The sequence below is a fragment of the Phaethon aethereus genome (assembly GCF_964289735.1).
Source record: "Phaethon aethereus genome assembly, chromosome: 3".
NCBI classification, from domain to species: Eukaryota; Metazoa; Chordata; class Aves; order Phaethontiformes; family Phaethontidae; genus Phaethon; species Phaethon aethereus.
In genome coordinates this window covers 61,693,688-61,801,279 of record NC_138576.1, presented here as the reverse complement: position 1 = coordinate 61,801,279, position 107,592 = coordinate 61,693,688, and the positions used below count along the sequence as shown (strand labels likewise).

General features: G+C 42.1%; 2 protein-coding genes across 2 annotated transcripts; one reads left to right on the top strand and one right to left on the bottom strand.

Moving 5' to 3' along the window:
- Nucleotides 1–2,762: 2,762 nt before the first annotated feature.
- On the top strand, nucleotides 2,763–82,564 carry THEMIS (thymocyte selection associated; the record flags this gene model as incomplete). Its single annotated transcript, XM_081998176.1, has 6 exons — nucleotides 2,763–2,853; nucleotides 19,211–19,369; nucleotides 27,293–27,751; nucleotides 32,102–33,147; nucleotides 73,010–73,163; nucleotides 82,221–82,564. The coding sequence occupies 6 exons, from the start codon at nucleotides 2,763–2,765 to the stop codon at nucleotides 82,379–82,381; spliced, it is 2,070 nt and encodes a 689-aa protein (XP_081854302.1). The 3' UTR covers nucleotides 82,382–82,564.
- Nucleotides 82,565–96,873: 14,309 nt separating this feature from the next.
- LOC309404151 (protein LEG1 homolog) lies at nucleotides 96,874–106,958 on the bottom strand (the record flags this gene model as incomplete). The annotated part of the gene is made up of 7 exons (XM_081998534.1): nucleotides 96,874–97,061; nucleotides 99,489–99,727; nucleotides 100,661–100,794; nucleotides 101,985–102,169; nucleotides 104,655–104,741; nucleotides 105,059–105,134; nucleotides 106,905–106,958. The coding sequence occupies 7 exons, from the start codon at nucleotides 106,956–106,958 to the stop codon at nucleotides 96,874–96,876; spliced, it is 963 nt and encodes a 320-aa protein (XP_081854660.1).
- Between the last annotated feature and the right edge of the window lie 634 nt (nucleotides 106,959–107,592).

Sequence of the window (107,592 nt, the reverse complement as noted above, 5' to 3'; positions counted from 1 at the left end):
AGGCTCTCCGGAGCACCCAGCAGACGGAGCAGGGCTGTACTTAGAGGTGTGGGACTCACTACGGGGTGCCGGGCAACAGCCACGTGCAAGACTTATTATGGGATGTTTAGGAGGGGAACCAAAGGTGGGGACAGGGTGGGATCAAGGTGGTTTTGGGAAAATGCAGGGCCTAAGAGGGTAAAAGGGACTGGTCGCACACAAGCAGGCTGCTGGCCAGTGCGCTCGCCTGTCCATGCCCTGCGCCACAGCAGCGCAGCCCATCCTGGCCTCTCATCCAGCTCCATTTCTGGTTGTTCCCCCGCGCCCGCGCGCGCGGGGCGGCGGGTGTGCATGGGGCTCTAAGTGCCAGCAGCTGGAGAAGGACCATGGGTCACAGGCCCGTCTGGGTGCCAGCAGGTCCAGCGGCTTGGGAGCCAGAGGGAGGCGTGCGTGTCCGTGTGCTCCTGTGTCTGAGAGGGCTCTGTACCAGCTGCGGGCCCGGGGCTCTGCGCCTCGAGGGCTGCCCACATGCCCGCACGCCAGCAGGCTCGGAGGCCAGTTACTGGGTGGAGTGCGCCTAAGCCCAGAGGGATCCACACTGCAGATGTGCAAATACATTTCTCACCAACAGACATCTGTCTGGATCAGCCTGAGAGGGGAACAGGATGAGGCCACTGGTGCTTGTGTGAGTGCCGTGGTTTCTGTCTGGGCTGGTCTACGTGGCTGGCAGTGTATTTGTGTGCATAGGTGCTGTAGGTGTGTGTGTGCGTGCCTGCCTGCTGGGAGGACGTGCCGCTGGTCGGCCCTGGGAGCACGGAGCTGCACTCCATGCTGTTGGGCTGCTGCATTCAGCAACATAGAACAGGTGTTGTTCTGATTCTCTGTGTACGAAATCCATGCCTGTTTGTACATTTGTTGGGTTCACGGGATTTTTAAACCAGTTATTATTTTTTATGTGCGTTTGCAGTCCATGTTAAATGTTTTTTGTGGTGTTGTTCCTGGCAATCTTATCAAAGTGAAGAGCCAAATACAAGTGAATTCAGGAACAGTAGAAATGGCCTCAGGGGCTCTTTATCCGTAGACCAAAACAATGTGGACAGGTAAAGCCCAGCTGCTGGCACTGACACAATCCCTTGGCAACCTTGGGAGGTGGTACATCAAGAAAATTGGCTTTGATTTGCTAGAGTTGCACACGTAATTCTTAAACACATAAAGATGTCTCACTGAAATAGCCGAAACCACTCACATATTTCAGTTCTCTGTACCCTGTAAGAACGAGCTTTTTACAATATGGGTCTTTTGATTACCACCAAAAGTGTGTGATTTCCCCAGCTCTCTTCCAGATCAATTATATTTGCTTAATTTCAAGCATGTGTTGTTGGGAGGGGAAAATGAGGGATCTTTTGTGTTAAAATAATTGATGAGTGGTTGGCTGTGCATGTTCTCTAGTTTGGCTTTTACTAATACCTGTCACTCCTAGACCCAAAGTCCTGTTATTCATTTGGTCTGCAGCACCTGCAGTGTTAGCAACCGGCAATAGTGAGCTCTGCACCTGCAGGCTCCACGCTTATAAAACCTGTTTCACATGCTCTGGAGCAATATTTGTTAAGACCAAGTTAACAAATTCTTCAAACCCCATAGTTGGCCTGGCACCTCAAAGGGCTGAGCACCCACTATAAGCATTTTGGGGTTTAATATGTGAGGTTTTTAATTGTCTCCTATAAATTATTACATATAGACGAAATGCAGCTACCAAGCTTTTAAAAAATAGTTGGTTATCTATCTCACTCACCATTTTGTCACATCATGCTTCCTACTTTCCTTGACACCTCAGGGAGACAGGAGAGCGATGTAAGGGAACATGAAATCACAGTCACTTCAGTTTTCCTGGTGATCTGAGTGACACTTATTTGCTACATGGTCTCGCTCTTCAGAGGAGTGCTGCTGCAATAACAGCGCTTGATCAGGTGCAGAAGAGCAGAGTTGGGACCAACACGGTGGGTTTGCCCTCAGCGCAGTCTGATTTTCACATGGTCCCGGGCAGTAGCCTCTTAAAATGCAGTCCCAGTTGCCACATCTCAGATTCAAAGCCCCACAAGTCACTGGTGACATATGAAAAAATCTTGGCCATTTTGCATAACAACGTTGTGTTTTAATGTCCATTTACATGACAACGTCATTTGTATTCCATTTGGATGTCTTAAATCCAGGCACAATACTTAAGGCAGCAAAAAGCATCAGAACAAAATGGTTTCAGTTCTTTTCTTCAAAGGCTGTTGGTGGTTTTGACGAGAACAAACACCAAACTGTTTTGCCATGCTCCAAGAAAAGAAAAAAAAACAACCAAAAACCACCCAGACATGATGTTTTTCCCCCACTTTAGACAGGGCTGATACTCAATGTCTTCTTTTCACAGGGTCAATAACCATCACCGATGAGAGGAATGGCAGATTCCCCTGCACCCTCTGAAGCCCAGTACCCACAGCACCCCCCGCACTTCTCCCAGCCTGGCATGGACCCTCTGTGGGTACGGGTACCCCAGCCTGGTGGCAAGGCCACCGGCTCAGCATCGTCCCGCCTCACCCCACTCCAGCTGCAGCCATGGGAGGAAGCAGCCACGGAAGGGAGGAAGCAGAAGTACCTCCCCGTGCTGCTCCTCCCCTCCACCGTGGAGCCCCACGGCTCTCCCAGGTGCAGCATGCACCAGGCTGCAGGTGTTGCTGCCTCGAAAGCTTTCCACTGGTCTTTGCGTGCCGAACCCACATGCTGCCTTGCTGCGGACCATGGCATCTACCCTGGAGAAGTTCATTCATTCTCTGGATCCCAGAGCCCTTCCCAGGGTCCTCCAAATCCAGTCAGGCATCTATTTCCAAGGTGAGCATCCGGTGTTTTCTGGCAGGGCTTTGCAAGTCTACTTTTGACATCGGGTCCCCCTTGGGACCGGGACATGGGGGAGGCAGAGGGAGGATGCTGACAGAGTTATCTCCCAGCAGTTTCCCACCAGCTGCAATTTTCCCTTTGAAGAACCAGTGTAATGATCAATGGCTTTGGAGACGTCTTTGGCATGGTGTGCATCTGGTCTTCTCACAGGCAGTGAGGAAGGAGCTATAGTTACTCCTTATTGTACCCTGGAAAGAATCCTGGCATGAGTCATGAATCTGCTTTGCACTCACACAGAGCCATAACACCACAATTGCAAATCACCTCACAGAGGTTAATTGATTAAACCTAGCTCTGCTCTTCTGGGCTTGGCACGGAGAGGTGCTCTCTGTCTCAGAACTAAAGAACCAGAGCATCTGGAAAGCAACCATGAGGGACTATAAGGTTTTCCTGAAGTTCTGCCCTGCCTTTGGGGGTACTTCAGGTGTGCAACAATACAAAGGGATGGGTATGAGCCAGACAGGAGCATCACAGGGGCAATATTTTGCTGGGTTTTCCTGCAGCAGATCTTTTTATGGTGTTTTTATTGCTGGGTTCTGCTTGTGCACAAAACACAATGGAAGCATAGTAAAGACACGTGCACTGGAGGGAGAAGTTCTGCGCTTGGTCAGAGCGTTGACTTTAATGACAGTGAAAACACCATGTCAGGCCCATGTATTAGTCTAGGAAGAGAAAGTTACCTCCCTGCCACTGCAAGGGAAAATTTGGGGTCACACTAGATAAAACAGAAGGGGCTTTATGAAATGAGCTGAAGCCTGCTTCAGCTTCAGCTGTGTGCTTGCTTCAGGATCCACAATATCTCTCTTTACGTTAATCTAAAAACCCCCATGTTGCTCCATAGTAGGAGGAGAGAGGAGATGGCTGTCATTTAGCTGTGGCCATGGAAAGTCTGAGCTGCGATCTCGGCACTGTGGCCAGAGCGGGCGGTTCTTCCCTCCGCAAGAACAGCCTCTTGGGGCGGAAAGAAAACAGGAAAGGGCATGCTTAAGCTGTGATGGTGGCACACGGTCCATGTTCTCCTGATTGCCCATCCTAGCTTCTCTGGAAACTGCCTCGTACTGATACACAAAAAAAGGCATTCTGGGAAACAAACTTGGCCAAAATTACCAGAAACTTTTGAAAATATGCTTTTTCTGACCTTTGACATGTAACCTGTTCAAGTTTTACTTTTTAAAATGGCCCATGAACTTGAACTGAATTAAGTTCTTGATAAGGAGGCTACTACCTAAGTGATGAAGAGTGGAATTTAAACTAAAAATGGGCAGATCACCTTCTTAAAGTTGAGTAGCCACCATATTTGTCTCCTTCCACACAGCTAGGAAGCAGAGGTAGTATAAATACAAGTTGTATGTATATTTACGTGTATGTACATGTACATGTATATATATGTATGTATATGTGTACACAAAATACCATAAGTTGTATATGTATATACAAAGTACTATGATAAAATTATGGTAGCCCAGCTGAGTTCCTGGTCTGCAGCCTGCTGCTAGTGGATGGTAAAACTCGTATCAGTACATCTCTGGAGCCAGGGCATTTCAGTTCGTGCTTTCGTTTACTGTGTAAACCTTTCCACACGAGGAGAAAAAAACAGTGGGACCTTAACCCACAAACCATTCTGCAGCAACGTCCTGGCCTGTGAGAGAAAAAAGCTGTTATGTGGTGACTGCCTGTAATAAAGGAGCCTGTGCAGCCTTGGGAGAAGGTGGTATGTGCTATATGGACCCAGGCATGTTTGCACTAAAAGCGAGAGCCCTTGTGCTGCTCTGGTGCTTCTTCAGTCTTCAGCAGCACCACCTCTTCCTGTCCTCTTCTCTCGGTGGCCTCCTCCCAGCTGCACTCATGTGCCCTCCCAGCAGCAGGCTAGGTACAGCACTGACGCACATGCAGGTCTCCTGCTCATACAGCGAGCAAGGCTGATACAGATGTGTGCCCTTCCCCTCGCCGCTGGCACATCTGCGGGCTGCTTGCAGGTATCTAGGAACACCGATGTCCACTAGCAGGCTTGTGTTGTCTCCTCCGTCTCCATCTTCCTTGCTTCAGAGGAAGTGAGAGACTCTCGAGACGTTGTGCCTGAGAGGTTTGCAGGATCTCGGGCTACAAAAGATCTTCTCAGCCCAGACTCCCCCTTCCTCCCCCTCCCTCCCTCCCTCCCTGAGCTCTCTGTCTGTCTCAGATCTCTCCTGAACATTTTGCTCCCCTCTGTACCTGGCAGCAGGGGTGCACACACTGTTCTGTGATTGCAGTATGATTTATGTTGCATTTTCTGAAGTGAGAGTAGTGCTTCAGAGAGCACCTGAAGTAGCTCCTGTTATATTGCTAAACAGGAGAGTGGGCCACTTTGTGCACTTCAAATTTCCATTAGGACAACCATTCTTTAGTCCTTCCTCGGGCAGATCCTCTGCCCCCCCAACAACCCTTTTGATTTCTCTTACTGCGTGCCAGACGCCAGCAATCACGTCGTGGGTAATGGCAGGCTATTGGCAGCGAACATGGGTTTATTGCTATGGTTGCAGGGACCAAATCAGCGCGTTCCTGCACTGATTGTAGTAGCTCCCAACTGGCTGCAGAGTCAGCCTGTTCAGCTGAGTCCTACTTAGATTAGTGGTTTTATGGAGTTGGATTTCATAGGAATCTTTACCCATTCCCAGCGCAACATGCAGGTAGTGAAAGAGAAGAATTATTTTTAAAGCATTACATGGGATTGTTTGAAACCGGTCAGTCACAAGGGGTGATTAATTTTCTGACATAAGAATTTAAAATGGCAAGAATTTGTACATATGTATGTGCTATGTATATTCCCCTCTCCACAACCCCAGAAAAAAGTGCAAGGTTTCTTAATGTCAGCTTAACCAGGTATATAAAATGGCTAATAGAGTAAATAATGGTCTACTAAATCCGTTAGAGCTGTCACATTGAAGTTGTAGCAGTCAAGCAAAGAAGGCTATAACAATCTATGTGGTAAAAAGACAACAAAATGTAATCCTTTCACTGGTCTTCCGTGGTGGACGGTGTGCTGTGGGGATGAAACTCTTCATTTACTCTATCTGGAAGCAACATTTTGCATACACTCACTTAGGTCTAAATGGTTTTACAAATATGGGACTTGCAAATCAGCCTTACTGTTCTTGACAGGTTTTCAGTACCTCTGGAAGCGTAAGGAAAGCATAATGCTGTAAGGATGGATGTATCTTTTTCCATGTGGTGAGGTATTTTTGTTAGAAGCTGCAAAGTCAAGTACCAGGAAAAGAGTGGGAATTTGCTTGCCCTTGGGCAAGGTAAAAGCTCTAAAAGATCCCATTCTGCCTTTGTAACTATATAGCATCAAATGCAATCTAGGTCTCTGTTTTCAGACCCAACCCTGCCTGCTGCGGTTCCTGGTGAAGATCAAGTTGAAAACATATGCTGTGTGCACCCATTCCACCATTAGTCTCTCTACTGGCCTGTAAAAAAATATGTTCCTGCTGCTATTAGTGGAATTGTCATGTATTTTACTGCAGCTCCCCAAACTGCAAGTGGACAGGACTTTCTAGACCCTGTTTCCATTCAGAATACTTCCAGCTAGAGAAGCTATGGGCAATTGAACTTTTGCTGTTGCTAGTGAATACCACGACCTAGACACCTTTCTGAGGAAGCTGTGTTCCTGCTCACCTCTCTGTTCCTGGCTTGAAGCAGAGGGAAGGGTTTCCCTGGGTTGATGTCAGTGTTTTTCATGCTACACCTGGACTTTGGGGTTGGTTGAAGCCTTACCCAGTTTGTGTCAGGCAGGATAGCCAACATTTGAGGAGCTTGTTCATGCCCTCATGTTCCCAGTCCCCTTTCCCTCCACCAGTGTGTGGCTGCACAGTCAGAGCCCCAACCTGCCGTCACCATCCATGACTGTCCAACACCATGCAGAGTCGGGAACATGGGGTTTTGGTAATAGCCCTGCGTTCTTCTAAAGTGCTTTTCATTCATCACACTCAAAGGACCGTAGAGAAGTAGAGAAATTATTGTTATTCCTGATTTGAAAACAGAAACACAAGTGAAAGGAGAGGGTGGTTCTGCAAACCTCAAGGATGCCTCTCAGGGCAGTTGTTATGGACTCTGCGGTCAAATCATCGCTACAGAAACTGGGCTGTTGAATCTCTGAAGGGAATAAGAAGACTGGTTATAAAATGAGAGCAAGTTTGCCAGATACAAATACCTTGGTAATAAGCATTGATTAGAAGGAACTACAGTGCAGACTGAAGTATGTGACAATTTAATAGCTCATTAAAATGTTATTAAAAAATTAAACTACTGAAACTCCATTGGAAACTGATTTGATTAATTGAATATCTTTCTTTGAACATTTTAGTAAATATTGATGCTTAGTAAGCTAAATACTCTATGACCACTGATTTTTACAGATAGCATGCAAGTACAGACTTTCACCTTTATGTTGCAAAAATTATGTCTGTTTTAATACTGGTATAATTATTTTATGGGTAATTAAATTTAATATTCTCAGGCTTAATTTAACCAGTAGCAGAACAGTAAAAAGTGTCGAACTTCAACTGTGAAAAATGTAGAACTGCTCAAAGCACCTATTAGCTTGGTGTTTCTCGCCACTAGCCATGTTCCCTACCTGCAGCCTTCCCATTTTTGCTCTGCTTAAATAGGAATCCCACATTGCCTTTTTTTTTTTTTTAATTCCCCTAAAGCTAAGTACACACATCAGCAATGGGATTAGAATCCCAGGAATTGGGACTTGCCACAATACAGGGAGAGCCGGTAGCTCCTCTCTGCAGTTCTGCTGCTCAAAAGCAGAACGTGCGTTGCGTAAATCGCAGCGCCAGGGCATCTCCCCTTTATGATGGACCCGTGAAACTCATCGGGGAAATTTGTGCTGTGTGCTCTCCTTCTGGGGAGAAGGGACCTTTAAGCCAGCAGCCTCCACCTCTGCAGGTGGGGAGTGCAGTGAAGCAGCGTGCTGTAAACAAAGTGCTCCGCTCTCTGCTCCCTCTCCTGGGGATCTGTGCCAGGTCTCTCTGCGCAGGGAGAAAACGGTGGGAAGAGACAACAGTGGGGTTACATATAGAGCCCCGGCTAAAGCCCTTCCAGGCCTGAGGGAGTTACAGATGCTCGGTATTGCCAGGTGGGATGCTCTCTCTGGCTGGCTGCTTGGTGCTCTCCGACAGCGGCGCGAGGGGCGATGCCAAACAAAACCCTTTGCGATTTGCTCCTTTGGTGAATGTGAATAGCTCTATTGCAAAACTCCCTTTGGTGAACTATAAAGAACATGAACATGCTTAGGCTCACGGTTCCTCCTGGCTCTCCTTCGCTGGCTGCATATCCGTGCCTGCTTGCCCTCTCTGCAGTTTCAAATTCACCCTTTCTGCTTTTATTACTGGGAAACAGCATTTTCCAGCATGAGCTTCTGTGAGCCTTCCAGGGGAGCAATGGGTTCTGTTGATCAGCAGCAGAGTGCTGGAACCACTTCCAAAAAGTCCTGTTAACCCCGTAACTGCAGCTATTCAAACTGAATAGAGGAATCCTTGAACACCAAGTCTCAGCTGCCCCAAGTCCTAGTTTAGACAGGAAATCTCTCTCAACACTAATAGTTAGAAAACTATCATGTAGGATTGAATGATTTTTCACTGTTCTTAAGCCAGCCTAGAGGGAACTAGTCCTGATCCCTTATCAGTGTGAAAAGCCAGTGAGTCGATGAAAGCTAGGATATGCAGTCTGTAATATGTGTGAATAAAACAAGCAAGCTGCCTCTTCGGGATTAATAAAGGCACTTTTTCTTATAAAGAGCAATAAGACAATTTAAAGAGGGGCTAAAGCATGGACAGCTTTGAACAGCTTTGATGAAGATAATTAAGGCTGTACTTCTTAGAGGTGGAAGATCAGTAAAAATGACCTGCGCATTTACTGGGTGGAGTCTGAGTTGAGTGCGTGCCAAAGGGAGTGTTGCACATGAAATGGTAGAAATTTGTGGTACGGGGTTTGCACTTGCTCATTTGTCTCATTTTTTAACAGAGATAGAAGGCAAACCTGTCTGTAAAAATGGAAGCTTTCCCCTCTTTCCCCTTTCTCTTTCCCCTTGAACATAGTTGTTTCCCTTGCTCTCAGTTCAGCAGTTAGGAGCAGGAGCCCTAGGTACAGCAGGAGTAACAGGTAGTGTGGATTCTCTTTTGTGGTCAGTAGTCAGAGCATGTTGGTAAATTTTCTGTATTAATATGTACCACTGAAACTCTCCTGCACTTGTACAAGCTGCTTCAAAAACATATTTTATTCTGAAGGAGAAGGAAAGTGCCTTTCGGTGAATGCAATAAGAGAACAAAACCTGACTTCTATGGGTCAAATATTGCTCATTTTATTCATGCCACTGCCCTCAATGGGGTGACTCATCCAGATACAGTGAGAAAAATCTGGCCCTGGGTAGCTGGTGCTGAGGGCGAAGTGTTTCGAGGATCGCCTTGTGGGGATTTTCTTTCTGTGACGTTCAGCTCTGGGCTTCTCTGTGGATGGCACGGGAGGTGGGCAGAATACCCAAATAGCCTGCCTTGTCTCGACGCAGGGGTCAACCCCCCTGCCTTGGCTTGCTGAAGCTGCCCTCGACGTGCCCGTTTCCAGCAGTGGAGAGGGCTCCTCGGCTGCTGTTGCACGTGGGTCTCCAGGGATGCGAGGAGAAAGTCTGCAGTAGGAAACAGAGCCCTGTTTCCCTACACGTGAACCTGCCATCCTGTAAAAATACCAAGACAATTTTCACAGACTCGGGCTCTGGGAAGATAAGGGGACAACTATAGCAGATGACAGAGGAGAGAAGATCCTGGGATAAATGTCTCATGATACACAAGCCCATGACCATGCAACATTTCAGAGTTACAGGGCTTTTGCGGGGTATTTTTTCTTCCAGTGCCTGGTGATTTAGGCATTAGCCCAGGTTCCCTGTTTCTGGTTAGCTCCGTTGGGCACACAGTAATGGCACAAGGGGCAGCATGCTGTGATCTCAGTAGGGGAAGATGCTTAAGCATGTTTCCAGCTCTGGGCTTCACCTGTGAAGTGCTCAACACTCCGGGCTGATCCTGCAACTTAATTTAAGCAGCCTTCTTAAACCTAGTCCAACAAAGCACAGATTTTCTGTTAAACATACCTTAAGTCAAAGAAATTAATGCTGCAAAGAAAATGAATAAAACTAAATAAATCACGAACAGCTAAAACAGTGACTAATGCTGTTCAAAAAAAGCTTTCGGCAATTCTCTTCACTGCCACAGTAATTCTGACTTGTGTGGGTGAACCCAAACAAAAGGTCAAAGATATTGCATGTGGAGCTGTGGTTTCACTTGCTCTTTCCATTATTAGTGGGTGCTGCACGCACAAAGCTCTGCTGCCCCATGCAGAGCGTGAGCCCTCTGGATAGATGAGAATCAGAAGAAAGTATTAAAAAAAAAGGCTATAAACCTATCAGGAAAGGAATAAATCAGAAACTGCAGAAGTAATTTTTTACAAAATTCCATTATGATTGAAATGGCTTAAAGCACTTGACATTTAAAGTTTGACTTTATATGGCAAAAGATAAATCTCACAGCTTTTGTTTTTTGATGGTTTTGTGCTGGCAAAAATCAGACCTTCTGCAGCCTAATTGGGTATGATCAAGATAAGATGCCCTCTTTGCACAGAGCCTTTTGATGGGAGTTACCTCCATGGCAATTCAGCAGCTGAATTCCTTGGAGGATTTGTGTCCCACACTGACCAAACCTGCAGATTTTTGACGTTAAGGGGAGAAGAGCTGTTACAAAGATCAGTAAGAAGTTGCCCTGTCACTTGATAGAGGATCTTCTACACAAACCCATGCAGCCTTCGTGACTACTGCTAGCCCTGGGCCCCTGGAGCACCACGTGGGCAAGGGGGAGCTGGGCTCGCCTGCTCTTGGTGGGTGCACCTCTCGGGGCAGAGGGGGGATGGATAAAAGCCGTACAGGCGTTTCATACTATTTGCAGCCACTCTCACAGCCTGGGCTTGGAGAGAGAAGCTGGGGCGTGCTTCCCTCATTGCCTGCCATTGCGCATATGATTTTTATCCTCTTTGTGTCTTCCCCACAAGATGCTAGTTTATTTGAGTTTAGTGGGGAAAACCCAGCACGCTGATTAGCATCTTCGGTGCTCAGGAGCTATCTGACTGAAAAAAAAGACACCTAACTTCTTACTGACAGAAATTGTTTGCTTTTTCCTACTGCTTAATCAGAGTGTAATATGCTTAAAGTTATTAAGCAAAGCTCTCCTCCCTGCAACTTTAAAATAGACCTCTCTTCTTGCCAAAGAACATAAACTCCGTACAATTGGCTAACCTCCAAATAATGCCCATAAAGAATGATATCTTTTTCATTGACACTAATTATAGATACATTATGCCCTTTGTATTACTTTGGGAGCCTGCAGCAGCCTTAATAAAACTGTGATTCCAGCCGAGCTATGTCGTAAGGGAAAGCAGGCTATTGTGATTCTGGCTGCATGGCTGCACCAGGGAGTTGTGCCTTTATGTGAAAGCAGAACCACTTCACTGGCCCCTGAAACAGAGTCACCCCTGATCCGGGAAGGCAGCACCCATATGGGCAACTGATGACAACATAATAGCGGAGAAAGGAGCACTGGGAAAAGGACATTGGGACAAAGTTCTACTCTTTCGGGATATGTCAGATCTTTCATCTCCCTGCGAAGCAGCCAGGTTCCCAGTTCTTTGGATCTTCTTTCAAAGACCGCTCAGCCTGCCAGCTGCAATGAATTCAGTGGGTGCTACTGAGAGATGAAAGGGAGGATTTTTTCCTTTGAGGATTTTTTCCTTCAAGGATTCAGACTCATGCAGCTAGGGAGCCAATGCCTAGTGTGTCTGGCCTGCAAAGTCATTTGTTTTTGTCCAGAGAAAATCTTTGTCTTTGTTAAAAAAAAAAAAAAAAAAAAGAAAAGAAAAAAAGAATGGGGGATATTTGGAAGTGCTTAGCAGCTCCCTGTAGCAGACAGACGGTGAGACTGGGAGTCAACCAGCCTGGGCTTGAGCTCCTGCCCTGCTGAATGGTCCTCTGTGCCACCCTAGTCAAACTTTTTGTCCTGTTTGGGCTGCGCTCCCTAGCCCTCCTTGCTAAAGTGCCCAGGGGGGTGTGTGGCAAAAGGGAGTTACACAGGAGTGACGTATTATTGCTGTTTCGTCAGGGACCTGATTTTGAGCTGTGCTTGCTATCGGCATCAGTGGAGCGTTCACTCCGAGAGCAGTCACCGAATGGGGCTCTAAGCTGCTGAGAAGAAAAAGGGAAATATTACTGAGATATTTGCTCTTCTACCTTGCATTATAAAGTATTTCTCTCAGTGGCACTGTCATATGGCCTGACATGAAGAATGACATTCTCCATCTCAGGCATTCACTGTATTTATATTTTACATTGTTGTTTTTAATACAGAAAGACTCTTCTTGTACCTATAATGAGAAATAAATCAAATAAAGTGCTCATGTTAGGGAAGATGGTGGTGTGGCTGCTTAGCATTTTAGGAAAGATGGAGAAAAAAGATATTGAACCAATTGTTATGGTTGCTTTGATGTGATCACAGCAGTTGGTAATATGGATTGTCAAACTAGAGATGAGCTTATGAAAGGATATAAATGTGTTTTTTATTGAACAAAGTAACAATTCAGAAAAGGTGGTTTCAAAAGCAACAAGCTCTTTAATTACAGCCTTCCGGGGCATTGTTTGATCACCGTAAATAAGCTACTTTATTCTGGGTTCTGCTAAAATGTTTTTTGCATTATATTGCATATATCTTTCTCAAATCAAAAAGATTCAGTCCTTAAGGTTACTTGATTTACATTTTCAACATCTTACACTTGCTTTGTGGCTCGAGTAGGAAAAACACAGTTACTGTTGTGCAACAACAAATAAATGTACTAAAAGGTCCGTTTTAATTTTAATTTTATTTTTCAATATATTGTGTGTGAGGATCCACATCAGTCAGCTGAAGTAAAATCTTTCAGGGTCATGTTGTCACACAGCGGGTATCTTCACAATGTTTTAAGACTAATTATTGTGGCTTTTAAAGGAAAAAAGAATTTTTATTGTCCCTTTTTTGAAAACCATGCCTCCCGCCCTTTTCTCAGCACAAATATTTGCTGCAAATGCCTAGATGACAAATCATACAGGTAACATTTTTCTTGTCTGAATGTAATCTTCATTGTACTATTTCAGGCAAACAGCCAAGCAAGGACTGAATTCAGTACTAAGGCAATATGGTTGCAAACAAATATGTAATTACAATCAATACTGTATGTGCAATTTCACCTCCAAAAATGAATCTGCTCTCATGTGGCTGGCAGAGTTTCATTTTTTAATGATTTTTTTTTTTATCCTGGTATCGTTAAAAATGAGGCTTCTGCAATTACGGTCTCGGTCTGTTAGCCATCCTCCTCCCAGCCTCTCACCCTCATAATTTTTCAACCTCTTGGTCTATTTCAAATGAATCTGATAAAGAAGAAGGTAATTAAAGCCCTACAAGTTGACCATGAAAATGGTCATCTAGGTACATATCTATCTACATATACATCTATCTGTCTATCCACTCATATATATAAGTTTTACTCTGATAAGCTGTAGAATGTTGATCTCTGACTTCCTTAATTGGATGGAAAATGTGGTGGCATACCTCCGTTACTCAGTGCTTATACGAGCAATTTATCCAACTTCTCTTCTGGGATGAAAGGTATCTTCCTATGGCCATGAGTCTTGGGATTCTTGGGCACTCTTCACTTCTACTCCACTAAAAGCTTTCCTCTTTTCTAGAAAACTTAGAGCATCCTTCCTAGCAGCTTAATGCCTTTTCCCTTCTTGACGATGCTAAAACCCACATCTTTTCTTTCTTCCATTTTTTTTAATTCAAGAAGGGGTTCACCTTCCTTGGTATTATTACAAAGCATTGTCTTTGCTAGTAGATTATGTACCCATGTAATAGTTTATTTCTTTGACAGTCAGATAACCAGCTTCCTTGATTTTATCTTTTTAAAAAATTTTAATTAAAACCATGACTTTTTTTTTTAGATTTTAATTTTCATCTCACTTTTTCCTAAAACTGATGCTTTTAGATGAATGATCAATTTGTTTTCCACAGCAATGTTATGTTTTGGAATTCTCAGCATTCTCCTGGAGAAACTGGCAGCTCATGGCTTAGACAGATGTACTCTTCGCTCGGTAAAGAACTGGCTGGACGGCTGAGCCCAGAGAGTTGTGGTGAATGGCGTTAAATCCAGCTGGCAGCCGGTCACAAGCGGTGTTCCCCAGAGCTCGGTTCTGGGGTCGGTCTTGTTCAATATCTTTATTGATGACCTGGATGAGGGGATCGAGTGCTCCCTCAGTAAGTTTGCAGATGACAGCAAGTTGGGTGAGAGTGTTGATCTGTTGGAGGGCAGGAGGGCTCTGCAGAGGCATCTGGACAGGCTGGATTGATGGGCTGAGGTCAGCTGTAGGAGGTTTAACAAGGCCAAGTGCTGGGTCCTGCACTTGGGTCACAACAACCCCATGCAACGCTACAGGCTTGGGGAGGAGTGGCTGGAGAGCCGCCCGGTGGAAAGGGACCTGGGGATGCTGGTTCACAGATGGCTGAATATGAGCCCAGGTATGCCCAGGTGGCCAAGAAGGCCAACAGCATCCTGGCCTGTATCAAACTAGTGTGGCCAGAAGGAGTAGGGAAGTGATCGTGCCCCTGTACTCAGCACTGGTGAGGCCGCACCTCGAATCCTGTGTTCAGTTTTGGGCCCCTCACTACAAGAAGGATGTTGAGGTTCTTGAGCATGTCCAGAGAAGGGCAACAAAGCTGGTGTGGGGTCTGGAGCACAAGTCTTATGAGGAGCAGCTGAGGGAACTGGGGTTGTTCAGTCTTGGAGAAGAGGAGGCTCTCTACAAGAAAGAGACCTTATTGCTCCCTACAACTACCTGAAAGGGGGCTGTGGCAACAAGGGTGTTAGTCTCTTCTCCCAAGTAACTAGTGATAGGACAAGAGGAAATGGCCTCAAGTTGCACCAGAGGAGGTTTAGATTAGGTATTAGGAAAAATTTCTTCACCGAGAGGGTGATCAAGCATTGGAACAGGCTCCCCAGGGAGGTGGCGGAGTGACCATCTCTGGAAGTAATCAAAAAACATGTAGATCTGGTGCTTCAGGACATGGTTTAGGAGACATGGTGGCGTTGGATTAATGGTTGGACTTGATGATCTTGAAGGTCCTTTCCAACCTTAGTGATTCTGTGATTCTGTGATTCTGTGTTTTGTTCTGATGAAAGACTCTGAGAATTAAGGTGTTGTGACAGCCCTATGTGTCTGTTCTGTGCACACTCTTTTGTGGCTTTCAGTCTGGCATTTACAATCCATCTTTTTTCTGAATGCATCTTGGCCCTTGATGTTCCAAACAGAGCCTGCAGGTCCATGCAATGCTTTTTGTAGGCTCCAGCTTGAACTCCATATGCTTGTCTGCCTCAGGTACTTTCTCTCTTTTATGAGTGTGGATTTTCTTTCCTTGTGTATTTTACCCTTTTCTTTATCGTGTTTTAGATTTTCTGCCATTTTTACAGTGCCAGGCCACTGCTTACCCTGTTTAGGTTGTTGTCTGCATTTCTCATGTTTTGCAAATTTTGTTTGCTTTATCAAAGGCTGATTTTTGTGTGATCCAATCATCTGTTTTTGAATGTTTGGCAGAGCTAGTCTCTTTTCACGGATATTGCCAGATTGGATCTTCAGCCTTGGACCTGTCACTAACTGATCAGTGTTTTCACTTTTTCACACCATTTATACTTTTTATTTTGTGATGGATGGCAGGACTTCTCAAACTCTCTGTAGTGCAGTGGTAGCTAAGCTTTTGTGCTTGAGGAGAAGCAAACCTGATAAAAGTAGTAAGTCCTTCAGAACCAGCCATGATCAGAAACTGGGCCCTCCCCTGACTCCCTTCTTTATTTCTTGGTGGCACCGCTCTGCTGTGGATATAGACTGAAGTAGTAGTTAGATCTTCTTCAGTCACACCATTTTTTTGAGAGGTTCAGCCTCTTAACTGCTCCATTCTCCCCCTCAGGGCCATTGCTTGGTTTGCTCTTCTCCAGCTACCATGTTATTTGGAAATCAGCCACAGCCAGCGAGGCCATCGAACCTGCATGGCTTGGTGCCCGTGCGCGTATGGAGCAGCACTGCCCGCTCGTGGGTGCATGGCCCGTCCTGGCTCCATCAAGGGGCACGCTTGCAAAGGCTGCCTAGTAGAGATGAAAGCAAATGTGCCCAAAGCCTGTAATTAGTCAGTGTAGTTACTTTCATATATTAAATTGTTTCTAGGGGTCTATTTTCAAGTGAGGTAATCTGGAGAAGCTGGGTCTGAATCTGCACTGAAGAAAAAAAAGCCTCTACAAGCCACGAGTTCCCATTTTGAGTAGGTTTTTGCAAATATTTGTTCAGAGGTGAGAATATTGGAATTCTTTGCTCATCTTTCCACGTTTCTATAATGCAGAGCTCATCACCCTGGGTCCTCTGGGATTCCATCTATCTAATAATATCATGGTTGCTTGTGATCTCTACTGTGTCTGATGGGAGGAGTGAGGTGGTTCAACACAAAAGGAATATTACCCTCTTCACGGCTGCTCAATCTTTCTCGCTCTCTCAGTCTAATATGAAATAAGTATTGCACATACACTTTTCTGACTGTCATAAAGTATCCTATGGAGCTCAGCTAAAGCAATGAGAGCTATGATAACTCCTCATGTGTTTATTGGAGCCGCAGCCAGCCTACTGATGGCAGCTCTAGCAATATCCAGTGGAGACATCTGAGTTAGTCAATGCTGAATTGCTCAGGGACTAAAGGGAGAGCAAACAGCTATGCGCTATCTTTACAAGAAGAAAACCAGACTGTTCTTTTTTAGTTAAAGGGCAGCAGCTCTCTTGGTCTTCTGCTTTGTACCAGGTTGGTTTAAAGGATGCATAAACAGCATGTCCTTTCACCTGACTGTAGTTGATATTTGTGTGGCACTATAATCCAGAATATCTCTGTGCTAATCACCATCCTGGTGTGCAACAGAAAGGCGGTAGCCTGCTGGGAGAGTTTAGAGCCTGAGTACAACAGCCCCCCTGATCCTATGTAGTACTCTCAGCAAGGGAAACTAGGCAATGTTGTCACATCCAGCCTGCTGAAAACATCTGCCACATGATTTTTAAATTTTTCTTTTTTTAAACCTAGATTCTTCTGCATAGGGTTAAAAATGTACATCAGTACCTGCCTTCTTCAGGGGAGCAGCTGGGGATTTCCTGGTGTCCATCTCAATTGTGAGAGCATTGCACAAGGAACAGACAGGTTCGCCTGGACATGTCTTCACAACAGAGTAAACCTAACCAGTTGTTCAGTGTTACTCTTGTTCATCCTCCTGTCCTGACACAAACCCGTTGTTCTGTGGTGCTCTACTGAGGTTTTGCGTTTAGGCTAGAACCAGAGCAGTCTATGCTCAGGGTGGGCTCCCAGTGACTTCCAGTGAGGTGATAGCCAAGTGCTTGTCACCTGCAAGAGCCTGCGAGGAGCAGAGTTGATAAATCTATCCCAGACTCAGGAAGGGTTGCTTATTAGCCCAGGCTATGGTCATGACTGGCATTGATCCTGAGAGCATTATGAAAATGACTTGGCTAATAGTTGCATTTCTGATACAACACCTGGCAAAAAAAAATTTAAAAAATTCTTTCCCTCCCTCCCAACTGCAAGGAGAGCTGTGGAGTAGAGAATGTCACTTTCTGTGGGAGTTCTGCAGGCAATGGCAATATTTCAGTACAGGCCATCTCAATTATTAATTGCTACTATATAGCCTGAGGTCAGGTTTTAAATATCTCTCATTGCCTGAGACGATTCTGGTTACCTTGGTTAAAAAGAAAAAAAAAAAGAAAAAGAAAATACTACTTTAAACTGAACAAGAGGCAAGAAAGGGCTATTAAGAGGGATGGTGGGATGGAAAATCTGTCTTCTCAGAGGAGATAAAGAGAATTTGTTTCTTCTAGATTTTTGTCAAAAATGTGACCAGACAAGGGCAAAATTAACCTTGCAAACCCTTTGAGGAAGGAAGAAATGGAAATGAGAAAAAAAAGTATTTTAAGTAGCAGACAGTGTTAGTAGCAGAGCAAATGAATACACTCACCATGGATTGGGAGTGGAAATGAGAATAAGCTTTCTCACCACGAGGGGGGAAATGAAATTCTGAGATGGGATTCCAGAAAGAGTACTTCCACCTCACTTCAGGACAGAGCTCGGTAAATTCTTGGAAGGAACTGCACAGCATCAGAAGAACATCTGATGTTCTGTGCTCAATGTAATTCTGTCTACAAATGGAACTGAAAGAAAACTTAATCAGCATGTGTCTGCTGCATTGCCTATGTATATAATTAATTAATCCCATGCCACAAAGCTTCTACTTATCTTCAGGGATCAGGAGGAATTTTTCTTCTTCTGCATAACTTGGCTTTTGTTTTGGTTTGCTTTATTCTTCCCCGCTGCCCCCACTTATAAAACAGCAGAGATTGACCACAGCAAGAATGGAGAAGGGAGGGTGTTTTTGGCAAGGCAAAACTGCGGTTCCAGGTTTTGCTGAGGAAGCTCTGAAACACTTGGTTAAATTGCCTTGTTCCTGCTCTCAAACTCCTGAACATCACAGACAAAAAGGCATTTTTTCCTGCCGGGTCAGAATCAGTAGGCTCGTTTCAGCATGGGGCAGGGATTACCACTGTTAATTTGCCATCTTTCCAATTTCTTCAGGTTTTCTGTTACTTCAGAAAACTCAAATGCTGGTTGCACTTTGACGTCTCCTGGACTCTCCCTAGGCACCTTCTAGGATCTATGGTTTTTTGCCTCCTGCTGTAGTCTGTTGATCCTATGGGATACACTATGCCCTGTACCGTGCAGAGGGACCTTTCCTGCCCAGGCTCCACTGCCTGCTGATTTCAGGAGGTAGCTCCTGATGACCCGGGTGATCCCATGCCCTGTGTCCTTCCGTTCTTGTCCCACTTGGAAATGCCGGTTCTTCAGATCTTCTTCTCCTTACACGCACCTAAGAACAGTGTACACATAGAGTTGATCTAGAGATCACTGAAGTCACAAGATGGATTTTTGTGTGACACTAAGGAAGAAAATGAAAATTAGGTTGGTTATTGCAGGATAAATATAATTTCATATAAATTATTTTAAGTATTTTTGCTTTCATTCAAAGAGGTAAAGAAAATTGACAAAGTGAGAAAAAGCTGAATAACGCTTTTCTTTCCTTTTGTATTTCTTTTCAGGCTCCATCTATGAAATGTTTGGAAATGAATGCTGCCTGTCAACAGGAGAAGTCATTAAAGTTATTGGCTTCAAAATTAATAAGCTCATAGCAAGTATCTGTGAGAATAATGAAGTCAGCCAGTTTTCAGCCAAAGTGGAATTACCACTAAATTTTCCTGGTATAGTATTTCATGAATGCATGTTTTTGAGGAATGATAACCATGAGTAATCACTTTCGTTCTTTTTATTGATTTGCTGTCTTGATTGGTTTTTATTTGAGGTTACAACTCAGCTGTCAAGGATACAGTTTTATCAGATGGCACAAGACACAATCAACTCATTTTGAAATTTCAACTCTTACAGTTCTTTTTCAAGCCTGGATAGAAATTATTAATGTTATAATGTTTGGTAGCAATGCTTTCTGTACTTGAGGTCACTCAGTGTAAGAATTATTACCAAAATCTTCTTTTCAGTTACTTATGACTTTGCCAAACTTTGTCTGAGCTGAAACCTTGCTGTGTGCTCAGACTGTAATTTGTTTACTATTACTATATTTTTTCTTTTATTATTTTGTATATAAAATATTTTGAATACTTTGTTATGTTTGGGGTTTATTTTAATAATTTATTTTAATTCCAGTGACCAAAGTGGTTGCTCCATGCCTGGAAACAGGATTAGAGGAAAAGGGATGTGTTTTTCTGCGTAAAAAACACTTCAACTGATCTATACATATTTTGGAGCATGGGCTTGAAATCCAGCACGTGGTACTGACTCGTTATTTGAAACCTATCTTCCTCTGTTCATGTGGCCTCGTTAGGGAGAGCTGGCCAAGTGCTGTACCCAGGGTACCTAGTTCATCACATGTCGTATTTATTAATTTTTCCATTCTGCTTTCACCTGATTCCCTCCACTGTTAGGGCCCAGCTGTGTTAAACAGGGAAGCGATTGGAGTGCAGAGGGAGAAGTGCTGGGCTGTGAGTAGCCACCTGCGGCAAGTGGAGGAGCCAGACAAGGTTAGGAGACTGATAGAAAAAGATTGGACCTCAGAGCAGAACAGGAGGATGAAGACTTGGCAGGCAAAGTTCCGGGGCTGGAGACAGCGGTGGAGGTGGCTACCAGTGTCAGAGGAGGTCTGCACCCAGGCACAGACGTATATGCGTGTAGGGCATTTCCTACGCTGGGAGTCCTGCGGGCGGCAGAGGTGATGGGAGCCCCTCGGGGAGAGGAGATGAGGGGGCTGGAAAACGGGAGGAGGAGGCAGGCCAGTGGTCTGTGTAGGTCTGGGAGAGAAGTTACAGGGCGCCTGCAGGCAGGAAACACTGGGACAGAGCACACACAAGGACGCAGCAGCCCTCGAGAGCCTGAGATCACGTCCAGGTCTCACTTTGGCCAGCAGCCTAGCTGATGCACGGAAAGGGACTACCGTTTCGTAGGGAAAAAATAGAATGTAACCACTGAATTACCCCTGTATTGTACTGCAAGCGCATGGGGGGTTAAATCGACATTGCACAGGGAAACATAATATGGGTGCTTTCTAGTGTTTGAGTGTTTCACTTGGTAACCTCACTGATGTTCTTCTAATGTATTGCTGTGCATGTGAGAAGGAGTGCATGTGCATATATATGGTTTGGGTTACTCCAGTGCCCAAACCGGTATGTGCTTTTTCTGCAGAGGGAGACAAGGCATGCTTTTGAAGCAAATAAAATGTAAAAGTGCATGAGAATGCAGTGTTTCATCTGAATTCCACAGGAAAATATCTTCTGCCATGCCTTCATTTTCCATCTCCAAAATACAGATCTCTCTCTGAAATAGTCCTACATATAATTTTCTTTTCCCCAGTAGATCCTCAATTTACTTTCATGTTTTTCTTACTCAGTGAATCAGAACCATTTAAATGACCACTTATTAAAAGACTTTTTTGGAATGCCATTTTCAAGCACTAGTAGGGCCCAAATGTAGTGATCAAAGACATTTTGATTATGTGTAACTATCTAGAGATATTGAAGTACTGCCGTACTGTGAACTCTCAAGATACTTGCTATTTTTCTTGAAATCCAAGCTTCTTTGCTATTATTAAAATGTCTTCTATTTTTAAAATACATATAAATATAGGAAGCCATATTCTAAACCTTGATTGGCAGATGGCTTTGAATATTTGAGTCCTAAAATATCTAACGCAACTGAGTGATGAAAGTAATCCTACATTTATTAATGTTGGATCTCCTGATTTTTAGAACAGAATGACTTGTGATTTCAAATGCTTGAACCTGGTCAATCTGGATGTGTTTGCATTCAAGTGATCAATCTTACAACTTGGCATTTGGATGTTCTTGCCCTATTGAGCACATTTTCAAATTTGGTCTAATCACTACATTTTCCATGCATACTTATGAAGTTTCCGAACCAGTGTTCTAGAAAACTGGGTTATTTCACTAGAAAAATAAATTCAGAGTTCATTTTGCTGAAATTTATCATTATTATCCTCCACATGACAGGTATTGCTGAACAGCAGCACTGAAGAGGGCTATAATGACACTTCTTATTAGCCCAACAGGGAGCATCGCTCTCTTGTTTCTCTCTGTATATGTACTCTTACGCATTCAAGAGCTTTTTGGTAAGATGTACATTTGTCATTTGTCTAATTTGATTCTTAGCTGAAGAATTATTCTGCTTTACAAAGTCAAGATGTCCCCGCCTCTGCTTTTCTTGACTTTTTTCCTTTTCCCTTCGTTACATACACAAGCTAAGCTCTGAATGAAGCACTGTATTAGAGCATTGCTGGCTTGCCCCTGTCTCTAGAACACAGCACAGAACCGAACCGCAAATGATCTTTTTCACACTTGCCATTGACTTACTTCAATAAAAATATTCTCAAGTCTCTAGGAGTCTGGAACTGTATTTACATTTTACGTACAGTGCTCTCTTGCCAGTGTTGATGCAAAGAAATCTTTTGCTTTGATGTTGTTTTCCACTTCCTCTGTTGTGAGTTATCATTCGCATGCGATGGGCTCACGTACCCTTTCAGCGTGCGCATGCTGGCACAAATAAGCAACGTTTCTGTTTAGGTTACTCTGGGGACAGCGTCTCTGTGAGTGAAGGACTGGGCTCATCGGCTTTAAACAAGCCTTATGAACGTATTTGCAGTCTACAGAATTCCTTTTTTCTGCTCTGGCAAATCAGATCCTTGATAAAGGCCTAATCTGCCCTTTGCATTAGAGAAACCGCTGCAACCGCAAGTTCACTATCTGTGTTATTTCATTTTATCCTCATTCTAATTTGTTCTTTTTCACGCCTCAGAGGGCCAGGCTATTCTTTCTATGCTCATTGGGTAAAAAAAGAAGTCTGCTGTTACTCTAGACACTTCAATGGCTACATCTAACGGCATTTTGAACCACGGTTTTCACTACTAACAAGTTAGCAAAGACAGACAGGTAATTGGCACGACTCCTGAACTATGTGCCAGCACAAATGATTTCATTTTCTCCCGTTATATTCCTCCTTCTGCAAAAATATTGCAGGACTGTCCCCGTTGTCAGGAGGCACCTGGCAGTTGCTGCTGCTCGTTCCGGCGTGGCCGGACAGACATGGAGACGAGCACAACCGTCCTCTTGAGCTCTCAGCCTCTGCGAGCCACGCGGCAGGAGCGTTCCCTGTGGCCACGCAGCATGCGCGTGGAAGAACAGGGGTTAGGCGCTGGAAGGCGCGTCTCGACAGGGGACGACAGAGAGACAGGAGATGGGGAGAGGATGATGCTGGAGCAGAGGAGGTAGCAGAGTGGGTGGTGGAGGTGAGGGAAAAGAGGAACAGCAATCAAGTCAGCTCCAGAGGGGTTGGGAACGGAGCTCTTCCCAGTCTTCTGATTACCTTGGGGAACAGAAACTGCTAGTCTGGGACAGAAAGTCTTTCTGCTAGTTTTTTCCTTGAAGGCTACTTGCTGCTCTACTAGGTGAGCCGAACTACAGGTTTTCTCAGTTTTCTGTGCGGAAAACAAGAAAAAGAGAGACTAAAAAGGATATTCCTTTCCTTCAGGACTCTAATTAAGACTGAAAATGGGAAGTCTATAAATCTCCAGGGACGTACACTTTATCACTGTATAACCAGTAAAAGACAGCTGCATATACTGTTCTGTAAAAAGGTGGTAAAAACATCCTTCTATCAAAACATGCTTTCCCACAGGACTAAATGGGTGATCCTTGGTCTATGTTTGCTCTCCCATACCAGTGAAAATAATTTTTTCAGATTCCCAAACCCTCTCTCTCTATAAATGTGTACATCGATGTCTAAAACTTTTTTTGAAAATGATGGGCTGATTACGTTTGGGGCTTACTAATCATCATATTTTGGCTAGGCAGGCACTTCACCCTAGTGAAATGCTGCGAGGTGCAGAGGATTGGTGGAGTGTGACAAAGGTTATACGTTCCTGTAGTTATTACATACGTGTAGTTATTCTTGTCCCTATCTTTAATTTGTCCCAAAACTGTTGGGCATCAGTGCACTTTGGTTGAAGACCAGATTACATTTAGAAAGTAGATCAATAGGAGCAATAATGCCAACTCTCAACAAACCAGCTGGACTTTTTTCCAGGTTTCCTATTTCCATCTGTCTTCCCCCCTGGTAGTCCACCAAGCTCTCTTAGGAAAGTCTAAGTGAATTTGATTCAGTCATTTTATGATTTATGAAAAACTACAAAATTTTTTTTTTTGACCTCAAAATGTCCAAACTTTAGCATCTCAAACTTACCATATGTCTCCTACTCTGGAGATTTCCTTGCTAACTTATGTCTGGAAAACATTTAGGTTTGTAATTTGATTCATAATAATTTTAATAAGGCTCTGAATGGTTTCAGACAGTGTTGTTTGGTTTATGTGTTCTGTTTTTTTTTAAATACATATTGTAGCAAGGAGAGCATTTATGAGAAAATACCATGGCACTTAGATAGGAACCACAGTGGCTTTCACCCATCATACCAAAATAACTTTTTTTATGTTCACCTCTTTTCTACAGAGAGAGAAACACATGGAACTTTACATAGTCATAAGCATAAACAGGTGGCTACTAGGTGCCTCTACTTCATGGGTCTCATCAATACAGAAACTAAGTATGCAAGGCCACATGGCTCTTTAGTTACTTATGTAAGCATTCCGTTGCCAAAATTAAGAAAACCAGCAGAATGTGAGGTGAATATTTTTCTGCTCCCAACCCTGACAAAGTCAGTCTGCCTGGGCCCAAGGGGCTAATCAGTTGTCTAGTTTTGTATGAGATCTGATCACTATGCTTCCATATGAAACCTGCTTTCCAACACAGGATGCCCATGAGTTTGTGGCTGAAATAGATGGCTTACAAATAGCTTCGTAGTCCCAGCAAATTTAGTAGACCCTGAGTCTGTGGTCAAACTCATAGAGAAGAATGTTTCTCATACCTGTCCGTTGCCAAATATTTCAACTGGGAATGGTTTTTTAACATAGCTTATGAAGGTTTTTTAATGCAATTCTGGAGGTTTTCTGGGGGCAATAGACGTGTTCCTGTATCACAGATGGGTAAATATAGTTATTGCCTTTGGGATACATCATATGTACTTTAAATATATTTTTTAATGAAGACTATTTCTACTTGCTTTCTCCCAGCAGTGCCAGGATATGATGCCCATCTTGTGCTTGCAAAGCATGACACCAGAACACTGTTTGGGGGATGCTGTCTTTTCCACAATTTCAGCTTATCAATGGTGCCTTGTTACTGCGATATTTTCTAAATGCTGATAAACCAGTTTGTCTTGATCTTCACTGACACCTCCAGTAGTGATTAGGACAGGGGTAGCTAACTTGCTTGTTAGTAATTGTTAAAATCGTTAAAATAATTGTGTTAAAAACATGTGAGAAATATAAAAAATATCAGAAAGAGATAAAACAGCATGTTGAAGTTGTTCTTTGTACTTGTGCAGCTACATTCATGGATGGGGCTTCCTTGCAGCCTGGAAAAAAAGCTTGGAGGCTTTTCTGTAGTGCTGCAGTGAGGACATATATGTAGAGTGTGTATTTGCACAAGGGTACTAATTTTACACAGGAAAAGCTAACTGTCATACAGACAACCATGAAGGCATAGAATTGCACAAAGCAGTGAAGTAGGCACAACTAGTGACTATTTCTGCAGTAGATCAACCAGGCTATTACTGCTTAGGCTGCTGACAAGCCCTCAGAGCTGTTAGTTCCCACAGTTCCTAGTGGTCTCATGGGATACCTAGAACCAAACATGCCCAATCTGGTGACAAATTCAGTTAAAAGCTATTCAACAGACAGAATCTTAATAATATCTCCTTTAACAAGAAGGGTGCTAAAGCTATGATTTGAAAGTAGTGAGTGAAGCAAGAATCACAGCAATTCTGGGGGGGGGGGGGAGAAAGGCTGTTGTGATGGAGGGAATGGTTTGATTTTAAAGAACACAATCTTAAGGAGCCCCTGCTTCCATGCAGGTCCCTCAGTTGTGTTGATTGTGGCCAGTGGGTGAAACTTAGTAAGGGAAAATGTGTGGGAGAAAATAAGCAATTTGGACATTATTTTTAACTGAAGCAATCTCCCGATCTGATTTGTTAAACAATCCCACTATCAGAGGAGATCTAGAGAAGGCAGTGAGTGTCTTCCCAACATCTAACAGGAACTGTGTTCTGGCAGCAACCCACCTTGCTGAGACCCTGGTATCTGCTGGGGCATCCTTCCCTTTTCTCATACTCTGGTTCCCACAAGAAGAGAGTAATATCCAGTGTGGACCAAGCTCCCACACTAGACAGCTGGGGGCAGGTGGATGGGACACTTAAACCTTTGTAGACATGGCAGAAACCACTAATGAGATGTGGAGCTGCCATGAAAGAGTCTCTAGTGGTGCCAAGGAGCACTCCTTGAGTCCCCATCCCATGCCAGGGTGGGAGTATTCCTCTACCACAAAGATACAGTGCCCCTTGTGTGGTCCAGGGGAGGCAATAGTGTGGAGCAGTGGGTCCATTGGGTTTCTGCTAGTTGGCTTTGGGAGAAGGAAGGAGAAAAGGCATCAGTGATCAGGGAGCTTGGCTGCTTTGTCATTGTAACTGTAGCCACCAGCTAACTTGTGTGAGTCCCCTTGGCTTGCAAACTTGGCCTAGGGATAACCTCTATGTTCAGTTATATTCACTCGGAAGCCAGCCTTAGTCAGTGCCTGTCCCAGGAAGCTGCAATGTAATTCCACAAGGCAACATTCACACTGCGGCGCCTGGGGAAGAAGACAGCTGAATCACACAGTTCAGCTAAACCCCACTGTTTAGTCCTCTCAACCTTCCACTTCATCTTCCTCTATAAAGACACTCACGCAAATATAGAAATGCACACATTTTTCTTGCCATGTGGACTCTTAATGAGACAGCTCCACGGGGCATGATTAACATGAGATAATAATGTCCCTAGGGGATAGGGAAGCTGAGATGCAGCTTCTGCCTTGCAGAACTTCAGCGCTTTAATTGCCTTGTGATGGCCACAGTGCTACAACATCCAAACTTTGAATTACTCCATCTGGTGCTCTGGGTTATCAGATATGCTAGCATCAATTTCCTTTGCTCATTCTTATCTGTAGGTGCTACTTTTTTATTTGTGATGTGTCTTTAAACATCCTTGGTCTAGGAATCCCCAGTCTGTGTGTATAAGAATGCATAGTACAATGTTTAGCCAGAAACTTTATCCTGCATTTCACTGATGAAATTTCACTGTTGCTCTTCCTCATACCATGTCTCCATTTTTTTTCTTAAAGGTTGATTTCCTGAGAAGACAGATAAAAATTTAAGATGTTTTTTCTTTTTTTTTTCTGTAGCAAAGAAAATAACTTTTTTCTCTTTTTACCATGGACGTAAAAATGCTGGATGTCAGAAATTAGCTGCAGAGTAGAAAGGGCTAATTCCAGCCATCTACGATTTCTATTGTGTAGTTGATATTACCTTTATAGAGTCACATTTCTAGCAACCAAACTATCAGGTATGAATTGTTTGATGTGTTTTCCTCCCCATTTTTATTGCATTCACAGTCTAAAATTTGGCATAGCTTCCTTTATATATTTCCCTTCTTATAATGCAAGTTTTCTGTTCTTAGGTCTTTATAAGGTTGTGGCAGATAAAACTCCATATGGCAGCATTGAAGAAATTACACGAAAAGTCTCTATTGGGCCAACAAGATTTGGCCATCCATGTTTCTACAGCCCTGAGGATATAAAATTGGCAAACCTCACTATCAAACATGGTGAACAGATCACCTTCAACTCTGTGGAAGAGGTCAATGGAATGATGGCTGTGAACTGTGGTGTGGTCAGAAATAACCAGTCTCATTCATTTACTTTGCCCCTTTCACAAGAAGGAAAATTCTACGAGTGTGAAGATGACCAGATATACACCCTAAAAGAGATTGCAGAATGGAAAATCCCTAAGTGCAGAAAACGGATTGTCAAACTTTCCAATACTTTACATACGTGGGACTCCTCTAGCCTACTTCCTGAGAATTTTGATGGCTGCTTGATTCTCACGCCTGTCTATGAAGTGCAGGCAGTAATGAAATGTAAGTAGGAATCAAAGTCAATGTTCTGTTCATCTCTATATAGCAAAATACCCTTCAATATATAAAGTTTCCTTAAAATAGGCAGGAAGGATTCCGTTTGGTCAAAAATTCCTGACCCATATTTGCCACTGATACTAGTTTCAAGATGAAGAAAGATAAAAATATTGCCTTTTTTATTCCTTTATCAGCTGTTAATTCAGATAGTTACCTTGTATTTCTTTCTCTTGCCATTTTATTGATCACTACAATTAAATCATCATTGCAAAGAAATACATTGCATAGTGAAAAAGTGGAGCTTAGGTATTCTGTTCAGTTTCAACTTTTCTTTCTTTGCGTGTCAGACTTCCACCATGGAGAAGCCACTTGATCATTTATGGCTATGGCTAGGGGTAGAGGAAAAATATAGATGTATGTGTTGTAACACACTCAACTACCATTTATTTTTCAAAATGAGGATGCTGCAGAACGTAAAACATACTATTTTACTCTATTACAGAAACAAATATCAATAGAATATAAATAGAAAAGACTTATGGACAATTTCTGAAACCTCTAGGTTTGAGGAAACAGGAATATATTAGAAAACCAGTATCTTTAAAAGCTGTAATTTATGTTATGAGTTTTTATTAAAAAGCAAAATTTCTTTGTTCATAGCACGTTATCACTGTTCCAGCTGTTCCACCAAAAAATTAAAACTGCTGTGTTCTGTTCTTACGAATGTCTATATCTATGTCTTACTTTAAATCTGTAGTGAAATTAGTCGCTGGAATAAAATTAGAAGGTGTGCAAGGGTATAAGTACACAGTGAAATGCTCCTGAATTATGGTGACTTTGAATAGCCAAGCTGCAGTAATGACCTCTTTGTGCGTGCATAGCGTACCTTCTCTGAACTGAGATACCTACCTAAACAAAAAAACAGCTTAAGACAAAATGTTTCACTGGAAGTGTCCGAAAAACGTGTAGACGAGGCACTTCAGGACATGGTTTAGTGGGCATGGTGATGTTGGGTTGATGGTTGGACTTGATGGTCTTAAAGGTCTTTTCCAACCTTAACGATTCTGTGATTCTGCGACTCTGACCTTGCTTGAGGACAGCCCAGGCAGTAGATGGAAAATTGCTGCAATTCTACGTGTTGATGCACCCATCCTGTTAAAGTCTGCAGGATAGGAGTTTAGCTTTTGTGACGGTTTTGCTGCCTGTTGTGTTTACTAGGAGCAAACCAGTGAGCTCCATAGAAATGAAATCCTCACAGAAATATGTCATTCATGAGGATATTAAGCTGGAAATCTTTTCACAATCGAGCTTTCTCTGATGAATGATGTAAGTAAATGGATAAAAGAGAAAGGAAAAAAGTGGGAAGATACTGTTAGCACAATATGCTGTAGAATCATAGAACGGTTTGTGTTGGAAGGGACCTTTAAAGGCCATGTAGTCCACACCCCCCTGCAATGAGCAGGGACATCTGCAACTAGATCAGGTTGCTCAGAGCCCCATCCAGCCTGACTTGGAATGTTTCCAGGGACGGGGCATCTACCACCTCCCCGGGGAACCTACAGTTGTTAAATGCTTATCCATGAGACATTCAGCTGTGCTTGCTATGTGATTTAATGTGTGAGTTTGGAAAGTATATCTTCACAAGATAAAGTACTTTGTTTTCTACAACTCTAGCTAGATTCAAGAATCTAGCCCACCTCCTGAATCTCCTGGATTCACTTAGGTGTATTCCTATAGCCACTTAAATATATGTGCAGAATCAATAAGAATTTAATGTTTCTAAAAAGCTTTCAGAAGATTCAGAAACGTTTGGTATTCACTTGTCTTCCAATCAGATATTCCAATAAGAGTTGTATTTATTGATTTTATTTCACCCATTTATGTTTCATAATGTGCTCAACATTTAAGAAGCATTAAATATGTCCTAAATAACTATGTAATACAAACTTGAAAAGAAAGCTTCATGGTACATGATTAGCTACTTTCTTGTGGACCATGAAAAATGGATTTTCTCAATTTTTAGAAGAACTATAAATAGACACAAGATAAAGTATAAGAAATACTAACCATATTTCAATATAAAAGATTCCTGATAAGAGGAATAACAGATTACACTTTCACAGGCTGTGGGCAGGAATTCTCTATACTTCTAATTTTTAATAATGGACAAATTCTGTGTGTGGAACTCCCCAAAATGCTCATAGAAAACTTTCATTTTCACTAGTCATTCCTCCTTCATTGACTTTCCCTTGTGGTGCTTAGGATGCTTCTCACCTGAAGGTGTCAATGTGAGAAAAGCAGAGTTGGCATAAACAGATCCTGAATCACGATCATAAAACTATCGTATAAAATACATCTGATACCAACTTTTAGGTATAAAATATTGGTATGTTCTGCTGCAAAGGAGTGTGAATCCAGGATATACTATCTTTGTGTGCAGGTCTATGCAAAATAAGTCTTACTGAAGAGAGTCATTAAATATTATTTGCTTGTTAAATTTTACTGCCCTGGTCAGTGATCTGTGGTGTCACTGATCTGGAGCCAAATTCTTAAACAAGCCTTAATTGCATAGTCAGCTTTGTGCTTGGAAGCCTTGCATCCAAAATTTTGCAAGTTCAGTTGGGATAAAAGAGTTGTTGTTCCCCGTCAGACTGTTAAACGCAATGGCTCAGTTCTGATGGTGAATAAAACCAGATGCCATAGAAAAAGATCCAAGAGTTCCACAGAGGACCACTATACTAGAGATTTCTTCATTCATTAACAATAAACTTAGACTTTGTTATACATAGGTTTTTCCTTCTTTTCAAAGTTATATTATTTCATAATAATTATAGATGTTTTCATTATTCTTATAAATATCAAAATATCTTATTCATTCCAGACTTGACACAGCAACATGTGTTAATGGGTTCAAATGCTATTTATCCATTAAAGATGTTAATTTAGTGGTCAATGGCTCAATGTCCAGATGGAGATTGGTGATGAGTGGTATATGAGGGGTCTGTGTTGGCACCAGTACAGTTTAATATCTTCATCAATGACACAGACAGTGGGATTGAGCACACCCTCAGCAAATTTGCAGAAGACACAAAGCTGAGTGGTGCGGTTGACATGCCTGAGGGATGGGATACCATCCATAAGGACCTGGACAAGCTCAAGGAATGTGAACATCATGAGGTTCAACAAGGCCAAGTGCAGGGTCCTGCACCTGGGTTGGGGCAACCCTTGGTATCAGTACAGGCTGGGGGATGAAGGGGATGAGAGCAGACCTGCTGAGAAGGACTTGGGGGTACTGGTGGATGAAAAGCTGGACATGAGCCCAGAAGGCCAACCATATCCTGGGCTGCATCCAAAGAAGTGTGGCCAGCAAGTCAAAGGAGTTGATTCTGCCCCTTTACTCCATTCTGCTGAGACCCTACCTGGAATACTGCATCCAGCTCTGGAGCCCTCAGCACAGGAAAGACATGGACCTGTTGGACCAGGTCCAGAGTAGGGCCACAAAAATGACCAGAGGGATGGAACACCTCTTTATGAGGACAGGCTGAGACAGTTGGGGCTGCTCAGCCTGGAGAAGAGAAGGCCCCAGGGAGACCTTATTGCAATACTTTCAGTACTTAAAGGGGGCTTATAAGAAATCTGGAGAGGGACAAGGCCCTGTAGCAATAAGACAAGAGGTGATGGTTTTAAACTAAAAGAGGACAGATTTTGACTAGATAGAAGGAAGAAAGTTTTCATAGTGAGAGTGGTGAAACACTGGCCCGGGTTGCCCAGAGGGGTGGTAGATGCCCCGTCCCTGGAAACATTCCAGGTCGGGTTGGACGGGGCTCTGAGCAACCTGATCTAGTTGCAGATGTCCCTGCTTACTGCAGGGGGGTTGGACTAGATGACCTTTAAAGGTCTGTTCTGACCCAAACTGTTCTATGATTCTATGATTCTATGATTTGATGTTCCGGTACCCATTTCTTTGGAGAAACCATTTACTATGCAATAAAAGAATAGAAATACTCAAGAAAAAGAGTTTGATAAGATAAACAACTGATTAAACTTGGAGGTGCTGTGAGAAAGATAGTGAACTATATTTTTTCCCCTTTCCTTTTTCTTAAACTTTTGTTCACTTACATACCTTATTCTTATCTCCTCTTGTTTCGCTCTTCCTTTGTGAGGTCTCCTGCATATCTGATAGCCATATATCTCAAATTAAAACAGTCAAACTTTGGCCCTATTAATTGTGCTTGTTAACACATGAAGGTGCACACCTCAGGGAAGTTACTTTTAGTATCTGGCCAACAGGATATGTATATTTTATTCCAATGTCAGTTTAAAAACAAAAACCAATGTATTTCTTTTTCTTTTCAGTTCGAAAGGACATAGTTCATATCCTCTCAGATCTAGATGTTGAGGTCAAGGATATAACAGACTGTTCCGATATAAACTCTTTCCTTCAGCCACTGTCTTTGGAAGATGTATTTGAGAGAACAAGCAAGGAATTTCCTATGGTTGCTGAGATAATGGAAGGACCTTCAGGAAGCCAAAAACCTTATAACTTATTGCATACAGGGAAAGAGATCATCATCTACAAAAAGTACCAGGCAACAAGAGTCTTAGCCTCTGAGATCAGAAGTGATTCTCCCAAAAGACATTTTTTAATCCCTATGAGCTACAAAGGAAAGTTCAAGAGAAGACCTCGAGAATTTCCAACTGCCTATGACTTAGAGATAGCAAGAAGTGAAAAGGAACAGCTTCATGTTGTAGCAACTAAAGCCTTTGATTCCCCTCATAGAGAGCTTTTTTCTGTTTCTGTTGGAGATCAGTTTCTAGTTCAGCAATGCCAGACTAGTGAAGTTCTGTATGAGGGAAGAAAGAAAGTCATAGACGTTTTAGCTTGTGAACAAATACTAAGTGATACATATAAGAAAGTGCTTCTCCCTATGTACATGGAAGGTGGCTTTGTGGAAGTGATTCATGACAAGAAACAGTACCAGCTTTCTGAGATTTGCAAAGAATTTCCTTTGCCTTTTAATGTCAAAGTGTCTGTGAGGGACCTTTCTGTTGAGGAAGATGTCTTGGCTGCTGTGCCTGGGCTGCAGTTTGAAGAAGAAATCACAGACTCTTATTTGCTGATCAGTGGCACCAGCAGTCCAGTGGAGAGCTGGGAGATTCCTGTATATCGCTTAAACATGTCAGTCCATTTGCTCAGCAAAGATATCCAGACAGTTGTACCTCCTGTGACTAAGACAACAGTGGAAGAGATCAGCGAAGAGCAGTACTATATGGTGCGAAGATATGAAAACCAAACACTTCACCCACCACCCAGGCCTCCCAAAAAGCCAACGACACTTTCACCAAAACCGGTTTTTGCAGTCCCTAAGCATAGCATGTCTGATGTACTACAGGCTCCAAAGGTAAGGTATCCCATCTTGTCTTTGAATCTCTTACAATCATAGGTCATGTTCTGTCAGTTTACAGCCTCCATTTCACTGGTGTGTCCTTATGGCATATACACAGATGGCTCTCAGTTCCCTGTAACAGGCAAATTAGCCATTATAGACAGCAATGGCTAAAATCTCCAGTGTGTGTTAACTGATCCATGAAAAACAACGGAACCATGCCGACTCACAGCAGAAAGCTTGGCCATATAATTTTGCATGGATAATCCTTTACTGCATCAATGCAAAAGTAAAGGGAAAGACTTGAAGAGGCTGTACTTAAGTCTTTATTAAGGGGAAACATATGCTTTTGTGATGTAAAGATAATTTTGCTCAGCTGGAAACAGCAGAATTAAATTCACAGAAAGTCCGGTTGTATAGCTATTTTTGACTGCATGATTTTGCACTTACCCAAGTGGCAAATAGATTTGGAATTAAAAGGGCAGCCATTTTAGAATAACACTTGATGTTAAGAAAGAAGTGCCCCTTCTAGGACAATTTTCTTCATTGCCTTTTAACCAAAGGCAATGCAATTTTTCATTAATTTTTGTGTTGGGTCTGGCTGAGATGTAGTTAATTTACTTCACAGCAGCCAGTAAGATACTGTGTTTTGGATTTCTGACTAAAACAACATTGATAACACACCGGTGTTTTGGCTGTTGTACAGCAGTGCACTCACGGTGTCAAGGTCTTCTCTTTTTCCCAGGCGGCCTGCCCCACACCAGCAAGGAGGCTGGGGGTGGGCAAGAGGTTGGGAGGGAACACAGATGGGACAGCTGACCCCAGCTGACCAAAGGGACCTTCCATGACATGTAATGCCATGCTCAGCAATAAAAACTGAGGGAGTGGTTGGTCTGAGAAGGTAGCCGCAGCTGAGAGACTGGCTGGACATCAATCTGCTTGTGGGAGGTGGTGAGTGACTGCCCTTACATTGCTGGGGTTTTTTATCTCTTTCCTTCACTTATTAAACTGTCTTTATCTCCACCCATGAGTTCTCTGCTTTTGCTGTTATCATTCTTTCTCCTGATGAGATCATCATCCTGATGTCAGGGGGGCGTGAGTATCTGGGTGGGTGCATGTGTTGAAAGGATCAAAGAAAGGCACCTTGATGGACTTTGATGAGAGAGTCTCTCCAGGACCTATCTAACTTAGGTTGCAGTTGCTCTCACATGCAAATACAAATTCCCTACAGAGGAAGAAGGAAAAACATTGGAAATACTTTCAGGTCACTGTATTGTGATTGTGCTGCACTTTAAATGCAATGTAACTCATGGAATTATATTTTGGGAGGTTCAAGGAAAGTTATTTTTTGTGTTGTTATCAAATTAAGATCCAGTTGTAGCCACTGTGGAAGGGGAACCTTTGTGAGTACCTCTTCTTGCCTGCTGGAGGTGTTCCTCTCCTCAGTGCTAATTCCAAGACCACATGCAGGTCCACAGCTCCCCATAGCCGGCTGAATATGAGCCGGCAGTGTGCCCAGGTGGCCAAGAAGGCCAACAGCGTCCTGGCCTGTATCAGAACTAGTGTGGCCAGCAAGAGTAGGGAAGTGATCGTGCCCCTGTACTCAGCATGGTGAGGCCACACCTCGAATACTGTGTTCAGTTTTGGGCCCCTCACTACAAGAAGGATGATGAGGTGCTGGAGCGTGTCCAGAGAAGGGCAACGAAGCTGGTGAGGGGGCTGGAGCACAAGTCTTATGAGGAGCGGCTGAGGGAACTGGGGTTGTTTAGCCTGGAGAAGAGGAGGCTGAGGGGAGACCTTATCGCTCTCTACAACTACCTGAAAGGGGGTTGTGGCTACGAGGGTGTTGGCGTCTTCTCCCAAGTAACTAGTGATTACTAGTTACTTGGGAATGGCCTCAAGTTGCACCAGGGGAGGTTTAGATTGGATATTAGGAAAAATTTCTTCACTGAGAGGGTGGTCAGGCATTGGAACAGGCTGCCCAGGGAGGTGGTGGAGTCGTCATCTCTGGAAGTGTTCAAAAAACTTGTGGATGTGGCACTTCAGGACATGGTTTAGGGAACATGGTGGTGCTGGATTAATGGTTGGACTTGATGATCTTGAAGGTCCTTTCCAAACTAGTGATTCTGTGATTCTGTGATTCTGTGATAGGTCCTGGGAGACGGTTAGGAAAAGTGAATGGGTAAGGTGGGTCCCCTCAGGTAAGGGTAATACAGCAAAATGCGGTGTCATTTTCTTCTCTCTTTACTTGTACTGCGGAAACTTCTTTTCTGCTAGTTTGTACAGTGAACCTTGCAGCAGCTTAGATAAGCCATCCGGTTAGGCTAGGGAGGATACACGAAAAACTGGTCCCTGGAGCTAACAGGCAAGCTGTCAGCCTGGCACCAGCCTGGGGTACGTAACTGGGGAAGAACTCCCTGAAGTTGCGTTTCTGGCAGACCCGTACCCTTGTCAGGAGGACTCAGGTTGCAGTTACTGATGGCTGTGTGTGGAAAGCAATAGGTAGATGCTGACTCTAGAGTAGACTCGTGCAGAAGATAATATTTTCCTGAAGTGAGGAGAGAGCAATAAGCACAGGAGAGGGATGAGCTGAGGTTCCTTTGCACATTCATGAGTGAGAGTGACCTTAGACTGCAGCTGTCCAGACGAAGAAATGCATTTAAGCAGGCTGTTCCAGAGGACAGTCTTTGTCATGTGCTTGTTATAAATAAATAATAAACTGCAGTCAGAACGCTTAGACTTATGCAGATTCGTAAATCTCCTTCCCTGGAAAGGTGAAACAAGTAGAGATCCCTTATTCATAAGATTAAACACCCTGAGCTGTAACATAACAGGTTGAAAGTCTCACAGAGTGCATTCTCTCCTCTATCCTGAGCAACGCGAATCCTCTGAGAGGACGTGGACGGTGGCGGATAGGCTCTGCCTCGGCCGCTCTGCCAGCCACGGCGGTAGGGGAGACTGCATTTTCTTCTACATCTATCAGGGGTGTCTGAGGGTTCAGAAAGCTGGAGGCCGTGCCGAACTGATAAATGGCCTTCTTTGCATATTTTGTGACTATGCATAGTCTTATTTGCATAAGTAACAGACAAATGTCCTAATGAGCCGAACTTAAGCCTGACAAAGTGGCAGCTTGGAATAAGCTTTAGTGCTGCGTGAGTTGCTGCGCTCCTCCCGCAGGCAGCTCCCTGCCTGGTGCTTAGGGAGCCCTGGCTGCTTGCTGGAGGGTGGTGAGCGACTTCCTTGCCCACCAGCTGGGAAGCTCTGTTTGGCTTGCTGCTCCAGGATTAAATGCTGCTGCTGCGTGAGTCCACAGAGGACTAGGATCTGGCTGTTTTATGCCAATACCTGAGGATGCTCTGCGAGGGTGGGTCACCTCTAGCTACAGCGTGTGCTTTGATCGCCTCTTAGCTCACAGCAAGGCTGTGAGGGCAGAGAGGCTCCAGCTGTCTCTGCCTGCTGTTCTCCGACCCTGCTAAGGGAACACGAGGGCCAGGAGCAGGATTGTATGTTTCACTGTGTACTTTTGGTCACCTTAGTTGCTGAATTGTATGAGATCAGCAGCCTCTGGAACCTCAGATGGGTGCAAAACCTGCCCCCGCTTGTGTGCAAGGTGCAGTGCTGCAGAGAGATGGATGTTTGCACAGTTCAGCAAAGTCCAGAGACAACAGATGAATTCTCAAACATAATATAGCTGCATTAACCAAGCACTCTGTTCAGTCTCTTCATGGGGCTAATTAAGTTGGCTTGGCTCCTGCTGACACAGCTTTCACTTCTAGAGCCTGGGGATCTCTCCTCTCCCCTCCACAAGTAAAGTGTAAAATTTCCCTTTTCCCTCTCATCTGATCATTTTGTTTGGGTAGGAAACATCCAGACCACATATGCTTGCAATTTTGTATTATTTGTTAATTGACTAAACAAAGGCAAACCCCAAGAAAATATATGCAAACTAAACAAATGAAACCAAATAGTATGTATCAAATGATGAAATTAATCTGATATTTCAGATATCACATATCTATCTAATATCAATATCAGATAGCAGATATCTATCTAATAACCAATACCACCTCTACTCACTCTACCCTCAACTGAGGACAGCAATGACAAAACAGCGATTATACCCTTTGTTTAATGGTAAAATGTAGGGTACAAGCAGTCGTTCACAAGAAATCCATATTTTCCTCACTGGAATCATTGGAATAAAGTCCTCAAGGGGCTCTAACTGCCATGTTGAATTAAATAGCTTAAGCCATTAATTTTCTGATTTGTGAGCTTAGCTAGAAAATGAGAATGACCTAATAAAACCCAAAAGTTAATGCTACTCATTTGAGAATGGAGCACCTCACTCTCTTGCCAAGTTGATCCTGGAGAGAAGTTCCCGTGGGAGGAACCAGTCAGGACCTCATCTTCTTGAAATTAAAATTCATTTAAAAAGAACAAGCCATATGTGCCTGTTCTTTCCACAGTTAGAACCACCACAGTGGATATAACAAACCAAGTTTTCACTTAGTAACTCCAGAGTAAGATTTCAGGTGGGACCCTGAACAAAAGAGGTTTGAAAATTGTTTCCTAAAATTTCCTTAGGCTTTTTACCCTGCTACCTAGCTACCTACTGTTTCCTCCCCTTCAAGGGGATTCAAGCAGCAAATGTTTTCTAGCTTTCTTTTTGCCTATCAGTTCAAGCAGTAAATACCTTACAGATTTTAAAAGGTGTTAATATATGTCCCTCAATGGCTTTGTTTTAAATTGAAACAAACAAAGAAGAGCCCACACCAAGTATTGCTAAGTGCATGTTAATCCTGGGGGAACATTAATCAAGGCATGGAAGGCCACAGTTCAGTCCCGATACTCCTAACTCCCCGATGGCACTAAGTGCACTGCTTATGGAATTAAAAAAGGCAGTATTTGGCTCCTGGTAAACAGAAAGAGAGGTTAGGTCCATCCAATGCTATTTTCAGTGCTCTGCTTAGGCATGTATCAGCCTGAGCAACAGTAGAATCAGTAAAATACTCCACAGCTTAAAGTTAGGATTGTTGCTAAATATCTTTATGAGTGTGGAACTGGAAAAGTCAGTCACAGGCAGTAATCTGCTCAGCTCTGGAAGGAAAGCTGAGAGAATTCCAGCTGGGGAAACTGGAATTTAATAAAATAGTAAGTATCAGGGCATGATAGTTGATCATCATTTTGTGCTAAGGTCCATTATCCTTCAAAAAGTCATTACAATGTTACGATATCAGGAACTTTCTTGCTTTTTTGCTTTTTATTTCAAAATTAAAATGAAAGAAAAATTATCACTTCCATCTGGCTTTGCAGTTCTACAAACTGAACTATCGAAATCTTCCATTAACATATTTATCACATCTGTCTCCACAGCAAAATGAAGACTTATCTGGAATTAAAGTGATAAGACATAAGCTGCATTTTTCAGCAAATGAGTTTTCCTGCAGCGCCTCCTTTCCTTCCTCCGAACTATTTCTTTTCTGCTTCCAGAGCATTTTTCATGGTTTTAAGGCCTTTGTAGAGTAGATTTAACGCACATATTTCTGCTGTGTAGCAAGAAAGTAACCTTCCTAAATAAATACATATTAGAAAATGCATGCAGGACAGCCAGCAAGGAATAAGTAAGAACAGACTTCAGGGATTAATAACCTTTTGGCACTGGAAATTAGGTAGGAAAGTGTGGTTCATTAGCACATGCAAAAATGTGTGTATGCAAATGTAAGAAAGAGAGTTTCTCTCTGACAGGTGCAGCACTGTGGCCGCTGAGGCTGCAGCTGTGCTTCCTCTTCCTCTCTTTTTTCTGTCCCCACTGAAGAGGAGGTCTCCCTCTCCCTGGAATCTCACCTTGCACCCTCTCTCTCCCCTCCTTCCCCATATCCCACGTGCTGTTTCTCCCTGTCACTTTCCAATAGCTTTGTCAGTCTCTAATAAATAGTGTGGGAAGGCTGGAAGCGCAGCCCTTACAGATTAATGACCATCCCGCGTTGTACTTGTGGCCAAGCTCTTGAAATCTCTCCAAGTCCCATCCCCACCTGGTGAATCAGGGCCAGTTGCCCCCCACTACTTTGTGCTGCAGCTTCTCGTTCCTCCGAGCGCTACACCCACACTGTGCCGCAGGGTCCTTTTCCTCCTAACACCCGTGCTGTGCCACACGTGCCTGATTTCGCCCAGACCCATACGTCTTGGGTCCCCCAGCACTGCACTTGTCATGTGCCCTTTAGCCCCCACAACTTATATGACCTTGGTTCCCCAGTCTTCTCCACTGCTTTCAGACAGGCTTGTCTTTTCCTCTTCCTTGTTTCTTCCCAACGCATCTTCCTCTTTGCTCTTCTCTCATGCTGTGAGCTGAAGCCAAGGCCACAGGCACTATCGGGTAGGAGCTGCAGGGACATCTCAAGTTGCAGATGGGTTTTCATCTCCTTCCCCAGCAGCACCTGTTCCAAACCACAGCAGAGCATCGGTCTTCAGCTAGGTTTTTAGGGGCAAAACTGGATCAGGCTGTAGGTGCTGACTGGTGTCAAACCATTTAATTCTCTCTTGTACGTTAGACAGTCTCAGCTGAAGGACTTTGTACTGGTGCTCTGTTGCAGAGATCCTTATAGCTATGTCCATACCTGGGGGCCGTGACCGTTTCCTGGGAACCCGCTATGCATCCTGATGCCATGCCGGGCTGAAGCCGGCTTGTGTGCTCTCCTACTTCATGTCCTGGGTTTCTCTGCAAAAGAAACCAAGCAGTGTTGGCAGGAGAAGCACTCTGATCTGGATGATGGGGGACCAGGACTGCCAGGTACCCTATGGACTCTGTATGAACCAACAGGAAGGAGTTAGAGGAGCAGAAAACCCTAAAGCCCCAGCTAATAAACGACTGGAGTTTTCCTGGTATTCTCAGTATGGACAGCTGGCATTAAGACCTCTTTCTCTTTTAAACAATACTAAAAGCTTAAAATTTCCACCAACAAGCATCAAGTCAGTAGTAGGCACTTACTGTGGATTGATGTTACTCTCAAAACCAAAATACAGTGGGGAAGATAGCAATGTGCCTGCCAGAAGGATGGGCAGTAGATGATTGCCTGAAAAACTAGCAGGGCGATCTGAGGTATAAGTAAGTCTCATTGCAGAAAGCCATTACTGCTACAGGAAATGCTGATATAGTACATGAAATTAAGGAAGGTACAGATGAACATTTGGATACGCTGACTGATGAAAATGCCAACTGGTTAAAAGCAAATTGCTTAATTTAGAGCTAAAAATGAATTACTTGGAGAACAAAGAGGAAAGAAATATCAAAATAAAAAGGATGCCCAGAAGAAATAAAAAATTGGACCACATGAAAATATGGAACCACTGATAAGAAGAAGGAAAATCCTGCATGGAGTGTTCGAGCCAACAGCCATTAGTGTCAGTAAGGGCAGAATTGGCTGACACTTTTTTTTCCTCTCTTGCAGAAAGTACATAATGTAACAAAACACATAACAGAACAAAATCACATCATTATGTATAATTATGAAGCAGGACAAAAAAAAAAAAAAAAATCCAAAATTCTAGGAAGCACTGCAGGAGAATAACTCTCCAAAAATATAACTTGCATGGTGGATCTGAAATAGTTTTTTTTTCAGCTGGGGTTCCAAGCAACCTGACTTTCCATGAGGCTGTTCTCCAGGCTGCTATCTATCCTTTGCCCTTCTCCTCGCGGCAAGAAGGTTGGGAAATCAAGTCCATGGATAGAGGGCTATTAAAGTGCCACCTATGATGGCCTGTATTTTGGTCTGTTCGGAAGTCACGGAAGGGTATTCCAGTTTAAACTGTCCAGAGATGCCCTACATGGCAATGAATCTCCAGCGGGAATCACAGTCCCTGTACGCCTGCGACGGCCGCCTGCAGCCGCGGCGGCGACCTGCCGGGCAGCTCCCCGGGCTCCCGCGCAGCCAGCTGCCGGAGCTCCAGGCAGCTGCCAGGCTCTCCGACTCCATCCCTGCTTAGGCACCTTCAGGGACTTTTCTGGGCTCGGAAGGCCAACTGGCATGAGGTGGCTGATGTCTCTGCTAGTAACTCTTTCGTTCTTCAGATTTGTGGGGCTGCTTGTGAACTGCGTACTGGGAGTGGGCCTTGGGGTGCTCTATCCCCCAGACCACTGCCAACTTGGGAAAGTGCTAGTTGGCACAGGTTGAAACTGAGCCCAGGGATGTTTAATCAACTAATGTTGACATAGCATCTGCTAGAAGAGAAAAAAAAAAAAGACGAGACGCTCATCAGAGTCACTAAAATGTTGTACGTGGTCAATGTAAAAGAAAGCACTGACATTTCCCATTTACATTATGCCTTCCTTCATGAAATTCAGTCTTTTGCAGTACTGTCAGAGCTGGGCATCCCAGAACTGAAAGCATCCCAGAAGGTTGGGATTATGCTTTGAAATATATTGCCCCATGAAATGAAATGAGAAATGTGCTGTCAGTGTGACAGCAGGGTCAAATCCGAAAGGACCTGTAGGCATGACTCACATTTTCCAGAGAGTCCTTGCAGTGAGGAATTGAGTGAAACAGGGAGTGCTGTGGAGAGACTCATCAAATCCATTAAAATTCATAAAGACAATCTGAATCCTGGGCTTTTCCCTCTCAGCTTTTTGAACATGTTAGTCCATAGACATGACATAAAAAAGCATGGTGATAATAAAATTAATAGTGAGGTTTATCAGTTATTATATGAGTGAGCTTTTAAAGGCTGAAAAACAATGCATTTAATGTCTTTACTGCGAAAATTAACTCTCCTTCTTTATGGATAGAGGTGTATAATTTACACTGAACTTTGTCAAGGTATTTAACGGCATTATGTTCTTGTTCTACCTCAGGACACGAGATATTTTTACTGGTAAATATTTTAAATGGCAATCTGGTGTGATGCTGTGGCTGAGATATTCCTCCCATGGGTTTCTTTTTGTCTTTTCTTTTTTTAATAGAAAGTAACAAGGGGTTTGAGGAGGCACAGGATATTCCATTCTGTTGTGATTTCCATGGTACCACTGAAAAATCAGAACAATGATCCCAGGCTTGCAATGACTGTAGGCAGTGGCTTGTATCAACAGTCCACCTGAACAAGTGTGATGGAGTCCTAGTTAGAGTATCACTTGATAGGAGTCACTGGAGAAAAAAAGGAAAAGAAGCTTCTCGGCTAGTTTGTGGCATGCCATGTACCACCCTGATGGACAGCACAGCGGCTAAAGACTGCTTAAACTGCACTAATTTGGACTCTAGATTAGCTAGTGTTGAAATCTGATGAATGAAAGAGGATAAAGCAATTCCCAAAGCATCACTTTCTTTTAAACTTTAATTTTAAGAGTCTTAGAAAAAATAAATATGAAGTAATATGTGAAATGAAGTAACTGTATCTGGAAGCTACTTTTACCGACCCATCTGTTTTGCATACATGGTATACGCATGTTCTGCAGTATTAATGAGGAAAAGAGCGGCTGAGTTTTCTTGTGAATTGCTGTCATTTGAAGGGAGATGTGCCAAGCAATTGAACAGCAGCTCTTCAAGAAAATTCTGGCCATACGAGGAGTGGGGTTTGCAGGAGCTCGGTAGGTCTGGTTTACATTCCCATTTCTGTCACATGCTGCTTCAGTGACACCAGACAAATCACATAAATATCATTGCCTCAAGATACATGAAGAAACTGCCATGTGTGAAGAAAGACTATGGATTTACACCTCATTAGTTACTTTATATGGATGCTTAATTCCCAGGTAAATGCAAGATACATTGCCTCACTTTCAGTAAGGGTCAGAGCTACCTCACATTTACTCTGGAGCAATAACCACACAGACAGTTGCCATGGAGTAGTTAATGAGCTGTAAATCCACGCTCATTTACTTGGTGGCAACTTGTTCATGTATCTGTCTCTTCTGTCTATGAAATGGGATGCAATGTTTCATTTTCCCATCTTGGATATTTATAGAGACAAGCATCATTTTTGCACATACGCAGCATTTTGTGCATTGGCTACCACAATAGGAACAACATAAAAATAATAACAACAATGAAAATCCTGGGCACTACTATGTTTTAACTTTGCTTAAAACTTTTCAACTGAATGATAACTTACAGAAGGGGTGCAAAAAGCAGTTGACTCTCATCTAGGACAGCTGGATTCTGAAGTGTGGATATTTGAAAGAGGAAGAAACAAGAAAGAAGAGAGGTGTGAACTTGTCCCATTTAACATTTCAAGGTGTTAACCTTGAGGCTCACTAATACCTTTGTAAGCTTGGTCTTTTGCTAACCACTTCATAGTTTACTCTTATAGAAGACATCAGCTTTTGTGCTTGCCTTCTGCATCTGCTGTAGTCCAGAGTCTTAAGCCTTGTTTTCACCTGTTGGCTCACAGAAGGTAGCAGTTACTTTCAAGACACGAAGGGTTATGGATAGAAACTCAGATGCTTCTCAGAATACCTCCATACATTTCCCCAGTTTGTTGGACTTTGACAGATGATAACATTAAACTTAAAGTTGCGTGTTAAAGGTTAGTTTGTGCAAGCATGCAAGGTGTCAGCAAGGGAAGAAAATGAGGAAATAGACTGCTACAGTATGGGTTATATGTATTTTTATATTGATAGATCATATTTGGATAAAAAGTAGCGGGACGTAATTGATGATGTATAAATGAATGCTGGACTAAAAGGCCATTTTTTGAAGTCAACCCTAGCACAGAACTTTTAGAGCCAAATCATTTATAATACTGGCAGTGGTGGAGCAGCACCACCATTCAGATGGAAGAGTGGATTAAAGAGGTAGGCTACAAAGGTGAAATCGAGAACTAGTGAAACATAAAAATGGGATATCCAGTTATCTTCTATCAAACTGTGAAATGGGATGGGAAAGCAGAATTTATGTCGGATGGGGGGAATTGCTTTTTTGTTATAAAAAGGCTTTTTTTGAGGGGGAGGATTTTTCTTTCTAGATATGTTCTTTTCCCCTTGTGAATATCCCAATTCACAACTATCTTGCTCTCTTTTATGTCTCTTACATAAAAATGAAAAGTAGTGTACTGTAGAAAAAATCTATTCCGCTTGAACCACACATAATGATTTTAAAATGCGTACAGACACGGTGGTTAACATGAAGTATCTGCTATTTTTTTGCTGCTTTGAACCTTGCTGAACAGAGATGGACCATAGAGGTCTTAGTTTGCCTCCTACTTATACTCCATGCCATCAACATCTGACAATGTGGACACTCAGGCTACAAACCTCATACACCACTGACATTCCCTCTGTTCTCATGGTTCAAGTAATAAGAATGTGGATGCCAAAATATGGAAGCTAGGAGGAGAACAGAAACTAAGTCCTTAAACAGCAGGCCTAGATTCTTCATAAGGCTTTTTGTTAGTTTGCATCTTCAGAAAACACAGAGATAAAATCGTCTCGTGAAATATTGAAACCACTTCTGCCCCATATGAACATCTGAATGTGAGAGATCTCCCTCTACCCTCCAAAACGGAAAGTAAACCTTCCTGTGAATGATATGAGTTATTGAATAATAATATGCCAGTGGTCTGATGCTGCTATTGTTGAACCTAAATGAAAAACCTTATTAATCATGGATTTGACAGCTCATTCAGTTATAATAATGTTTCCTGTCAATCCAAGCTCTCATTATAATTGGATCTTACTTAGAAAGGAAGATGCTCCATTGACTGCTCAGATTGAGGAAAATACAGGTTTGAAAATGAAAATATCAGTCTGAATTCTGTTTCCAGGGAGCCTGCTTATGCATGTACAAGTTGGATAACACTTTAATCCTTGCGGTATGTCACATTTGGAAGTTGCTATAATAAGATTCTCTCACTGACTAGACACCAGCTCTAGAGTCATGACAGTGAAAGTGAAAGCAGGAAGAGTAAATGGAACTTTTTCTCGGGGATGCTGATATATCATCACTACAACCTAGTTGCAAAGAATTAACTGAAATAGATAGCTTGTCGACATATAGAAGTGTGCTAGGCTGTGAATTTACGATAAATTTGGTTTTCTGCATGACTTCTTTTGTGGTCATTCAGACCATATGCAGAAAATATTAAATATTTCATGTGGCATTGAGAGAGGATTAAGTTGCTTCAAACCAAGGCAATTCAGTGTGATGTAGGAGTGTTTACAAAGAGAGTTAGTGGCAAGGAACCATAAATTCATACCCTAACTTACTGCGCACTGTCTTTATAAGCAGGGCCACAGCCAGATCAAACAGCTGAGAAGGTTATAAAGGCAGATGAATATTTAGGCTGAGACTGAAAGCACTTGGAAAAGCATCTCAAATAAATGCTATTTAGAAGAGACTCTGTGGGCAAAATCTATTAATTGCATATTGGAGGCCCCAATTTTGTGAGTGTAGCAGCGGAAGGTGGTGTATTTCCATGCAGGATGCAGTTCAGTAAGGACACAGAGGCCATGGTGTAAGTACAACTTAGACTCAACTTAAAAAGTAAAGTTTGTACAGAAAGTATTTTTCTAGGGCAGTTGAAATGTTAATTCCCAGAAAGTGTTCTTGTTGATAAACCAATGTGGTTACAATAAACGGGAACTTAAAGTAGCTTTCTAATGAGTAGTATAATGCCAGCAAACATGGAGACACCAAATTGTTTTTACTGCCTTGCAGGACAAGTAGCAAATAATCTGGTAACATCAGGCCAATGTACAGATCAGAAGATGTTTATAAACTAGGAAAGAATCCTGTAATTTATAGATATGAATAGTAGACACTGCCTACAAGAAATCATAGGCAGACCTGAAGAATAAATTTTTGATGCAACTTGTTTTGAGGAAAATAGAAGTTGGAAAAAATCATCAGTGTGCTGTAGCAGAAAATAAAGAAAGGCAAAGTAGCCGATGGGAAGCTGTTGCAGCTTGTATGGCAAGTCCTTTTGCAGCTCTCATTTTGGACGTGCATGTGCTTGATCGGTTAACTGATGGGCAAGCAAATTTATGTCAACTTCAGGCAGCCCTCAACCCTCCTTCAAAACACACAGTTCAGGGTCACCAACATGCTGGGATATCAGAGCCATTTGAGCATTTGTAGTAGCGGCAGTGAACATTTTCTTATTATGTCCCAAGAGCTTTTTATTCATGACGTGACCTACAAGTCCAGTGGGGCTAGAAGGCAAGTAGTCTCCTAATTGCAACAAAGCCAGTCTTCCTCAATATACATGTAGAGAAAGGTCTTCCTAAGAAACCAAATGATGAGAAGACGTAGTATTCTGATGCAGGATGAGGATGATTTTATGATAAACTAATGTCCTGGTTTTGGCTGGGATAGAGTTACTTTTCTTTCTGAAAGTATAATGTTGTGTTTTAGATTGGTGAGGAAAATAATGTTGATAACATACTGATGGTTTTAGTTGTTGCTGAGCAGTCAAGGACCGTCCAGCTTCCCATGCTCTGGCCTGCCAGCAGGAAGGCTGGGGGTGCACGGGGAGCTGGGAGGGGGCACAGCCAGGACAGCTGACCCAGGCTGGCCACAGGGATATTCCATACCATACAACATCATGCTCACTACATAAACTGAAGGAGTTGGCTGGGGAGGTGCCACGGCTCAGGAACTAACAGGGCATTGGTCAGTGGGTGGCGAGCAATTGTGCTGTGCATCACTTGTTTTGTATATTCTTTTGTCATCATCATCATCATCATCATCATCATCTCCTATTAAACTGTCTTTATCTCAACCCACAAATTCTACCTTTTTTTTCCAGTTGTCTGCCCCATCCCACTGGGAGGGGGGGGCTGTGAGCGAATGGCTGTGTGGTTGTTTTAGCTACCTGACAGGTTAAACCACAACACCTAAACAATAATGCTGTTAACATCTAGTAAGCTTTGTTTGTGAAAAAGAAATAACAACATTGTTTTAATAGTTTAATTCTCAGTTTTCATCCAAAACCTAGCCAAAATTTAGGAATATCTAGTATTTTGTGAATTAATATGCCATTCTTGGAGCTTCATGTGCAGCGATAGATGAGATGATACCTATTTTTCAGATTACACATAAACTGTATCTTGCAAGGCTTGCGTAAGCTTAATTTAATGCAATTCATTGCATGAGTGTAAGGGCTTATTGTTTCTGTGCTTGATCCTATGGCAGATATACACACTGGGAAGAGAGTAAGCAATCTTTTCTCTCTTAGTGCCTCAGCTGGATGAGGCACAGAAGAGAGAATAGGCTGCAATCCATACCAGAATTTAGTAGCCGTACTGAAACAATGTGCTTGCTTCTATTATTTGTCTTCAATCAGCAGCTCAGCACTACCTTCTTTGCTTTGTGCCAAGCAGAGACAACTTTGTCTTCACTGCAATTGCAGTGCCTGAGAGAAATAAGGACGAGGCTAAGAGTGAAAGTGCTGCAAATGCGAACAGGAATAAAAATCCAAGAGAAAGTGGAAAGAGCTTGTTTTTTTTTGTTGTTGTGCATTCATTTTAGAAGTTTTATGCATGAGTAACTGTCTGATTTCTCATCTCTGAATGAATAAATAAAAGTCAAGATTTGTTTCAGGTAAAGAGTTAATATCAAACAGGATTTCTTGTATCAATAAAGTGCAAAGATCATCCAGTCATAGACCAGAAGTCATGATATGCCTCTACAACCACTCGTGTGGTGTAAATTTGTGGAGGTTATGCAATGGTTTGTAAAGTGCCTATTAGCATAAAAAAACCGTAAAATTTGCCATGGTACTATGTAATTTGAATGGTGGGATAATATTTCAAACAATACTTTTCCCAATATATAACTTAATCAGAAGCTGTTGAATGCATAGAATTAATATTTATATTCATGGGATGTCTGTGAAAAGGTCAAGTAGGAGACATTTTAATCTATGCTTTCAATTTGTGGCTATATGTTTAGAGTAATAAATCATAGCAGCTTTCAAAAATAACAACAGCAACAATAATATACAACTCTCAAATTTCTGTGGACTGTAGATGAAACTAATTTGTTTTTCCTGAGCACCTAAATACATTTTCTTTATTTGTTGGTTGTAATCTCTTATGTAATTACAAAAAGAGATTTGATACCTAATGACATAAAACATTATGGTAACAATTTCAAATTGATGGGAATTTCCAGCTTATTTCATTGCCAAGCACTGTCATCATATTTTTCATAACTTTTTAAAATGTAAATACATTTTCAAATGTACAAATGTAATTTGTATTTACAATTTTCAAATGTAAATGCAACTTTTCACCCTGACTGCAGGTACAGCACAGTTGTAATAACACAACAGTCTGTTGTGTCAGCAAATAAATTTGTTGATTTAAAACATCCTTTACAATTTTTTTACATGCTTATACATTGTATGCACCCCTAACCAAAATGTCGTGCTTGGGTTTCTCTCAACATGTAGTGTCGTTCAGATGTAACCACAAAGAAACCTCCACTCCAATATGAAAATGCCTGTCAGCGCATTTGGTTTTTCTAGCTGATGCTGTTTTTTAGGCAGTGCCAAACGGTTTCCTTTCTGAAACCTGTAGTACGAGCTCTCTTTCGACTGCTCTGCTGTTTGTCTAGCTGCTCAGCTGTGACTACATTTTGATGCCCATGTTCTGTCTCAGGCTTTCTGTGCTCGGACAGATGGACCTCCTGGGACACGTGCAGACTTGGTTCAAGGAAATACAGCTCCATTCGCTTTAATACCTTCCAAGAAGTGTGAATTTGGAAGATTTATTTTGGGAGAGGAAAGGTTGCACGCCTGTTTCTTCAGAGCTGGGCCAGCATTGCTGCAGTGACCAACGGGCTGGGACAGCCCAGCTCCGGAGAAAGGCGTCTTTGCTTAGGTGGCCGCGTGCGTGCTATTGTCTCCAAGCTCACATTATGGCCTGTACTGTCATCAGCACCTAGAGAGCTAAGCAGACACTTTGTGGTTAGCTGAATCACTTTTTAACTGTATTGATGAGGTTTCTTGACTGTAGTCAGAGTAAGGGCGTGTGGAGCACATGTATAGGTACATGTAGTTATGTACATTTTTGTGCCTTGATCTGGAGCTGAACTCCACCCATGGCATAGTAATTAACCCAAACCGAATGAAACGCATCTCTTTTCATGGTAGAGCTGTAATTAGTGCATTTGCATAGGGCAAGGGTCACCATGTTATGGCTGCTGGTACACACGAGGCCCGTCAGCGGTGCAAGCGAAGCCTTGATGCCATGGCTGTGCTGACTTGGGCACTGCAAGGTCGTGCAGGCACAAGGTCTGAGGGATGAGGTGAAGCCCTGGTTCAGAAGGAAGTGTTTCAGCTGGGAAGACGGAGGCTTAGGTGTACCTGTGTTATCCAGGAACCTACAACACACTGTAGAGGAAAAAATCCCATTCTCAGAGGACTGTTCTCATCCCCAGCCTACAAGTTGCTCTAGTGTCTTGCCTTTTTGGCCCTCCCAGCTATGTGGCATATGTTTTAGTCTCTCTCCCTTGTTCAAGAGTTTCATGAGGTCTGGAAGCTTGGCCATATGCATATCAAGGATGAAATTCATTCCTGCACGGAAGCAGGCATAAACATAACTTAATTTACATGCTTTCCTGTTGTGCACATTTCATCCCTACTGAAATGAGAAGGTGTTCAGCGAAAACGTGTAAGTAAGCATTTAATGGAATTACTTAGTAGGGCTGGAAAAACGTTGTGTTTGTCAGATTCATTTTTCTTAAATGAAACTCAATATTGTCATGCCAATTCTCTCTGGACAAAGAGATAAAGTAAGAATTCAAATGTAAACTAGTCCTCCTGTTTCCACAGCTCTTGGAATGCCAGTAATTGAAGGGCATGCTGGATTGTAGGATCTTTAACAGATCCCTGTTTTCATCCACCACTTCGCTTTTGTAGCATTTTTTACAACAGTAACTAGGAGCACAGATGAGAAACACTGGCCACTCACAAGTGACAGCTGTGGCTTTCCTTTTTTTCCCCCAAACTCTTATTTAAAGCAGGTTGTGTTTCCTTAGCTGTTGAATCTTTGAAGTCTTGAAATTCTTGAAGACTGTCCTTTGCCCTCTGCAAACACGCACACACAGAGTAAGTCAGAAAAGATGAAAAGTGTTTATTTTGACAGTCTAACCCTACAGCATGCCCCATGCTTTTCTATACAAGATGAATAATGGGTATTTCTGAAGCCTTCATCTTCACTCCATGAAGATGTAAAGTAGAACCTGAATTAAAAAAACAATTCCAACAAGCTTTTAATACCTTTCTTGTGACAAAAAAAACTTTAATTACATGAATTTACACTTGAAAAATCCATTTACATTGGAAGAAATGTGTATGGTTTGTACTCCTGCCATAAATTTTGATTCCTATATGCTGAAACATTGCACATGGCAATGTGTCAGTTGAGCTTCCATTTCAGCTATAAACGAGTATCTATGCATCGTAGTTTTCCATTCCTCATTGGTACATAAACTGTAACATTTTGTTAAAATTCTGCTCCACACATATAGGGTTGTATAATGGCATAGGTCCTCTCCATTCCTTCTCCCTCTCCCATTCCCTATTCCTCTCCTTCTTCCTCTCCTTCCTTCTCTCCCTCTCCCTCTCTCTCCCTTTCACTCTCTCTCTCCTTCCTTGCTGGATATTGCCAAATGTAGCAGAATAGAAGTACAAATTTGTTTAGCTTTCCTTTGCTTTTGGAATATTTTTGAGCTCTCAATTTCTTTTTTTAATATTATCAATCCGTTTCATTCATGCTTATTACACAAGCATCTCACTGTATTGAGCTTCTGTCCTAGATCATTTTTAATGGTAGATAAAAGAAATCACCTGCAGAATAATTTTGTACTGAAATTCTTTTTTTCTTCAGTATTTAATGAATGTGTCCCCAGCTACTAATCGCACATGGTCCATATTTTCATTAATAGGTGCAATAAAGTAAATTTATTTCTCTTTCATGTTACATTCTGATCTTTATTTCACTAACATTTCTCTTTCATCTGGAAGATGTATGTGAATAGATTAAATTTATAGAGAATCATGATTTACAAACACCACACCATATTGGGAACACTTGCCTAAGGCCTAGTAAGTTAGGGCTTTCTATTAATTTACCTGAAATAGTCATAGCTTGCAGACTGAGATAACCTTGAATAAGACTTTTTTCCAAATCTGAGAGGATTATCTGCTGATATACAACCGCTAAGAGCATTTTTGTGCACCTATCGTTGCATTACATTTAAAAGCTTGTTCAGTTAAGGAAAGATGCCATCTCTACTGTTTCAAACAACACTTCTGTGGAGGAAGAAACCAAACACAGAAAAAGGACACCTTTTCACGTTAGAATTTGATTCATTTCTGCCTGGTCTTATAATAAATGTAATACTCATCTGTAAAAAAGTTCTTTAGCCACTTAGCCTGTGTTTTACACTTTACAATAAATGGGGTGATGTAAAATCCTTATTCAGTAAGTTGATCAGTCTGGCAAAACATCAGTGTCATTCAACTTGCAGAACATGACTGATGAGTAAAATGTTCCTTGTAAAGTGTATTCAGTAGAAGTCCAGAGGATGAAGCTCTTGTTAATGCTTATATTTAGAGCACTATCTAGTCTGCTATTACCACAAATCTTTTTCTCTTTAAATAATTAAATGCATATTTTTAACATCACATATGTCGTGGGTTTTTGATTTGCTTTTTGTGGGTCCATTTGGATATATTTTTTGAGAAGAGAGAATGCATCAGCAGTATTTTTAAATAAAAGGAATTAAAGGAAAATGGAAGCATAGCTGTTGGCTTCCCAATATTCCCAAGGAACATTTCACAAGTCAACTGTCTTGATGCACGTCAGCAGGTAAAATACCATTGCTTAATGTTTCCTGAGAAGAAGAAAAAAAAAAAAAAGCAATATTGTAGCACCTTTGAAGGACCACCAGTGTATCATTGAAAGATGAATAGCCCAGTTGTAGTCCCTCTGTTTGAAGGGATCATAACCGGTTGCAATAAAGTACAAATGCTTTGGCTCCAAGGCAATGCTGAATGCAGCCATGCCATTGAGTCCAGTGATCTTGATGGATAGCATCTCAGATGCTTTTCTGTAAGAGTTTAGAGGCACAATTCCGTCTAGCTGTAATTTGTACCTCTTTTAATTTTTTTTTTTTTTGGACAAGGCTTTAAATTCCATTACACCAAAAATTATTTTTTTTTGTGACAGATACACATTCAGGCAGGAGATTACATTCCATGCATGGATACTAACAGCACATACCGGTGGCATGAAGAGCATGCTCATACCTACTCTATTGCTGTTTCTTCTCTTTAGAAAGATTTACAGTCTCCACCAAGGGACCTGAAAGCTCAGAGAATACACTGGCTCTGACAGTAATTAACAGTTAAGGAATTTTTTTGCTTTAAATGTGAGCATATCCAACTTTTATGACCATTTTCCCTGCTGGTGTTTGTGGCCTTTAAAGCCAAAATTTCAGGATTTTTATGTAAGCAGCCTAGAAGCATTGGTTATAGAATTCCCTTGTTTTACATGCCTTACCCCTCTTTTTCCTCTGCATCAGAGCTGAAAGGTCTGTTCTTATTGCTTTATGGATCTATATATGAATTCTCCAGATCTACAAATGTAAAATCATCGAGTCACTGGAGAAGGCCAGAGGATTAAAATTTTAAATAAAACCAATCAGGACTGGGTTGGTGTTTTACAAACAAGAAATGTCTTTTTCCCATACTGTTTCCCCTTCTGATGCACAAATAATTCCTCCAGCACCAGTAGAGCTATGCTAATTTATACCCACAGAGGACTTGGTCTCAAAAGTCTAATTTAGATGACAACACTGAAGTGCAGGGACATGCCATTTTTATTTCTATGTAAAGGACCAGGCACTCAAGTAGAGGTATGTCATTAAATAATTTCTAGAAAATAAATTGCCATTTGGAAGGCTTGCTCTTGGGTGAAGTTATATCTTTTTGTATGACTTAAGACAGATGCAATGAGTTAATTTGAACAGCTCCTCTTCACTTCCCTAGTTTTGTTCTCTCTCCTATCTCCTGTCTCTCCTCTGCTGAGCATGCCTTCTTCGCTAGATCTGACTGAAATAAATACATCCTTGGATGGTAACTCATGTAATTCATTGCAATGTTCCCTCTGTTCTGAAGGGCCTTGGTAACAAATGAGGTAGTAGGGCATAAAAGTGGTCGATGTCAGCTATAGCTCCTGGGGCAGCTAAAAGTTCGATGTTAAGGAGACTGTTTTAAGCCATCAAAGCTCCCTCTTCCTCAGCCATAAGTTTTTTGTTGCACAGCACAGAATTTCACCCTATGGTTTTTGACTGAATAGTGATGGATTTGACAACAGTCTCACCTGCACACTGGACATGTAACCATCAATGGGGCAATTCATTTCAGAGGAACCATGCAGTTAAGCCAGCTGATCTGCTTCTACTTTTCAGGTCTCACGTTAGTAATTTCAGAAAGACTGTGTTCTGCTTGCAGTGGTCAGTTTTCTCCTCAGCATTAATGGCTGGCATATTTGCCTTAGCTGTACCTGAGGCAAGCTTCTGTGTAGCCCTGGTCCAGCTCTGATGCTGTCATTGTTACACATGAACCTTTGCTTCTGACAAAATTAATTTGGAGTCAGCAGGACAGCCATGTATGTATGTAAATGCTGCTAAACACAAGAGGGCTGCCTTGTTTGCAAACAGCAAAGAAAAGATGATCATTGCTGAAAGAGTTTGCTGTCTGGAAAAAAGACAAAATCTGCAGAAGAAAGTGTATAAAGGTTAAGGCTGGTGTTATAGTTCATGTAACTGAAATGGAAAACTTATGTGGCCTGTAAAGACATTATGGGCAGTGGGGGAAGCTATGAACTGATGCTATTGCTTACTAGTCTTTTGTTCTGTGCCTGTCATTTAATCTCAATATTCATCAATGCTTACCTGCCTGACAGCCCAGTGGAATACAGTGTACTGCATTCTGCTTTCTATTTCATGTAAGTCAAGCCCCCGCGGTGTCTCAGATAACACCGTGAGCTGGTTGGTAATTACTGTCATGGTGACCAGAATATACAGTGAACCCTCACAAAAGGCAACTCTTTGTCTTGAGGAATCAATTTTACATTTTCTCAGAGGTTTTAATACACTGGGGTTCAAATAAACACAATTCAGCAAGGACTCTGTTTTTTTTATGATAGACAAGTCGGTTGCTGGAGGCAAGATTCTTTAAATAGTATGTACAGAGATGAAAACAGTTTTCTTTATTGGCAGACTATACTTAAATCAGCTCATCTTTGCACCCTTAATCATAACTTAATGGAAGTTTTCTGACCTCAGACCTGTGCTTCGTTTAGAAGGTTTCCAGCATTCCGTATTCGAAGTATTTATATTTTATAAACATATACATATTTCTGTGTGCATGTGTCTATTTTAGCAAGACAAATGAACTAAGGCAGGGGGCTTTTTTTTCCACATTGGTTTTGTATTGGCTATACAAGAAGACTATATGAGGATAATGCAAAAAGAGAAGAGAACAAAAAACTACAGCTAGCTATAAGGGTCCTGGGGAGGTATTTAATACTACTGCAGCTTCAGTTTCTAGGCAGCTGGAGGGCTTCTCACACCTGGGGACTTGCTTTGGCCAATCATTGGAAAATAAGAGTGGGATATTTGGATGAAATGAAATTCCTCTAGGAAATGGTGTGATGGTAAAGACCCTTTGCGTGGATATTGACAGTCACTGTAATACCTACAGGGTCTTGGGGTCTTTGAGCCCTGCAGAAACACACGGTGAGCTGCAGTCCCAGCAGACATCCTCATGTTCTAAATAGATGGAGAACACATGGCAGAGGGAAGAGACAGCAGATGACTTGCCTGCAGTCATTCAGCAGGTTAGTGGCTAGGCTTCCTGGCTAGCAGACATGTTTTGTCCTGAACTAAATCTCTGGACAGGAATTTTTCTCTGCAATTTTGGGGGAGAAAAATAGACTCAGATCCCAGATACAAAGTTTGTCGAACCATCAGCCTACAAACTGCATTCGCAACAACCATAGTATTTTTTAGTCAACAATTTCTTGTTCAGGTTGAACTAATGCTGTCCTTGAGGGTGTAATATGTCCCTATACATCTACATCAAGGCCTAGCAAGAAGTTGTGTGTTTGAATAGCTTTGTGAAATACTACGATTCTATGATTTTTGCAAAATGACTCTGAAGTAGTTGATTATCACCAGACAGCTCTTTCTTGAATGATGCCCGCTTTTGTATGGATAGCAGGAATAAGTTTGCCACCTTATTCTCCTGGAAGCCCCTCCTCTTCCTCTGTTTATGGTGGAAAGATGAAATATAGGCATGTAAGAAGAAATCCTGGAGCAAGTGACTACTGTATTCAGTTCTCTGCAGTCAAATCCTCAAGAGACAATTTGTGTTACAACTGTGTTCCTGGCCCAGAACATTAAATTCCGTCATGGCCATGACAGAGCTGAAGTCAGAGGACTATCTGAAATGAAGGATTTTGGTCAGGAATGAAATGAATGTTTTTAAAAGGGTAATTTTAAATGGAAATATTTGAGATGAGCAAGAAAGGCTATTTAAGCAATGGGTAAAGTCTACTCTCCTGTACTACTGCTTTAAGTCTTTAAATGACTTTGCAGCCACTGATAATGAGCAGCAGTGGCAATGTGTGTAGCTCCATTCCTGCCTCCATGCGTTATCTGTTAAAATCTGATCAGTTGTTGAGGAACAGTATTGGGGCTTGACCAGCCTCTTGATTTTATGCCTCTGTAACACCACCATGTTCAGTAAAGTAACACATGCCTATACTGGAAATCCACTACTGACCTGGTTTTGCTTTGTCTTCCACCCAGGGCTGTGACCTAATAATTACCAAGTGAAAACAGAAAGATACTGGTTGATTTTATTAAATGCCCAGGTGATTCATTTCTAACAAATAATAAATAACTAAAGAAACTTTTTTGTCTGTAAGAAGAAAAGCATCACTGATCCTGATGTATTTACTTGAACCTGGGTTGATCTCCCTACTTTTACAACTAGCAAAACAAAAGTAGCCATCAGGAGCAAAAGATGTGCAAGACTCTGGAAAAAACAGAGTATATTAATGAAAGGTACTCAGTAGAGAGCCTATTACACTATCTGTCCTCTCTCCTGTGCCACTGCAGAGCTAAAAGTGATTGATAATAACCTTGTAGTTACTGTACAATTTGCCTACAATTTTATAGTTGCAGTCATGGCACTGATCTACAGTTAAATGAGATAATTCCTGTGTGCTACCTTGCCAGTCTGTGAGGAGCAATGTACCAATTGTAGCTGTAAAGTCACAAAAAAATGAATACCTGCTTGAATCCAGGGCTTAATATAGAAGTTTTAGATAGCTACATTATAAAATTGCTATAAAGAATATTCTTAAGTTTGTAAGAGGAATGTGATGAGGACTATTTAAACCTAGACATTTCTATCAGTAATACTGCTTTTATCAGCAGAGTATTTTATAGCCTCTGCTTTCTTCCTCTCAATATATGAATGCTGCAAACCATTTTTTGAGACAAAAAAGAGAAACTTTGTAACTGTAGTCTTACTAATATTAAGTTCTAAGACATTGGAAAATGTTTATGCAACATTTACTAAATTAATCTGCAAAACTCGTAGATTTCTAAAAATATTGAAATAAGCTGGTTTAAAATACAAAATCTTTTCTTTCTGTTTTTTTTTTTAATCTCAAACATATGTTTGGTGGATCAAAATTAAAGCTCTTAGAAATTTTGCTGGAAAATTCCAGGGAAATCCTACCTCAGACTAGAAATCAGGCAGTTCAGTGAAGACCTCCTGAAGCTTACAAAGATATGCATAAATCTTTCACCAAATTTCTTCCCAAATGTCTCCTTTCACCTAACCCCTGAACTTAAAATGAAATTTTTGGGTCACAAAACCATGCAGACCACCTCCTGCAAAGGTTTTCTAAAACCAGAGCATGGTGAAACTTCAGAGAGCTTCACAGAGCTCTACACTGCAAATGTGGCTTCTTACCATTCCCTGGGTCTAGCTCTCACTTGCACTGAAGTCTCTTTTTGCAGTGCCAATGTAAAATGGGGCCTCAAAATGGGAGCCAGTTACTGTCACAGAGGAGTATGTTTCCCTATTGCTAACATGTTGGTTATAGAGGTGGCCAAACGGGCTAGGAGGAGTCAGCAGTTGCTGACCCGATAAATTCTGGCTCAGGAGGAGGCATTGGGGGTATCCTCAAGTTGCCTATGACACAGCTTTTTAATTCACAGCATTTTGTTTCCATTATTTCAGTCAAGAATGCTGAATTTGGGATTGTGTGTCTTAGGGAATGAGTATGCTGAAGGGAAGGCTTCTGCTGGCAGGCGGAGTTGTGTCATCCATAAACTGTTGCTACCTCACAGATGCTCTCTGATGATCCATGTGAAATTAATGAGAGGTTTTAGTCCAACTCCAGGTAGATTAGAGAATTTTCTCCCAAGAGCCATTGTCACACGCAGTGTTGCCTGCTGTTGAGCTTATTAGTTATCCAAAAAGCTGAAATAAGTGTTGGAGGATGAGGCTCACCTGAGATCTACGTTACATATATATGTATATATATGCTTTCAGATGCTATCAGACACCTAGAAAACATAGATGGATTTGTTGGTTTTGAAGTTTTATACACCTAAGTAAATAAAAGACTATTAAACCACAGAATTACTAATATCAAGCTGTACATTCTTTTATTCTTTTTAGCCTTCTCATAAATCCAGAAAGAAGCCAATAAATAAGTGATGCCAAGTTATTTTCTCTATTTATTATCTGAATTTTGGTAGCACCTACAATATGTTAAACACTGACCTCGCCTGTGAAAAAACATAGTTCCTTCCCTGACTTCTTTTTGATTTAAGACATAGAGGATTTGTGTATCTGATAGGGTATTCAGTTAAGTTCTATAATTTCCTTAGTGCCAAAAATAAGCTTTGCTGTAGAAAACACTGAGTCCAAGGTCTTGATCTTGCCAACTCTCAGGCTTGTACAATACCACGGTGAGATTTTCCGTTTGCCAAATGGGATTGTTCACCATAGTAAACTTAAGCATGTGTGAACGTGTTGGCAGGGTCAAAACCTCTAAGGCTCTGCTCCTGTAAACACTTACGCATGAGGACGCACACTGATTTTAATAGACTAATTTACTCCAGCTGATTAGATATTTTTCTTGTATTAATCTGTTTCTCACTGAGGCAAGAAGACAACAATAGCCCAAACCAGCCAAACGTTTTTGAAATTTGTGTTGCTTTCATTAAACTCTCAGCAAGGTGTTTTTCAACCAGCTTGAAACAAGCACTGGCCACCTCATCTTTCTGCGACTTGGCCAAGGTCGTTTCACCCTTTGCCATTTTGTTTCAGCTCAGACAACTTCACTTCTGCCACATGCCTCTCTCTTTGCGTGATCTACAGCAGTCCTGATCTGCTCACGGTAGCTGGCCGAAGGTACGGCTGGGGGACAGCCCGGTCTCTCCGGCCCTGGAACATTTTTGCGTCTCCTCAATGACGTGCCACTCTATGGCACCATACTTCCACAGTCTGTGCTTCTGGTGAGAGATGCAGAAGAGAACAGCTCTGGAGAGAGAAATGTCTTCTTGCCGCTGGCTGTGGTGAGTCTTTCTTCCCCAAGCCCAGTGTTTCTGGCTGCGCCGGGCAGTTTCCTGAGGCAGCCATGGTTATTAACTCCTGCCACTTCAGCCGAGAGGCTGGCCTCCTCCTCTCCTGCCTGCCACCATTTTGTAAACGAGACAATGGACATGAGGGTAGGCATCATTTCAGCTGAGAAAAAAAACAGTCCTGCCACTGACAATGCTGCTGGCTTAGTCAGATACGCTGTCCTTTTCGGTCCTGGAGCTGAAGCACAAGAGTTGAGTTGGTACAATTGGGAGACCAGCCTGTGACACCATTTACAAGCTCCTCTGCAGCATGGGGCATGGAAGATCTACTAATAATCTGATATGTGACACATATCATCAAGGGGAGGTCTAGTCTTCCTGTTTGAACTACTTGGTGTTGATGGGAGTGAGAAAGTTGTTTTACTTGTTCAGGTAATAGGATTACAAATATTTCCTCTCAAGATTGGCACAAGATTGAAGTCATAATAATTACTTTTACAACCTCCCGTGAGTTTGCTTGGGGTTGTCTCAATTTCCATCTCCTGAGAAGAAAATATTGACATCAGAAAAAAAGACCTGGGTGACCATCTGAATGTTGAGCATGAAGCCTCAGGAGAAGACAGCATTATATTTTTAAAGGCTGGCTGCTGAATTGAAAAGCAAATGAACAGTTAAGCTTGTTTCAAAGATTGAATGAGACCAAATTTTAGGCTTCAGAAATAAAACCTTTTCTAAATTCCCAAAGTAATTCAAATTCCCAAAGTAATCTGTGTGATCAAACTCATGAGAGTTACACAGCTCTTTGTCCTCAGAGCAAACTGAAAAGTGCTTTCTTGTCAATAGTTTGAAGCGTTGTCCACCAAGCAATCATTTATTTACTCAAAGAATCTTCTATCTGGTGTATATCTGTGGTCATTGTGGCAAAGCCCTCTGAATATGTATGTGGTTGCCCTGACAGCTCAGAATTTAACAGCTGTGTCTGTGCCCAGACACGGACACAGCAGGACTATCCATGCCAACAGCTGTTTCTTGCATTAGTCAGCTGCAATGTTACTTAGAAAGCCACCAATGTGGATGTCTTCTTGGGCTTTGTAAATGTAGTATGGGAATTATTTACTTCATTATTTTGGTCAGGAAATCCAGATACTCATCATTTAGAATTTCTTCTGCACATAGAGTCTTCCATAAAAATATTGAACAAGGGGTTGTAGGCCAACCAAGGCCTGGTTTAGTACATTGAGACCATATGCAAAGCTCAGACAATATTTCAAGAACTTGAACATATCCTGAATACAAATGAATGTGAACTGGGGAGAAGCAGCATCCACTTTCAGGGCTGCATAATCATTAGTGTCATCTGCAGAATGGTGGAACTAACAACCGAGGTATTATCAGGGCATCATCAGTTTTTAAGACAAATGCACACTTAACATGGCTGAAATTTCATGTTCTTATATTTTTTGAGCTACCACACTCAGTGAACAGATGTGAGAAAAATCCTTCAGTGAGATTAATGAAATCCTCATTCTCCTATTTTTAACCCAAGCAAGCCAACCATTATTACAGATGAAGTATCATTCTAAGATGCAGAAATAGTCCCATATCAGAAAGAGACAAGCAGCAAAAGGAGACCTATTTGTCAAGCATGCTGTCTGACTGAGAATGAAGTCTGCCTTAATGGTCTAAAAATTACCAAAATATTTAAATACCTTAAAAGATTTTATCATAGACCTTTCTACGTCCAGCAAAAATAAACCACAGGTGTTGTCTTCTGTAAAAGCATGGTTCTCCTAATTATACTTGCAAAGCATCAATATTTACTTAATGGACCATTTGCATCCAATCTACCATAGCTGTGGTAAGAACATTGTCACTGGTAGGTGGACTACAAAGAAACTACCTGCTCAAGACAGCTGACTGGGAGCACGACTGCACATGTAAAACAGGCTGTGGCAACCAGGTTGCTGAAATCCGTTTGATTTGAACAGTTTTGTCAGCTTCATCATGAGTGCCAGGGGAGCTCACCAGTAGACAAGGTGGACCCTGATAATGCCATGCACTGAGAAGATACGTGAAAGATTGCCCCAGGGACTGAGAATGAAAGAGATCTTTTGGTCCTTCCTGTAAGCTTGAAGACTGATATTCCCCAAGAGCTGTGTGAGAACATTAACAAGACCATAAAATACAGACCTTATATTTACCATGTGATTCACGCAGGCCTCTTCTCTCAACTGGAAGTACTTGCCTACCCTGGATGATACATCCAAAAGATCAGAGCAATGAAGACAAATTGTTTATACCTTCAAGTTTCTCTTGGTGGTCTGTAGGAACCGACCTGTTTCAACTGATCAGTCAGGGGTACCCTCTCACATCTCACCTCTGGGCATGCTATCTTGAGCCAGGCAGTCATGAAAAATCAAGTGATCCAGGCTGAACACTGGCTACAGCTCAAAACTCTGCAGAGGGTTTGTTACCTGCTTGCAAATGACTGTGCCATTACTGATCCTCTCAAAACGCCTGCAGAGGGAATTTGAACTGAGGTTCAGGAGTAGCTGTGAAGGCCCAAGGTGGCATTGCTCAACGTTCCTGGACGGATGCTTCCACACCCGTTCTGATAGCTCCCCTAAGAACAGTAGTACAGCGGCTTGGAGTAACAGGCTAAAACATGACAACCAGCACAACACTTAGTCCAGTCCACCTGAATTACTGGCCTGCATCCTCACAAGGAGGACTCTCTGAAGAGATCTTCTTTGCTCTGAGATCCCGTGTTGGCAGTCCCTCGCAGCAAACACAGCCTTCACTGTTCACTGTGAGCTGGGAGAGAGAGCACGGTGTGTCTGACAAGACTCCACATTGTTTTCTTGTTGGGCGTGCTGCTTACCGATCATACGACACAAATACGTAGCATTTGCAAGGGGTGAAGGGAGGAGGAGGAGGAGGTGGTGAACAGTTTGGAGGCCTGATTTCTGCTCCCTTTCTGAAATGTTCAATTCCAAAGATGGAATAGTACATGCGTTGGGTTTACACAAGAGAGTTCACATTCACAAAAATAGAATGTGATTTATTTCCCAGTTGAAATAAGAATTCTTTTACAGGAATTCTGTAAAAGAAAAAACTTCTCTTTCCTAACTGACTTCCTCTTTCTTCTCTCCCATATACAGTCTTTCCATTGTTTTATGTGTTTGCAGTTGTGAAACAATTTTAGATTTAGATTGTGCTTAATCCTTTCTCATCTGATTTAGCTCCAGTTTCAGTGTGAAAGCCAGTATAATTTTAAGCAGCAATACTTGAGATTTTTAGCTTACCTGTATTTTACTTTAGCTATAACTTAAGCCATAGTTCTTCAGTACAGATGATGGGTACATTTTTGTGCTCATCTTTTTAATAGTATCCTAAATAAACAGAATACATTGAAAATGAGTAACTACTGTCTCCAGAATAGTTCCTTTAGGAGCAACAGAAATGAGTGTCAAGGCTACCATCACAGTCACCACAAGGGAAGAAAACACATAATTGCCACATAACCACCAGGAAGAAGATATAGGAGGCAAAGCACAGTGGTGCTGTGTTGGAAGAAGCTTGGGTATGGCACATCCATCTGTGTCCTATGAACTAACCCATTATGCATTAATATGAATGTGTGTTTTACAGGCCTAGACTTCCACAATACAGTGTAAAATGACTGAATATGAACTTTCTTCTGCTATTTGAAATTCCTTAGTGTATGAGAGAAGTACCACCATCACTGTTTTCCATGCCACTTACTAGGATGACTTCCCTGTTGTTTTTCTGCAAGCCAAGAAATGACAGGTTGGGGTTTGTATGGATCCTCTCTTCTCACCTGCCTCTTTTTGGATGGGCTTAAAAGGCCTTATAAATGCCTCAGAGCTCTGCCTCTGGGCAGAAGCAGCAGACCACTGGAGTGCCAAGTCTGTCCTACAAACCCAGCTCTCTGGAGCGAACTTAGAAAGGGAGTGGATGTAACAAAAGCGCTGGAAAACAGTTATGAGCGGAGGAGGACATTTAATTCTCATCCTCACAGCTTGGTATTGAGGCAGCTTGGGGTCTGAATTTACAGCCTGGCTCTGAAATGGGCTGGTGACCAGGGGCTGCCGTTTGCCATAGAGGTAACCCGGGGAGAGCTCTCAGACCTGCCATAGCTCCCAGCCAGCCCCGGTGCCCGGGAGGGAGGGTGGCTCAGGGAGGGGGGCAGGAGGCCGAAGTGGGCACATCGTGTTTCGTTTTGATACTGGGGAGCAAATGCCCTTGCAAGCCTTCCCTCCCCTTACTTTTTGCTCGCCGCCCTGAATTGAGGCAATTCAAAATCTAAAATGCCAACAGGCAGAAACAGACTGCAAAGGCCACCTCTAATAGTTTTGATAAGTACTTGTAATTAGGAGGTAATCTTTCCTGGGGGGTAGGCAGTTCCCAATTTGCCAGAAGTTCCAGGATGTGAAGATCCTTTCTGATGAGGAAGAATCCATCTCCTCCCCAGGACATTTTTCAGTATTGACAACAAACCAAAACCCCCTGTGACTTGGCCAGGTTTGCTAACCACCGGTGTGCAGTTTAACACAGCTGCGAGTGAATCCAGTGTCAGAGCTGTGAAATTGTGTCAGAGAATAAAGAACAAAGAGGGAAGTAAAAACAAGGCAGAACAGTTTCTGCCAAAACCAGACTAGCTTTCAGTGGGCAAGCTGAAATATTTACCTACTCATATCTCTATGTACACTTATATGTATATACATGTGGGAGAAGGCAAAATTCTTGAAGGGATTCAAACGTTGCAGAAATACCTGTTAGAATAGGAATGCATTTTACTAATAAAATGACCCATTTTTCCTTTTGCTCCTGCTGTTCCATTCCCTACTGTGGCCTGGCAACCAGATGATTTTGAAAAATAAGCCGCCTGATGCTGAATTCAGCCGTGACTGAGTAACTCCAGAAGAATGTTTCGGAACTGCAGGGAGTGACTCCAGATTTACACCCAGTTTCTGAGATCCGAATCTGGTCTGAAGTATTTAATTCCTACCAACACGGTGTCCTGCTGCTTTCCTGAGGCTGCTGTCTGACATGCACAGCATTTTCTGTCATGCAGTAAGAGGAAGCACAGTGTGAGCTCTACAGCTTGACTTGCAGACTCATGCTAGGAAGGGCAGCATAGCAGTAAGATCTTGAAAACAATTTATTTTAAAAATCTTGCCCCCCCTCTCCCCCCCCCCTCTGCAGGGCCACAATTAGAGGAAATGGGGCAGGATACATTCAGACCAAGAAGAGCCAGAACAAGGCTGGAAGTGGATTAGGAGTTCAAGGGGATATTGGACAAATACTTGGATGAGAGACCTTGTGAGGGTTACTAACAGGCAAACCACGTCAAACTCAGGAAATTCCCTGAGCTGAAAATAGTAAGAGGCTGAGAGTGTATTTGGAGGTAGCAGACCGACTTCCTCTGTCCTTACTCTTCCTTGGTGTCTGCTTATGGCAACAGCAAAGAAAAGGTACTGAGAGAGATTATTTTGCCCTGAACCTGTGTGGCTGTTATTTCATTTTTTTAGGGGCAGAGAAGATCTGAGGACTGAAGGAGAGACATCTGGGGGAACAGTGCAGCGGGGGGTGCCTTATTTGAGATTCTGTGTCAGGAGTTACAGGAAATTTTGTTGTTCTTCTCATTTGGTTTCAGTTCAAATTTTCCCCTCACTAAACTGCACTTATGTTCACATCGGCTCAGCATTCAGATTTCATTCTGTTGAGTAGATTCCATCTGCAGTTTGGCAAACCTGCAGATAATTAGCTCTCCCTTGTAATTAAATTTCCAGTTAATGTCCCATTAAGATAAATGAGAAGAATTCGCATCTTCTGCTTAAGTGGTGATTTCACAAAATACAACATTTCATAGTCTTTGAACAAACAAGCACTTCCATTTGCGGAGGTGAGATGTATCTGTAACACAGAAGCAGATCTTAATAATTTACATCTTTAGAACGCTTTTTTTCCTCCCAAGGGCTTCAGTGCTTAGTGGGTGAGCAGCCCAGCAGAAAAGCAAAGCCTGCCTTGTGGTTAAGGCATCGAACAACGGGGTCCTCTTCTCGCTTCAGTTCACGGTTGCCTTCTCATGCCGTGAGTGCCATGGAAACCAGGATTTTCACAGGTGGCTACTAACTGCATCTCATTGCCCAACCTGAGGCAGCCCAGGCCTAACTTCTGTAGCTGAGCACTCACAAGCATGGCTGCAACCGCTGGGCAGGGCGGGCTGGCAGCAAAGACAGGGTGAAGAGGGATGGCGTATGGAAAGGTGGCAGCTGGGGCGACCTCACCGGTTCCTACCCACTTTTTGAAGCTGTGGGAAAGTGCACATTTCACTAAGCCAGCATGTAAAATGCAGAAAACAATACTTACCCTTCACTGCACAGTGTGTTTGAATAAAAAAAGCGCTGTTTAAGACTAAGTACTCAGAAAAAAACAGGCTTTAATATAAAGACATATCTGCAAAAATAAATGTAACGCTAACATCATATATGTTACAGCAAAGATGAAAGAACTGTTCTCTGCTCTGAGGCTCTAGGGAAACAAGCGCTCCCTCCTTCATGTATTTAGCAGGGAGAAGAGAGGGAAGAGATGGAGCTGGGAGGGCATTATGCACTTCGGTATTTTGCATTTGAACTATTGCTAAAAAAGATTTAAAAATACCCCTTTTGATTTGTAACACTAATAGCTGAAGGTGCAAGCCTGGTGATTTTGTGCTGGCTAATATAGCATTGTTTTGTCCCAAGCTGCTCAAGGGTGCCCAACATCAGTTTCTGTTCTCTTTTACTTGTATACACACAGAGCAGGAGAAAAATGTCTGGGAAAAGAGGCTGACAGCTCTAGTTACCCATTGACATAAAAGACCCTTTGGTAGCAAAGCTTCATTTTAAGTCTCTTGAGACGTACTCTGTACTATTCTGGGGCACATTTTGGAAAAGAAAAAGATCTCGTTCAACAATAAATGATTAAATGAGTGCTGTGAGCAGTGAATGAGCACACAAAAGTCATTGGATTAAGAACAAAAAGCTTGGGGCTCTGAATTTCTGGAGCAAGCAAAGAATTTTAGTAGAATGTAATAGCAGTACACCCTTGCATTTTTTTTATTGTTAACATAATGCAACTTATTTTGTCTCAATCAGCTGTAGAATATTTACCTCAACTGTGGGAACTGTCAGTGAAGAGTGGCAGTATTTAATTGCCTCCTTAAAGCCCTCACGAAATTTCCTGGAAAAACACGTACCGCGCACGTGCACCAGCCCTTCTTTAAAGTCCATCCTGTTGGCTGGATCCCCTTTTTGACCTGCGTTTGCTTAGTCCCCCCAAACTATTAAGCTCAGCCTGTTTAATGATCAGATTTTAACACTTCACCACGTACCCTCTCCCCAAGGAAGCATCAAATCCGACCAAGAACATTTTCTTTCCGCCTGGTCCCGGACACAGCTGCCGAATTTGTCGTGCTGGCGGTTTCACACGGAGGGGGAGAGAGGGGTGCACCAGAAAGCGAGGCCTTCGCCGGAGGAGAGGCTGCGTGCCACGTTTGTACCTGCCGCCTCACCGCCGGGCCGTAAGCCCCGGCCGGCCGCGGGAAGGCGGGGCGCGGCGGCGGGGATCCGGCGGGGGACGGCGCCACCTAGCGGCGCCCGGCGTGCACGCCGCCGCCAGCCCCCCCGCCGGCCCAAACCGCCCGAACAAGACACCCCCCCCAAAAAAAACCACCCAACAAACCCAAACAACCCAGAATCGCTTGCTCTGTGCTGATGCAATTGTCCTGTCCTTCCCGTTTTCTTCTTTCTCCGTCAGTATGTCATCGGGGCGCTCGCCCAAGCGAGCATAATGCATAATCCTTGGGAAAACTCCGACTACTGACAATGAGAGTCAAATTAATTGTGATATTGTGACCATGTACAGAAAGTACCTTGTGAGGGGGAAACCTGTTAAGAGCTTGAACCCTGATCAAAAAAACTTAATTTGATCAGATGTTTCATGTCCCTTTTAGGCAGAGAAGAACTCATGAACTAATGTAATTTTATTCTTGTCCTTTGAAATGATATAACCTTCTTTGGCAAAAATGGTTCATCTGTAGTTTGTAGTACCTTATGAGTTCTGCAGGCAAATAATAATTCTCCAAAGTGCTCCCATCCTGTATGTTAATGAGGCTAAATGAGGATCCTCTTTATTGCCCATGGCCTTTCTGAAGCATCTTCTAACTAGCTCTTCTCCTTTTCCACACTCCAATGGACTGTGGAAAATGAGGTCTTGATATCATGTACTGGAATCAGTGCAACGGGGAAGACTGTTAAAATTCTTCACTACAAAATCATAGACCCTTGTCAGTACCCTCAACTATGGGTACACTGTGCCCTTGCTAAAATTACCTTGATGTGCAAGATAAGTTGGCTTGCGAATAGATCATGCAAGAAGGCTATCTTGGGATACAAATGAGTAATAATCTAAACGTAATTTTTTCCTTTCAAGTGGAATAAATCAGTTCTAACTGTCTACCATAATAATGCAAATTTCCTGAGAGGTGTCAGCAGTTTCCATGTGTGTATTCCCATTATTTGAATTTGTTTCTCCCATCTGTTACGTGGAAGTACCCATTTCTACTTCTAGCCATACAGTGGATGAAATTTTCTATTAACTAACATTGGTGTAAATCCGGACCGATGTAGATACTCCAGAACATAGTTACTCCAGCTTACAGTCTTGCAGACCAGAAAATAATTCAGATCTGTGTTGCAGGATGGCCTAAGGCTCTGATTGTGACAGTACATAATCAGAATCATTAAGGTTGGAAAAGACCTTTAAGATCATCAAGTACAACCATCAACCCAACACCACCGTGCCCACTAAACCATGTCCTGAAGTGCCACATGTTTTTTGAACACCTCCAGTGGTGGTGACTCCACCACCTCCCTGGACAGCCTGTTCCAACGTTTGATCAGTCTTCCATAAAGGAATTTTTCCCAATATACAATCTAAACCTCCCCTGGCGCAACTTGAGGCCATTTCCTCTTGTCCTATCACTAGTTACTTGGGAGAAGAGACCAACACCCTCGTAGCCACAACCCCCTTTCAGGTAGTTGTAGAGAGCGATAAGGTCTCCCCTCAGCCTCCTCTTCTCCAGACTAAACAACCCCAGGTCCCTCAGCCGCTCCCCATAAGACTTGTGCTCCAGACCCCTCACCAGCTTTGTTGCCCTTCTCTGGACGCGCTCCAGCAACTCACTGTCCTTCTTGTAGTGAGGGGTCCAAAACTGAACACACTATTCAAGACGAGGCCTCACCAGTGCCAAGTACAGGGGCACGGTCACTGCCCTATTCCTGCTGGCCTGGTTCTGTATTGATACTTACTGTACTTACTTATGTGTTGATACTTCTTGTACATACCTACCCTGGTTCTGTATTGATACAACACGGGAATCAAAACCTGTGATCCTTCTCTGATTCACTGCAGTCCAAACTGTCCCTGCAGAAAGTGATGCAGATACAATGAAGGTTGGAGCAAAATTATATAGGTAGGTTGTCATTTGGTAGGTTGCTCTGAAACTCATGAAGTCTTCTCTGTAAATCAATAATGATGAATACCCTGTCTCGCTTAGACTGATATATCTCTCTCTACCCCCCTCTCATAATTTCCTTAAAATAGTCTCCAAAATATCAAAAACTAAAGCTTTGTTCAGCCTGGTTTGGGTTTCCCCATGAATACAGTGCTGTCTGACTCTCTTACAGAATCTTCATTTGCAGCTTATAGGGATAAATTTTCTCATTTGGCTCAAAACAGTGAAATGTGTTTGGACTGCAAAAGCATTTATCACACTTTCATTCTACGTATACAACCTTTTTTTCTGGTGGAAAGGTGCATGCAGCAATTAAGCATTTTACAGATAAATATACCAGTGCAGTATATGCCAAAGGAAAGATATATATCTGGAGCTTTGGCTTGAATTTCTGAAGGCAGCAAAGAGTGCCACTCCAAGCTGTCTTTAAAGATTGCAGTAAAAGGTTTATGATCTGTATCTGCTAGCATGGGTGACTCATAATAAATGTACTCCAAAGGTGTAGTGCCATGTCCAGCACTGATTGCTCCGACAGATGAGTACTCCTCTTCACTAGAGTCATTTGTAATCATATAACAGCTTGACTTTCTGTCTGGAAAAGCATAGTTTTGTCAGATTGGTTTATGCCACTACATCTCTCACAGCATTTTCAGAGACTATGACAGCTGTTGGTTTCATACTTACTCCCACATTTTTCTGTACTTTAAACAAATGTTGTTTCTCCTTCTTTACTCTGAATGTTCTAGATGTTGTTGAGTCTTTCTTTACTTAAAAAAAGCAACCAAAACAATAATATGTTTTATGAACACATGTATTATTTTATTTTTTTATAAACAGATTTAACGGCTTTTTTTTTTTTTCTTCTTTGCTTTAAGAGCTTCTCTTTCTGCTATTCTGTCTCAGAGATTCCACTAATTTTACTGGGCCTCTCCAAAGTTGTGGGTGTTATTAATTTTTTAATTGTAAGAACTCCTGTACTATTTTCTTGGCTTACTGAGTAGTTGTGACCAAATACTGCTGTCTGAAGTGTGTATGGTGTATGCACTGCCTTCAGTAGTTTTGGGTTGTATCTTGCAAAGAAGCAGGAATTTCAGGAGCTGGTGCATCATGGATTACAATTTGGCTCCTGTAAAGAGGAAGGATTAAACAGACTAGAAACTCTTCAGCCTGAAGAAGAGATGACTCAGAAAAAAAGAGTAAAAACCTGAATGCAGGGAGAAAATTAATAGAGCGGGATTATAGCAGCAGCATGAAATTATGAGGTAGGACAGTAAAAAAACCCAACAACCTAAAGGAAATTTTACACAATGCAGAAGTAAACTCTGGAACTCATTGCCACATGAAGTTGAGATCAGAAATGTAAATGAGTTCAAAAATCACTTAGACACAGCAATGAAAGAAATATTCACAGGGAGACAACTGTTAATAGCCCAGATTTTCAAGTTAAAGGAGAATGCACCTTGGAGCTGTCAGAAAGGGATGGTATCATACACTTGAATTGCAGGAAAAATTGGCATTTTTGGAACAGGTTTTGCGTGACTGGGGCTATAGATAGACAAAGTGCTACTTTTTGTGCAGTGGCATTCATCAGAATAAGAACTGCTGTCAGATTTCACTGCTGCTGGCACAGGCAAGCAAAGGGAAGCCTTGGTTGTCCAAGTGAGCTCTCGGACACACGCACACCAATGCAGTGCTTTACGCTCTTCAGGTAATCACGGAAAATTAATTCAAACCGTTCACTCTGAAACCCAGTTTGCTACTGCAGTGTTTTGAGTTCGTGCATCTTAGATAAACTCTGCACTCACTTACAACTTCTGCAGAATGCTGACACTTCTGTTCTTACTGAAGTGATGTGTCTCCAGCCCTTTAGTTGTCACCTTAGCTCTCACTTTTTTTTTGTATCCTGTTTGATATAACACCTCCGATTTCCTGAGAGGGACTGCGCAGTCTCACGCTACCTTACCTTTCCAGCTTTGTGCTTTGTCTTCTGAGTGATTTCTGGACAGTGAACGAACCTAGAGATGTAATGGGCAATGCTTAGCCGTTAGGGTAAAATTTTTAGTTCACACAGCTGTGAACACACAACCTGTTGGTTGGATTTTCCAAATGCTGAGATTTGAGGTTTCCTCATGAGTAGGCTGTTACAACAAATGACTGTGATTCAGGTCATGAGTTCTTAACTGAATTAGTGTTCTTAACTGAATTAGTGTTTCTTCTGGCAGTAACTACTGAAAACCATGGCTGATATCCTGACTTCTTTAAATTAGTGGAACAATGACTCCACATAGCTGGAAACCTTGTGCTGTTAAGCCTGCCTAGTATTTGAAAGATGACTGTAAGATTCTTGTATATTTTAAAAAAGCTTCTTATCTCCGTTGTTCTCTAGTATAATTGTTATCTATAGTGCTATTAAGAATGTTAAAGCGATATCAGATTTCAGCATATAGTGAAGTGAAAATACAGTTTGTGTAATCCTGTTTGTTTTTAAAAGTTTGAATTCTGCATATTTTAATTTGCTTGCAGGGTGCCCCAGCTAACCATTGTGTCACCGTGTGTCGTTTTGCTGGTGAATGATATGATTAGCACAAACTTCAGTTGCATTCTTCTTAATGAGGGGATCTTTCTGTTTTGATACCATGGCTTGTTTTCAGTTAGTTAAAGCAATGCAAAATAAATAATCTGAACACACTCGTTCGTGGTATTGATTGCTAGGATTAATATATTAAATAAGGAGCTGACTAGAAAATAAGATAATTCATTTTTTTTAATGTCTACTATTTAAATTAATGTTCTCTAGTTACCTGAAAGCTGACTTTTAAGTGAAAGCTTTTTGTGTGCTAAGTATGCCAAATAACTTGAACACAGAAAGAATCTGCCTATGAATAATAATGTTTCCCTGCCCTTCCCAAGACTTTTCATTTGTGATAAACAGGTATGACTGATACTGAGGATAAGACAAATTTAGTGACAGCTTTGAAAAATTGTTATTTAAGCGAGCAGAAGTTGGACATTTCCCAGTAACCACCTGCAAAGTGTGTGTTCATATTGCCGGGCCAGACTGGCAATAAATAGGTGGTACATATAGCATGTTTAGGTGAACTGGAGAGCAAAAAAAGGCCACGCTCTGTTGGTGAAAGAAAGACAAAGCTCCTGTAACGTCTGTGAGGCCATTCCACAATGCACCAGCCGAGCATCGTCCTAGTTTGAACGGTGTCTTTTCCATTGGGTTGCTTCAGGTCTCTGCTGTGAAGAACTTCTTCTGACATTTCTGTCCTCTTTGCAAAATATTTCTCAGCTGTATTTCTTTTTGTACAAATCCCTGGGGCTTTTGTGTATTACATCACTGCTTAAAGCTTTGCTTGACCTCAGAGGCTCTTTTGCAATCAAGGAGAGCTCTAGCCAGCATTGTACAGCGTGTACTGCACAAACTTGGATTGAATACTGTAACTCAGTCAACCCCTGCAGATGGAGCTTGCAGTGATTATTTTTGAAAACGGAGAAAACTACCACAGATTCCTCTAGCTGAAAAATTAGGGTCTTCCACTTATGTCACATCGTGACCCACCCACTGAGAAAAATTGTCCATATGTTTTAAAGATTTCATCCTCATCTGTTCTTCTTAATATACTCTCTCAAATTTGCTGTTTCAATTACCAGTGACTTTCTTGTTGCTAGCTGGTATCTTTTTTCAAAAGGGGCAGATTGTCATAAAACATAGGCTCGTGTTGTGCTTTTGCAAATTGTGGGTTGTTTCTGGAAAGATCAGACACTATTACGGCGTAGCTACTGTAGGTTTTACCAACATGACCTTCTCTCTCTGAATAGGATGGGCTTTTTCATTGCTGAGGAAAATCTACATTTGATTTGAATGGAAAATCTATATTGATTATTTTCAAAAATATATATTGTCTGGTATAATGATTGCAATTGGACTTTACCTACACTGCAGCTGCTGTATAGCTTCACTGAAGATACACTTTTTGACAATGTTAATTGACCCTTATTTACACAGATGAAAAATATGTATTTGACTGGAAGTATTTATGACTGACATAAATACCACAGAATTAAAAAAACCCAAACAACAGAAAACAGAATTATGGAAATGTATGTACCAAGCCTGAATTTCAAGGGGTGCAAGTATTAACTTACTTCCTGCAATATAATAGCACTATAATTAATTACTTCATAATTGCCTGTTCCTATCATCTAACTATACTCACTATGCTATGAATGCTACTGGATAAATGTAATTGAAATGTCAGACTTTATATGGATTTGTGATGTAATATGTAACAGAACTCATTAAATGAATGATTGATACAATAAAAATAGTTAATCAGAAAGAAATCTGTATCAGCCCCAAAAGGGATACATAAATCTCTGTCCTTGTGTTTGCATGACTCCATATATCACAAAAAAGAAAAGAAAGACTGGAGAAACATTTTATCGGCAATTTCTTTGCCCAGAGTTCCTTCTGGTCATGTTATTTTGTGATGTACATGCCTCAAAGACAAGCATTATGGTAAATGTGATTGATGACTTCGACAAACAGAAAGTTTGTGGTTAAAATTCACAGAAGTAACCCAAAGAATGTTGCTTTTATCTGTCATATCTCTGAAAGCATCCAGTTTGGAGTAACAACTTACATGCAAAGTCAATATGCTCTTCTATGTAATTTCAGAATTTCTATGTAGACGCCACCAAGAAATTGTGCTCAAATGAAGCTGCCGATGTTTCGGAATTACAAGTTAGTTGTCAAAATGATTTGATGCATCGTGAAAATGAGAAGGACATGACTGGGAAAGCTACATTAGTGGAAACCAGTGTGATTAAAGGTCAGTTAAGCTTTACGGTTTGAGTTATTAATATAACAAAGCTTAACCCCAGCCTTGATAAATAATTTACATACAGGATTATCGTGCGTGATTTCATCTGGAATTTGTGGCTTAGTCAAAAGAGATGAAAAGTGAACATTTCTGTTCTTCCTCCATAAATGCCGTAAGGCAAATTCATCCAAGCTCTCAACAGCAGCATGGTATTAAACTCTGTTTGACACTGCAACATGAATATTCAGCACTTTTTAGGAAGAGACATGTGGAAAAGATGTGCTTTCCTTTTGCTTTAGGAAGATGCATACACATCATCTGTTAAAAAACCCTGCTGATTCCAACAAGTATTAAAGATGAGCAAGCAATTTACATTAACGATATTAAGATGTCTTCAACTCATACATTTGTATTTTGAAGAAAAAAATAATATTGAGCAAATTACTTGACTGGTAATTGTTTTTAAAGTCACCATTTGCTCAGATTTCCAGAGCATTTTTGATAGCTGATTAGTGTTTCTAGTTATCTTTCAAGTTTTTCCTTTTTCAGAAAGGAAATGTAGTGAAGTTGAGAAGCTAGATGATAAAAGGACAAATCCAAAAGACTTTGCACTTCATATAAAAAATTCCATCGATTTCATTAATCTGTCAGTCACAGGTTATATCTGAAGTATGAACACATCACATTAATTACAACATTGGAACATTTGGAAGACCAAAGCACAAAGCACCCTCACAGCATTTGTTAACTGATAATTGATATCAATATAAGAACTTCCCATAGAGTTTGTCTTCATTGTCTCTGTCATTCAGTGTGTGAGACTCCTTAAAAGGACTGCCTATTTGAAATTATGTATATTGAAACTTCCAAATACAACATAAACAGCTTTTTTTAGTGAAGAATTGCTGTGGCATGTTGAATATTCACTAATCCTTATTGCTATGGAAGTTGATTGTTTGGAGACTAGTTTTTGAAAGGTAATTTGGTATCTGACTGCTTTGAAAGATAATCCCAAATTTGTTATTTTGTGGCTTTGAAAACTCTCCCTGAAGGCTCCGTTTTGTCACTGCTTAATGATTTGATTAGGGATAAACGGTGAAGCTTCCGTATCAGCAGCTAAAAAGGTTGGTATCCTCTACTTAAACCCCAGAAAAAAATTAGTATCAATATGGGTTAATGTTGTACTCTTTTGTGCCAAGGGAACTACCAGCAAATCACTGGGGCTTGACTTTGAAAAGTGCTGTCCATGCTACCGGGATCAGTCGGGTCACTTGCATGGGTTAGTCTCTGTGGGGTGAGGCAGCCATGGGAAGCTGGAGGGGGACGCACCTGAAGGACACATGCCCAAAGCATCCTTACTGAAGTAAGCCAGGCTTAAAGTTTGTACTGAGGACTGGCTTATTCACAAGCGCAGGAGTCATTGCTCATGTAGGTGCTTTACTTCATGGGTTCAGACTCCTCACAGACAGGGAAAGCCATACAGATAAAGTCACATAATGGTTTTGCAGTCAAGATTTTTCAAAGATTTTCCTGAACACAGCAGCTCAGTTGGTGCAGCGAGAAGTGGAGTCTTACAGTCACTTCCTGTGCCTCTTACAGGAACTGTGCAGTAGTTTCTAAACTGAGATCCCTGGGCTGAGAAAAGAAGTTAGGAGCTACTGTTACTAAGGCTTCAGCTCAATAACAGGACCGGGAGGTAGCCAAGTCTTTCCATTCTTTGTATTGGAACCGTCTTCCTACTGAGAGAGTATTTGTTACCGCTCATGTTTCTTTTGTCACTGGGCACCACTGAGAAGAGTCTGACTCCATCTTCTTCACATCCTTCCATGAGGTATTTATACCCAGTGATAAGATCCTCCCTGAGCCTTCTCTTCACCAGGCTGAACAGTCCCAGCCATCTCAGCCTTCCCTCCTATTTCACATGCTCCAGTCCCTTAGTCACCTTCATGACCCTTTGCTAGAGTCACTCTAGAATGTCCATGTCCCTCTTGTACTGGGGAGCCCAGATCTGGACCCAGCACTACAGATGTGCTTTCACCAGTGCTGAGCAGAGGGGTAAGGATCCCTGCTGGCTACTGCCTTGCCTAATGTAGCCCAGGAAGTTGTTGGACTTCTTTGCCACAAAGACACACTGTTGGCTCACGGTCAGGTTGCCTACCAGGACCCCCATGTTTTTCTCTGCAAAGCTGCTTTCCAGCCAGTCAGCCCCAGCCTGTACCAGCACATGGGGTTATTTTTCCCCAGGTGCAGGACCTTGTGTTTTCCTTCACTGAACTTCATGAGATTCCTTTCTGCCCAGTCCTCCAGCTTCTCCAGGTCCCTCTGAATAGCAGCACAACTGTCTCAGCCACTCCTCCCAGTTTGTATCATCTGCAGACTTACTGAGAGTACACTCTGTCCCATCATCTATGTCATTAATGAAGCACAGTGTCTGTAGCACGCACCAACAACAGCCTCGCCCATGTTTTTTTTGTCTGCTAATCCTGACCCAGAAGCTCTCAGCAGGCTCTTCACCTGTCCTTAGGCGGAGGGCTGCTTCTGTTAGCCGTGCTAAATTTTCTCCTTCCCACTGCTCACCCTTCTTATTAGCTCATGCAGTTTGCGGTTCTGGACACTAGAAAATAGACTTGGACTTTTTGCAACTGTTCTTGATTTGGACCTTCACCTGAACATTCAGCATTGTAGTGAAACAAGGCAATGTTGCTGACTGCCTCATCTGCCCTGGTTTAAGCCTGCCTGCCTTCTCTCCCTTCGTTCATTCTGGGCCGGTAGCATTAATCTTTTGTCCATCCCATTGAACCTTATTTATATGTCCTTGATAAACATTTTTCAGAATCTTCAAGAGCACTTGATTTTTATTTGCTATTTTTCACTTGCTAGCACAAGTTTATTTTTCTTATGCAATTCTTTCTTTGTTTTTCATTCTGAAACACTCTAATTGAGAAGAAGGCTTTTTCTAGGGACTTTTTCAAGTTTAAATTACCTTCTCTGATCTAGCTCTGTTTCCTTTGGCCTTCATTCCATTAAGATCCTAACCTTTGTTGTGATATCCCTTCTGTGAAAGCAGAGTTTTCTTAGCTGCTGGTTGAGATGCACTCATCAATTGTAATGGTAGATTACTGACTTAATTTGTCCTTCTTCCAGTAGACACATTACTTTTAAACTTTAGGTATCAGTCAGGCTCATTTTTCCCCTCTCCATGTCCCTCTGTTTATGGGCTAGAGACGTGTGCTTTGCAAGTGGTCCTAGGTGCCTGCCCAAGAGTATTAGAGAAAAAATGTGTTAGGGCTGCTGAAGGCTTGCTTGCTTCTGGTCCTGCAAAGATTCACAGTGCTAACTCTTCCCAGATGTCCCAGTTCTTAGCCATGTTTCTGATTTCGAAGCTCATCGATCGTATGTTTCCTGCCTCATTCCCCATGAAAGCTGCAGTTAGTTTATTTTAAGTTCATCCTATGTACTGTGTTAGCTTAGACTACTCACAGAAGATCAGATAAAGAATAGCCTTTGTTACTGGGGGTTTTCAAACAAACTCTTAATCATAGAATCATAGAATAATCATTAATACCTCTCTTTAGTACACACATAGAAAACCAAGGGGCAGTATCATAATGTTTCTTCTCTTACAAGGCTAGGAAATTGTTTCTTGTTTAATTGCCTTGGCGTATATCACTGTACAAACTTTGTCTAAATTTAAGTATAACGTGAGTTAAAAGTTGGAACTAAGCAGATGCAACCTAGAACAAAGAGCAGTGATGGGCTGTACGCTGAAATACCCAAACCAAAGCTAACGTTTTTTTCTGAAAGATGTGTGTTAGTGTAGCCCAGAATTATTTGGTTTAATTCAAAGATAACTGCAGAATTACACAAGAGATTGGATTAGATGATACAGCAGTTCTTCCTGGCCAGCCAAGGGATCCCCAGGAGTCCACTGTTGCGTGCAGCAAGCTTGCCTGTTCCAGAGGGTATACTCGGCTCTGCTAATTCACCAGATAATGGATTAGAAAATATGTCAAGACTAATAACACAGACACACTCCTGTGGGTTTTGAGTGGGAGGAAATGCACCATTCACTGACTAATCTTTAAACTTCTACTGGTGAATGTTAAGCCACCCTCCAAAGCACCAGCCTGTTTCAAATTCCTAATAAGGATGTTGAATCTGTGCTCTCAAAAAACCCAGTTACAGAGACAATTAGTATTTCTTACCAAAGGCCAGATAGTTCCGAAACGGAAAGCAACATGTTTTTCTTTCAGTTTTAAAGAGTCTGTTGTCTTTCCTTACAGAGTTCATGTTAGTAAAGATAGGATTTATTATCTTTGTTTCTAAGAAATTGAACCTTTTTCCTCTGTTTAAATTAAACCTGAATTGGCCACCAAAGATATTATCTTATTTTCTTATATTTGACTGAGTTTGAATTAATTAGAAATAGTAGCAATATCTGCAGGATAGTAATTCTCAACAGAAATCTGCTGTATCAGTTTTTCTTTACCCTTGAAATTTATTCTAAGTGGAGTTTGTAAAACATTACCTAATCTTCCTGCTCGTGGCTTAGGTTTCTGGAATTGTTACAGTCTGCAATAAAAAAATGTTTATGTTGATTTTGTTTATTGATGTCAGGACGTTTTAGGGAAGGTATTTATATATTCTGACTTTAAACACTTGATTTAGGAGGCTGGTGGGCTGGAGAAAGAAAAAAAGGAAGGGGTCTTCTGATTGCAATTTAGGATGCACATATAATGTCTACTACATTTGGCAACAAAGATGGTTTAAGAAATTTCTGCCCCTGTGCTGTAGCTTGCTGTCCTATCAGTTAGGGCAATACATTTGGTTATGAGGCTGTGGCTTTTTTAAAAATAATTCAGAATTCTATGTTTTGCTTTAAGTTTTTGGGGATATTATGTTTAATTCATTTTAGTATTTCGTTCAGAGCACAGCCTGTTATGAGGTTATGTGCAGAGCAGCAGCCTGGGGGCCATGATGATGCCCTGAGCCCTTCTCCTTACCTTCTTGCAGGAGGGTATGATGGGGCCTGAAATGTGCGATTGTTTAAAACTTGTGGTAACCATTTCTCATCTTTAAGAGTTGTTGATACACTGAGGATTTATTTTACAAAAAGAGGCAGTAGTGCAACAGTGGAAATTAGTGTCTGTAAGAATTCAATAAAACCAGCAAGATAGACTAGAAAAGAAGTGGCAAAGAAGAAAATTTAAAAAGGACAGTGAAAGAGGTCAAACATATGCCTCTTTCAGGAAATTTCAGATTTTTTAAGAAATTAAATTTCAGATTAAACTTCTCCAAACAACGGGTTAGTAGATTCCAGAGGGAGATAAACATTACCCATACATGAATTGTAACCCTACAGTGCATATGAAATATTTTGATTGTGGCACTTAACAGTTTTTAAAGATATGCTACATCATCACATGAAGGAACGGTTGATGGATACCAGCTCAAGGAACAGTCCATTAGTTTTATGGGCTCTGATTCTGCTATGACTCAATAGCTTTCAATAGCACTCTCTAAGGAATTAATTCTTAGCACTGAGGAGCATCAGAACCGGGCCCACGGCAAATGAAATGCTACTGATCATAGATTTGGCTTATGCAAATGCCTTCAGTTCTGTGCATTTTCATTTAAGTGATGTGCAGAAATAAGGATATGACTCTACCCGGTTTAGTTCACAATGTTATTGCACATAATAATTCACAACTATTGTTTTCAAGTTAGGCATAAATAAACACTAAATGTTGTTACGTGGTTGAATGTTAATTTATGCGGCATAAATCCTGAGCTATTTACCACAGCTATATAACGGTCATGGCCAGGGGCGTTTAGGTGTGCAGCCTTGTATGTACATGAGTTGGGGTTTCTAGCACTGTTTTCATCCAAGCAAAGGTCCTCATGGGTTGGGTTACTTCTGTTGCCTACATTTTGAAGGAGGGCAGAATGGAGAGCTATGACAATTGTTTGTGAACTTGAAATTTGTGAACAAACAGCAAGTATATTCAGAAGAAAAAATCCCCAAATCCTGCCCACTTGAGGATACAAGTGAGATAAACGGAAATTTTTAGTGTGCACAGCACTACCCTTCCACCATAAAGGCAAACATAATTATACAAATTGTTCCAGGAAGAGCAGAATTAATGAAATTTGGTTTAATAAGTATTCAGGTCTGTTGTCCCCTACTGCTCCTCTCCCCCTTCCCTGATAAAAACCAAAACTCTCCTTATGGCACTCCTATCAAATGAAAAAGAGCAGGTCTGGAGCTATGTGTGTGTTGAGTGGCCAACCAATATGCACACGCTGATTTATCCTGCTGTCTGCTGCCAAATGGAGTGTATAACAGCTGTGTTCTGCATGCTTTTCTTTCAGTAGAAGAACTAATTCAACTCTCGCTTTTGTAACCATGCTGAGACTTCTGTCCCCTTTTCAAATCTGACTTAAATTGGCAAAAAAGTTTTAAAAGTACTGAAGAGATTGACAGATGGATGGATAGAGAGCACGATGACATAAACCTTGTTTTCTTAGCAGGCTGAGATGGCATATCGGATTCAGTAATTCAGTGTTGAGGCTAATAGATATTTTTTCACACAGGGAAGAAAATGGCATTGATTTCACCGTTCAGAATTCTCTTGGGATCGTTCAGCTTGTCCCATTCATTGCTTAATGCTTTATTGAAGTGTAAATATATACATTTCAGAAGGCATCCTACACAGGTTTGGGACTGGGGACAGCTGTGATTCAGTCTGCCTGATGACATTAATTTCCTTTCTCCTTGAGCTGTCTTGCTCAAGAAGCATATAATTTTGTTTGTCTGTGTTTGGGAAAGAAGAAAGTCTAGCTATGCCATCCGTGTGCAATCTGTACTTTATATCCGTATTAGCAAGTCTAAGTGCACAAACAGTATTTCCCTTGCTGAATCACAGGGATTAGCTTATTCTTTCAGTGCCTGTTTTATTCATTAGTTTACTTTTACTGATATCAAACACAGCCAACTTGCAAATGAACTACAAACCTGGAAATGCTTATTAACAAGATAGTGGCCACATGCGTGAGTGAGATCTTCATTAAATTTCTCATCATAGCTTTGGGCTTTTGTTTGGGGTTTTTTTGTGGTTTGGGTTTTTTTTTTTTTTTCCCTTTTGATGTCTAGATCTGGAAATACTTCGCTAATTTACTCATTCCTAAAAAGTAGCAAGGGGGCCTTGTGAGTAAATTGGTCCGTGATAAACTCTGTGCTGGTGTGGCCAGGCAGCTGCTTGATTAACTTAATGGTTATTTCTGGCCTTAAAAAATCTGTAGAGGATCACAACTTCAGAAAGAAACGAGTCCTGCCCAGTTTTTCAGGGAGAGACACCCTCAGCCATGGAGAGTCTCAGGAGGAACAGGAGTGCGATTTGGAGACTGTCAAGAGAATATACAGCTGTTTTCTTGGCAAAGGGGAGGGAACACAGTGGTTGCAAGGACCAGCTCAGGAGGATCCTTCTTTGAGAAGCTCAGTCCCACAAAGAAGGACCTGTCTGACAAGCACAGCCTTGCAGGGAGGCCCGGTAGGCTGTGAGGCCTTGGGCACATCTGCGGGTTGTTTCAGGTTACGTCACAGCAAATTAACCCAAGGGGAACAGCTGTACCAAAAGCAGCGTTTCGCACTGTTTTGCCTTTTCAGGTGAAACCTTTTGCTTTAGAAAGATGGTATCCTCTTGGCTCCGTTATGTGTGAGGTGTCCTGGCAAACCCCAGGGGTGAGCTGCTCCTGGCAGGGGAGCTCCTGTGCTGCTGCCTGGCTCCATCCCGCCACAGCCTGGGCCGAGGGAGGTGGTGGCTGTTGCGGCGGGATCTGGGGCACTCAGTGTCTGATCCTTGCAGGGTCCTGCTCCATGTGACCAGTGGTCCCACGCTTCTTGCGGAGCTACCCCTACCCCCAGGGAAGCAGTTAGGACCACCCGGGCAGGGGAGGAAACCTGGGACCTTCTGGCAGCAGCCGGTAGCTCACTGGGGTGAACTGTCACGTGAGGATGTTGCTGTGCCAAGATACAGAGCAGAGCCCACCCCAGTGCTGGAGCTGCCAAGAGGCCTCCTGTGAGGGTCTCTCTCCTTGTGGGAAAAGTCTTGGAAGGCTTGTCCTCAGTATTCATAGAATCATTAAGGTTGGAAAAGATCTTTAAGATCATCAAGTACAACCGTCAACCCAACATCACCATGCCCACTAAACCATGTCCTGAAGTGCCACACGTTTTCTGAACACCTCCAGTGAAGGTGACTCCACCACTTCCCTGGGCAGCCTGTTCCAATGGTTGACCACTCTTTCAGCAAAGAAATTTTTCCTAATATCCAATCTAAACCTCCCCTGGTGCAACTGGAGGCCATTTCCTCTCGTCCTATTGCCCCAGGCTGGTCTAGGTGGATGTAAAGAAATGTACTTCAAAACTCTTCATTTCAACCTTAAGCCACCTTCAAGCCTGCCCCTCTGTTGTATCACCTACTGAATAAGAAGAAAGTGGGGGGTTTGGCTCTAGGAGATACCAAAGTAACACCACAGTTTCCTAGCTGCAGAGGCTCATCTCTTCAGGCAATGAACCACAAGAGCATGGGAGCACATCTGCGATAGGGATGGTAGGTGCTGCACGTAGCAAGTGGACTGCTCTTCTCTTGATATGGTCAGACAATTTTTTCCGCCTGCTTTTATGCTGTCAGTGATCGCAATTTTTAATCATTTTTATACACCTTAGAGTTATCTGTGGACAGCTAACAGGGAGTGGACAACAGATTATTTGGTTTGCCCACAGACTTTGAGGTACAAGTATTATGCAAAAACTGAAATAGGAATTCTTAAGAGTGAAGACACTCTTATAAAATGCTCAGCTTGGTTTCATTCTTGGTTTGCCACAGATATTGTTCAGGAACTTGAGCAAGTCATTTATGATCTCTGTGAAAATGAGAAAAGTGAGGAGAACGTTGCTTGCTCTATTTTTTTCTTTTTTGGTTGTCTGTATGAATTGTACATTTTTTTTCAGGGCAAGGGCAGAGTCTTCCACTTCCTTACAGTTTTTTTTTCCTCATTGCTCAGGTCTAACGAATAAGGCACTTGGAAAGTATGAAGCGGAAAAGGAAGAGGAAGAAGAGCACAACTACGACTATGTGGATGAAAACATAATTGAAAACTTAAGAAAAGTATTTCAAGACACCACTGTTAGAAATAAGCACGCACTCTCTGAAGGAAGACGGTGAGTGTGATTTATGATCACTTATGGATGCAAACAAGTGTGAGCAGAGTGATTTTTTCAGACTGGCTGGTAACCTTCACTCCCCAAAATGAGGGAGAGTTTCCCCTGGGAGCTGCCGCTGTTGCCCTGAATATCCTGTGAATAATGCAAGAAGGGCACCTCTGAGCTGCCGCCCGTGACCCCCTGTCGCTCTTAGTGATGTCACCCTTGTCAAAGCAGTACCTGTCATTGTTCTGGTGATAGAAGTGCAAGGACAAGACCAGGTTTACAGATAGAGACAAAACCTTAATTAGACCAACAGCTATCCTTACAAAAACACACAGAAACCCAGAGAAAGGCTTTATAACTGAAAGCCTGTCTAATTTTTGATTTGTGCCAGTTTGCTGTAACAAATTACAGTACTCCAAATGCAATCTTGTTCCTCTTTTTAGAAGTGGATGCCTTGTTGTGCATGACTAAGGTTTGTCTCTTAAAAAGCTTTCAGGAATTATCTGTTTCCACTAAACCCTTGAGGTTCTGCTCTGGCAGTCTGCAGAGACTTAAAGTGCTAGTGAAGAGGGCCTTTGCTTCTAAAAAGCTTCAAGCATCATTTCCAGCTAAACACAGATTAGACTTTTTTTCCTAGATCTGAGTGAAACTGCGTAGTCCCAGCTCTTTTCAGTCATAAATGAACCTTCTATGGACTTCACTTGATTTGGCTGAACTGTTTCTCTTGTTAAGGCAAACCCCTGAAAACCCAGAAAAACTTGAAATGTTGTGTTTCAGAGATTTTTTTTCATTTAAAAATGATTTTACTATGAAGTGGTATTTTATTTCAAAATGTACTTTGTATTTATTTTAAAATGCCATGCAACGATTCTATCCTATTTGAGTTAAGCAGCGTCGCGAATCTGAAATAAGCTCTTATTTTTTTCTGAAATGCTCAAACCCCTCAGAAACATGACATCCAGCGCTGTGTGTGGTATCTGCGCAGCCGTCTTTTCCCCTGCTCACAGCCACAGAAACTCCAAAGTTACAGGAAAGACTGAAAAACGAAACAAAGTAGGGCATTTCACATAATGCATTACTTCCTCAGTCCACATGCTGCTGAGGATGGGGACTTGCTCTATCACATAAAGAAGTCGAGAAAGAGAGAATGAAACTCTCTCTTGACTAAAATAGTCCTTTTGACCATAGATATTCAGGGAAAAGCACAGTTTCAAAAAGCAGTGAGAGCCTAGAGGATCAGCCACTAATTATACTACTTAACTGTCATGGCATCAACTTCTTTAAGTCTTTCTCCACTTGCCCTTTAAACTCCCCATCAATAGAGGCAAAGGTTTCACTTTATTAGTTGTTGTCTTTGAGGGCTCTAGCAAAACATGAAAGAAAGGACCTTTGCTGCTTCCAGGGAGATCACTGTCTCTCTTGGATTATGAAGCAATCCCATAAATTATCATCCTCAGTGGGTGACAGAAGTATCCATCCTCTGAAAACATCAGCTAGCCAAGGAGCACGTAGATCCTTCAGCCTACTGGTCTCCCTCCCGACAATCAGAAATTATCCATTACGGCTCTTATCTAGCACTTCAAATTTCTATGAAGTTTCCATGCTTGCACTTGTGGAACATTTTGAAAAATATGGATTTGATGTGGGCAATAAAATTAACCTTTAATGTGGGCAAAAGCCCTATAAAATATGTAGCCGGGTAAAATGATTGATGGAGCTTAACAAATCAGCTTTTGAGCATGTATGCTACACATCTGGTTGAAAGAGCTATTAAAAATAACCAAATTATCTGTTTTAGGCTTACTTACAGGCCTTACAATGCACAAAACTTACTTGCAACGCACAAAAATGAATTGTCTCTTGCATCTGTGCCAATTGCCTAACATCTGATCATGGTAGTTCTACTTCAAGGACTCATCAGTCAATCATTTCCCACCCATGGTCCCTCCCTTCCTCAGGACACTTATGCTATTTATTAATATCCATTTTTAATTAGTTGATATATATGATCTATCAAAATGACATCTATTCATCGAAATTACTTCAAAATAGAGTCATTAGGGAAAAAAAAAATCTTTAATGAAATACAGAAGCAAACCTCAACAGTCAGGTGTACTTTGAGAAAATCAGTATTTATTACTTGCAGTGTTTCACCAGTGCCCCAAAAACATCTTTCCACAATCAGGGCTAAAGCGTGCCAAGATGATATTAGTAAGAGCTAGTCCTCACTCTAAGCAGGAGGGAGAAAGAAAGAACAGAGACTTGCCTCAGGTCATTGCTATGTTAATTTTGATAGAATAAATGTGCCCCAAGGGTCAAAGATGTTAACATGACCTCATCACTCCAGAACAATAAGCAATTAGACAAGGGACTTGGCTACAAATACCTCGAGCTTGCTATAGCAACAAGCACCATTAACATATTTTAAGCTTTCATTAAAGATTCTAGAGAAAGTAAGAAAAAACCCTGAAAGCATTTAAAATGCATGGCTTTCATTTTAACAACACAAGTTTTCTTTTTCTGCCATGAGTTGGTTTTGGAGAGTTTGGTTTGTTTTTTTTTTAATGAGGAAAGCCCTCAGTTTGACAGTCTTTTAGAAGGCATTAAAGTTGTCAATAGTGTTTTTTCTTGTGTGTGAGAAAAAGGGGAGAGAGATGGTTCATTGGAATGAACTGGAATAGCTCTGGTGCTGTTATAATGTCTCATCCCATGTCCCTGCAAACAAAAATGAGATTGAGGCATGCAGGAGCAGCAACAACAAAAAAAGCCAACAGCAAAACCAGAGAAGGCAGCTTCTGTCTCCAGTGCTGATAGCTACTTGTAACCTCATGACTGGAAAAGGACAGAAGCAACATGGTCCAGCCACCTGTAGAGCTGAAAACATGCACGGGTGTCAGGCTGTTTCTGGACGCTGCTTTCTGGACTTGAACTTTGCATAAGTGCTGGAAAAGGAACGGTCTCAGCTGACTAAGCCTGGGAGGTCATTAAAAAGGAGCCAAAAAAAGGAAGAGTAGAAAAGAGAGAGAAATGCAATAGGGAATGAAAAAACTACACAGCTGTGTTTTCCTCTTGTCACCAACTCAACAATTGAGACAGGTTTGTTTGAACGAGGTGCTTTTATGCATTTTCAATTTGTCCTGACTTTCAAGAAAGCAATTGTATGAAAGAGGCTGAGATGGAACTTTTTTTTTTACCTTGGTTGTGCTGAGCTGTAGGATCCTGCATAACAGAAGGCTACAGACAGTGCTATAAATGAAATCCAACTTTTCTGACCCCACCGCCTCTTCATTAACCCTCTTGTACTGTTCTTCTATGGCATTTCTCTGCAGCTCTCATACCACTGACCCTCTAAGCTAGCTGTTTCTTCCCTAGCTCCCCTTGCCTCTGGCTGAAAGGCTGAGGCAAACTTTGCAGCTTTGGGGGTATTGAAGTGAGGAACTCAAATCCATGACTGGAGTCATATGTTCTCAGCACTCTTGAAAGTCCCTCTCCTCTTAAGCAGTTTTCAATGCAGTTTTGGAGGTACCACCTACTTTGCTAATTTTCATTATTAGGTGATTTTTCTACTGCCTGGTGTTTTCACTTTTCCCTAATGTGCAAACTGAAGCTTTTTTCCCAGGGTGCAATCAATGGTGAATGCAGAAGGAAGGAAGAGTTGAGAGGGAGCAAATAAATAGCGTGCTGCTCTGAGAGCTGTAATTCAGTTCTGAGCTTTGACATAGGCAGGACTCCCAGCAGCCTGTCTCATAGCAGGTTCAGAGACCCTAAGGGCAGGGAAGACTCCCAAACTGCCATCATTATCTAGATGTTCATTCTACATGCAGTGGTCCTGCCATTCCTCTACAGGGCACATTAAAACATGGGTTTTTGTAGCGTGGCAGAGCTGGGAATAGAGCCCGTTGGTGAAGTCTTAGTGCACTGGCTTATTGTCATTAAATATTAATTAAGTTATTAATTAACTTCCCTTCAGGCCTGCACCTCTTTACCCCAGACCCAGGGCACACCTGTTGGAAGCCTCTTTCCTAGAGGAGGGTATCTCTTCCCCCATGTTTGCCAGACCAGCAACACGGCACAGGCATCATGGGTGTAGTCACACTGGAGAAACATCAGAAAAACTTTTTCCTGGAGTCACAGCTTGCACTGACTAAATGAGCTCTTTTGCCCCATATAGGTCAAACATTTCCCTAAACTGCATAAGCTATACTAGTAGAAGGAAAATTTACTGGTATGAGTTTCACACACTTAGGCAAAGTTGCTGGCATAGATATGTCAGAGTCATATATTAGCTTCATTTTTGCTGCAGCCTTGGGATTGCTGGTATAATTGCACTGACACACCATTTTATGGCACAGACAAGCCCTAACTTGCAGCCATTAATTTGACTCAAGAGCTCATTCACCTGCACTCTCTGTGTAATTTTTAATTCCAAATGTAAAAGTTTCCCATTTCACCCTGTCATTATGTTTTGTTTGTTTCCAGAGACATCTGAAGCAAAATAATTTTGAAATTTACTGGAAATAAATAGGAACCTGTGTCCTTCACACATTAAGATCAACAGCAACTGTAAGAAAAAGCTGCTCATGAAAGTGTCCTTCTTGTCTCATGAAGAGCATATGAAGCTGTAATTTAACTACAATAATCCCCTGAGAAACTAAACTGCTTACTTGTCCTAAATAAGAAGTCAAACTAGCTAATGTCTCATGACCCTCTGAAGGGACAAAGTTCTTCTGTACATATTTATTCATGAATTCAGATAATGTTGCCAAGTCCAATCCTTCATTCTTATTGCACCTGAAATTCCAGTTGAATTTCTGAACCACTGTAGGGTATATGCAAAAGGAACATCCCTTGCCATAACAGTTGTATGGCTGTTTCCTTTGTTTTTTGGAGAAGGGAAGGGTAGAAAGGGGAATGAAGGGTTGTCTAAGGTGAACACCCATGTCTTTAGCCAGTCTCATATGCTTCAGGTTAAGGCTCAAAACTGGAAACACCCAGATTGTGCCACTCTTTCAGATGATGAGCAATGCTTTATTGCACAAGTAGTACTGCTGCATGACAAGTAACTAACCCTGGAAAGCAATGCCACTCCTCCCAGAGCGAAGTGCTACTCAGAAGGACCAGGGGTGCCTAAATTAGGTAGTGTTGCCATCTCCATAATGCCTTGCACAGCTTAAGTTATCTAGAATCACATTAGAGCTGTATGTTTTGCTATTATGTTCTGCAATTTGCTGAAAACATAGCCAGAAAGGAAGAACAGAAGTTGGCAAGGAAAGAGTAGTGTTCATGCTGGCCCTCCCAGCTGAGAAAAAGGCACCACTGTCCTCTTTAAGAGGCCTGGAAAAGCAACGCTGACGAGCTTGACCTGCACCTTGTGGTACCTCGTATTCCCACACAAGGGTCTGGGGTAAGAGGCAGCCCCAGGTGCCTTTCTGCGTCACATGTGAATGGCCAACACCACCCCACTGGAGATAGGGCACAGGAAGAGCTGCACAATCTCTTCTCCTTTTATAAACAAACAAGTGTTTGCTTTGAAGGATGTCCTTTTACTTTATGCTTCTGAAAATGAAAAATGAGAGCCAAATGGTTACATGGTACCTGAAAAGATACAAGACTTCCTTGACCCAGAAGGAGGGACCTCCCTTTGTGCCCTGCCTCTACCCTATGAGTGCTGAGCGGCAGCAGGGAGAGCCTCTGCTCACAGAGGTGGGCATCTCAGTGGGCTTGGCAGTGAGCACGTAATCAGTGCTGATATTAGAGCTGCTGTACTTCTGTCTGGGATGGCTGTGTGCAATCACCTGAGCTGCACAGGTAGAGTGTGCTTAACGTCATTGGGTGGCACTGGACCTAGTCCTCATGTTCTGGAAGAGCGAGTCTGATACCCATCATTTATGGCATGTAAGAACTGGGCAGCACATTCATAGCGAGTGCTGTCTATCTAGAAGTGCTAGATCTAGGGCAAGTGCATATCCCTCTGGCAGTGCTTTGACTCTCAGGGAAAACTATTGAGAACTGATGTATAAACACACAGTTGATGTGCCAAGAGTTTCCAAACTCAACAGCAGCTTGATCAGAGTGGCATATCCAGAGATCCCAGACAGCAGGGTGGAGAAAGGGAACATATTTAGAAAGCCGAGACAAACCATATTTTTAGTCCTACTGAGGAGTTAAAAAGCAAATGCTCACAAAAATGCCTTAATGTACTTTAAAGAAAAAGTCTTTTCAAGCAGACAGTATACTATCTTCAGACTTGCCGATTAAAATTCTACTGAATGATTATTTCTCACTAATGCAAATTAATTTAGAATTTCTCAATAATGTCTCACGTTAATTTATTCAAGATAAAAGTTCATCCTCATTAAAATCAGTTACAATGTATGTATTAAGAATATCGCTCAGAGTGCTTTGATACCATGCATATATAGCATGGAGCGTTTTGCATATCACTAGTTAATACAGAGGCTTGCAGGTATGTACAAAACTTGTAACTGGCTGACACATCATTGTGAATATTTGAAATATATTTTAAGCATTTTTCACAAAAGTCTGTATTTCTCTTTGTAGCAGCTCAAAACAGCCCTGTTTGTTATGCCAACAAATACAGGCTGGTATTTGAATAAAAGGAATTTGTTGTATATTTTACTGACTTTTTTTCCTCTTTATTGTCCTCTGCTGGATATCTGAAAGATATGTTACTGTCACAATTTTCCTTCACTAAAGTACCAGAAGCCTGACTTCTGCAGCTAGAAAGGAGGAGAAAAAAGCCAACAGCCTCCTGGGCTGCATTAGAGCAGGGCCAGCAGGTCAAGGGAGGTGACTCTTCCCCTCTGCTCAGCATGGCAAGGCCACATCTGGACTACTGTTTCCAGTTCCGGGTTCCACAGTGCAAGAAGGATGTGGACTTACTGGAGCAAGTCCAAAAAAGGGCCATGAAGATGACAGAGGACTTGGAGCATTTGACATGCAAGTAGAGGCTGAGAGTGCCTAAAAAAACCCCAAGGCTCTCATTAGTTGCCCTACGTGTTAGGATGGGTGTAAACAGGGTGGGATGCAGTTACTTCCCCAACAAACCGAAAGGTCCTTGAAAGCATTTATAAAAGCATCTGGGAACTAGTTTGTGAACAAAACCAAGACTTAGCAGCTCTTTTTGCAATACCTTCCCTTTAAAATGCTCCCAAAGAAGCAATTCCTCTTTGTATGGATTTGTATAGATTTCTCTTCTTTGTATAGAGTCTGGTTCTGCCACCCTCTAGTGCAAAAATCCTGTCTTGTATATTCAACCTCATTGAGTTCAATGAGTTTTATTCATGTAAGTAAAGGTGGCAGATTTTATGAACGTTGTAAATATATTAGTAGCAGAGATGTCTCCGGTATCTTTTCCTCAGGCACATGAGCCAACATCATGTCCTATCACAGAAGCGAGAATAGCCTGGCTGTTCAGTTTATGTGACGCGGAGGGACAGTGGCAGTTGCATTCAGTTCTCGGCATGGAAGAAGGGTTGTAGTGCTGTGCTGCGAGGAAAGGATGTCCGGTCTTGCTGGGGAAAGTGGAGGGGAAGGGGCATGAAGTAAGGTCCTAGTAAAAGGCTCGTGTACAATGTTTAAGACTTAATAAGAATTGTGATTCCCTTATGCTGTACAGATGACCATAGTGATTTCGTACCATTTGCTAATACATGTTTGACAAAGCTATAATGTCACTGTGATCCTTGAGGGACCCGGTTATCCTTCCCAGACATTACTGCTCAAGAAGACTGCATTTGAGAGGGGAAAGCTATTTTTGGCTGAACACAGAACAAGGTTGCTATGCCTGAAGAGAAGACGTGTATTTAAATAATAAGATATTTGCTTTGAAAAAGATTGTCATAAGCTTTTGCACAGACCTGTTAGCTTAAAGGCTTATCTCTTTTAATGCTAAGAAGTATTTCCAGTGTGTTGTCACTGAAGGCCTGCTCAGGAGCAGCTGCTTCTGCAGCACTTCATGTGTGCATAAGCCCTTAGTGAGATGGCATTTTCTGTTTGGATGATGAACAGGCACATTTTTTATATATCCAGCCTTTGTGCCTGAGAAGATAAGAAGAATCTTCTCCCTGCATTCTTCTTTAAATGCCAAAAGCTCTTTTGTTTAAATATAACGTGTCAAATGAACACTTATCTACTGCATTCTTCCCAATAAAAAGCTGCTGTTTATTCTTGATATCTCTTCACTTAACATGTTTGATACTTTTTCTACCTCTCCTAAGCCTGCCCAAGTGTTTTCCTAACATTTTTTCACTTTGATGTGCCTGTACCATGTTAACTTTCGACTCCTTGACACCATATTAAAACTGATAGTCTCTGAAGAGAAAGAGTTTTCTTGCTTCTGCTTCATGTATTAGGGACAGGTTGTCGTTTGGTTGTTTTTTTCTCATTTTCCTCCCTCCTTTTCTTAATGTGCCTGTGTGCTGGCAGTGTTCTCGTGCCTTGCAATAAAACATCTCTTTGACGAGCTTCCTCTGCCTCTTCCCTTGGGTTTTTTGTACTTTCTAGGATAGCCTTTGATGACTCTTTCTCTGGGACTGATAAACCATGAGGGTCTGATCTAAGTGCAGAGGGTCAGCTGCGGGCAGGCTGGGCGGGAGGAGTGGTCACCCTGCCTTTGCCTTCCTGCTGCTGCTCTTGCCCCAGCCTGCTGCTGCCGGCAGAGAGCGGGTACCGGGGCGGGTAGCTCAGTCCAGCCTTTTTTACGTTCTCATGTAATTTTAAATTCCTCGTGTGTCTTAAGATTTGGGAGTATGTGGAAACGGCTACGTGGTGTCTCGAGGGCCTGATCCCGCTAGGATTTAAGAAGTGCCTGTACGTACAACGGCCTTATCCCCGTGCCCTCTGTGACGCTGCCCCTGCGGCTCTCGGCGCAGCAGTGCCGGCAGCTGGTGGCTCGGGCCAACCTCGGAAAGTGGCAGGGCTTGCTTGGCTAGAGCAGCCTGGAGGAAGAAGAATTTGCAGCCTTTCTTTCCTGCAAATACCCTGGCTCCTCCGAGTCCCCTGTGCGCAGAGGACCGGTCTGAGCGGGGCTCAGGGTGTCACCCCACGGGGTGCTGCAGCAAGACTCCTCTCCCTTTTCCACCTTATTCCAGCTGCCTGTTCTCCTTAGGTTCAGTGATCACACCTGTTAGTTTTTTGGGGCATAACATCACATGAAGGGAGAGCTAGAAACAGGCTTTCTGCCTAAAAATGAAGCTTTTCTCCCATCTACAAGGCTGGTTTACACTACCGCTATCTGTCCCACCGTACCCGTTGCAGTACTTTCCTGCAAACATACACACAAACAGTTCATGCAACCCTTTCCCACAGTTATAAATGGCTTGCAGAAGGAATTAAAGATTTTTTTTTCGTTGCAGTTTCTGTTCTGGAGAGTTTTGCTACAAATGAATCAGTTAAAAGAATGTAAAAAAAATCATTTTTCTAGATAGACATGTTACATACATTGAGCCATATTTTAAGTTTGTATAAATTCCTTGTAACAAATCATGATGTGATTCCACCTCTGTTTCTCATCCTCGGAACTGCATTTTGAGTGGCTGTGCTTCCCAGTGGGAGCAGCCCATTCCAGTGGGTGCAGTCTGGCAGGTCTGCAGCCAAAGGCTCCCCTTGGGCTCTCCTAGAGATCCTTACCAGCCCCTGCCTGGGGCAGCACTGCACCTCACACCACACAAATTGTTCTTAAAATGCCTCATGGCCCATTGTGTCTCATCTGCAGTACAGAAGATTGGATGCAAAATGAGTTTAGGTTCAGATTTACAAGCATATTCAAATTCATAAATCATATTGAAAGCAACCTATCGGGTGCTAGGAGCCCAAATGCCTCTGTGAATATAGGCTATAAGCCTTCAAACTTAAATAGAACAGAGCCCAGCAGGTGCTCTGATGTCCAGCATCACTGCAAAAATGAAATGGCAGTGGGAGAGGTGGTGTCAAGCCAGGATTTTTCTTCAAAAATTAAACTGAAGGAAATATCAGACCTTTTTCAGATGCCAGCTCTTTGCACTCCATATACGAAGGCTCAGCATGAGATCTGAAAAAGGCAACGTGCTCCTCCTGGAGCCACCGAGGCTAGGGTGAGGAAAATAATGTAAAAAGAGTGTATCATCTTGAATCTCACTGCCTTCGGTAGTGGGAACTGGAGGTCCACAGCTCACAACACCCTGCCGAGGGGGACAGGTGACATGCCCTGGTCTGAAAAAGTAACTGAACAGTTTGGTCTTGGGAAATGCAGGTTTTTTTAAATGTCGTGCGCCAACAGTTAAAGTACTTATACTAGGTTCAGCTTTGTTTTCTGTCTGGGAGGGTCCAAATCTGTATCTTCTGCTTCCTGGCAAAACCTCCTAGCTGCCAGCTTAAAGGCTGCCCTGGGGGAGAACGTCTTTGATCTCCCTCCACACCCGGCAGGTGTCGAGGAGAGTGCTTTTACCCACCAGCAAAAGTACTTTCTTATGCATTGGAGAGCATAGGCTGGAAAGAAAGAGAGCCCAAGTAATTCTGCACAGATTAGGGATCATAGGGAAAGGGAATCCCAAGAATCCAATTCCTGCTTGAAAGAAAAATTATATTTTTTTCATTTTTACTAATTATTTCCTTGTGTGTAGGCCCTGTAAACTCTACGTACCTAGAGAAAGCCAAAGAAGCGACTGCTGATACCTGCTAGCAGCACTGTGAAGACAGAGGTATCTTTCCTAGAGAAGAGGGAGGGTGCCATTTCCCTTATGGAACAAAAAGGGAGATTGCCGAAGAGGTCAGCCCTTACACATGTCTATTATGTGACAGTTTAGGACAGTATTTGGTAAAGCACAGGTCCATTTTGCAACAGCTGTACTCCCAGTTGCAAACACGTAGACAAGGACAAGAACCTCACTTCTGACCATTCCTCAGAAATGTGTTCACTCCCATAGGAAAGGCACTGAAAACTGCACACCTCTCAGAAATAAGGAGCTGACCTGCCTAAAATGAGCCTGGATGACCTTGGGTGTGAGTAGAGTAGGCTCAGGAGGGGAAGGTGGCAGGTCCCCATCGGCCCCACAGACCTGTGGAGGGGTGCAGGGTTCAGTACTATTGCCCAAGTTTTGAGGCTGGACAGGCTCTTTCCTGGTGGATTTCTATTCTCCCAAGTTCTTTCTTTATCATGTACTGCATTAAATTTCTAACTCCCTCCTTCCCTCCCAACTGTTGTTTGTTTCAATCCCCTTAGGCTCACTCTTTGCAAGCATGTACAGTTAAACTTTCTGGCTTTCCAGAGCTGCACCCAGTAGCGTTTATGTTTTCTTCTAACCTCTGTCAAACAGAAACTGGTCCTGCTTAATGCCTAGCAGTCCTCAGTAAAGAGATTACATGTGTAAAAGGCATGAGAACAGGGCTGCAAACCCCTGACTGCTGCTGAATAAGAAAACCCCTTCTGCTTTGTGAGTCCTCCTTGCTGGGCAACCCCCTGCTTTGGTAGTTGTCAACTTCTGATAGCTCAAACTAGCAAGCAGACTCCTGCAGTGCTCTCCCATCCTTTTCCAGAGGAAAAGGCATCATACCTGTATGGCCGTCTGTTGATACTTTTCTCTCTGCTTAGTTTCTGATACTCGCACGTTTTCTTGCTAGGATGCATCTGTTCTGTTTCAAGATATCTGGCTCGGCTCTACTTGTAAAAATCCACCATCCCATGTTTTGTCTAAACTTGTGTACATGCCTCAACCTTCAAAGTGCAACTGCTGGCCAATTTCTAAAAGCTTTCCCTGACTGGTTGGCATGCTGGACTACAACAAAGTGTCTGAAATACATACATGCTCGATGCTGTATTAAGCAAGCTGGTTCTTTTTCAAAATAATAAATTATTTCCTGATGTTGTCATAAATTCAGGCAAGGAGATATTTGCTTTTTAAAAATGGGTTTCACAAATATCCCCTCAAGTGCAGAAGTTTACAGTTTATAAGTTTGTTTTCCTTATTCGTGTTAATGGCTCTTTTTGTTTTCTCAAAGCGCACCTTAGGTTAAATCTAAGTTAACCACAGAAAAGGTCAAAAATTTTTTTCAAACTTTTCTGGAGCACAGCTAACTTAATACCTTAACAGCTGGCAACGGTGGTAATTACTTTTAGATTATACCTCAAGTCTGTTGGAATCTAATTACTCTGATCTATGAACTAAGTAATTAAGGTAAAAACTCCCACATTTTCTTAGACATCATTAATGTATTTCCTTCGAAAATTGTTAGCTAATGATGGTACATTAACAGTTTGTCCATAAAGTGACAATGAATGATTAAAACCTTTGTCCTGGGACATTAAAGGACAGAACAGTGTTTAACTGCTCAATATCTTGATAATGGTTTCTTCATTTGCAGTCCAAGTATCTTGCAAGTTTGGGTAGAAAGGACCAATCAAACTGGGAAAGTGGCACAGGAAGACACAAATAATTTTCTTTTTCTTCATTTACTTGGTATTGGGCTAACAATACAGGAGGTGTGGAGAATCCTGAGGAGCTGATGTTCTCCTGCTGCCTGGAGCTGGACTAGTGGCATGAGGAGCCACCAAGGGCTTGTGCCTGGTGGGCACGCAGTGGCTGGCCATAATCTACGTCAGGCACTGCTGGGTTTAGCATTGCCTTTCAGGCTGCCGACAGGCTCCATCGCAGCAGGAGCAGCCATGGGGACATGCCGTCGCACCTGCAGCCCGGGGGTCAGCAGCCCGGGGACCCACAGCCCATGGCTGCCATGCCATGCCTTGTGGCTCCCCATCACAGCATGGCTGTGCCGAAAATCTGGGAGTCCAAATCTCACCCCTACCATCTGTGGAAAACCTTTGACTATTGTACGTGTGTCAGGAAGGCTATTGCTATGATTGAGGAGGCTGAGAGGAGACCTTATCACTCTCTACAGCTACCTGAAAGGGGGTTGTGGCGATGAGGGTGTTGGTCTCTTCTCCCAAGTAACTAGCGATAGGACAAGAGGAAATGGCCTCAAGTTGCGCCAGGGGAGGTTTAGACTGGATATTAGGGAAAATTTCTTCACCGAGAGGGTGGTCAGGCATTGGAACAGGCTGCCCAGGGAGGTGGTGGAGTCGCCATCTCTGGAAGTGTTCAAAAAATGTGTGGATGTGGCACTTCAGGACATGGTTTAGGGGACGTGGTGGCGCTGGATTAATGGTTGGACTTGATGATCCTGAAGGTCCTTTCCAACCTAGTGATTCTGTGATTCTGTGATCTGTGATTCTGTGAAATGAAATGTAGTATGTGAGTGCAACAGAGTGAAACCGTGTGCTCCAGCAGAAGAGCAAGTGGAACACGCATCTCTCCTTCCGAGCGAGGGATATGTGACAGAGTTACCAACAAAGATGCTAGGTGCCACCGAACCTGTGGGGCACACCTAAAATGGTGGCAAAGCAAAGCTGCTTTCCCCTATTTTGATTTATGAGTCTAAGGCTTGTGTCATTTTCAACTGCGCTGTAGTGCCAGCTTATAATCTGATAGGATGCAGCAGGCAGTGGCTGTATCCCCACGCTCTGCTCTACACCATGCAAAGGGAGCTCCAGCCATGTATGCTCTCCAGCAGAGGTTTTCATAAGGATGGAGGATCCTAGTCAGCAGATTTCCCAAGAAACTTCAACCCCTGTCTGCCTGCAGGATCCTTGTCCCACTTCCCCACAACCTCTGATGCCAAGTTGCTGTAATTAATCCCCAATATGTGTTACCGCCCAGAAGACCAGGCTCAGCACATGGGTTGGGGTGTGCTAGGTGCTGGGAGTGCGAACAGTGCGAACGCATCTCTTCCTCCGTAATCAAGTCTAACGTATGACATGCTGCAAGAAGAAGGGTTAGACATGGGGGAATGGAAAAGCAACCTGTGGCCATACAGACTACGTAATCACATAAATCGATAGACAGATCAATGTTTTCTTGAGGTAAGTGAAATGAATCAAATACCAGATATCTCAGTTAAGAGCTGCTACAGAATAAGCTTATTTGCTTCAGGACTTCTCACTTAGTTGTTGCAAATCAGCATACCAAGGGGATCCGTCTGTACTCAAGTATTTAATCTGATAAGCCTGCAAGCTTCAAATTTGATTGCAGCTGGTCTGCAAAATAACAACTTTGGTGGGAAACAGTCACGGCATTGGTTTTGGATCAGAACTTCAAAGAAAAGTTTCAGATGATCATCTGTTAGACCATGAAGGACCTAAGTAATTACATATCTGGTGGGATCCTGGTATACAGGGAAAAAAACAGTCTGAAAGAGAATATAATTTGCCTTTATTTAATTTTATCTCCAACAATGATACATTATTTATAAAGTCCAAAAAAGTAATAAAGCAAGAGTTTCTGCGAGGCATTTTATTTATAAGGAAATGAGTTAAACAAATGAGCTAATTAGGAAAATTAAGGATAAAAATATTGATTCAATATGAGAGAGATGCACACATGGCTACTCAAGAAACCCTGCTGTAAGAAATTACCAAAGCCAGATTACCAGACACATATCTGCTAAAAGATTAAATCAATGAATGTTGAAACTGTTTTTTCTCAAGAAACTGGGCACTGTCAAATCCTCTCCTCTCAAATCGCTATATATTCCCACTGGGTCAAACTTCTGGCTCAAAAGCAAGTCTTCAATCAGTTTTTGGCCCATTTTTCTTCCTGCTTCAGTAGACATTGCATTTTGCCAGAGCTTCAGCAGCAAACCTCCTTGGAAAGAAACACAACATGACATTGTCAAATTGACATGGAGCACATGTAGCTCGCAGCACACAAGGTTTGAAGCGCACGTCCGGCAACAAACACCCACCACTCTCCTGTGGACAGTGAAATGTAGACAAAGCTGGAGCATGCCGATGGGGTAATAATTGCCTACAACTGAGTAGGGAGACACAGGCCATTCATTTAGCTCAGGATCCTTTGTATGGATAGACAACTGGGCTTGTTCCCTCGTCACTTTGGCAAGTCAAAGTGATTGAAGACGCATGTTAAGGTCTTGTTCTGCAAGTGCACATAGCTTCACGGCTTATGAAGCAGCGGCCTGGTAGTTATAATCATGCATGTCTTTGTTTTTGCTCTAAAGCAACCAAGAATTTGCACTTCTGCCAGCTAAGGCCTCAAGCTAAATAGGCAAATGATGCAGGCAAGGAGCGCTGTCTCTCTAGGAAGTGTGCCTGGTCAGCCCGGCATTAGCACCAGTTTGCAGGATAGTCATTGCCTGCTCCCCGCTCCTCTCAGTGCTGATGGTGGTGGTGGATGAAGGGGCCACAGAGGAAATCTGAAGGTGAAAAAAAGTTTACTAGAAAACCAAGAGGAGTTTATTCTCCTGCAAAACGTGCTTTTTATATAAAACTGGCAAGGGTGAAGAATTGAATTTGCACAGTATTGTACAAGGAAGATGAGGAGTTAAGAGGAGAAGGCAGCAAACAGTCCTCTTGCCTAGGAGGACCACAGGAAAGGTGAGGACAGCAAGAAAGATCTCAAATAACAAGGCATCTGCTGTCCTGCCTTTGGATATCGGTGAGGGGCAGAGCATAAAAAGTAAAGCTGCTGAGTGTCCATGAGTCGAGAAGCTTCAGAGGTAGCGCAGCACTCTCTCAATACAGTGCTGGAATGGCAGAGGCAACTAAAGCAAAATAAAGAGCAATCAAACTCTGAATCAAGAAATCCAGTCTCAGTCTGGGTTGGACACAGTCCTGTCCTAAGAGGTACTGAGACCTCCTATCTGTCGTTGGAAGTTTGCAGCACCAGAAGAGAACTCCACATCTCTCGCAGGGTGTATCTAAAATTTGAGGAATCTGACTCTACAAAAACAGTATGTCACGTTTTATCATCTGAGTTTTGTAGCAACTACATCTAGTATTTCAGGTCCCTGCTGAGGCTGTGGATCCAGACCCGAGTCAAATTTAGTTTAAAGATCCTTTTCTGATCTGCAAAGCAGTCACCGGGTTGAGTTAGCTGGCATTTAACTCTCAGCTGAATGCAAAGCCCGTCCCTTCAAAGCAGAGGCAGGGAAAGCTCCAGCCTGCAAAGCAGGGCTTTCAGCTATGGACTTTATTATGGCCGCATCTGCATGAAACTTCTTCACCTCTCTCCTTCCCTCTCTCTCCTTGCTGCCCTGTCTGTCGTGCTTTTCCTTGCTGTGCCCCACTCCCCTCCTGGAGGTAGGTCAAGAAACCCTGAACTGTGCACAGACTACCAGGCATGGGATAGAGCTGTTAAAACCTTTTTGAGACTATGAGGTACCCATCGTGTTAGGTGTGGAAGGCATGAGGGAAGCAGTAGATGATGTGAGGATGTTCTTTTATAAACACTGAATAAACAGCCTTTTTCAGCGATAAATACAGCTAGTGAGAGAACATTCACTGAAATGAACAGACGGAAGAAGAAGATCACAAAACAAATGCCATAGCTCTGGATATTAGTTTTTCAGTGTTTTTTTATGTTGTATTTTCATTTAAAGATTCAAAATAACTTTTCTTCATAAAAGACGAACAAAAATATCCAACTCAGCGATACCTACGAAGGAACCGAAACCCCACAAGAGTGTAGTTCTGTGTTTCACCGCTGGATGGTGATGCACAACTTATTTTAGTGAACGTGATGAAGCCAGAGTAGTCTAAGAATAGTTTTGCTGGGACAGATGATATTCTCTGTTAGACCAAGATTGAGACAAAAACAAAAAACAAAACCAGAACACTTGTGGACACAAAAACTATTGTTCGTGATTATTTTCCCATTTTTTAAAATGACCTCAACTGTTCTAATAACTTTATTTACAGCTTTAATGGTGTAGATTTAACTAGTGAAACAAAAACTAGTGCTTGTGTTTTTAAAGTTCCTGTGAAAACTGGAGAAAAAAAAGTAAGATAATCTGCTCCAACAAACGATGCATTTGTCTCATGTGAAATCCTCACTGTATATTATCAGTGTTATCCCATCGCTGGTTTTGTTCTCTGGTGTGTTGTTTACTTATGGGTGTATTTTTTGCGGTACTGTTTTACTGCTAGTCCCTAGGAAGTGTTTATACTATTTTATATCAAAGATCACTGTGTTCATATGGAGCAAGGTACAGAAAAAGAGAACAAGGTATTAAATATCTATGGACTAACAGACATTTGTGGGTCAGGCTCGTACCTGTTAATTTATTTGCTTTGTGAAGAGCTCTCAGTGAAAGCAGGACTCCATTTTGCTGTGGACTGAAGTCACTAATGGATGGGGGGACATCCCCTTCAATGAGCATCCTCTGGGGCAGGAAAGCCTGGAAGCTGTTTGTGGTCTGTGAATCTGTAGAGAAGTGTGTAGCTGCAATGAAATCTACAGCATTAGCCCAGTCTTCACCAAAACTTGCTTCTGGATCAGAGAGATATTTTAAGCTGAAAGAGATTAAAATAAAAATGTAACAGATAATTGAAATCACCTGTAGAACACATTAGTGGATCCCCAGTTCAAGAGGGACAGAGAACTTTTGGAGAGAGTCCAGCGGAAGGCTACGAGGATGATTAAGGGACTGGAACATCTCTCGTATGAGGAAAGGCTGAGAGACCTGGGGCTGTTTAGTCTGGAGAAGAGAAGGCTGAGAGGGGACCTTATCAATGTCTATAAATACCTGAAGGGTGGCTGTCAGGAGGATGGAGCCAGTCTCTTTTCAGTAGTGCCCAGTGGTAGGACGAGGGGCAATGGGCACAAACTGCAGCCCAGGAAGTTCCACTTCAACATGAGGAACAACTTCTTTACCGTGAGGGTGACGGAGCACTGGAACAGGCTGCCCAGAGAGGTTGTGGAGCCTCCTTCTCTGGAGACCTTCAAAACCCGACTGGCCGTGTTCCTGTGCAGCCTGCCCTGGGTGATCCTGCCTTGGCAGGGGGGTTGGACCAGAAGATCTTCAGAGGTCCCTTCCAACTCCTACCATTCTGTGATTCTGTGATTTATCCCAAATGTGTTTTGTTCAGTATAAAATCCTGAGCAGTCTCAGTGCCACAGTGGCTTAAAGCCTCCTTCAGCATTTTACACCTAATTTCTCCTGGTATCACTGCCTGTGCCCAGACTAAACATAGCTCCTGACTCTGGCCCTGGCTCCCAGAGGGAATCAGCATCTCATTTTAAGCCTGCAGCCTGCCCACCCATTGCAGCCTGGGCAGCCACCTCTCACTGGTCGTCCCATGCTCGGAGAGAGCAGAAGGAAGAGTAGAGCCTAAAGAGTAGAGGCCTAAAGTAAGGAAGCTCATGTGGGGTTTGCTGAGATACTATCCTTCCAAAGAGGCATGCAGGTGGGAAGAGCCCCTTGGCCACCTCTCTTGTCCCCATACCTGTCCTGGAACTTGGGCAGCGCATAAGCAATGGAGGCGACGTGTGCCCTCCACATGAGATGGAGGGCATCATCCAGTTTGAAGGAGGAGAAGGTTGCAGGGCTCGTGGCTTTGTGTTCTGTAGATAACAGATACTGCAGCAACAGGGAGGAAAAAAGGCAGAGAAAGAGAGGGGAGGTTTAAACCCAATGAATTTTCAGACTTAGGCGGCACATAGGTCACAAAATAGTCAGTTTGCAAGCTAAGGTAAATTGCTTTTGAGTAGTTAGAATGTGCTGATTTCTAAGTAACTATAATGTCTGACATAGGGAGAAAAAGATGATTAATATAGATTTATAAAATGAATATGTATCCTCACTGAAGTTAAGTGGAGTTGTCATCTTTGACTTCAAGAGAGTGAGGGTTTTACCCACATAATTTAGGTATTCTGTCACAATAATTCCATGGACTTTTGTATCTTAGTGCCATGGAAGCTTCTGTGCTGATATATCTGATTCCTTGCAAACCTGTTTATAACTCTTCTGGCCACAACTTTCTGAAGATTATCAGAAAATAAGAAAATTATCCTTAATGGTTATCATTATGGCTATTTGAGGAGATCTTTTATAATAACTTCTGAAACATACTTCTCAGGAAAAATAATCTTAAAAAAACAAATCCAGTCTTGCTCCTAAAACCTCTACCTTCTCTCACAGTTGCCAAGAAGGACTTCTGGTTTAAATTTTATGTTCATTATCAATTACCTGACTACCAACAAAAATGCTGACTATAGAAATCTGTCTATAAAAATAGTTATTGAATCTATGAAGTAAGAAATATTGTTATCTTTGGGATTAGGGAGCAGCTGAATGAGGAGGAAAGAGAATATCCACTTGCATAAATAAGTGTCTTTCTGAATGAAGTTTCAGCATTTTCAGGTTTTTAGATGTTCAAAGGAATAAATGAACCCTATAAAGCCAACTCAAGGCCATTTCTCAAGGGTAATGTTCTATCTTGCATGCTTACTTTGCATTGCTAACATAAGCACTATAGGAAAGAATACAAATATAATTGTTAACAAAATGGTCTCTTAGGACAGACTCTAAAATACAGAATTATCTTAAAGGAAGAAAAAAAATCCATAACCTGTGAAAATCCTGGCCTTCTTATCTCTGACTCACTTTACGTTATGCTTTTCATTTTTCCTGCTTGTTACTTTTATATCAACCTGTTATTGAAAGCAAACCAAGCTCTCTGAATCTTACAAATGACAGTAATAATAATTTTGAAGGTAATATTCTGGTATAATTTCCTACAAAATATGAAAAAAAATTAAAATATTTACTTCAAAATAGGCTTTCCAGTCATCCATGAGCTTGGGAACGCGAGACCTGCAGTCGGCAACACTATAACAGAAATCAGCTCTTCGCTCCTCTGGTGGCAATATTTCTATCTTGTGCTGCAGCTGCCCAAAGAAGCCAGCCTCCACTGCCCCCAGAAAGGGTATGACAGCCAGGTAGTAATTCATACCTGTAACAATAATTAAAAAGGAGGAGGTGTTAACCACAAGTAAACGACAAATCCCCGCATAGAAAAACAAACACTCTCCCATACCAAATACAACCGTTTCAAATTGCCACTGGTAGAACTGCGCTCACTGAAATGCACTAATGATGATGTCTGTATTGATTTAGATATAATCTGTAATATTCATTTATACATTGTACTTCAATAGTCCTGCATGAGCTAACAGTGTGCTATACTTTGCAGGAAAGGACAAACAACTGAAAAAAGTTTGATCTTTGTAAGTTGTCACGGACAGGACATCAAAAGTCAAATGTTAGTTGCAAACTAAGTACAGAAAGACTAGGAGTACCCCATGTGTATTGTTTTTATAAAAAAACCTCTTCCATGCATCCTAGGCACATGAGAAAGGAAAAGGCAAATGCCAGTCATATTTCACTGGAAAATAATAATTTTGCTTTTAAAAAAGAATTTGCTCGCTGAAAACTGCTTGGAAATTATCTCTGTTTGTTTGTTTAGATTTATTTTAGGATGATGGCTTCTTTTCATCTGATCCATAAGTTGGAGGAGTCAGACCCAGCATGTAGGAAACCCACATTCCATTCTCACCTCTACCTGACCACATCTCCAGTGAGAGTGTCTGTCAGGCTATTTGATATTCCTTATTTCAAAGGATGATTTTAAATTCTCCTCTTAATTGTGCCCCCTTTGTAGAAATAAAGTTTAATAAATTTCAGTGCAGAATTGCCTGGAGACCAGCTGTTCTCCCTCTTGGGTGGGTACTCCTGAGCTGTTGCACTGAGAAGTCATTTGCTCATACTTGGTCTCAGGGGATTGCCTAAGCATTTTGTACACAGTCGCGGCAGTGAGGACCAAAATCATCAAAACCTGACCATCTACCATGTATGTATGTATGTACCTGTCCTACTCATGGGAAACCATTGTTCCACCTCCTGTATGTGGGCCTGGCTGGGAATTCAGGAGGAAATGTATGTCCAGTCAGAAGAGCAAAGGAAAAGCCTCAAGTGACAAGAAGACAGTGTCACACTGGGAGTCATCACTAAGCTAGGTCTTCCTTCTTCACAATTTCCATGAGAAGTGTTGAAACCTGGATTTCACATCAGAAAGTCCTTACATTCTTTTAAGTGGGCTTGCATATGTTACATATTTGTACCCGCCTGAGTGAGTCAGAGGGCAGAAAACAATGCAGGAGAGGACTATATTGAATATTATTCTAGGCAAAAAGGACTGAAGTTGCCACATCTGCCAGGAGTGATGCCAACAGCACATACACCTGCGTTAGCTCGCAGCGGGTCCTTCAGTAGAGTTTGTCACTTTGCCTTTTCTCTGCACTGCCTAGTGCAAAGGTCGTTCCAAATTTGATACCACCACCATTGAGATGACACTGCTTCCTGCAGTGCATATTTGCTTAGGTGTAATGGATAGAACCATTCTCCTGTTACATCTATGATATATATTTTTATAAATGAAATTCTTGTGTCTCTCAGGCTAAGAGAAACCATGTATTAATTTGATCCCTCCAGTTCAACAGGACAACATATGAATGGCCTGAATTACCAAAAGTATTCAGGAATTTTGGATGTTTCCATTTTTGGAAAGACTGAATTACCCGGATGTGTATTTTTAGAGATATTGAGGAAAGCACTGAAAATGTCAGGGGCATTGACATTGGAAATTCAGATCTTTACAATTTTCTCTCTCTGTCAAGTCTTCAGTTTGTTGCTACTTACTGGAATAATGAAAAACCTTAACAGAAGTTCAATCTACTAGAACTCCAAAGCCAAAATTAAGGTGAACAGAAATTGCCTCATAGCTCATATACACCAGGTCAAAGTATTAACTAAGTTTTAGCTTAATACTTGAAAGCCTGCTGGATAAATGTCAGTGTAATGAAGATAATGAAGTTATTTGGATACCATGGGCACAAAGTCTCACTTTATTTCATTCTCTGTAGCCTACTGACCGCAGTGAAGTTGTGGAGGTGCAATGGAAGGCAGAAAAGTCCTGTCAGATTTATATTACTAAGGGTGATGCAAGAACCACAAAGATTTCTGCTTGAGAGAACCACAAAGATTCCTGCTTAACATTCTCACACTAAGGTTTAATTTGAATTACTAGTATCTAAACTGAACAAATCTGTTCGGAGTAATTGAAAACTCAAATTTCTACAAATGTCTACCAATGCAGATACTCATCATGGTGGTTCCCACATGCTTTTACAGGCAGTTTTTCAGTCTAAACATTTTTAAGGCTGCAAATTTGCATTTTTTTCCTTCCTCAAGTTATCAAAGTCAATTAACATTCATTTAGTCACTCACACTTAGGTGCTTGCTGCAAGTTTTCAATGGAGAATTATGCAGCACTGGAATTACTTTGTAATACGGAAGTCTAAGGGGAAGAAAGAGTCTAAATTGCCTTCTAGGACACTAATCATTTTTCAGAGAAGAACAGTGTAATAGCATATACTTACAGGACCACCAGCTTCTTACAGATATGCACAGGAGGTCTCCATCTTCATAGCCACAGGAAGTCACACTGGAAGGATCTGCTAATCTGCCTGAACCAAATGAAATAATACACCAAATACTTCTCAATCTTTTTCACACAAGGAATCCCACTGACATGAAAAAAATATATAGGAGTAAAGTATGCAGAATTTTGCTCAGAGAAGCAGAACAATTACCATTGTTTTGCTTCATAAGCTGCTGTTCCTAGAGTAGCTGAATTTCTTAGTCAGTACTTCATGCAGTGCATAGTAATTTGATTGTATTTTACAGTTCAATTTATTCCTCACTGTAAATGTATTCTGCAAATTTATGGAACTGTCTGGAAGTAGGACATCACAGTGATATTTTAACGGAAATATAAATATACATGCACATACAGTTGTAAACACATGCATAGCTGAAGCATCATTTTCAATAGATGCAGGGCTGCTAGTGTACGAGAGCTGCTTAACGAGCAGAATAGCACAAATTAAACGTGTTAGGCATTGTCTCACCTAATTGGGTTGTGTAATACAGAATCCCTTCCCATTTAATGATGCCTACAAACATGGCCTTACTGTGAAGCTAAGCATGCAAATGTTGTTGTCACTGATTAGCAGGGTTTTCAAGCACCTGTGCTGTAGCAAACGTGCAAGACATTTCACAATTATTGGTGACAGCATGTAAGGCATATTTTACTTTAAGCACGTGATGTGCAGGAATAACCTAATTCCTGCCAGCATAATGTACATGTACATTATGTGGTAATTAGTCATGTAGTGAGTCAGGAAGTCTGCCTTAAGTGTATGATGTGAAATTACCATGGTCAGGTCCGATGACTTGAGCTATTCCAGAAGCTCCCAAACTCGGCCCTGCAGAGCACTTAGTCTCTGACGAGTCAGCTGAATGCCAACATTGTCATGTCTGTCAGATTAGAACTAAACCTCATTACATCCTTTAAAAACCAAATCAAATTTTCTGATACTTTTTACTTGAGAATAAGAGATGATCATGAACCATGTGCATACAGATTATCCTAGTTATCCTTTCTTGCTGACTGAACAAAGATTGTGTTTTGGGGCATGCTGGCTGCTCAAGCCTGATCTTTCTGTAGCAAAGCACTGAAAGCATGAACTCGCAGTGGTGAGCAATGTGGTTCAACAGGATATGTTTTTAAATGAATAATGGTATTTTTAAATACTTACAAAATATTTTTTTCAAGATTCTACTTTGACACAGGGTATCAGAAATAGGCAGCAGTAGTTCACTAGTGTGCAAAGGAGATGAATGGGAAGGATAAAGGAAAAGAAGAACAAGACAACAAAACGTTGCAGAAGAATTGCATGTGAGATTTACCAAAGGTTGTTAGCCTACGTGTTTTGGGAAAATTAAAAGTCCCAGGCAGTATTGGTGATAATTATAAGATATGTGTAAATTACTTGGAGCTGGAGGCACTAACCCTCCTTCCAGGTTTTCCAGGTTTGTCCTCTCTGCTCCCTCCTATTGCCTGTGCTTAACTCAGGTCTACCCAAGCTACCTCAGCCTTGACAGTGCCTCCCAGCTCCATGTCATTAGCAACTATGTGCAAGCTCATCAGCAAGATTTCTCTGCTATTTTTTGTGGGAAGGTTGTTAATGAAAAAGCTAAATGCAGTTGTTCTCAAGAATGATAATTGAAGAACTCTGAGCATATCCTCCATTTAGCTGTAAACTTCCCTTAGCAACGCTCATCACTAAACTCTCCTTTAGGTGTTCCCTTACCAGATTTGAAATTCCCTTTCTCATTCTTATTTTGTTAAGTGTCATTAAAAACTTTAATTCTATGCTTTGATTATACAAAGGGAGGAAATACATTTCTGGACTTTGGTAAAACATTCAATTATACCACAAAAGAAAAAACCCAGTTAGTCTGACAAAATCTACCTTTGATTCATGTAAGCTGCTCTCTATCCCTTTTTCTATTTAGCTCCATGTCTTTAAATATTCTTTCCTCTATACTTATTCTAATGTCTCATCTACTGCTGGTGTAAAAGAAATAAATATTTTTGTGTTCTTATCCCATTTTTCCTTATTAAATATAGGTACAACCTTTCCTACTCTTCCGACATACAATACCACTTGAGTCTTTCTTAAAGTTCTTTCTCCTGGATTTGTATTTCTAGATGTCAGTTCTTCCAGGTGGGGATAGAGACTATCCAGTTTCCTCTGTCTGTGTGGGTAGGACTCTGAGTTTACCTCTGTGTCCCAAGTGACAATTTCTATTTCCACAATCTCATTCCCAGCAGCCATGCTGTCTCAACATCATTTTCTCTACTGTAAATTTAGGCAAATTACTGGTTTCATTTTATGTCCATGAGTAGATTATTGCACATCTTTGTAAATGGTAGCTTCACTTGGTCTTTATGGTTTATATAGGACCATATCCATAAAAATATTTTCTCAAGCAACATAACTTTCATGACCAGACAAGATTGTTCATGCAAAGAGTTTTGCAGCATTTTCAAGGATCTGATGTCATGCACCATGAACTCAAGTCCTGCTTTTGCTTGCCCAAGCTTATTATGGTGATACATAAATGCTTCAGTCATTCCTCACTAATATACCCCAGCTGCTTATCTGCATTAGGTTTTGCCAGTTACTAACCTAACTACTGTACGCAGCAAAATTATATCTTTCTTTCCCCCTTATCCACTTATCCTTCAACTTCTCACATTTTTTACTGTTAATCTCTTTCCAGTCATGTGATATTTCTCCTTCTACTTTTTTTCAACCTTCTGATTATGTAATTTCAGAAATATATCTACTTGCCTAAGGACCAGTCCTATGACTCTTTGGCAAGTGACAGTAGGTCTTTACCTGTCTGTGCAACCAGGTGCAAATCTTCCTCTCACCCACTGTGTCCCTCATCTCTATTTGGGAACTG